This window comes from Podarcis melisellensis (genome assembly GCF_964234715.1).
Source record: "Podarcis melisellensis genome assembly, chromosome: 1".
NCBI lineage: Eukaryota > Metazoa > Chordata > Lepidosauria > Squamata > Lacertidae > Podarcis > Podarcis melisellensis.
In genome coordinates, this window is record NC_138528.1 from 4,408,168 (window position 1) to 4,543,596 (window position 135,429).

The 135,429-nt window shown below is 47.7% G+C and overlaps 3 protein-coding genes and 1 pseudogene across 4 annotated transcripts; 1 reads left to right on the top strand and 3 right to left on the bottom strand.

Annotated features, from left to right (window-relative positions):
• The first annotated feature begins 321 nt into the window (after positions 1-321).
• NID2 (nidogen 2) lies at positions 322-74,060 on the top strand. Its single transcript, XM_081909108.1, has 21 exons — positions 322-612; positions 4,593-4,898; positions 13,818-14,044; positions 25,721-26,430; positions 28,013-28,162; positions 30,125-30,370; positions 32,378-32,578; positions 35,364-35,594; positions 38,362-38,505; positions 39,477-39,605; positions 52,813-52,956; positions 56,504-56,623; positions 58,793-59,023; positions 60,635-60,856; positions 61,995-62,164; positions 64,754-64,883; positions 67,087-67,258; positions 69,638-69,795; positions 71,347-71,470; positions 71,926-72,038; positions 73,271-74,060. Exons 1-21 carry the CDS (start codon positions 409-411, stop codon positions 73,279-73,281), a joined length of 4,143 nt encoding a protein of 1,380 aa, XP_081765234.1. The 5' UTR covers positions 322-408; the 3' UTR covers positions 73,282-74,060.
• On the bottom strand, positions 5,448-6,130 carry LOC309372285 (peroxiredoxin-5, mitochondrial pseudogene; annotated as a pseudogene). The gene has a single exon. The product of its transcript is annotated as a peroxiredoxin-5, mitochondrial pseudogene (transcript).
• A 230-nt stretch (positions 74,061-74,290) lies between the features above and the next one.
• RTRAF (RNA transcription, translation and transport factor) lies at positions 74,291-86,053 on the bottom strand. The gene is made up of 8 exons (XM_081915495.1): positions 85,888-86,053; positions 83,849-83,976; positions 82,567-82,666; positions 81,157-81,243; positions 80,584-80,672; positions 78,369-78,437; positions 76,782-76,830; positions 74,291-74,641 (listed from the first exon to the last, which is right to left on the bottom strand). The coding sequence occupies exons 1-8, from the start codon at positions 85,946-85,948 to the stop codon at positions 74,487-74,489; spliced, it is 738 nt and encodes a 245-aa protein (XP_081771621.1). The 5' UTR covers positions 85,949-86,053; the 3' UTR covers positions 74,291-74,486.
• A 4,620-nt stretch (positions 86,054-90,673) lies between these two features.
• Positions 90,674-99,231, bottom strand: GNG2 (G protein subunit gamma 2). Its single transcript, XM_081916405.1, has 2 exons — positions 99,066-99,231; positions 90,674-91,218 (listed from the first exon to the last, which is right to left on the bottom strand). Exons 1-2 carry the CDS (start codon positions 99,150-99,152, stop codon positions 91,090-91,092), a joined length of 216 nt encoding a protein of 71 aa, XP_081772531.1. The 5' UTR covers positions 99,153-99,231; the 3' UTR covers positions 90,674-91,089.
• Positions 99,232-135,429: the final 36,198 nt, after the last annotated feature.

The window sequence follows — 135,429 nt, forward strand, 5'->3', positions numbered from 1 at the left end:
CTCTCTGCGCGACGTGCCTGCGCCCAAGCAGCGGGATCCAGCTGTTCCGATGCGCGCCGGGCACCGAGGCCGCATCCCCGACGGGGCGGGCAGCCAGCGGCGCTGCAGCAGCTGCGCCCGCCGAGCCTCTAACGAGCTCCAGATGTTGCCGTCGGGGGGGTGGAGTGTGGGGGGGTTACTGGCATCCTCTCTAGTCCAGGAGGGCTTGATTGGCCGCTGCCCGGGCTCCGGGCAGCCAATGGAGAGGCGGGAGAGGCGCCTCCGGCCCCGCCCTGCCCTGGGCCAGCTGCCGGGACTCGAGGGGGCGGCCGTGGGCTTCGCGCCTCCCGCTCCGGAGCTGCGCCCGCCCCGCCCGCTTCCCCTTCCTCCTCCTCCTCCTCCTCCCGGAGCAAGTCCATTGCGAGGGCCATGCTGGGGGAAGCCGCGCTGCCCGGGCTCTTCCTCCTCCTGCAGCTGCCGGGTTGGGGGGCTGCCCTGCCCCGAGCGCAGCTCTTCCCCTTCGGGCCCCCGCGCGGCGACCGGCAGCTGCCCGACGGCGACGACGAGACCTCGGCTCCCGTGCAGCTGCCCAGCCCGCTGCTCTACTACGAGACCCGATTCAGCCAGGTCTATGTAAGTCCGACGCCCCAGAGAGAGAGAGATCGGGGGACTTGGGGGGGAGAGGAGCAGGGCATTCGTCTAGGGCAGCCTTCGCCAAGCGGCTGCCCCACAGATCTTGTTGGACGGGACGGGGATGGATGCGTCCTGCAGATGTTGGGCGGGGCTGATGGGGGTTGTGCCCTCCAGGTGTTTTGGATGGGGCCAGCGAGGGGTTGCCTTTGCCCTCCAGATGTTGGAGGGGCTGTACCCTCCGGATTTTGGTGGGCAGGGCGTTTGGGTGTTGTCTGTGCCCTCCAGATGTTGGGGGCCGACGGGGCTTGCTCGTGCCCTCCAGATGTGCCATCCGGGGCGGATGGGAGTTGTCACCCATCAACATCTGGAGGGCACCAGCTTGGCAAAGGCTGGTGTCAGGCTCTTGGTTGGAGGATGGTGCCAGCCCTAGAGAAGCCGAGGACTCACCCCCCCCATGGCACCACCACCCTGCTGAGCCAGCCCAGAGCTGTGCCAGATGCCAGAGGGAGGGAGGGGTCCTTGGCCGGGCATCTGTTTGCCCAGGACATTCCTGGGCACTCAATAAGAACTCTGTGTGTCCCTTTCCGAATATCTTTTTCCAAGCCGGCGCTCCGTCCCTCGACACACACTGCAGAATCTCTGTCGCCAAATCCTCTCCAGCGATGACACATCCATTTAGCGAGTGGCCTTTTGGCCTTTGCAAACCAAGGACTTGTCTTGAGACCCTCCCCCAATGCAGTTGGGGGTATTCAATGCTCCCCCTGCTCAGAGTAGCTGCATTGAAACAGACAGACATAGCAAACGTGGGTCAATTAATTTTGATGCTCTGCTGCAAGCACAACCCTGTTTAAATGTAGGGTGGTTGTGCTGCTGTGGTGACCCACTTTGGGTCCGGCTTTGAGCTGGCAGCTGCTCCCGATCCACCGATTGAAGGCTAACGGTCGAATTCTGCCACATCTCTCCACATCTACTTATTTGAAAAATAGAAAAAAATGCAAACGAAACCCAACTAGATTTTAATAACTAAAAGGAAATAAAATCAACAGCTTTTCATCTGCAGATGTGTTTTCTTAACCTTGATAGTGAGTTGGTGCTGCTCCCATTTTATGGATGAGAAACTGAGGCTGAAAGGCAGCAGTCTGCCTACAGCCTCCTGTGGCAGAAGCGGACACACAGTTTCCTTGTGAGTAAGGTTGTTATTGCTGAGCCTGGAAGTTCCCAGGCTCCATTCTTGTCCATGGTTGTAAACTCACCAGGCAGTCTTGAGCAAACCTCCACTTTCCTAGCTGCCTCCCACTTAATCTGGGGAATTTTCCTTGCAGGGTTGTTTTAAGGATTCCTGCAGAATGCTCTGGTTATTTTTATGGGCTGCTTGCAAGTGGAGTTTTTAAGCACTATACAGACGTATTATTTTATTTCTGTACCTACCCCTCCTCCCATCTGGGAGCTCAAGGCAGTTTATCATGCAGTAAAATCTCTGTCGCAAAAATATTTCACAATTGCATTAAAAACTGCAGTCTAACATTTGCAATTGCTGGGTCCCAGGGATGCTAAATCCCCGAAGGCTCAGGTGAATAAAATAAGCCCATAACTGGTGCATAAAAGAGAGTACAGTGGATGCTCGGGTTGCGAACATGATCCGTGCGGGATGCACGTTTGCAACCCGCAGCGTTGCGTCTGCACACGCAGGGGTGCGAGTTGGTGCTTCTGCGCATGCGCAAAGTGTGATTTAGCACTTCTGCACATGCACGATCGCCGAAACCCAGAAGTAACCCGTTCCGGTTTTCGGCAGTCCATAACCTGAAAAAACGCAACCTGAAGGATCTGTAATAATAATAATAATAATAATAATAATAATAATAATAATAATAATATTTATTGTCATTGCCCCCTCTCAGGGACAACGAAATTACTTGGCTGCTCCATCCACCCAGATAGGGCACTCCACTCAAAATCAGAACAACTATAAAAACACTAATTAAAACAATATAATATAATACAGCAAGGAAGATTAGATGACTTTCAAAGTCCAGGTTTCCCATTCAGGGCCGAGGTCGCTCTGGAGAAGAAGCTGTTCTTGAGACGGCTCGTTCTTGTCATCATTGTCCTGTATCTCCGTCCCGACGGCAGGAGCTCGAAGAGACAGTGACCAGGATGCGATGGATCTTTTACTATGTCCAGTGCCTTCCTATGGCACCTTGTGGCATAAATCTGCTCTAAGGTGGAGAGTGGGCAGCCAACAATGCTCTCTGCTGCCTTAACAACTCTGCACAACCCCATCCTGTCCTGGGTAGTACAGCTTCCGTACCACACACACAAGCCATAAGTGAGCACGCTCTCAATGGCACAGTGATAGAAGGCAAGCAGCAGTTTCTGTGGAAGATGGTTTTTCCTTAGGATTCTTAAAAAGTACAGTCTCTGCTGTGCCTTCTTCACAAGCCCCCTTGTGTTGACACTCCAGGACAGATCCTCTTGTAATTCAATACCCAAAAATCTGAACGTAACCCGAGGTATGACTGTAACGAGGAGGACAGCAGCATTTCCCAAGGGAAGGAGCTCAGAATCTGGGAGTCACCACTGAGAAGGCTGTCCCACCCCAAACTTTCCCCAGTGGTGACACCAACTGATCTCATTCCACAGGCCAGTCAGTATTAATTTCCCTGATTATCTCTCCGGCAACTGGGACCTAAATCTTTCTTACATTTCTCCATCCAGCTACGAGTAAGCAATTAGATGCCTGTGATTCACTTAATGCATAAATTTGCCCAATCCTCTTTTAAAGCCATCTAAAGGTCGGGGTATGTGGCAGGGAGTTCCAGGGTTTAACTCTGCGCTGTGTAAAGACTATCTTTTCTCTGCCCCAAATCTTCCAACATTCATTGGATGTCCACAAGTTATCGTGTTACACGAGAGGGAGGGAAGCTTTTTCTCTCCATTCTCTCCACGCCATGCATAAATTTATAAAATTCTATCATGTTGCTCCTTCCTTGCTTTTTCTTTAAATGAAAAAGTCCTAAATGCTGCAACCATTCCTCATAGGGCAGTTGCTCTGTCCCCTCCACCATTTTGGTTGCCATTTTCTGAACCTTTTCCAACTCTACCGTATCCTTTTGAGGTGAAACCAGAGCTGTACAAACCGTTAGCCCAGAGATGGAAGGAAGGAAAAGTTCCCCCCAGAGGGGAATGGAAGATCAAACTGATGGACTATGTGGAGATGGCAAAAATGACTGGGGAAATCAGAAACCAGGAAGAACAGAATTTCAATAAAGAATGGGGGGAGTTATAACTTACCTTGGAGACCACTGTAAACAGTTGAGCTCCTAAGCAGGATTTAAATAACACTTATAATGTAACAGGGACTGTGGGTTAAACCACAGAGCCTAGGACTTGCCGATCAGAAGGTTGGCGGTTTGAATCCCCGCGACGGGGTGAGCTCCCGTTGCTCGGTCCCAGCTCCTGCCCACCTAGCAGTTCGAAAGCACCTCAAAGTGCAAGTAGATAAATAGGTACCGCTCCGGTGGGAAGGTAAATGGTGTTTCTGTGTTCTGCTCTGGTTCACCAGAAGCGGCTTAGTCATGCTGGCCACATGACCTGGAAGCTGTACACCAGCTCCCTCGGCCAATAAAGCGAGATGAGTGCCGCAACCACAGAGTCGGCCACAACTGGACCTAATGGTCAGGGGTCCCTTTACCTTTACCTTTATAATGTAACAAGAACTAAGAGTACATGGGATATTTTAAAAAAATTGGAGTGACTTAAAATATGCAGCGGAAAAAGATTAGTGATGGAGGGGTGGGGGAAATTCCAGAGATTCAATTGATTCTTTGTTTATCTTTCTATGATTTATAATTTTGAATGTCACTTTTAATTTGTAAAACTAAATAAAAATTTATGACGAGAACTGTACAAACCGTTAGTCTTCCACTGCATTTGCTATTTGATCACTTTTTTCATTCTTCTTTGACCTGGCTCCCTGACAGGTTGGGACCAATGGGATCATTTCCACCCAGGACTTCCCTAGAGAGACCCAGTATGTGGACGACGATTTCCCCACGGACTTCCCCGCAGTTGCTCCTTTCCTGTCGGACATCGACACCAGCGGCGGGAGGGGCAAAATCTATTACCGCCTGGACGACTCCAGGGAGGTGACGGATCGGGCCGCCCAGCTAATCCAGGCTGGATTCCCCAGCGCGGACGGGTTTGCCCCACGCCACACCTTCATCGCTACCTGGGAGAACGTGGGAGCCTATGAAGAAGTCAGCCGGAACTCGGAGCCTTCCAAGCAGGTGAGGCGATGGTCTGCATTTCTGGCAATTTCTCTCTTTTTCCCCCAGCATATTTTTTTTTTAAGGCAATAATGTCCAAGATAACGGATTCAAGACAGAGAAGGGATTCAAAGCAGCTACATACATATCCCTGCCCTTCTGCATAGTAAGAACCAGGTGAGGGTGGGTGGTTTGTGCGTCTCTTACTGTCAGGGTTTAGTAAAGGTAAAGGGACCCCTGACCGTTAGGTCCAGTCGTGACCAACTCTGGGGTTGCGGCGCTCTTCTCACTTTATTGGCCGAGGGAGCCAACGTACAGCTTCCAGGTCATGTGGCAACATCACTAAGCCGCTTCTGGCAAACCAGAGCAGCGCACAGAAATGCCATTTACCTTCCCACCGGAGCGGTACCTCTTTATTTACTTGCACTTGACGTGCTTTCGAACTGCTAGGTTGGCAGGAGCAGGGACCGAGCAACGGAAACTCACCCTGTCACGGGGATTCGAACCGCCAACCTTCTGATCGGCAGGTCCTAGGCTCTGTGGTTTAACCCACAGCGCCACCTGCGTCAGGGTTTAGGAGACAGTTAACAGCCGCAGTGTCCCAGGTCTCAGAGCTGAGATAGGATGTTGCTGGCCAAAGTGCAGGTGAGGCCTGTGCCATCCTCTTCTATGTTGAGGGCCTCCACCACACCATCTTGGACTACCAAAGAGAACAGTTTGGATCGTTGGGTCCCCAAAAGTTCCCGGAGTGGCTCTTTGTCCAGCAACAGGTTTGTGGCCTTCCCAAATGCTCCTGTGGGATCAGCCAACATCCGGACCTTTCCCTCGGCTTTGTGAGCCTTTCCCCACTCGCTCGTGACGAAGACGTCGTTGACAGACAAGCAGGCGATGATCTCCACTCCTTTGCCCTTCAGTTGTCCTGCCTTTTCCACATAGCCTGGGAGGTGGGTTTTTGAACAACCCGGAGTGAACGCACCAGGCACCCCAAACAAGATCCCCTTCTTGCCTGTGAAGAGGCTCGCCACATTCGCCTTGTTGCCAGGGTCACCCTCGTAGACCTCCACACTGGGCAACTTGTCTCCAACCTTGAGGGCCGCCATGGCTGGTGCTCCGGTTGCAAAGGCCCGCTGAACGATCTCCGCCGCCGCCCAACCTTTTCCAAGAGGGGAGCCTGGATTTGCTCCCCAGTGGCAACTCAGCCAGCCCAGCACCTCCGCCCCTTTCCACCTCGTTGCCATGGAAATTGCGGGAGTGACAGCCGCCAAGGCAACCCTGGCCCTTTGAAGTTCTCCTCCTCCAAGTTGTGCCATTTCTAGCAATTTCTGCTTGGGGTGCTCCTGTCATTGGCCAAGCTGTTGGGATCCTATAGGGCATTTGATACAATAGAGAGGGAAGAGATACGGACAGCCGCTGCTCTCATTGGGATGGAAATGGAAAGGTGATTTGGTGTCAGGACCAGGTCAGGAATAAATCACATGGTGTCAGCGAAGTTAACTCTGTATTCAAGGAAACAAGGACTGCTCCGGCGTTCAGGCTTAGTGATCCCAGCAACTCTTCCCGGTAGCACAAGTCCCGGAGCTAGCAGCACTCAGTGCTCTTTGAAACCCTGGAGGGAGGCTGCCGGTCAGTGCTGAACTAGACGGCTCAGCTGTCTGACTCAGTTTAAGGCAGCTGCCTTGTTGTTCTTTAGTCGTGTCCGACTAAGAATGGATACGTTTGATCTTCTTGTAGTCCATGGGACTCTCAAGAGTCTCCTCCATCACCAGAATTCAAAACCATCAATTCTTTGGCGATCAGCCTTCTTGATGGTCCAGCTCTCACTTCCATACATCACTACTGGGAAAACCAGAGCTTTAACTGTTGTTGTTGTTTAGTCGTTTAGTCGTGTCCGACTCTTGGTGACCCCATGGACCAGAGCATGCCAGGCACTCCTGTCTTCCACTGCCTCCCGCAGTTTGGTCAGACTCATGCTGGTAGCATCAAGAACACTGTCCCACCATCTCGTCCTCCTTCGTCCCCTTCTCCTTGTGCCCTCCATCTTTCCCAACATCAGGGTCTTTTCCAGGGAGTCTTCTCATGAGGTGGCCAAAGTCTTGGAGCCTCAGCTTCAGGATCTGTCCTTCCAGTGAGCACTCGGGGCTGATTTCCTTCAGAATGGAAGGTTTGATCTTCTTGCAGTCCATGGGACTCTCAAGAGTCTCCTCCAGCACCAGAATTCAAAAGCATCCATTCTTTGGTGATCAGCCTTCTTTATGGTCTAGCTCTCACTTCCGTACATCACGACTGGAGGCAGCTGCCTAGGAAAAGGCAAAAAGGGCTTTCCGTTTTGGGAAAGTCTGACTGCTTTTGTTTTGTTAACCGTTTTAACCTCCGCGTTGTTTTGTTGGGTGGGTGGGGGATGTCTCTGTGAATGATTCATTCCCGTGTCTGTTGGGAACAAAAGGCATGTTTCAGATTTTCCGCCGCGTATGGAAATGAAGGCCCTAATGGCATTCCTGTAACGAGGTAGGTCTGCATATATCTATTTTTAAATTGATTTGCGCACATTTAAAAACAACACAAGAGGGCTGAAACTCAGTGGGGTGTCTCTGGTTTGCATGCAGAAAGTCCTGTTGTTGTTTGTTTGTTGTTGTTATTTCTATCCCACCTTCTTCCCAAACCAAGGCTCATGGCGGCTTACAAAAATTAAATCGACACAGATATAATGCAAAGTGCTTAAAACATTTACAGTCGTACCTTGGTTCTTGAACGTAATCCGTTCCGGAAGTCCATTAGACTTCCGAAACGTTTGAAAACCAAGGCATGGCTTCCGATTGGAAGAGAGCTTCCTGCACTCAAGCGGAAGCCGTGTCGGACATTCGGCTTCCAAAAAACGTTTGAAAACGTTCTGGGTTTTCAGTGTTTGGGAGCCAAAACGAATAGAATTAAAGCCACACACACAGTGTGTGTTAATATACTGGTTCAGTCCCTATCACCATCAGGTTTGGCTGAAATTGTCCCTTGCCAGAAACTCTGGAGCTGCCAGTCAGTGCGGGCAACACTGGGGTATATGGCAAGTGATCTGGCTCAGCATCATGCAGCTTCCCATGTCGCATAACCCTGGCGTTCTGTTGCGTTTTTAAATGCCAGGGAACATGCGAAAGTGGAGGTAGCCAATGTGAGCTCCCTCACCCCAGATGGTTGCAGAATTGTTCACCTTCTGACCCCCCAGATCCTCAGAGCGCCAGGCTGCCTCTTCCTGTCAAAGACCACGGGGTGGGAGAAAGAATCATAGAGTTGGGAGGGCACCAAGGGTCATCTAGTCCAGCCTCAGAGCAGTGCAGGAATCTCAGCTAAAGCATCCATGACAGAAGGCATTCCAACTCTGCTTATAAACCTAGAATCATAGAATCATAGAGTTGGAAGAGACCACAAGGACCATCGAGTCCAACCCCCTGCCAAGCAGGAAACACCATCAGAGCACTCCTGACATATGGTTGTCAAGCCTCTGCTTCAAGACCTCCAAAGAAGGAGACTCCACCACACTCCTTGGCAGCAAATTCCACTGTCGAACAGCTCTTACTGTCAGGAAGTTCTTCCTCATGTTTAGGTGGAATCTTCTTTCTTGTAGTTTGGATCCATTGCTCCGTGTCCGCTTCTCTGGAGCAGCAGAAAACAACCTTTCTCCCTCCTCTATGTGACATCCTTTTATATATTTGAACATGACTATCATATCACCCCTTAACCTCCTCTAGTCCTGGCTAAACATGCCCAGCTCCCTTAACCTGCAAAGAAGGAGTATCTACAAGCAGATCGTTCCGCTGGCGTAGGCTGCCAGAGATTCTGCGTTGAAGATTTGGGTCTCAGCCACCCTCTGGAGTTGAGGAAACCGGATCTGGGCTGGCAGAATTTGCCCTCTGCCTCTGTTTGAACAAATGTCGGGTACTCAGAGTCCATGGAGGGTGGCTTAGGAACACGCAAGTCAAGCTGACCTCTGACCTTTGCCCTTGCCCTTTGATGCTTGACCCCACCGGAACACTGTTATCTGTCAGATTTCCCATTCAACTATGGGCTTAATCCTGCGTGTTTAGATGCAAACCTCCGGGAAGAATCCAGCTTTGCGCTGAGGCCACGGTTCTGTCATTTCCGCTTGCCGGATGGGACAACCCCCCCCCCCAAATCTCCTCCACTGCATGCTACTCTGGGGTTTCTCATGACCCCCCCCAGAGCCAATTTTGGGGTGCACAGGGGGAAGGGGGGAAACCCCCATTGTGCAAGCGGAAGTCCTTGTGCAACGAGACTCATTTGTTGCACACTGTGCTCAGTTTGTTCGTTTGCTTAAGGGAAGAATCCACAGGAATGCTCTCCTTCGGAAACTGCTGAAATAAATGCCAGGCATTGCAAGTAGCCTCGGACCGGAGATTCCCGGCAGATCATGTCCTTTGGAACTCCTTGCCACTTGATAATCAGGCAGGCATCTTCACTGTACAGTGGTACCTGGGGTTACATACGCTTCAGGTTACATCGCTTCAGGTTACAGACTCTGCTAACCCAGAAATAGTGCTTCAGGTTAAGAACTTTGCTTCAGGATGAGAACAGAAATCGTGCTCTGGCGGCGTGGCGGCAGCGGAGGCCCCATTAGCTAAAGTGGTGCTTCAGGTTAAGAACAGTTTCAGGCTAAGAACAGACCTCCGGAAAGAATTAAGTACTTAACCTTGAAGTACCACTGTACTCTTTTCGGCGACTGTGAAAAACATTTTTCTTCAGACGAGCCCAGCCAGATGCTTAGAAAGTTAATGTGAGTGCTATTCCATTTTAGTTTTTAAACTTTTGTATGTTTAGAAACTTGGCGTGAATTTTAATCTGCTTTTAGTCTCTTGTCATCTTAAGCTTCCTGCAAGTCTTAAATTTTTGCTGTTAGTTTTTCCTGGGTGACCATTTTATCGCTTTATCTTTTTCGTCAACCTCTTTGAGTGTTTTTTTTATAAAAATAATAATACGTTTTTTAATTGTGATCGTCCCATGACATAGTAAAATGGCAGCTCTAATAGATACAGAAGAAAAACAGAAGAAGGAAAGAAAGGAACCATGGGAATACGGAGAGGAAAGAGCGAGAAAGAGAGAATAAAGAAAGCAAAATAAAAGAAACATTAGCCAAAAATACAAAAGAGGAATTTCTTCTTCATAAAACAACAGCCTGCTGGATCGAGAGCAACTCTTCACACCTGTGGTTTCCAGCGGCTGTTACTCAGAAGCAAAAATCTTGGGCCTTAGGCTCTGCAGGGCTGCTACCAGCCAGAGCAGACACTATCTGCTTAGATAGACCAAAGGCTGGATTTGCTCCTGGGCTGGTGAGGCCGCCTCTTTATCTGAAGCTAAGCAGCTCAATAGAAATGAAAGCTTGTCTCAGTTTGCCAAACATGACCACTTCTGGAGGAAAGCTTGTGGCTGTCAGGAACATCTGAATTATTTTCAAGGGAATGCTGTGAAATTGGTTGCTACACATTTTGAGATTTCCCCCCCTCTCCTTTTCCACTTCTTTTTCATTCTGACAAAGCCATGGCTTCATCAGAGCCAGAACTCAGCCCTTGGCTACGTCCAACAATACTATCTTTTTTATTTGTTTACTTAACATTTGCAAAGCTCTTTTTTTTTTGGAGTTTGAGAGGAAAATCCCCCAAAGGCTCTTGCTGAAATCCTTATCAGCCGCAGCGGGGATGTCCATAGTTTCTGCATTACAGATCTCCAGGCGCATATTTGGACATGCAGCACTGCCTTCCGGCCCCGGATTAACGCTGATGCCCTCTAGCACGAAGGTCTTCTTGGGTGCAGAAGGTGCTTGCTCGGGAAACACGAGGTTATCGGTGAAGGAGGAGGCCGTGTGCTTCCTGAGAGACTCTCTCCCTGAGGAAGGGTGACGTCTATGATAGGAATTTTATGGTCTTAGATATATGGTAATGTTCATAACCGCACATACATAGATCAGCACAGGAAGACCAACCCGGTACCATTTTGATTCCTAAACTGACCAAATGTTTTCTCTGCAAGGTCAAAATGGAAAAGCCTCCCCACTGTCTCTTCCTTCACAAATCCTGTCTTAAGGGTATTTCTGTGTTTGAATAAGGGTGTGAGCTTTATCATTACAAAAGACTGGCCAGGCTCCTCAGGCAATCCAATCAAGTAACCTGCCAGACAGGAAATAAACAAGGATAAGAGAAAAACAATATTGAAATTTCTGTTTTAAGACCACCTTTTCTGTGATGAATCTGAGGGGTGGTCTTGATCTAGAGGATGGGAGTTTCAAAAGTCTTTATAAGCCCTTGCACAGCATTTTTCTGGGTCCTCCTCCTTTCCTGCGGGTGAGGGGAGCACCCTGTTGCAACAGATCAATAAAGATCAGGCTTACTAGCTGCTTTGCTTCTCAATATTCTCTGGTTGGCTTCTGTTATTTTCTCCTACCGATAGGGGACCTATGTAAGGACTCTATATGGGCTCTTGGATACCCCATAAGGGAAAAAAGGGCATGTTTTTATTTACAACAGATGGCAACCACGACACATCGATCTTCCGCCTCTCCGGGAAGCACCCCCAGACAATAGCGCCAGGCCATTTCAGATTGTAGGCTCCTCGGGGCAGAGAACTACCCTCTTGGGCTGGGGAAGCTTTAATAGGTTAAGGGTTGCATTCCCTCAAGGCCGGCCTCCTGGGGGCCTTATGCCAGAGGTGGGAGGGGCCCTGAGGCACAAGTGGGCGGGGCCAAAGGCGGGACTTGTTACCTATTGTGCATAGTTAAAAGGTACAGTGGTACCTCTGGTTACGAATGGGATCCGTTCCGGAGTCCTATTTGCAACATGAGCAGAACGCAACCCGCGTCTGCTCATGTGTGGGTCAAAATGGTTTTAGGTTGGTCTTCCTCTGCTGATCTATGTATGTGCTTGGTTGGTACACTTATGAACATTTAACATATATCTAAGACCTCAAAATTCCTATCACAATGGCAACCACCTGTGATGGTTTTGCTCTGTCTCCATGGTTGGAGGCCACAGTGCCTCTGAACCCCAGTTGCTGGAAACCACAGGAAAGGAGAGTTGCCCTTGTGCTCAGATCCTGCTTGCGGGTTTCTCACAACATCTGGCCAGCCCCTGTGAGGACAGGATGGTGGTCTAGATGGGCTTCACCCAGCAGCCTCTCCTTATGGGTGTAGGACGGCTTATAAATACTTTAAAGAAATAAATTGTTGCTTACATACAGAGTCAAATATATATATCCTGTCTCCTTCCTCCAAAACGAGCCCAGGGCCGCAAGCGACAAATGAGAACGCACCTTAAAAACATCTTCAAAATGATTGCTGGGTGGGAAAGATCTCAGCTTCAAAGGGTTGTTGAAAGAAAGAATCTCTAAAGAATCTTGTTGAAAGAATCTCTAAAGGAGGCGCCCCAAAGGATACAGGATACAGTGCCAGTCTAATAGCCAAGGAGAGGAAATCCTCACACATCTGAAATACTGTGGGAGAGATGTTCTGCCACGCAGGGTTTTTTTCCTCTACTAAATTTGGCACAGCCGTCAAGGGTTGTAGTTTAAGGGGTCAACTCAACCAGAGCCTGATCTAAAAAGGCAATGAGGCATATAAGGAAACGGAAAGGATTGGGCCCGAAAAAGAATGGAGGGTTCAACAGGGAAAGGAAAGGAAATCCCTCTTGGAAAATGTGCGTGTGGAGAAGAAGGAGAAGGTTTAAGGACAAGGAAGATGCGCCTCTGAGCATGTGCAGAGTTCTGTGTCATCCTCATTGGTTTTCACAACTAGCCTCCACCCACGTGCCCAGGCTGAGTCCGAGGGCCTGTTTCCAAGCAAGCTTGAATCCACAACAATTCCCTTTTTTGGGAATCGGCGATTGCGTCTCTTGAGATTCTTTTGGCTTGGGTGAAAACTGGAATCTCTCTTGCGGCTCCAGAGGGGGAGATAATCCAATGGAGGAAAACGGATTTATTTCCCCTCCTTGCAGCTGAGTCAAGATTAAAGGCAGGGAGATAAGACAGGAGGGAGATGAATGATACCAAACAGGGCAGTTTTACAGGGCATTTGGAGCAACAGCCTTCTGGGAAAGGAGGAGCGGAAGAAATGGAATCTGCCCATGCAGACCTTTACTCCTTAACTGGAGTTGTGCAACAAAGCCCACTCCTCCCATGATCTGATAATCTAGGGCCATGCCACTGCTGTGTTCTGTATCTGGTGCAGGATTAGATTCATAGAACTATGAAGTTGGAAGGGCCCCAAGGGGCCTTGCAATGCAGGAACCAATCTATTTCTTTTAATCACCATCCTCATCAACTTTATTGCACTAGCCAAAGGCCATGGCATCATTCACAATGGGAACAAAAACAAAAGCAACACTAACCATAAAAACACCAGGCACTGCGGATGCAATAAACCACAATCACGTCTCCTAAAAATTATTTGTTGCATATGATAGAATAGCAAGGTGGAATGTGCCAGCTTAAATGTCCGAATCACCTTTGCAATTGACCGCTGTTTTATCTAGTTCTTTTCTCCTGATCTTCTTAGCTGCCAACGCATATAGTGCTACTTTATAAGTTACGAAGTCATATTTCTTTTGATGCCCAGTTTTGAAATGTCCAGCGTCAGTTTTGCAAATGAGCAGGCGAGCGACCGGCTCCAGGCCTCTGCAGGGGGAAGACGCCCTGTTTGCAGAAAGTGGCTTGAATCTCCAACTGCTTCTTGCAAACAGACTTCAAAGCTGGCATCCCCATCCCCAATGGGGGGGAGCGGCTTTCTTGCCAGTGCTCATCAGCTGTTTGGCACTGGCACACAGCTCCGTGTGGAAAGGAGCAGCCAGGAGTTCACCTTATGCCTCTAGTTTTCCCCTGCCCCACACCTGATGCCTGTTCTCTGCTTTGATCTGAATAGGATTAATTTTGGATCTCTGCATTTTGTTTCCGCAGCACAACACCTTCCAAGCAGTCTTGGCCTACAGCGATTCGGATGCCTATGCCCTCTTCCTCTACCCCGAGGATGGGGTCCAGTTCTTTGGGACGCGGCCCAAAGAATCCTACAACGTCCACCTGGAGCTGCCGGCCAGAGTCGGCTTCAGCAGAGGGGACTATCAGCGCCGGGAAGGGCCGTACCACAGCGTCACCAGCAGTGAGCAGTCCGTCAAGAACCTCTACCAGTAAGTAACTGGTGTGCTTTTCTGGTTCTACCTCCAAGCATCTTACCGTATTTTTCGTTCTATAAGACGCACCTTTCCCCTCCTAAAAAGTAAGGGGAAATGTGTGTGCGTCTTATGGAGAGAGTGCAGGCTGTGCAGCTATCCCAGAAGCCAGAACAGCAAGAGGGATCGCTGTTTTCGCTGCGCAGTGATCCCTCTTGCTGTTCTGACTTCACTTCGCTGGAGAGGCATTGCCCAGAGAGGTAGAGCTGCGCAGCGCCCCTTTAGTGAATCGGGAGGAGAAACGGAGACCCTTCCATTTCTCCTCCCGCTTTGCTGGAGAGGTGCTGTGCAGATTCAGAATATTTTTTTCTTGTTTTCTTCCTCTAAAACTAGGTGCGTCTTATGGCGGGGTGCGTCTTATAGAGCAAAAATACGGTAGTTTCCTTCCGCCTTTGCAGTTTGAGGGTATGTGCCAAATGTTGATATCTTTGAAGGGTTTGGCAGGGAAATTCCAGGGGAGAGCCCGGGCTTTATGTCAGTGGGCTGCTTGCCCACTGAGGGGAAGGAATCAGTCCTTTTCTGCCCCAAAGGACTCCCCTTTGGAGAAAGGGTGCAGCGCTTGGCGGCATTTTTAGTTTGGGGAAAAAGTGAATCAGAGGCGAATAACTTGGTGTCGCCCACAGTTTGGGAACCACCGCAGTGTGCAAACAAAGGAATTGGCAATCTGCCCTTCACAGAACTTTGCTTTCATTGAACACATTTCCAGGGAGTGAGGCTTCCCCATGTTGCAACAGCTGCAAAACAAATGATGAAAAGTCTGCAAAATTAGGCAAAATTTGCCCAGCTCATTACAGGTTAAAGAATCCAACACTTCTGGGTGCAGAATTTGGAGAAGAGTTCTGATTTATTTGCGTTTAAAGCTGCACAGCCAAAAGGTTAGATTTGTTTTTGAACCTCTTGCACTCTGACACCAAACAAGCATGCCAGTCTGCCTTATCAGAAAGCGGAGTTGGGTTTGGATCTGGTGTCAGATGTCGCATGCAAACTTTGTTTGTGTTAGCTGGCTGTTTCCTTAGATAATGCCATGCCTGCTGGGTGATATGTGCTGTTCTGCCCCTCTTTTCCAAATTTGGGTTCAAAGAGAGGCCAGCACTGTGTGGAAAACCTGTGGGAAAACATCCTTCTCGGACAGTGATGTTGTTGCAAACCTGCTAAGGTCACTCTTTTGACTGCTGGCGTCCTGCTCTTGACCGGTGTGTGTTCTTGCCATGTGGTACAAACTGTGAAAGCGAGTGGCGCTGTGGTCTCAACCACTGAGTCTCTTGGGCTTGCTGATCGGAAGGTCGGTGGTTCGAATCCCTGTGATGGGGTGAGCTCCCGTTACTCTGTCCCAGCTCCTGCCAACCTAGCAGTCCATAAGCACGCCAGTGCAAGTAGATAAATAGGTACCACTGCGGCGGGAAAGGTAAGCAGTGTTTCTGTGCTCTCTCGTTTCCGTCACAATGTTCTGTTGTGCCAGAAGCGGTTTAGTCCTGCTAGCCACGGGACCCGGAAAGCTGTCTGTGGGCAAACACCAGCTCCTTAGCCTGAAAGCGAGATGAGTGGCGCAATCCCATAGTTGCCCTTGACTGGACTTAACCATCCAGGGGTCCTTTACCTTTTTTTTACAAACTGTGTCTATGTTGGATGCACAATCTGGAGGATACCATGCGCCTTTAAGATCGGAAAGATATAAAAGCAAGGAGGCCAGAAGGTCTCTTTGGCAATCAGCCCAGCCCTGCACCTACTCCCCCCCCCCCCCACGTCTGATTGTGGACTGAAAGAGCAGTGGAGGCGGACTGGGAATATCCCATTACACCAAAGTTGCATGTTTGATCACCATATGGCACAGCTGCATATTCCTGTACAGTGGTACCTCGGGTTACATACGCTTCAGGTTACATACGCTTCAGGTTACAGACTCCGCTAAGCCAGAAATAGTACCTTGGGTTAAGAACTTTGCTTCAGGATGTGTACACTTGAAAATGCTGGCAGCATTAACATAAATTCAACAAGTTTTGATGGCTTCAATAATGCTGTGCTGTGGAGAAGGGAGGGGAGAGTTGGGGGGTGGCTTACCTGAATAATCATAATCATTTATTTGTACCCCGCCCATCTGGCTGGGTCTCCCCAGCCACTCTGGGCGACTTCCAACAAAGATTAAAAATACATTAAAATGTCACACATTAAAAACTTCCCCAAACAGGGCTGCCTTCAGATGTCTTTTAAAGAGAAGATAGCTGCTTATTTCCTTCACATCTGAAGGGAGGGCGTTCCACAGGGCGGGCGCCACCACCGAGAAGACCCTCTGTCTGGTTCCCTGTAACCTCCCTTCTTGCAGTGAGGGAACCGCCAGAAGGCCCTCGGTGCTGGACCTCAGTGTCCGGGCAGAACGATGGGGGTGGAGACACTCCTTCAGGTATACAGTGGTACCTCGGGTTAAGTACTTAATTCGTTCTGGAGGTCTGTTCTTAACCTGAAACTGTTCTTAACCTGAAGCACCACTTTAGCTAATGGGGTCTCCTGCTGCTGCTGCGCCACCGGAGCACGATTTCTGTTCTCATCCTGAAGCAAAGTTCTTAACCCGAGGTACTATTTCTGGATTAGCGGAGACTGTAACCTGAAGCGTATGTAACCCGAGGTACCACGTACTGGGCCGAGGCCGTTTAGGGCTTTAAAGGTCAACACCAACACTTTGAATTGTGCTCGGAAACATACTTTCATTTAAAATGCATCTCTGGGTTATTTGTGGGAATTCGTTTCTTTCCCTCTCAAAATATAGTCTGGCCCCCCACAAGGTCTGAGGGACAGTGGACCGGCCCCCTGATGAAAGAGTTTGCCAACCCCTGCACTAGATGATTCAGCACTAGAGATCTTCCAATTCTACAATTCTATGATTCTGTAATGACGTATCTGCTGAAGAACCCTGACATAAGAACATAAGGACTCTGCTGGGTCAAACAGGTGGCCCTGCTAGTTCAATGCTGTATCTTCAAGGCTGTTAGTAAATTAAACAATTGACCATTTGTGGCTTTTTCTTGCCAGCTCAAATCTGCTTCCTAATCGCACAGCCGGACCTCATAAAAAGTCTCAGGGTACGTTTCCCTTACCAAACCCCTGATCTGGACATTTGCAGCAGCGGTGCTTCACAGCAGCTTCAGCTGGCATTAGGAGGAGGTTTGGGACCGGGAGGGGGAGGCGGGTATTTAGAAATTTCCTTGAAACGTGACCGACTCGAGGAGCAGGGCTTGTAAAACCGCAGCTGCCGTCTCCATTTCCCACTGTTATCAAATGCCAGCTGTTCTCTGGCTTGGAGCTGGCTGACATGAGGGAAGAAGAGAGGAATGTGCGAATATCCGCGGCCTCGGAGGAGCATTCAGGGGCTGTGAAGGGAGATCTTGTTTGCTTCTAGATGCTTAGGGGACCTGCAGCCTGCCAGCTATTTTTGCGGCTCGGAATCCGCCCAGCGTTTTGCACAACTGTCGCAGAAGAAAGTTGCGGGGAATGCACGCAATCTCTGCCTCCCTGGCCCTCCTCTCATTCCTAGACTGGCATCTTATCTGTTGTTGTTTAGTCATTTAGTCGTGTCCAACTCTTCTTGACCCCTTGGACCAGAGCACGCCAGGCACTCCTGTCTTCCACTGCCTCCCGCAGTTTGGTCAAACTCATGCTGGTGGCTTCGAGAACACTGTCCCACCATCTCGTCCTCTGTCGTCCCCTTCTCCTTGGGCCCTTCATCTTCCCCAACATCAGGGTCTTTTCCAGGGAGTCTTCTCTTCTCATGAGGTGGCCAAAGTCTTGGAGCCTCAGCTTCACGATCTGTCCTTCCAGTGAGCACTCAGGGCTGATTTCCTTCAGAATGGATCGGTTGGATCTTCTTGCAGTCCATGGGACTCTCCAGAGTCTCCTCCAGCACCAGAATTCAAAAGCATCAATTCTTTGGCAATCAGCCTTCTTGATGGTCCAGCTCTCACTTCCATACATCACTCCTGGGAAAAGCATAGCTTTTACTATACGGACCTTTGTTGGCATCTTATCCACTTGGCTGCATATTTGCCACCCAGATAGGAAACAATCAGTTCTCAATTCTCTTCCTTTCACCAGTTCTTCCTCGCCCAGGGCCTGTGCAAGATCTTCCCTGGATGATTTTCTGATGTAGTGCTCTATCTGTGCTCCTGAAGGATCAGGTGCGCAGCCTAGGAGTCATTTTGGACTCACAGCTGTCCATGGAGGCGCAGGTCAATTCTGTGTCCAGGGCAGCTGTCTACCAGCTCCACCTGGTACACAGGCTGAGACCCTACCTACCCACAGACTGTCTCACCAGAGTGGTGCATGCTCTGGTTATCTCCCACTTGGACTACTGCAATGCACTCTATGTGGGGCTACCTTTGAAGGTGACCCGGAAACTGGCACTAATCCAGAATGCGGCAGCTAGACTGGTGACTGGGAGTGGCTGCCGAGACCACACAACACCGGTCCTAAAAGAGCTACGTTGGCTCCCGGTACATTTCTGAGCACAATTCAAAGTGTTGGTGCTGACCTTTAAAACCCTAAACGGCCTCAGTCCAGTATACCTGAAGGAGCGTCTCCGTCCCCATTGTTCTGAGGTCCAGCTCCGAGAAGCGAAGTTACAGGGAACAGTTACAGAGGGCCTCCTCGGTAGTGGAGCCCACCCTGTGGAACGCCCTCCCATCAGATGTCAAAGAAATAAACAAGTAACTGACATTTAGAAGACATCTGAAGGCAGCCCTCTTTAGGGAAGTTTTTAATGACTGGTGTTTTAATGTATTTTTAATTTTTTGTTCCCCAGGGGCTTGGGAATAAAATAATGATGATGATGATGATGATGATGATGATACAAAATAAATAAAATAAAGTAAAGGGACCCCTGACCATTAGGTCCAGTCGCGGATGACTCTGGGGTTGCTGCGCTCATCTCACTTTATTGGCTGAGGGAGGCGGTGTACAGCTTCTGGGTCATATGGCGAACCAGAGCAGTGCATGGAAATGCCGTTTACCTTCCCACTGGAGCGGTACCTATTTATCTACTTGCACTGTGACGTGCTTTCGAACTTCTAAGCTGGCAGGAGCTGGGACTGAACAATGGGAGCTCACTCCATTGTGGGGATTTGAACCGCCGACCTTCTGATCAGCAAGTCCTAGGCTCTGTGGTTTAACCCAGTGTTTTTCAACCTTTTTTGGGCAAAGGCACACTTATTTCATGAAAAAAATCACGAGGCACACCACCATTAGAAAATGTTTAAGTTTTTTTCTTTAATGGCAAACAAAAACGTTGCGGACCGTTCTGTGCTCAGCGGTGATCAATCCGCTGATCCCCGCTGAGCTGGCGGATGACAGCTCTGTCTCCGCACTGTGTGCGGAGAGGGAGATGTCAGAGCCCCACTGCTCTCTATGGGGAATCGGATGAGAGCAGACCGCCTGTCCGCTCTCATCCGATCCCATCCGATCTGATCCCCACCCAGGACGGATGGAAAATAGGGTGGACACAGTCCGGCGCCCGCCTAGTGGGCGAAAATTTGACTTTTTTAAAAAAAATCTTTCGAATTTTTCAATTTTTCCCACGGCACACCAGGCAACATCTCGTGGCACACTAGTGTGCCACGGAACAGTGGTTGAAAAACACTGGTTTAACCCACAGCGCCACCCACGTCATAATAATAATAATAATAATCCTGATATCCCAAACGTGATATCTATCTTTCCCTGAACACCTTTGGAGCACACAGCAGCTACTCGAGAGTAGCCAATGTGGCGCCCTGCAGATGTCACTGGAATGAGCTTCATCCCTGAACATTGGGCAGGCTGCCTGAGGGTCATGGAAGCTGGGAGCCCAACAACACATTGAAACTACAACTCCCATCAACCCTGCTCATTGGCCAGGCTGCCTGGGGAGGTTGGACTGCCACCTGTCATGGATGTTTTAAGTCAAGATTCCTGCATTGCCAGGGGTCAGACTAGATGACCCTGGGGGTTCCCTTCCAACTCTGATTCTTTGATTCTAGGTCTCTCTAACCAAGGTCCAACATGTACAGCATTTCAACACCTTGTATTTATTACATGGCATCTTAAATAATAATAATAATATATGTGGTGGACCTGTAAAAGGGTAAAAGAGTATTGGGGAATAATCCATAATGAATTGAAAAAAAGGTTTAAAAGTAGTTTTCCAAAAAAACCCAACAAACTAGAGTCCTTTTTGTTGGGGATAATTCTGATGGAAATTCCTAGGTGTCAAAAAAGGCTATTTATGTATGCCACTACTGCGGCCCATGTTTTGGTAGCCCAAAAATGGAAAATGAGTGAAGTTTCAACCAAAGAAGAATGACAACTGAAACTGATGGAATATGCACAGATTGCGGACCTAGCATATAGAACAGGAGGACAGGAAGAACATACGTTTAAAGAAGATTGGAAAATGTTTATTGAATATATGGGGGGGGACTGTGTACACTTGAAAATGCTGGCAGCATTAAGATAAATTCAACAAGTTTTGATGGCTTCAATAATGGAATACTGAATGGTTTAATGTAAAATATGCAGGGATTTATGATATGCAAACTGAACCATGGAAAGAGAGGAAGGGAAGTCACTGACATTTTAAGGCTGTTTAATGAATATTTTAAATTGTAAAATAGAAAACTATACACACACAAAAAGAAATCTTAAATAATATATACAATGTCCAATAATAATGACGTGTGCAACTCAATATGTCAAAGCCAAGCAGTCCAAACATTCCTGAAATAAGTCTGTGAGAGAAGCTCTCTATGTGAATACATGTGCTGGATCAGGCCCATGGCCTGTTCTCTCTCTGTGATTCCCAAAAACTGGCGTTCAGAGACATTTACTGCCTCCAGCAGCTGAACATTGCCTTGTTTATTATTGCATTTCTGTCCCGTCCTTCCTCCTGAGGGAGCCCAGGGCGGCCAACAAGAACGCAGCGAAACCATGCAATTAAAATAAAAATAAAACGAGTGAAAACATTTTAGAAGCAAGAACAATTGAGAGCATCTGAAAACAATTTAGAAGCTCACAAGGTCAAGGCTGCCAGAAACATCATCTTTCAGCCATCAAACCCTGACCAAACAGGAATCTTTCAGAATCCCTCTTGGAAGTTAATAACAAAGGAGATAGATGCACCTGGCCAGGAAAGGGGATTCCTCAAATGGGGAGACACCACCAAAAAGACCCTGTAAAATGATTAGCCAATAGGAACCCAAGGGGAGGAGTTAGAGTTGTTAAGAAATCAGTCTGGAGTTAGAGAAGAGAGAGAGAGGATAAGTCTGTGGGTTGGGCTAGTCTGATGTGAGAGAGTTAGAGAATTTGTTAAGAGGAGTCAGTCAAACAGTTGATATAATCAGTCAGAAGGTAATAGGAAGGTATAGGCCGGTAAAGAAACGAAAGTTAAGAAACTGACGGGAATATTATCTGAGAAACCTTAAACTTTTTAACGCTTATAAAATAAACTTGTTTATTTGGTTCAGTTTTAATAACTGTCTGGACTCAGTGTGTACCCGAGAGTAACGGGTTGGTGGCAGCGGGAAAGCGAGCACAGTGGTGGCACAGGGATCAATAGACCGTCAGACGTCCAGGGACCCTGTGTGATCGCCATAGTTTGTTGTTGTTTAGTTGTTTAGTCGTGTCCGACTCTTCGTGACCCCCTGGACCAGAGCACGCCAGGCACTCCTGTCTTCCACTGCCTCCCGCAGTTTGGTCAAACTCATGCTGGTCGCTTCGAGAACACTGTCCCACCATCTCGTCCTCTGTCGTCCCCTTCTTCTTGCGCCCTCCATCTTTCCCAACATCAGGGTCTTTTCCAGGGAGTCTTCTCTTCTCATGAGGTGGCCAAAGTCTTGGAGCCTCAGCTTCAGGATCTGTCCTTCCAGTGAGCACTCAGGGCTGATTTCCTTCAGAATGGATCGGTTTAATCTTCTTGCAGTCCATGGGACTCTCAAGAGTCTCCTCCAGCACCAGAATTCAAAAGCATCAATTCTTTGGCGATCAGCCTTCTTTATGGTCCAGCTCTCACTTCCCTACATCATTACTGGGAAAACCATGGCTTGAACTATACGGACCTTTGTTGGCAAGGTGATGTCTCTACTTTTTAAGATGCTGTCTAGGTTTGTCATTGCTTTTCTCCCAAGAAGCAGGAGTCTTTTATTTCGTGGCTGCTGTCACCATCTGCAGTGATCATGGAGCCCAAGCAAGAAAAATCTCTCACTGCCTCCATTTCTTCTCCTTCTATTTGCCAGGATAATAATAATAATAATAATAATAATAATTTATTATTTATACCCCGCCCATCTGTACAGCATTACATATTAAAAACTTCCCTGAACAGGGCTGCCTTAAGATGTCTTCTGAATGTCAGGTAATTATTTATCTCTTTGACATCTGATGGGAGGGCGTTCCACAGGGCGGGCGCCACTACCGAGAAGGCCCTCTGTCTGGTTCCCTGCAGCCTCACTTCTCGCAATGAGGGAACCGCCAGATGGCCCTCGGCGCTGGATCTCAGTGTCCGGGCTGAACGATGGGGGTGGAGACTCTCCTTCAGATATACTGGACCGAGGCCGTTTAGGGCTTTAAAGGTCAGCACCAACACTTTGAATCGTGCTCAGAAACGTACTGGGAGCCAATGCAGATCTCTCAGAACCGGTGTTATGTGGTCCCGGCGGCCAGGAGGTGATGGGACAGTAATCTAGCCCAATTCAATTCAATGCAGGAATTTCAACTAGAGCATCCACAACAGATGGGCATCCTATTCCATTCCTGATCCTAGAAAAGTGGGCATTGCATTCTGCCATGTGCTGTTGCTGTTTAGGAACTACATGCATATTTTTGATGCTACTTGGGGTGTTGAAGGAGCAAGAGAATTTGAGCTCTGCCAAGCTGGGCTCTGAAGAGCAAATTCCCCCGTGATCTGGATCTGCATTGCCTCGGTCCTTTGATCGTGTGGCCAACCCGGATCCCATCGCTGCTTCCCAGCTCCTCTCCAGCAGAGCTGCTTCTGCTGTTTGCAATTAGTAACATGATCCAAGCGACCCATCCGACACGGATATCCAGACTCTGCCAGTGTGGGATGGAGCCGGACCACATTGTTTTCTCTCGGCGGCGGGGATCACGCCAAGGCAATTACACGCGCCGAGATTCCTCGGTCCCGAGCCCCAAAGGGATTTGTCGGTTGTCATAAAATCCCCCTTTCCTCCGAATCATGCTTTACTAGACCGTAAGCCCAGCGGGTAAGGCTGCCTCTCAGTTTTGCCCCCCCGGCCCAAATCCTCAGGCACAGCGTGAATGTTGAACTAATGCCAAGTCAAAGTCTGTATGCTCCTGGATGGCCCACTGTCATGGATTTTTCAGCCGAGATTCCTGCATTGCAGAGGGTTGGGCTAGATGACCGCTGGGTGTCCCTTTCAACTCTACAGTTCCATGAATCTATATGAATACCAGTTTCTGAAGAGGAGCAGCAGCAGGAAAGGGCTGTTGCCTCTCAGGTCCTGCTTGCAGGCTTCCCGGGGCACTGCTCAGCCCCACTGGGAGCCAGGATGGTCTTGTTTCATGAATTCGCACTCTTCATGTTGAAGTTTTAATTTAATTTTGTTTTGTTTTATTTTTAAAAGGTGGTTGTCAATCAGTAGCCATTGGGCTTTCACCCTTCTTCCTTAGGGCTGGAGAAAGATCTTTAGAGGCCCTAAGCCCTGGAAAGATTTTGGTGCCTCCGTATATATATCTTATTCAAAATACTTGTTGTTGTTGTTTAGTCGTGTTCGACTCTCTGTGACCCCCATGGACCAGAGCATGCCTTGGAAACTCTCACTTTCTTCTCAAAGCATCTCCTTTTTTATGTCCATGGAGTTTTCTGGGCAAAATACTGGAGTGGCTTCCCAGTTCCTTCTCCAGGTGGATCACATTTAGTCTAAACTCTCGGCTATGACCTGTCCGTCTTGGGTGGCCCTGCATGGCATAGCTCATAGCTTCTCTGAGTTATTCAAGCCCCTTCACCACGACAAGGCAGTGATCCATGAAGGGGATTCAAAATATAGGTAAAGGTAAAGGACCCCTGGATGGTTAAGTCCAGTCAAAGGCAACTATGGGGTTGCGGTGCTCATCTCGCTTTCAGGCCGAGGGATCTGGCATTTGTCCACAGACAGCTTTCTGGGTCGTGTGGCCAGCAGGACTAAACCACTTCTGGTGCAACGGGACACCGTGACGGAAACCAGAGCGCACGGAAACGCTGTTTACCTTCCCATCACAGTGGTACCTATTTATCTACTTGCACTGGTGTGCTTTCGAACTGCTAGGTTGGCAGGAGGTGGGATAGAGCAACAGGAGCCCACTCAGTTGCGGGGATTTGAACCGCCGACCTTCTGATCGGCAAGCCCAAGAGGCTCAGTGGATTAGACCACAGTGCCACCCATGTCCCCATTCAAAATATACACAATAATAAACCATAAAATAGTTTTTTGTTCATCAAAATGAAGAAAAACCTACAGTAAGATGGAAAATAATGTTTCTTTTTTTGTATCCTTCCACTTTATTTGTATTTGAGATTTTTTTCTCCTTGTTCGAATTGCAAAGTCTTTGAGATTCCTGAGATGCCTGCACTGCAGGGGTTGGGATACAGGAACACTGGGGGTCCCCCTTTGACTCTACAATTCTTTGATTCCACGATCAGATTCTCAAAACTAATCTTATGTAACGCACCTGCTTCTGTACTTCAGATAAAGTTCCCAGCCTGCCTTGCTGCATAGGTGCTCTGTGGGGGTGATTTTTTCCCCCACTTTATTTATTTATTATTAATATTGCAATACATATATGAAATCTTTACATATTGAACATATACATTATATTCGTAAATTCACATTTCATTATGTACCCACATTTATCCATTTCTTATTTCTTGCCCTGTGTCTTCCCTCCACCTGTGCGTGACTTCCTTGTTTCTATTTTGTAACTTTATTATTGAGATGGTAGTTTTGTATCTTAATAATCAAACATTCAATCTTATATACAGTCATACCTCGGGTTGAATGTGCTTTGGGATGAGCACGTTCGAGTTGCGCTCCGCGGCAACCCGGAAGTAATGGATGCGCAGACGCTCAAAATGACATCATGCGCAGAAGCACCAAAACGTGACCTGTGCACGTGCAAACGTGCAGACACAGATTACATTTGTTTCTAGATGCGAACGGGGCTCCGGAACGGATCCTGTTCGCATCTAGAGGTACCACTGTATTTGCTTAGCTTACCTTAGCTTAATTTTTAACTTAACTTTGTGAAATCAGTCTATACATATCAATAAATCCTTGTTGGAGCATCTTTTGGTTATGTATTCTTCTACACATTCCCATTCCTGATTGAGATTTTGATTAGATTGCCTTTCTAACTGTTGACGTCATTTTTGCTAATTCAATCATTTAAAAAAAAATTTTTTTGCCAATCTTTCAATGTCGGTACTTCTTCTGATTTCTTTGTGGGGATTTTAAACATCCTTCAACTGCAAAAACAAACGTTCAGCTGAGTGATTTGTTGATGTTAAAAATCCGGTAGTGGGAAATTTCTGTGGTGCCCACCCTCCGTTCTCCCTTGATGTCCTAACGGTTAATCAAGCCCTGTTCTTCCTCCTTCCTTTAGGCTGAGCAACATGGGCATCCCTGGCATCTGGGCATTCCATATTGGCAGTGCCTCCCAGCTGGGCAATGTGGTCCCTGCCTCGCTCGGCGGACTCCCTGCTGTTCCTCCGGAACTCCCCGAGACCAGCTCCACCGGCCACAACTTCCTGGAGCCGGAATACCCCGACCCCAACCTCGACTACGCAGATCCCTTCTATGATGACAGCGAAGACGATTTTGAGTACCTGCCTGTGGTGCCCACCGGGCAGCCACTCGGACCGGGACCCAGTGCCTCGTCGAACGCCGATCCGCAGGTCGACTACAGCGAGCCAAGGCACTCAGGCGCCAGCCTGGACTCAGAAGTGGAGCCCACCTCGCTTTACTCAGCACCCAGCAGCCTCACTCCATACCCTGAACTGGATTCGGCCCTCCTGTACCTGTCAGAGCAACTGACACCACCTTCTGTAGTAGAAGAAAACGCGAGGACCCCGTCCCTGCCGCCGGTGTACGAGAGACCGATCGAGGCCGTCACAGCTGTTCTGCTGAGGCGCCATGGAGATGGGGGCAGCCTATCCCCGCAGGGAGAAGGCACAAGTGACCCTACGGACCCGGACATCTTCCCAGACTACCCGGAGGGCGAAGTTATACTCGAAAGCTTCCCAGACACCCCTCCTTTCAGCCACAGGAGACGGGTTGTCGGTGTGGATGAGGACCTCCCCTTTGACCCGGACGGTAAGCTCCTGAGAACATCTCCCTACCCCAGACCTCAGTCTCTGAAACTGGAGATTCTTACCATATTTTTCGTCCTCTAGGGCGCACCGGCCCATAGGGCGCACTTAGGTTTTTTTTTTTTGGGGGGAAATAAAGAAAAAAAATTATTTCCCCCCCAAGCGCGGGGGCAGAAATCTCAACTGAGATATGGCCATTCAACCTCTGCTTCAAAACCTCCAAGGAAGGAGAGTCCACCACCTTCCGAGAGAGACCTTTTCACTGTCAAAACTCTTTCGTTGGAACGACCTTTGGGGCCTCCTCCATCTCTGCAGCTATATTATTCTGAGTTGTTTAGGACTTTGACAATTAACACAAGAACCTTGGGCTGGGAGCAAATTGTACCCTAGTGCTGGGCTAGGTGGACCAATATTCAGCATTGTCAAATGTCCTGTGGAGGCCAGGTGAGATTCTCCCCCCCCACCCCATTTTTATTTATTTATTTGGTTTTTCAGATAGAAATTATACTGTCACATACCCAAAATACAGCATAAAAGCAAGATTCCAATGAATCTCTAATAGCTCCCTCCTCCCCTTTGTGGGTTCTGCTGCTAATCATTCCCTCCTGCATCTTTTATAATAATCCAATTATTTTATAATAATAGTAATAATAATTTATTATTTGTCCCCCGCCCATCTGGCTAGTTTTCCCTAGCCACTCTGGGCAGCTTCCAACAAAGATAAAAAATACATCAAAATATCACACATTAAAAACTTCCCTGAGCAGGGCTGCCTTCAGATGTCTTCTAAATGCCAGGTAGTTGTTTATCTCTTTGACATCTGCTGGGAGGGCATTCCACAGGGCGGGTGCCACCACCGAGAAGGCCCTCTTCCTGGTTCCCTGTAGCTTTGCTTCTCGCAATGAGGGAACCGCCAGAAGGCCCTTGGAGCTGGACTTCAGTGTCCAGGCAGAACGATGGGGGCGGAGACGCTCCTTCAGGTACACTGGACTGAGGCCATTTAGGGCTTTAAAGGTCAACACCAACACTTTGAATTGTGCTCGGAAATGTACCAATGCAGATCCTCAACACCGGCTTGCCCCCTGTCCCCCAAGAACAGAACTTCGGTCTTGTCAGGATTCAACCTCAATCCGTTAGCCGCCATCCATACTCCAACCGCCTCCAGGCACTCACACAGGACCTTCACCGCTTTCACTGTTTCTGATTTGAAAGAGAGGTAGAGCTGGGTATCATCTGCATATTGATGGACACCCAGCCCAAACCCCCTGATGATCTCTCTCAGCGGATACTCTCTGTTGTATCCAAAATTCACCATTAAGCTACAAGGGATATTCCAATCCTACTCACAATTTTAACTGTTTACAATGGTCTTTAAGATAAGTTATAAATTCCCCCCGTTCCTTATTAAAATGTTGGTCTTCCTGGTTTCTGATTCTCCCAGAGCCAGGTGAGATTCTGAGCCCAGAGGGGGTGGATTACAGGACGAGCTCTGAGCTCTGTGTGGGAGGGCAAGTTGACACAGCTGTGGCAGCCTGCTCCCTCTGAGATATATAGGATATAAAACAACTTGCGTTTTTTTCATTTAGGGTTCACCTACAGCACTGCCAACGTGGAGACCTGCGAGGACCACCACCGCCAGTGCTCCCTGCATGCCTTCTGCACAGATTACAGCACAGGTTTCTGCTGCCACTGCCAGTCTAAGTTCTACGGGAACGGAAGACACTGCTTGCCAGAAGGTACCATATTTTTCTGTGTATAAGACGAGGTTTTTTTTTATTATTTTAAAATTATGTTAAAAATTGTGATGAAAATGATGTATCGGTGGTATATTTTCAGGAGCTGAATAGAGCAAAAGATTGCAAGTCATGGGGATATGGAAAGTGTGTGTATCAACAATGCATAGTTTATTTTTGGGGCTGCTATTTTGTTCATGTTAATATTGTTTTGCATATTATACACACACTGCAATCGATTTGTTAATCATGCAATATGATTTTTGCTTTATTTGTGATGTTTATTTTACAGTCGTTGCCTTGTTAGTGTTTTTCTAGATGTTTCAGTGGTGGTTTGTTAATAATTCCATATGAGTTACGTTGTGTTTGTGATGTTCTATCATGTTATGCATTGTTTGTAAGCTGCTTTGGGATTCATCTGCATGAAAAGAGGCGTAGAAATATACAGTGGTACCCCGCAAGACGAACGCCTCGGAAGACGAAAAACTCGCTAGACGAAGGAGTTTTTCGTTTTCTTAGCCGCTTCGCAAGACGCATTTCCCTATGGGCTTGCTTCGCAAAACGAAGCTTGCCCCGCAAGCTCCGGGGATAGCGGGGAAGCACGCGCGCGCCTTCCCCTCTCTCCCCGGACCCCTTTTGAACCAAGGGGCGGCAACGGGGAGAAGCGATCTTCTCCCCGCTGCCCCTTCCCTTGCTTTAAACAGGTCCGGGGTCAGAGGGGAAGGCGCGCGGCGCTTCCCCTCTGTCCCCGGACGGTCTCCATAGGAATGCATTGATTGATTTTCAATGCATTCCTATGGGAAACCGTGCTTCGCAAGACGAAAAACTCGCAAGAAGAAAAAACTTGCGGAACGAATTAATTTCGTCTTGCGAGGCACCACTGTAATCCATAAATCAAACTGTATTTCAAGCCGAAGCTATATACAAATATATAATTCTAGGGGAAAGTGTTGAATTCTTCAGAGAATCAGCATGTGGTGTCTGTGGTTACTAGCCATAATGGTGACTTCCAGTTGCTGGAAACCACAGGAGAGAAGAGTGGATCTTGTGTTAGAATCCTACTTGCAGGTTCCCCGTTGAGGCATCTGGTTGGCCACTGTGAGCTCAGGATGCTGAAATAAATGGGCCCCTGGCCTGATTCTGCAAGCTCTTCTTGTGCTCTTGAATATCAGTTGATGGATATGTGTGTAGGTGGGCAGCCTGGGAGTCATTTTGGACTCACAGCTGTCCATGGAGGCGCAGGTCTATTCTGTGTCCAGGGCAGCTGTTTACCAGCTCCATCTGGTATGCAGGATGAGAGCCTCCCTGCCCACAGACTGTCTCGCCAGAGTGGTGCATGCTCTAGTTATCTCCCACTTGGACTACTGCAATGCGCTCTACGTGGGGCTACCTTTGAAGGTGACCTGGAAACTGCAATTAATCCAGAAAGCGGCAGCTAGACTGGTGACTGGGAGCGGCCGCCGAGACCATATAACACCGGTCCTGAAAGACCTACATTGGCTCTCAGTACGTTTCTGAGCACAATTCAAAGTGTTGGTGCTGACCTTGAAAGCCCTAAATGGCCTTGGCCCAGTGTACCTGAAGGAGCGTCTCCACCCCCATCGTTCTGCCTGGACGCTGAGGTCCAGTGCTGAGGGCCTTCTGGCGGTTCCCTCGCTGCGAGAAGCAAAGCTACAGGGAACCAGGCAGAGGGCCTTCTTGGTGGTGGCGCCCGCCCTGTGGAACGCCCTCCCACCAGATGCCAAGGAAATAAACAACTATCTGACATTTAAAAGACATCTGAAGGCAGCCCTGTGCAGGGAAGTTTCTTAATGTGTAATATTTTGTCATGTTCTTAATATTCTGTTGGGAGCCGCCCAGTGTGGCTTGGACACCCCAGCCAGATATGTGGGGTACAAACAATAAAATGATGATGGTGGTGGTGGTGATTCTGCTTTGGCTAAAAGTCTCCTCTGGCTTTCCCAGGCGCTGCTCACCGTCTCAACGGCAAGGTGAGCGGAGACCTGCTGGTGGGCCGGACGCCGCTGCGCTTTGGAGAAGTGGACATGCATGCCTACATTGTTGGCAACGACGGGCGAGCCTACACGGCCATCAGCCACATCCCTCAGCCGGCCGCAAGGTCTCTGATGCCTCTGGCTCCCATCGGGGGCTTTTTCGGCTGGCTTTTTGCTCTGGAGAAACCGGGCTACAAAAATGGCTTCAGGATCGCTGGTGAGTCCCCAAGGAGAACAGGCGAGAGTGAAGGCCAGGGGCGGGGGAGCTTCAAGCCTGGGGGATGCCAGACCTCTCAACCCATCCCTCAGGCTTCTCCCCAGGTCACAACCCTCACGAACCCTGCCTCCCATCTTTTTTAAAAGCCTAGAACCCAGGTACCCACGGGACCGCTTCTCCTGGTATGCCCCAGGGCGGACCTTAAGGTCCACAAATGACATTTTGGAGATCCCAAGTTGCAAGGTGGTTAGCTTGGTCTCAACTAGGGCCAGGGCCTTTTCAGCACTGGCCCCAACCTGGTGGAAGCAGCTTAGTCCTGCTGGCCACATGACCCAGAAGCTGTACGCCGGCTCCCTCGGCCAGTAAAGCGAGATTAGCGCCGCAACCCCAGAGTCGGCCACGACTGGACCTAATGGTCAGGGGTCCCTTTTCCTTTACCTTTAAAATGAGGCTGTAACCTGTATTTTAAATTGGTTCCCCCCCATTATGTTTTTACTGTGATTTTATTGGTGTTAGCCGCCCTGAGCTTGGCTCTGGCAGGGGAGGATGGGGTATAAATAATTTATTATTATTATTATTATTATTATTATTATTATTATTATTATTATTATTATTATTATTTGCAACGTATGAAGCAATAAAACCCAAACTCTTTTGCAGAAAGATAATAAATGTATCAAAAGGAAAGAAAAAGCTGTCTCTTGAGCGCCGGCAGCCCGAGCGAGCTCCTTCTCTGCAGAACTTCTCTGGGGTTAAGTTCGACAGGGGGGTGGGAAATGGCACCCTGGGATTTTGCTGCGGTCCCTAAAATTGTGGGGCTCCTTCCCCACAGAGTTGCACCCGGCAACTTCATTGTCTGCCTCTATCCTGTGCAAAAGACACACCTGTTTATCCTGGCAGTTAAGGTTGTTCTGCGTTTCAATTGACCTGAACTGCATTGCTTTTGTTGAACATTCTTTTAATAATTGTAAAAGCTGTTTTGACTTGCATGGTTACATTGTTCTGTGGAGAGTGTATTAACTTATGGTCTGTGTGTGTGGTTTGGGAGCTGCACGGTCAGGGAAAAAACAATGCTGTCCAGGATTGTAGAGACTGCAGAGAGAATAATTGGATGCACCCTTCCCACCTTGGATCAAATCTATGCTTCCAGGTGCCATAAGAAAGCCGCAGAGATAGCGCAGGATAGTGTGCACCCCGGAAATGATCTCTTTCAGCTTCTGCCTTCTGGAAGAAGGTACAGGGTTATAAAGACTAGGACTAGCAGCCTGAGAAAAAGTTTCTATCCAAATGCGATTTTGGTTTTAAACGCACTGTAAGGTAGTCTCTGTGGGAGTATATTGTATTTAATTACAGTGGTACCTCAGGTTAAGTACTTAATTTGTTCCGGAGGTCCGTACTTAACCTGAAACTGTTCTTAACCTGAAGCACCACTTTAGCTAATGGGGCCTCCTGCTGCTGCCGCACTGCCGGAGCACGATTTCTGTTCTCATCCTGAAGCAAAGTTCTTAACCTGAAGCACTATTTCTGGGTTAGCGGAGTATGTAACCTGAAGTGCATGTAACCTGAAGCATATGTAACCTGAGGTACCACTGTATGGGGTATCAGAGTTTTTAGGGGGTTAACCAGGCTGGGATAGCAGGCTTGTTGGCTTTTGATAATAATAATAATAATAATAATAATAATAATAATAATAATAATAATAATAATTTATTATTTATACCCCGCCCATCTGGCTGGGTTTCCCCAGCCACTCTGGGCAGCTTCCAAAAGAATATTAAAATACTGTGATACATCAAACATTAAAAGCTTCCCTAAACAGGGCTGCCTTCTGTTGTAGATTTTTTTTAATTTCGTTGTTCTGTATGGGACAAAGACAATAAAGATTATCGTATCGTATATTGCTGGTTCTGTTGCCCCAGGAACCTTATGGCAAAAGGTGGGTAAGGAAGATAATTTTAAAATAAATACAAATAAAATATTCCGGGTCTTTCCCTCTCCCCACAATAGGTGCTAAATTCACTCACCATTTTGAAGCCACTTTCTACCCAGGAGAGGAAAAGGTTTCGGTCAAGCAAACAGCCGACGGGCTGGATGCAGAGAATTACCTCAGCGTTCGGACTGAAATTCAAGGTCAGGTGCCCTACATCCCTGAGGATTTCACCGTCCACATTGCACCTTTCAAGGAGATCTACCACTACTCAGATTCAGGTATGGATGAGCCCAGGCTCAGTTTGACCGTAAGAAGCTGCGTTGTGTTTTGCGTTTTGCAAATCGTCTTTCCCCCCGCTAATAGGAATCTATAAATTTCGTACGCCGAGCATTCCAAAGTTCTTCAGCAGGAAAAGACTTAGTTTGCACCAAAAAAATGTGTTCTGTGAAGAGTCTCATAACCAGCAAGACGTTCAGTCAGTAATAATAATAATAATAATCATAATCATAATAATTCAAATCCCCCGTTGGCCCTGAAGACAGTCAGCGTAGGCAGGGCTGAGTTAGATGGAGCAAGCGTGTATTGTATTTAATTATGGGGTATCAGAGTTTTTAGGGGGCTAACCAGGCTAGGATAGCTGGGATAGCAGCCTTGTTGGTTTCTGAATGCCTGATGTAGATTTTCAATTTCGTTGTTCTGTATGGGACAATGACAATAAAGATTATTGTATCGTATGCTATGTTCCTAGCTGGAGCTAGCACCCCATATTCTTCTAAATGTGTTTGTGGGAAGGGTGTTATTGATCTGTGTTGTTCTTGTTTGTGTTTTTATTGTGCATTTTACGTTTTGATCTTGTGTTTTTATGCTGTGAACCATCCTGAGATCTATAGAAGGGCTGTATGTAAATTTAAATACCGTATTTTTCGCTCTATAAGTCACACCTTTCCCTTGTAAAAAGTAAGGGGAAATGTGTGTGCGTCTTATGGAGCGAATGCAGGCTGCGCAGCTATCCCAGAAGCCAGAACAGCAAGAGAGATCGCAGCGCAGCGCTCCCTCTCGCTGTTCTAGCTTCTAGCTTAGCCCCTCAGTCCCTTCCCCCACCTCCCGGAAAAGCCCCCCCAGAGCCATGCTCCCTTTAAAGAGTGGCGCGTAGCGTGTGTGCGGCTCTTGGGGGCTTTTCCCCGAGGAGGGAGAAGGGCAGCCCGTCAGTGACGGGAGCGTTGTACAGATCCTGGGATGCATACAGGCTCTGCTCAGCGCTCCCTTTAAAGAATATCCTTTTTCTTGCATTCCCCCTCTAAAGAAATAGGTGCGTTTTATGGAGTGAAAAATACGGTAAATAAAACAATTCACCTCCTGGGCTCAAAAGGAAGCAATCTGTCATGTTAGTCTTTTCTCTTAAGGTGGGCGGCAGCCAGTGGCGTAGTGTGGGTTGTCAGCACCCAGGGCAAGGCAAGTAATTTGTGCCCCCTAACCCGTGGATTTGCGCCCCCTAACCCTAACCCCCAGATGTTGCACCTGGTGCGGCCGGCCCCCCCTGCACCCCCACGCTACGCCACTGGCGGCAGCATCTTAGTATCTGTAACAATAAGCACCCAAAACACCAAAAAGGAAAGTCCTGGGGGGAAGGAAGGAAGGAAGGAAGGAAGGAATATATGAATGAACCACCATTAAATTGTTAATTTTTTTTAAAAGCAAAACATATCACGCCTGCTTTTTCTTCTTCTTGTCATGCTGTCTGACATACTTCTGGGTGATTGCCATAACTGTACCACTGAGATAACTCAGTCAGTAGAGCATGAGACTCTTCATCTCAAGGTTGTGGATTCGAGTCCCACCTTGGGCAAAATATTCCTGCATTGTAGGGGGTTGTACTAAATGGCCCTAAATGGTCCGTTCCAGCTCTACAATTCTATGATTCTGCGATGCACACCTGTAGAGGAGGCAGTGATTTTGTCCGGAGCTTGTCTGGAGTTTTGGGCTGGGCTGCCATCAGTATGCTGATGACACCCAACTCTATCTGTTGATGGATGGCCATCCTGTCTCGGCCCCAGACACACTGATCAGATGCTTGGAAGCTGTGGCTGGATGGTTACGTGGGAGCCGCTTGAAGTTAAATCCTTCGAAGACAGATGTCCTTTGGCTGGGTCGGGACGATATGGGATTGGGGGGGCAACTCCCATCTCTTGCGGGGGTGCAATTAGTGCTAGCACCGTCCGTTAAGAGTTTGGGTGTAATCTTTGACACCTTCCTTTCCATGGAGGCGCAGATTGCAGCTATAACAAAGGTGGCGTTTTTTCATCTCCGCCAAGCTAAGCAGTTGGCTCCTTACCTCTCTCGCCCTGACCTAGCCACTGTGATCCACGCGACAGTCACCTCCAGACTGGATTATTGTAACTCGCTCTACGTGGGGCTGCCCTTGAGACTGACCCAGAAACTCCAGCGGGTGCAGAATGCCACGGCGAGACTCCTTACGGGGTCCTCGCTGCGAGATCACATTCACCCAGTGCTTTACCAACTGCACTGGCTCCCGGTGGGGTACAGGATCAGGTTTAAGGTGCTGGTTTTAACCTTTAAAGTCCTACTTGGCCTAGGACCCTCATACCTACGGGACCGCCTCTCCTGGTATGTCCCACGGAGGACCTTACGGTCTTCAAACAAAAACATCTTGGAGATCCCCGGCCACAGGGAGGTTAGGCTGGCCTCAACCAGAGCCAGGGCTTTTTCGGCTGTGGCTCCGATCTGGTGGAACGCTCTTTCACAAGAGACTGCAAGACAGAGCTGTTCCACCAGGCCTTTGGCCAGGGCACAGCCTGACCCCCTCCTTTGGTAATTCTTCACAGAACTCTAGTGCAATGGTTGCCATCAATTTGATTTGAACTGATTTTATAATGAATTGATTTTAGAATGTTGTATTATTTTGCTGTTAGCTGCTCTGAGCCCGGCTTTGCTGGGGAGGGCGGGATATAAATTATTATTATTATTATTATTATTATTTTATTATTATTATTATTATTATTTTCTAAGACGAACCCAGCACTCCCCCTTTCCTCTCTTCCCCAGTTGTGACGTCCACGTCCTATCGGGAGTATTCCCTTGTTTCCGGAAACGTCAGCCAAACCTTCTCTTACCGCCTGCACCAAAACATCACCTACCAAGAGTGCCCTCACGCCCATCACCGCAGGCTGTTCCCCGCCGCTCAGCAGCTGACGGTGGACCGCATCTTTGCCTTGTATAACGAGGAGGAGAGCGTGCTTCGCTATGCTGTCACCAACCAGATTGGACCGCTGGGAGGTACGTTGTCTTTAAAAGCAGGTCGGGCAGATTCACGGAAGAGGCAATATGCCCCCGGATGTCAGTTGCTGGCTTCTACCCAAATGCAATTCTGGTTTTAAACACAGTGTAAGGAGTCCCTGGGATGCTTGGCGCTGTGGGTTAAACCACAGAGCCTAGGACTTGCCGATCAGAAAGTTGGCGGTTCGAATCCCTGCGACGGGGTGAGCTCCCGTCACTTGGTCCCAGCTCCTGCCAACCTAGCAGTTCGAAAGCACATCAAAGTGCAAGTAGATAAATAGGTACTGCTCCAGTGGGAAGGTAAACAGAGTTTCCGTGCGCTGTTCTGGTTCGCCAGAAGCAGCTTAGTCATGCTGGCCACATGATCCGGAAGCTGTACGCCGGCTCCCTCGGCCAGTAAAGTGAGATGAGCGCTGCAACCCCAGAGTCGGCAACGACTGGACCTAATGGTCAGGGATCCCTTTACCTTTACTTTAAGGAGTCTCTATGGAAGTATATTGTATTTAAAAATGTGGGGTATCAGAGTTTTCAGGGGGCTAACCAGGTTGGGATAGCTGAGATAGCAGGCTTGTTGGGTTTTGAATGTTATATGTAGATTTTTCAATTTCGTTGTTCTGTATGGGACAATGACAATAAAGATTATCATATCGTATCTTATCTGCACCGTTCCCAAACCACATTTTCACTGAGTTGGCCACAGAGGACACTGCAGGGATGGTTTTTTTGGGTGGTGGAGAAGAATAATACAGTCGTACCTCATGTTACGTCCACTTCATGTTACCTTCTTTCAGGTTACGTCCTGCGATGACCCGGAAGTACCGGAAAGGGTTACTTCCAGGTTTCGCTGCTTGCGCATGTGCAGAAGCACAAAATAATGTCATGCGCATGTGTAGAAGTGGCGAATGGCAACCCGCGCGTACGCAAATGCGCCACTGTGGGTTGTGCTCTTTTCATGTTGCGAACGGGCCTCTGGAATGGATCCCATTCTCAACCAGAGGTACCACTGTAATAATAATATATTTATACCCCACCTATCTGGCTGGGTTTCCCCAGCCACTCTAGGGCGGCTCCCAACGGAATATTAAAAACACGATAAAACATAAAACATTAAAAACTGATGGATGCAGGGCTGCCTTCAGATGTCTTCTAAAAGTCAGATAGTTGTTTGTTTCCTTGACATTTGATGGGAGGGCATTCCACAGGGCGGGAATGATGTATTTTTGGTTTCTGTGGAAGCCGCCCAGAGTAGCTGGGGAAACCCAGCCAGATGGGAGGGTTACAAATAAATTATTATTATTATTATTATTATTATTATTATTATTATTATTATTAAGCTGGTGTGGGCTTTTGCTTGCTCTCGCCTTTGTCTCCCGGGTTTTGCAAAACGCATCCTGTGAAATTGGTTTCCCGACGGAGCAATCCTGGAGAATGGATGAGGCTTCTTCTTCCTGGTAGCGATAGAGTGATTTCAATGTTTGTGGGGCAAGAGGTAGGAATTCCCATGGAGAGAGAGTTGGGGTGGTCTACTGCTCACAGCTTCATCTCCAGCAACAAAAGATGCAGTTTGTTGTTCCTCCTCCTCCCCTCTCTCCTTAAGCGCACAAATGAGTTCCAGATCTCCAGTTTGTAATCCAAACGCTTTATAACCTGGTTGTAAAAATAGCCAAAGGAGGATGGAGCTGTTTGCACAACTGCAGGACCCGGGGAGATGGTTGGGAGGACAACTGGTCATCTGGGCCACGGCGAGAGGGACATAGGAGCAACTTGCAAAGATTCTGGAAGGAGATGCAATAGTCCTGTTTTGCTTTCGTAACATCAGATGTGGGGTTCGTGTTGCAGGCTGGCTGAGATCCTGCCTGCGTGGTTTTCAGAGTTAGGCCCCCTTCGCTCTCGTCTCCGAACATTCTACGGCCGCGCCGCAATTTTTGCGTACAGCTCTGGTCACAGTGCAAAGGTGGACTTTGCCTTTGGGACTATTTAGTTTAGAGAAAAGTCAAGTGACAGGGGCACAAAGACTCCTTTGTCATTGAATGGCACAGCTTTATATTACGCCCCCAGCTGAAAACGTAAATAGGAGACTCTCCACACACTTATAGGTTAACTTAAACAGTTTATCGCCTTCTATACAAACAGTCAAGTGGGATAAGAAATTAGGTTATTTGTTTGTTGTTTTGCATGCATTGCCTGAAGACCAGCTTCTTGGTTTGGATATCTCATGATATGATGTTGAACAAAATTAATAAAAATTAATGTAAGCTGTACTACTGCCGAGACCACATAACATCTGTCTTGAAAGACCTACATTGGCTCCCAGTATGTTTCCGAGCACAATTCAAAGTGTTGGTGGTGACCTTTAAAGCCCTAAATGGCCTCGGCCCAGTATACCTGAAGGAGCGTCTCCACCTCCATCGTTCTGCCCGGACACTGAGGTCCAGCGCCGAGGACCTTCTGGTGGTTCCCTCATTGCGAGAAGCAAAGCTACAGGGAACCAGGCAGAGGGCCTTCTCGGTGGTGGCACCCTCCCTGTGGAACGCCCTCCCATCATATGTCAAGGGCATAAACAACTATATGACTTTTAGAAGACATCTGAAGGCAACTCTGTTTAAGGAAGTTTTTAATGACTGATGTTTTAATGTATTTTTAATCTTTTGTTGGAAGCCACCCAGCGTGGCTGGGGAAACCCGGCCAGATGGGCGGGGTAGAAATAATAAATTATTATTATTATTACTAAAAAAAATACACATTCTCCTTTTCTTGTCACCTGTAGAGGATTCTGGGACAGTCACCTTGAACCCCTGCTACGATGGCACGCACTCATGCGACACAACAGCCCGCTGCCAACCAGGGTCCGGTCTGGATTATACCTGCGAATGCTCGGCCGGATATTGGGGTGATGGCAAGGAATGTGCAGGTGAGCATTGCTGCTGTTACTCTTACTCCAACCTTGACCTCCCACTTTCCCATCAAGGAGCTAAAGGCAGCGCCCGTCATTCTCCCCTCTGCGTCTTACCTTCACAACGACCCTGCGAGGGAGACTGGGCTGAGGGATAGTAACTGCCACAAGGGCACCCCGTGAGCCTAAAAGGCCAAGTGGGGATTCCAAGAGTCAGGACAGATAATAAGAAGGATAAACATCTACCTGACATTCAGAAGACATCTGAAGGCAGCCCTGTTTAGGGAAGTTTTTAATATGTGACATTTTAGTGTATCTTTCATCTTTGTTGGAAGCTGCCCAGAGTGGCTGGGGAAACCCAGCCAGATGGGTGGGGTACAAATAATAAATTATTATTATTATTATTATTATTATTATTATTATTATTATTATTTACGTAGAGCAGAGTTAAACTGTGGAACTCCTGGACACTGGAGCATAGCTGTCAATGTTTTCCATTTATAAAGGGAAATTCCCTTATTCCGAATAGGATTCCTCGCGAGAAAAGGGAAACATTGACAGCTATGCACTGGAGACAGGGATGACCACCAAGCTAGAAGTACTGTAGTTTATTTGTGAATGTTCTCCCTATATAAAAATATACCAAGCTATGCATCTTACCATTACGCCAAGGAGCTGGGGGGAGGGGGTGGGTCGAAGGATGGGAACTTAGAGTGATTTGAGACCCATCTGTGCATGTTTAGCACGCTTAAGAGGTTAAGCCGTGGAAGTTTGTTTTCCCTGGAAAACATCTGGATCTGTTTGGCTCTGGTGGTGTTTTTGTAGCTGAATGGGGGATGAACGTCCTGGCCGGAACGAGCCATGGGGAGGGAGAGGCCGGGGGGGGGGGGGGAGTTGGCGGCTATGCAGCTGATAATGTGAAATGATGCCGGAACCGCCTGGAAGAATCGGCCTGAGCGTTTTTCTCCCCATTCATCCTGCCCCCTCAGATGTCAACGAATGCCAAGAGGGCCGCAGTAGGTGCAGCCCAGAATCCGTCTGCGTCAACACGCCCGGCAGCTACCGGTGTGAGTGCCCCAGTGGATACCAGATCGCAGGGGACCGGGCCACTTGTGTAGGTAAGGGGCTAGTCTCTGGTGAGGGAGGCGTGTCCTCATCGAGGGAGGCGCAAACTCCGAAATCTGGGCGGTAAGCGATGGGGAGAAGAAGCAATTGGGCGACTGTGGACAGTGGCATCCCTCGACTTAGCCGTGGTTGGCATTCTGCGCCATCAAAGATGCCCCTTCTGCCACTAAAGTCCAGTGGGGAGAGGGGGGAGAAGAGAATTTGGAAGCTGCCTTATACAGTCATACCTCGTGTTGCGTTAGGTTCATGTTGCGTCTTTTCAGCTTGCGAACGATGCAAACCAGGAAGTGTATACTTCTGTGTTTTGCCACATGCACAGAATTGATGTGTGCTATGTACAGAAGCGCTTGAGCGCGCTGCGCGCATGCGCAGAAGAGGCAGGCTTTTCGTGGTGCAAACGGCACCCCGGAACGGATCGTGTCCGCAACTAAATGTACCACTGTACCTTTGTACTTTGGCACTCCTGCTGGTGCCACATAATCTCCATTTTCTGCATTTATTTGGATCATTTAGTGTGGCAACTTTGGAACTCCCTGCCTGTTGAGACCACGGAGGCGTCTTCCCTTTCCTCTTTTTGGCACCTGCTAAAAACATTCCTGCTGAGACAAGCTCCCCTCCCCCAGAAGCTTAGAAAGTTAATGTGGGTTTTAGTCTTTTCATTTTTGTATGTATGGCTGTACAGTGGTACCTGGGCTTACATACGCTTCAGGTTACAGACGCTTCAGGTTACAGATGCTTCAGGTTACACACTCTGCTAATCCAGAAATAGTACCTCGGGTTAAGAACTTTGCTTCAAGATGAGAACAGAAATCGTGCTCTGGCAGCACGACAGCAGCGGGAGGCCCCATTAGCTAAAGTGGTGCTTCAGGTTAAGAACAGTTTCAGGTTAAGAATGGACCTCCGGAACTAATTAAGTACGTAACCAGAGGTACCACTGTAATTGTTTTGGTTTTCTGGTTTTATCTTTTTGCAAACTGCATTGAGGGGTTTTTTTTTTGTTTCTGTTTAACGAACAAACGGTATATAATTTTTTATGGAATGAATAAGAAAACAATCCAGTTCAGTATTGTCTGCTCGGACTGGCAGCAATTGTCTGGGAACTCTAGGAGACAAGGCCTCTGTCCCCATGGCTTGCTCTCTGCGTTCTTGCAAACTTGGTTTCTATCACTGAGCTGCCAAGAAATCGTTTTGCTTAGGCTTGCTAGAGAGCCTCCTGACGGATCCTGCCCCATGTGGATTGGTGTGAGGGGGGGCTGTCGTTTTGGATTTGCGTCACAAGTTCCCGAAATGTCTCAAGCCAGCCTGGCCAGCTGGAGTCCTCCTTCAACCCCTTATTTCATGTACACTTGTGTGTCTTCTGCACAAATCTTCTCTTGGCTTCAGTCTGGGGAGGAGCTGGTTTGCGTTGCTCTGGGTGGGCCTCAGTATATCGGTGCACGTCCGGGCTCTGTTTGTCTCGGAAAAGGAACACTTGCCTGCGTTTCTCCTGCTGTTTAGCTACCACCACCCTTTCCGTTTTTTTGCAATGGGATTTTCTCTGTTGGCACCTTTTGAATGCACCTGCAAATTCATTTTTTAAAATTTTTTTAAAATTAATATTTATTACTTTTAAATATTACAAAAAAGGAAAAGAAAAGAAAAGAAGACAAGAGAAAAAAACAAAAGAGAAAAAAAAATCACCTGCAAATTCATTTTAAAGGTAAAGGGACCCCTGACTATTAGGTCCGGTCGTGGCCGACTCTGGGGTTGCGGCGCTCATCTCGCTTTATTGGCCGAGGGAGCCGGCGTACAGCTTCCAGGTCATGTGGCCAGCAGGACTAAGCCGCTTCTGGCGAACCAGAGCAGCGCACGGAAACGCCGTTTACCTTCCCGCTGGAGCGGTACCTATTTATCTACTTGCACTGGCATTCTTTCGAACTGCTAGGTTGGCAGGAGCAGGGACCGAACAACAGGAGCTCACCCCGTCGCGGGGATTTGAACCGCCAAGCATCTGATCAGCAAGTCCTAGGCTCTGTGGTTTAACCCACAGCGCCACCCGCGTCCCTAAAGTGCAAATTCACTTTATTGTGACGATTGCTGTATTTTTCGCTCTATAAGACTCACTTTTCCCCTCCTAAAAAGTAAGGGGGAATGTGTGTGCATCTTATGGAGAGAATGCAGGCTGCCCAGCTTTTGCTGAAGCCAGGAGAGCCGATCCCTCTTGCTCTCCTTACTTCAGGGATAGCCGTGAATAGCCTCTTCAGGGCAACGGGAGGAATGCTCCCCCTGCCCTGAAAAGGCTTGGCGCGGCTATCCCTGAAGCCAGAACAGCAAGAGGGATCGCTGCTTTCGCTCTCTGCGCAGCGCCCCTTTAGTGAAGTGGGAGGAGAAATGGAGCCCCGTCCATTTCTCTTCCCGCTTTGCTGGAGAGGCGCTTCGCAGAGAGGGAGAGAATATATTTTTTTCTTGTTCTCCTCCTCTTAAGGTCGGGCGCGTCTTATAGAGCGAAAAATACGGTATTTGTATACCGTCCTCCATCTGTAGATCTTAGGGCGTTCACAACACACACAAAAACAAGAAAAAAAACCATACACAGTGGTGCCCCGCAAGACGAACGCCTCGCAAGACGGAAAACCCACTAGACGAAAGGGTTTTCCGTTTTGGAGGTGCTTCGCAAAATGTATTTCCTATGGGCTTGCTTCGCAAGACGAAAATGTCTTGCGAGTTCCTGCGGGGGGGTTTTCCTCCCCCCCCGCCTTTTTCCCAAGCTGCTAAGCCCCTTAACAGCTGATCCTCTAAGCCCCTTAACAGCTGATCCGCTAAGCCCCTTAACAGCTGATCCGCTAAGCCACTTAACAGCTGATCCGCTAAGCCGCTTATCAGCTGATCTGCTAAGCCGCTTATCAGCTGATCCGCTAAGCCCGCTAAGCCGCTAATAGCGCTAAGCCGCTAATGGGCTTGCTTCGCAAGACGAAAAAACCGCAAGACGAAGAGACTCGCGGAATGGATTCTTTTCGTCTTGCGAGGCACCACTGTAGCCACCCATCTCTGAAAGTGGCCTTGAGCTCTGTCATAGAATCATAGACTTATAGGGTTGGAAGGGAACCCTGGGGGTCATCTATTCTAACCCCCTGCCATGCAGGAATCTAAACTAAAGCACCCATGACAGATGGCCTCCTTGCTCTTCAGCATGGGAGTTATGGACTTTCTTTTTCCTCCACCCCAGGTGTGGCTGGCATGGTGAATTCCCCATCTTGTTGGACTCCAAGTCCCATCAGCCCTGACCATTGGTCCTGCTGGCTGGGGCTGACGGGAGTTGTAGTCTGCCAGCTTCTGGAGGGTGCCAGGTTGGCTACTCCTGTTCAAATCTCTGTGCCCAGTTCTTTATTTCTGGAAATCACATGCTGATTTAGAACTTCAGCATCACCTGGTAGAGTAGCAGGTCCCTGATGAGCTGTTTTTCTGCATGCAGGGAATGGTCAAAAGCGCCTCCTCCCCGCATTGCCTGCCATCTGAAATGGTACAGGGCATTGTGACGCACCTCTGTCACTGTCCCTTCTCTGACGCAGGTGCTTCTTCCCCCCACAAGAGAATCTCAGAGCCACTTAGAAATACTTTTTTTAAAAAAAAATTCTGGTGCTGGATTCTGTAACCTGCATATATTATGCAAATAGATCACCTTCGCGCCGTTTACCTTAAGTTGCAATATTTTGCTATTTTTATCTTTTTTTGCAGTTTTGCTTAATTATGAGGAAAGGCTGAGGGAGCTGTTTGGTGCAATGAGACACTGGGCATATTGTGGAGCAGGCTTTGTGCATGCACTTTCAGAGATAACGATGAGAACTAGCACCTTGCTTGTTTTTTTCCCTAAGGAGAGCAGAATTTCTCAGGAAGCTGAATTCCATGGGCAATACCATATTCTGTGAGACCTCTGTGCTCTTGTTGTGCACAGTCCTCATCATTGCCTAACTTGTTTCTTGAGAGGGAAGTCTTGGGAATGTCAGCCTTTGCAGGCGGAACAAATACCGCAATCTCTGAAACCTCTTTTTTCCCAGGGTTCTGCTGACATCAGTTGGAAAATTTGACTTTGGGGGTTTTTCCGACATGGTATCAATTAACTCTCCATTTGCAGCTACAGCTAGCTGTGAAGGAAAGCATGCAGTGGAATGGTGTTAATCTGGAAAAGAAGGAAGCTTGGAGAGTCTTTGTTGACTTTAAGGCTTCTGAGATTTTCTAGCCATAAGGGCTAGAAACGTAACTTTTTAAAAGCAAAAATACCGTATTTTTTTGCTCTATAAGACTCACTTTTCCCCTCCTAAAAAGTAAGGGGAAATGTGTGTGTGTCTTATGGAGCGAATGCAGGCTGTGCAGCTATCCCAGAAGCCAGAACAGCAAGAGGGATTGCTGCTTTCGCTGCACAGCAATCCCTCTTGCTGTTCTGACTTCTGAGATTCAGAATTTTTCTCTTCTTGTTTTCCTCCTCCAAAAACTAGGTGCGTCTTGTGGTCTGGTGCGTCTTATAGAGCGAAAAATACGGTAAGTGCTGAATTCAGCACCAGATTTCTCTGCTTTTGCAACTGCGGAGAGCAGCTCCGTGGGATGTCCTGAAATCCTGAGAAAAGTTAGCACAGCAACCTGGGGGGGGGGGGGAGACACACAAGGTTCTCCATGCTTTCACTCTGGGTTTTAAAAATGTAGAGCAATCGCATCATACACACATTTAACTTGCGCAGTTTCAACCACATGCAGTTGAAATTCTGCCATTGAAATTGTGCTGGTCCTGGAGAGGGTTACCATGCGGCGTGGTCTGAGTCCGGTCCTAGGTCGAGGGTATGGAGGCTGTCCGTCAAGGGCAAAGCGGGGTCCAAGGCAAGGAGCCGGGCATGGTCAGGAACTCTGGAAGGAGAGCAGGACAGGGTGCTGGCAGAAACAGGTTACCAACGATGTTGCTCCCGCAACCTGGGACTGGGGCTGGCTGGCTTTTATCTGCCCCGAGGCATAGGGCGGCCCCGGTCCACAGGTGACTCGCCTCTCCTGGCCTGGAGGCAAGCACTCCTCCTGCGAGAACTTAGTTCCCTCCGCCTCTCTGCCCTGAGCCTCTGCAGCTCAGGAGAGGCTGGAGGGTTACCGGACCCAGAGGCAACCTCACCTTCCTCTGACGGGGCTGAGAGTGGAGCACCGCAGGCAATGGGACCTCCATCACCTCAGGAGCCAGAGCAGACTCAGCTGATGCCTGCACCTGAGGATCCAGCACAGGTGAGGACCCTTCAGGCTCAAGCTCCTGCCCCAGCTCAGCTGGTTCTGGAGGCAGGGACTCCTGTGCAGGCTGGGATTCCTCAGGTTCAGCCTCTGAATCAGATTCCCAGGCCATCACAGAAATGCAAGCGAGGCAGAGATGTTTTAAGCCTTCTACCTTGCTTGGGGGTGGGCAAGGCCTTCTTGACGCACCGGTTCTCGAGCAGTGGCGTAGCACGGGTTGTCAGCACCCGGGGCAAGGCAAGTAATTTGCGCCCCCTAACCCCTAACCTGCCGCCGCTGCCAGCTTCTTCTTGCTGCTGCCTGGTCTGGTCTGGTGTGGTTCTCTCCCGCGCTCAGCGCTGCGCTGGGCGGCCGCTGCACTGTCCCTCCCCCAGATAGTCCCTCGCTCTCTCTCTGCACTGCACGCCTGGCACCCACCCCCTCCACAGTGGGCGGCGACCCGGCGGCTCGGATCGGATTCACACAGCCAGCACTGCAGTGAGAGAGAGTGAGTGAGCCAGGTAGGGGCAGAGAGCTGCGAGTGCGAGTGCGCCCCCCCCCCCGATGTTGCGCCTGGTGCGGCCAGCGCCCCCTGCACCCCCACCCTACGCCACTGCTCTCGAGATCCTGTGGGGTCGTCCCAGGTTCCCACGAGATCTTGTGCGAGGATCCCAAGCCGTCACACTTAGTGGACCTTGCCCTCCAAGCAAGGCAGCCATACCCTCCAAGTCCCCGATTTTCCAGGGATGGTCCCAAAATTATGAAAGCCATACCAGCTTCTGATCTGATGCCCTGTTTTCCCCGCCAGTGCTGACAGCACTGAATTTGGGGAGAAGGATGACCCCGCACTTTTTCTTTTTTAAAATGTATTTTTATTAAAGATTTTCTTGATTTACAAAGGTATGTGCAATGTCTCTCTCTCATATTCCCCCCCTCCGTAGCATTTTTTTATTTTTTACAAATCAGTTTCATTTGCTGAGACAATAGGAAGAATAGGGGGAAAGAGGTGGGGGGGAGATGAGTGGGGGTGGGGTGATGTTTCTATTTTACTTACTACAGTGGTACCTCGGGTTACAGACGCTTCAGGTTACAGACTCCGCTAACCCAGAAATAGTACCTCGGGTTAAGAACTTTGCTTCAGGATGAGAACAGAAATCGCGCGGCGGCAGCAGCAGCAGCAGCGGAAGGCCCCATTAGCTAAAGTGGTACCTCAGGTTAAGAACAGTTTCAGGTTAAGAACGGACCTCCAGAACGAATTAAGTACTTAACCCAAGGTACCACTGTATATGTAGGGTTTGGTGATAGCGTTGCTTGTGCAGGTTTTTTGCCATTCACTTGTGTTCCTTTGGTGGTGAGAGAGGTTGGGGTTGGCCTAGAGTGTGGTTGTTCATTTGTGGTTGGCTGTGGTGGTCTTTGTTTTCGTGTGTGAGTGGGGTGGGTGGGTGTTTTGGATCAGGTTAGCCATATTGATATGTATGCTGTTGGTGGATTATTGTCCTTGTCTTGTTGGGCTGTGTATGTGATAAAAGGGAGCCATACTGGGATGAAGGCATCTTCTTCTATTTGTCCCCGTGTCAGTTTCAGTTTATTGGTTAATTTTTCTAGTAAGGCTGTTTCCCATACTGTCAGGGAACTGCCATCGGAGAGTCAGGCGGTGGAAGGGCTCAAGGAGGCTAGGAGACCTTCGGATGCTGAGGAAGGTACCAGTAGGGGGAGAGGGAGAGTCCCTGCAGAAACTCAATCGGAGGAATGGCTCCAAGATGTTTCCAGTGAGAACAGCGGGGAGGGCTCAGGACCTCCGCTGGGGACGCCCACTCCACGCAGGAAACTGTCACGCAGAGAATCCAGAAGGAGAGTTTCCGTCAAAGAACTCTTATGTTGGCGTAAATTCCGGAAGCGCCCACTGACGGATTCTGCCAGCGATTGAGGTAGCCATGCACCCATGGCTCCGCGGACTGGGAAAGTTTAGGAACTGATGGTAAAGCTTGGAGGGCTTAAACGCTTACGCACGAGCAGCCCCCTTTTCCCATTACACATACTATTTGGTACCATTGGTACCATTATTCCTTTCGTGTGCATGGTATCTGAAGAAGTTTGCATGCACACGAAAGCTCATACCAATAACAAACTTAGTTGGTTCCTAAGGTGCTACTGGAAGGAATTTTTTTTATTTTGTTCTGAAATATCTGTTACTCAAATGAAATGGTGAAAGTTTATTCAAATCCTGCCAGTGAATCCAGTCCATTCTGTTGTTTCGGCAAATAAACTGTAAATGGTTCCCAGACTCTTTTGAATTCCGTTTTGTTCTCTCATAGTTTGTCTGTTAGCTTAGCCAATTCTGCATAGTTCATCAGCTTTTCTTGCCATTGTTCCATTGATGGTATTTCTTCTGTCTTCAAAAAGAAATAGCGGAAGAGAATTTTAAATTCTTTAAAAAAGCATATAGTATTTTATTAGAGTGGGATATGTCAGTGTTTGTAAAAAGCAAAAAAAAGGAGGAAAAGGTTCTGACCTCCCTTTGCCTCTTCAGCCTGGTCCTCGGACCCTTGTCGGCACAAAAAGAGTCCACGAGAATATCCTTGCAGAGTTTTATTCTTAAAAGTCTTTGTGCAAAACACGACTGAATAACTCCACACACCAGCACCAACCAACCCAAACACCAGCCTCAGCAACAAACTAACATTTCTCACTTATATATACAACTTGGTGCAGACCGCTGAGTCATGCTGACCCAGCTTTATTCGCATTAAAGAAACAGCGGCCATTTTAGCCGTGACACCCCTTCTGTTTCTTTAAATGCGAAAAACCCCAACAGAAACAATACATACATACATTATATACATAAACCCAGTTTTGTCATCAGTTCATTATGGCATGTTGCTGGCAAAGGCTTGGTGAACAAATCAGCAATATTATCTTGTGATTGACAATACTCCAGTTTGATTACCCCATTCTGTACACAATCTCTAACATTCGCATGACGGATAGCAATATGTTTTGATGCGGATTCCATTATTTCCGAGCCCGCTAATGCAATGCACGATTGGCTATCTTCATACACTTGGATAGGCAAATCAACTTTACAATCTAGATCTTTTAGTATCTGTATAAACCACATGATTTCATTGCATGCTAGCGACAGGCTCCCATATTCTACCTCACAGGATGAGGTTGCAACAAATCCTTGTTTCTTTGACCTCCACCCAATTATGGAATTGGCAAACATCATAACCATTCCACTTGTAGATTTTCTGGTAGCTACACAGCTTCCCCAGTCCGCATCAACAAATACTTCTAGTTTTTCGTCTTGTGTACTAGATATCTTCAAACATACATTTAATGTCCCCTTTAGATATCTGATAAGCCTTTTCAAAGCACACCAATCAGCAGTACTGGGTTTAGATACACGTTGACTCAGAACATTTGTAGCACATGCAATGTCTGGCCTTGACCACTGGCTTAAATATAACAGTGATCCTATTTTTGAGTGATACAACTCAGGCTGATCAAATTTATCATCACACACTGTCTTTGGGAAATCTGGTGTCATGGGAGTCTGAACTGGCTTGCAGTTTTCCATGCCAAACTGCTCTATCAAACAAAGAATTTTCTCTTTCTGACTCAATAGGAAGCTTCCATCAGCTTCCTGCCTTACTTCTACTCCCAAGTAATTGCTTACAGGCCCCAAGGCTTTAAGCTTAAACCTCTTTTCCAGTTGACTTGTGAGCTTCTGGATCTCATCTGTGGAACTCCCTGCCACAAGCAAATCATCAACAAAGACTAAGAGCATTAGATATTTGTTGCCTGATCCCTTGGTGTACAGGCATGGATCAGCCACACTCCTTTTAAAACCAAGTTTTACAAGGGCTTCATTTAAACACTGGTTCCAACACCTTCCACTTTGTTTGAGACCATAAACAGCCTTTCTCAAACGCCAGACTGCACCATTCTCCTCTTCAAACCCAGGGGGTTGTCTCATTAATACTTCATGGTCTAAATTTGCATGCAGATATGCAGCATCAACATCAAAATGGTGCACTGCTAGTTGTCTTACAGCAGCAATGGAAAGCATTAAGCGAAAAGTTTCACTCTTTACAGTGGGAGAAAACACTTCATCATAACTCTCCCCTTTAATCTGAGTGAACCCTCTGGCTACTAATCTGGCTCGAAAACGTGGTTCCCCAGATGCAAGGGTTTTCCTTTTGTAAACCCACTTGCATGACACCACTCTGCCACCAGGTGGCGGCATTATGACCTCAAACACTTTGTTACGTTTAAAAGAGTCCATTTCTTCTTTCATAGCTTGTTCCCACAAAGCACGTTCCCCAGGGGGTAAGTCTAAGACTTCATTATAACTTTGTGGTTCCACACAACTCACATTGCATACTCTCACTCCTCCTAGGGTCAAACACTGAGGAGGTACACCCTTGTTTGAACGCTGGGAGCGCCTAGGCACTATTACTTCTTCTTCCCCCCTTATCTCTGGCTCTTCTTCCTCTTCCTCTAGAGAAGTATTATCTTTTGCCACATCTTTTGGGGAAATCTGTGCCTCCTCCTCCTCCTGCTCCTGCGTTGCCAATGGCTGAGAAGAAGCCTCTTCTCTTACTTGCAGGGGCAGTAGGCAATCTGGGTTGGCATGGATCACAGTCCATCTGTCCTGGTCAGCGAAGTCTGCACGTAAGTCCTGGGCGTAAATTGAAACGCCACCCTTTGCCATAGGACTGATATCCCACAAACCGCAGTCTCTGCGCTCTAGCACCCCCTTTCTGGCACTGGGCTTTGGGGATGTTTACATGTGCCCAAGCACCCCAGTTATGGAGCATTGTCCACTCTGGTTCTTTCCCAAACAACACACGATAAGGAATATCTTTTATAGAGCTAGACCAGGTTCTATTAATCAAAAAGTTCGCTGTCAGAAAAGCCTCGCCCCACAGCCTATGGTTGTGACCCAATCCTGCATCCACTAGCAGGCAGTCCTTTACTGACTGTATTACAGCCCCACGTCTTTCACACAGACCATTTTCAGCAGGGCTATAAGGGTTAGTCAAACGATGAGTGATCCCCTTACGTCGCAACCATGTCCTAAATTGTTTGTTCAGAAATTCTCCACCCCTATCTGTTTGCAACTGCACAACAGGGCGAGCGAAGAGCTTTTCAGCTTGGGCAACCCATTCTCTGAATGTGGGGAAACACTCAGATTTCTGCTTTAACAAAAACAACCAACTAAAACGTGATTTATCATCAATTACCAGAAAAGCATATCTGGCGCCTCCTTCAGTCTTCTGTGGAAAAGGGCCTATCACGTCACAATGGACAAGTTCTAAAACCTCTTTAGATACTCTGTCACTTTTAGAAGCCACAGGCTTCCTCTTAGATTTGGCCATTTTACATACATTGCAATCTAGGAAACAGTTACAGCTGTTTACTTTTAGGTTCTTGCACACCTTTTGCATCTCTGAAAGCACACGGAAATTGGCGTGACCTAGTTTTCTGTGCAGTTCATGTACACACCCCTTATGAACTGGCAAATTATCCTGAACCACCTGGGCTGCTTTAACAGGCTTGTCCTGCATTACATATAACCCATTTTCCAACTTTGCATGGCCACATACCTGAGTTCCATTCTTTATCAGACAGCCATCCCGTGTGAAGTTAACACTATACCCTGCATTAATCAAACAGCTTACAGACAGCAAACAATAGTCCAAACTGCTGACAAACAGAGTCTCTGGTAGAGTAGTGTTCAAGCACTGCAGGAAACATGTTCCCTGGCCATCAATCTTGCTTCTACGACCATCAGCAAGATAAATTGAGTCTTTTCCATCAGCTGGCTTCCCCAGGGTCTTAAAGTCCTCCCGACTGTTGCAGATAATCCTGCTGCTCCCAGAGTCCAGCAACCATATTCCTCGAGGTATCTTCCTCTCCTCTCGAGAAAATGCAGAAACAAACTGAGCAGAACGCGTGTTCTTCTTCTCTGAAGAGAACCCCTTCTGCTTACGTTTCTGCGTTGATTGCTGTCTCTGCTCCACGTCGTCTCCTGGAAGTCTTGCCCTGCATTGACGTTGGAGATGCCCGGGTTGGTTGCATCTATAGCATCTCCTCACTGCCATGGCCAAGTCCAAACCTTGGCGTTGCTCCATTGGCAGATTCTGCTGCTGGCCCCCTTGACTGTAACTCCTCCGCTCTTGGAGTTCAGCTTGTTTATCTGACCTTCTTTCTGCTTCTTCGGTCAATCTTCCAACCACATACTCAAGGGTCAGATCTCGGGGACGCATACTCTCCATGCTGTTAATCACGGGCAACCAGCTTTCAGGCAAACTTGAAAGAATAATGTAGGTTTGGTCAGTCTCATCATAACGCTCACCTCTCTGCTGTAGTTGAAGAAACAGAGATTTCAGCGTTTGAAGATGAGTTGCCAAACTCTCACCTTCTTTCATAACAGTCCTGAACAGCCTTCTGGTCAGAGAAATTATAGTTCCAGCAGTTTCTCTGACGTGCATTGCCCTTAATAAATTCCAGCACTCAAACGCTGTGCTGGCATTTGCTACATGCAATAACTGAGAGTTGCTCAAACACAGCATAATTTGGGCACGAGCCCTTTCATCTAGCCGTTTTTTCTCAGCAGAGTCAGTCCTCAAAACCTCAGTTTCAACACAGTCCCATAGTCCATCTCTCCTTAACAACTGCTGCATTTTAATTGACCAACTCAGCCAGTTGCTTTCTGAGAGAAGTTCAAAAGGGATGCCTCCCCCAATATTTACAACTTGGGAAGACTGGAAATCTGCCATCTCTGCTGGTGCTTGCTGAGCCCCTTCTGTGGGGCCTCCAGCAAACTCTCCAGACTCTCTCTTTAGAGTCCCACTAGATGGTCCTGGCTGGCACTCACCGGCTTCTAGCTGATGCCTCTGTTGACCCTCAGGTCCCGCCTGGCTCTGCAACTGGTGTAGCTGCTCTGTGAGTCGCCTACTGTGGTCCTCTAGCAGTTCAAACTGTTCCAGTAGCCGACGCTGAGTGCTTTTCTGGTCCTCAGATCCTAGCTTCTCCAGCGTCGCTGCAGACAGTTACAGCTTGCCACCAACTGCTCCAACGCACAGCCACCGGCTCCATACACCACCAGGACTCACCAGCTCCCTGCTGAGATGCTGTCAGTTGTTTTGCACTCTGCACATGCTCAGAAACACTGGGCCCATAACCTGTCAGTGTTTGTAAAAAGCAAAAAAAAGGAGGAAAAGGTTCTGACCTCCCTTTGCCTCTTCAGCCTGGTCCTCGGACCCTTGTCGGCACAAAAAGAGTCCACGAGAATATCCTTGCAGAGTTTTATTCTTAAAAGTCTTTGTGCAAAACACGACTGAATAACTCCACACACCAGCACCAACCAACCCAAACACCAGCCTCAGCAACAAACTAACATTTCTCACTTATATATACAACTTGGTGCAGACCGCTGAGTCATGCTGACCCAGCTTTATTCGCATTAAAGAAACAGCGGCCATTTTAGCCGTGACAGGATACCAAAGAGGAAGAGGTTAAATCAGTTATGATTAAATGGGATGAGGATGTGGGATACAACATCCAATTTGAAAGTTGGGAAAAATTATGGAAAGTTGATATAAAATTTACAGATTGCATACTATTAAGAGAGAATTACATGAAAATAATGTATAGATGGTATATCACACCAGTGAAAATGGCAAAGATGTTTAGGAAAGAAAATAACATATGTTGGAGATGTAAGGAAAAGGAAGGAACATTTTATCATATGTGGTGGGAATGCAAATGCATTAAAAAATATTGGGAAATGATATACAATGAATTGAAAAAAATGTTTAAAATGCATTTTGTTAAACACCTGACAACTTTTCGTTAGGTATCTCAAATCAAGAGCTACCAAAATAAAAATGGACATTATTTAGGTATGTGACAACAGCGGCAAGAATCTTGATTGCACAATAATAGCTGACTCCCGCTTTCATTCCTTTCCAGCCGTTGCCCCACCATCCGATCCCTGCACAGATGGCACTCACACCTGCGCCCCACCCGACCAGGCGCGATGTGTCTACCACGGAGGGGGTTCGTTCAGCTGTGTGTGCCTCACTGGTTACACGGGCAATGGGCACAACTGCACAGGTAAGTGGAAGAAGAGGTTTGCCTTGGGCTTTGCCTTGTCCTTCCTCGGTGATTCCGAGACCAGCAGGAAATCGGTCAGGTCCTCTGGAACTCCCCCCCACTAGAGATTCAGCCGACGCTTTAAGAACCTGCTGAAAACTTTTCTTTCCCCCCAGGCCTATGCAGCTAATTAGGGTTGCATCCTCCCACATTGGTTAATGGATGTCCGTTTTTCTTTCTTTATGGTTTTATGGTTTTATTGCTAAAAACCGCTTTGATATACTCACTGTGACACAGGAGTGTGCAAACAAACGAAATGAACAAATAAACAAAATAAAATGGTACAGATGGCGCAGAACTGGAACAGCAATCACACTTGAGATTAGAATTACGACCTCGAATGATTAGGAAATTGATGATTTCAACACAATTCCGTTTAAACATGTTCTTGCAAAGTATCTCAGATTTGTAAAATCGATGACAATTCCCATCCTTCAAGAATTTGCCAGGAAAATGACACATTGAGGTTTTGCTTATTTATATATTTATTTGGAGATAGAAACTCCCAGGTGATTAAACTGAAGGCAGAGCCCTAACAGTTCATGGCCACGGAGTTTGCGAAAAGTACGTCCTGCGTTTTTTTCCTCTTGTGATGTGTGTGTGAAAATGGTCTAAAAACCTGTTCCTTTTCCTATCAATCTGAACGGGATGTGCTTTAAAACTGATGCCTCGTTCATCTCTCTCTCTCTCCCTACTCTAACTCAGCATCACTTATTACCTTCTAAATTGTTGTTGTTGTTTAGTCGTTTAGTCGTGTCCGACTCTTCGTGACTCCCTGGACCAGAGCACGCCAGGCACTCCTGTCTTCCACTGCCTCCTGCAGTTTGGTCAAACTCATGTTCGTAGCTTCGAGAACACTGTCCCACCATCTCGGCCTCCGGCGTCCCCTTCTCCTTGTGCCCTCCATCTTTCCTAGCATCAGGGTCTTTTCCAGGGAGTCTTCTCTTCTCATGAGGTGGCCACAGTCTTGGAGCCTCAGCTTCACGATCTGTCCTTCCAGGGAGCACTCAGGGCTGGTTTCCTTCAGAATGGGGAGGTTTGATCTTCTTGCAGTCCGTGGGACTCTCAAGAGTCTCCTCCAGCACCAGAATTCAAAAGCATCCATTCTTCGGCGATCAGCCTTCTTTATGGTCCAGCTCTCACTTCCCTACATCACTACTGGGAAAACGATAGCTTGAACTAGATGGACCTTTGTTGGCAAGGTGATGCCTCTATATTAGTTTAAAAGTCCATTATTGCTTCTCGGACTTGACGTTTAAAACTTTGAGCCAGTTTCTCCTCTTTACCACTTTTGGAACAAGAGAGCATTTGTCGCAGAGCCATGTCAGAGCAGGGCTTAGTGGCTTTTCGGCTCTGGAGATTTTAGGGGCTCAAGATAATTTTCTTTCGCCTTTGCTACTGACGCCAAACTCCCAGGAGAGGAACACCTGCCTTCTCAAGCATGTGATCTCTCTCTCTTTTTTTAATAGATATTTATTAAAGTTTCAAATTTTTTTTATAAAAACAATACAAAATAACAATACAAACAAACACAAACAAAAAACAAGTATAATTTCATTCGCTTATTTTCTTATACCCTACTTCCCCGACTTCCTCATACCTCCCCTTTCTGTATTCCAATTTCTAATTATTAATTCAGCAAATCCTCTCCCTTATTTTCCATTTAGTTTTTAACCTTTCTTTTCTATTTACTTAAACCATTACTGCTGGAAACCACATAATTTCTAAACCAACGTCATTCTAGCATTCATTAATTTTGCAATGTTTCCTAAGATAGTCCTTAAATTTCTTCCAATCTTCTTCCGCTGTCTCTCTTCCCTGGTCTCGGATTCTGTCAGTCATTTCTGCCCTCAAGCATGTGATCTCAGGTCCTCTGAATTCAGGCCAAAGGAGGGAGAAAGTTGCGCTGGAGACTTTCCGATTTTTAAGCTCTGCCTCTTCTCTAGCATATCAGACTAGCGGCCGTGTTCGTTTGCATGGCATTTTTGTAGGGCTCAATCGAAACGCCCTCTTCCCCCATTTCACAGGCTGAGAAACTGAGAAGTACAGTTTGGCTATTCCTGGCAAGTGGGGAGCGAAAGGACTCTGTGAATTCAGGGGCAATTCTGAAATCTGGAGGCAAATAGCTCAGTCGGTAGAGCATATTATTTATTATTATTATTTCTTGAATTTATATACTGCCCTATACCTGGAGGTCTCAGGGCAATTCACATAAAAAGATCACAGTATATAAAATTTATATACTGACTAACCCAATAATACCCCCCCAAAGCACTAACCCAATAATGTTGTTGTTGTTTAGTCGTGTCCGACTCTTCGTGACCCCCTGAACCTGAGCACGCCAGGCACTCCTGTCTTCCACTGCCTCCCACTGTTGGGTCAAACTCATGCTGGTAGCTTCGAGAACACTGTCCCACCATCTTGTCCTCTGTTGTCCCCTTCTCCTTGCGCCCTCCATCTTTCCCAACATCAGGGTCTTTTCCAGAGAGTCTTCTCTTCTCATGAAGTGGCCAAAGTCTTGGAGCCTCAGCTTCAGGATCTGTCCTTCCAGTGAGCACTCAGGGCTGATTTCCTTAAGAATGGAGAGGTTTGATCTTCTTGCAGTCCATGGGACTCACAAGAGTCTCCTCCAGCACCAGAATTCAGAAGCATCCATTCTTCGGCGATCAGCCTTCTTTATGATCCCCTCATGGATCACTGCCTTGCTGTGGTGAGGGGCTTGAATAACTCAGAGAAGCTATGAGCCATGCCGTGCAGGGCCACCCAAGATGGACAGGTCTTAGTGGAGAGTTTTGACGAAATGTGATCCACCTGGAGGAGGAACCGGCAAGCCACTCCAGTATCCCTGCCAAGAAAATTCCATGGACAAAGACAACCCAATAGAGCCACATTTTGAAGGATATGGGATGTTGATCAGGTCAACCAAGAAAGGGAACGTTTTTGCCTGGCACCTAAAGGTATGTAATGAAGGCACCAGGCAAACTTCCCTGGGGAGAGCATTCCACAGATGGGGAGCCACTGCAGCGAAGGCCCCGTTCTCGTGTTGCCACCCTCTGGACCTCTAGAGGAGGAGGCACACAAACTTAGGCCTGGGAAGATGCTCTTAGGGTCTGGGTAGGTTCATATGGAAAGAGGTGGTCCTTGAGGTATTGGGGTCCAAAACCCAAAACCAGCACTTTGAATTGGGCCTGGAAACTAACTGATAGCCAGTGCAGTCGGACCAGGATCGGTGCAATAATGCTCAAACCGTCTTGCTCCGGTGAGCAGCCTGGCCGCTGAATTCTGCACCAGCTGAAGTTTCCAGACCGTCTACAGAGGCAGCCCTACATGGAACGCATTGCAGTAATCTAACCTTGAGGTTTCCAGAGCATAGACAACAGTAGTTAGACAGAAAATTGTTATTTTGCTCCCTTGGACCCCAATACGTCTTGGGACATCCCTGTGTCCAAACTGCTTCTCAGGCTATTTATTCCCTGTATACTCCCAGTCTTTTCTTCCTCCTCCACAGATGTGGACGAATGTGCGGAGAGAAGGTGCCACCAGGCAGCCGATTGCTACAATTCGCCCGGCTCCTTCTCCTGCCGCTGTTTTGCTGGCTACGAAGGCGACGGCTTCCGCTGCTCTCCAGGTACGGCCTCAGGGGCTGGAAAACTGGCTCTGCTCAATCGTGACGTTTCAGCTGCCCACCCACCCAGCGCCCCTCCGGTGGGGAGCTTGGCTGGAGGTCCTGAGGTCATGGCCGAGGCAGGTTTCCAGACTGAGAGCTACAATGCACATGGGATAAATTAGGAAGTCAGAAAGGGTTAAGGCCTCAATTTCTAGCCTGGTCCAAAAATAACATAAAAAGGTAAGAAGAGCTTGCTGGATTAGGCAGTGGCCCATTCAGTCCAGCAGCCTGTTGTTGTAATAATAATAATAATTTATAGTAATAATTTATCTATTTATACCCCGCTCATCTGGCTGGGTTTCCCAACAGAAAACACTATAAAACATCAAACATTAAAAACTTCCCTAAACAGGGTTGCCTTCAGATGTTTTCTAAAAGTCAGATACAGTGATACCTTGGTTCTCAAACTTAATCCATTCCGGAAGTCTGTTCCAAAACCAAAGCATTCCAAAACCAAGGCGCACCTTCCCATAGAAAGTAATGCAAAATGGATTCATCCGTTCCGGACTTTTAAAAACAACCCCTAAAACAGCAATTTAACATGACTTTTACTATCTAATGAGACCATGGATCCATAAAATGAAAGCAATAAACTGTACTGCAGTCACACAATCAATCCATCAGTCAATCAGTAGCTGAACTGGGTTCCACGTAGTCACAAAAACAAAACAAATAGAGCTGCAAAAACAAAAACACAAAATACATAGCAAAAACAGACAGAGCTCAGCATAACACTCAAAGCAGAGCACGTTCGGCTTCCGAAAAATGTTCGCAAACTGGAACAATTACTTCCAGGTGTGCAGTGTTTGGGTTCCAAGTTGTATGAGTACCAAGGCGTTTGAGAACCAAGGTACCACTGTAGTTGTTTATTTCCTTGACATCTGATGGGAGGGCGTTCCACAGGGAGGGCGCCACTACCGAGAAGGCCCTCTGCCTAGTTCCCTACAGCGGCCAATCAGATGCCTGTGGGGGAAACCCACAAGCAGGATTCGAACTCAAGAGCCCTCTCCCCTCCTGTTTTTTCAGAAGGATTGCTGCCTCCCAACAGAATGGCCTCATGTCCGCAGAGACATAGCCCCATCAGGGTAGCTAGCCGTAGGACGTTGGACCATGGTGTCGAAGGCCTGGGTTCAAATCCACATCATGCCATGAAGTTCACTAGCGATACAGTCCTAACTCCTTTTCACCTCCACGGATGTTGACGGCAGGGTGCGAGGTTGCACACAGGAGCAGGGCTTGCCTGCACAAACCCATGTGGACTTTAGACATGGAGAGAGGTTGTCTGAAATACTAGGGGTGCCAAAAGTCTGGAATTTCCCAGACATATTGTATTTTTCGCTCCGTAAGACACACCTTTTCCCTCCTAAAAAGTAAGGGGAAATGTGTGTGCGTCTTATGGAGCGAATGCAGGCGGGAGGCTCTGCTCAGCGTTCCCTTTAAAGAGCCGCGTGGAGCATGTGTGCGGCTCTTGGGGGCTTTTCCCCGAGGAGGGAGAAGGGCATCCTGTCACTGACTCCAAGCGGCTCGTGAAAGGGAGCGCTGAGCACAGCGTGGGATGCATACAGGCCCTGCTCAGCGCTCCCTTTAAAGAGTATTATTTTTTGCTTGTATCCCCCCTCTAAAAACTAGGTGCATCTTATGGTCAGGTGCGTCTTATGGAGCGAAAAATACGGTATCTGGAATACAGCAGTCGGAAGCAGCGTCCGGGTGGAAATTGCTAAAAAATGCCTGGTGAAATCTGGATATACGGCAAGCCATGTCGGCAGTCTCCTGACAATTTACCTTAAAAATAGCTCCAAAACTTTATATATATTTTTTGCGATTTTGCCAAAAAAGCTCAACACCTTTGGGCAAAACTCTGTCAAAAAAACACAAAACCCTCAACACTTTTTGTGATATATCAGCTTATCACACTATATGCCAACTCTAGTGGGATTGTACCCCAATATTTTAGATATCTTGGAGACATTAAGAGGAAGCCTAAGACACCAGGCTTTTCAGCAGAGGTTGGGCGGCCATCTGTCCTGGATGCTTTAGCTGAGATTCCTGCATTGCAGAGAGCTGGACTAGATGACCCTTGTGGGTCCCTTCCGACTCTACAATTCTATTATTCTTTCTCCCGGCCGGTAGGGGGTGTGCAGAGGATGACCCGCTGTGAACACGAGCGGCTGTACGCCAGCCAGCGAGGCGCTTCCTTCCCTGGGGCTCCCCACATACCCGAGTGTGATGACCAGGGGAACTACAGGCCACTGCAATGCCACAGTAGCACCGGGTATTGCTGGTGCGTGGACACAGATGGCAAGGAGATTCCTGGCAGCCGGGTGCCGCCGTCGACTTCCCGGCCAACTTGCAGGGCTCCAGGTTAGTGCCTCGTCTGTCCTTTGCTATGCTAAAAAATCTGGGGAAAACAAGGCTGGGTGCTGTTGCTCTGGGGGTCTAGGACAGGGGTCAGCAAACTTTTTCAGCAGGGGGCCGGTCCACTGTCCCTCAGCCCTTGTGGAGGGGCCGGACTATATTTTGGAAAAAAAGAAGACCGAATTCCTATGCCCCACAAATAACCCAGAGGTGCATTTTAAATAAAAGAACAAATTCTACTCATGTAAAAACACCAGTGGCGTAGCGTGGGTTGTCAGCACCCGGGGCAAGGCAAGTAATTTGCGCCCCCTAACCCGTGGATTTGTGCCCCCTAACCCGTGGATTTGCGCCCCCTAACCCTAACCCCCAGATGTTGCGCCCGGTGCGGCCAGCCCCCCCTGCACCCCCCACGCTACGCCACTGAAAAACACGCTGATTGCCGGACCGTCCATTAGCCCGATTGAGAAGGCGATTGGGCTGTTGGTTAAGGACAATTAAAAGTAATAGGGAAATTAAGAAATGTATATTAAGTGATAAAGATTGAAAAATCTTCAGATGTGGTTGATGGAAGTCCAAAACATATATATGTGTGTGTGTGTGTGTATGTGTATATTGAGAGCCAGTGTAGTGTAGTGGTTAAGAGCGATAGACTTGTAATCTGGTGAACCGGGTTTGCGTCTCCGCTCCTCCACATGCAGCTGCTTGGGCCAGTCACACTTCTTTGAAGTCTCTCAGCCCCACTCACCTCACAGAGTGTTTGTTGTGGGGGAGGAAGGGAAAGGAGAATGTGAGCCGCTTTGAGACTCCTTTGGGTAGTGATAAAGCGGGATATCAAATCCAAACTCCTCCTCCTCTTCTTCTCATATATATATATATATATATGGAAAACAAACAAAAACAGAAGGTGATTGGGCTGGATCCGACCCCTGGGCCTTAGTTTGCCTATCCATGGTCTAGGAACTTGCCTAAAGGCATGTGAGCATCTCCAATGCTTTCGAAAGCTGTCCATCAGCATTTAACTTGCACAGTTTGAGCTTGGAGACACCTGGTTGAAACACCACCAAGTTAAATGTGGGCAGGGCAGAGGACATTATTATTATTATTATTATTATTATTATTATTATTATTATTATTAATAATAATAATAATAATAATTGACATGTTAAATTTCTAGACTGCCCTTCATCCCGGCATCCCAGGGCGATTTGCAATATAGAAACACAAAAGTAGGTATTCACCAGAGGAGGAATGACCGCTGGGTCCTGATTCTGTAATATCTGCTAAGTTTACGGTGCTACCAGGTTTAAGATCTGCTGAATTTGGATGCAAAACTTCAGTGGCGATGGGGGTAGAATCTGGGTTTTGGGAAAACCTGATGTTCCGGTATTTCTCTTTCTTTACAGGTTTTCTGACCTTGGTGTGGGTCACGTGTCCACACTTAAAACTAGCGCCTCTCAAACTTGGGTCTCCAACTGTTGTAGGACTACAACTCCCATCATCCCTGACCACTCATCCTGCTAGCTAGCGATGATGGGAGTTGTAGTCCAACAACAGCCAGGGACCCAAGTTTGAGAAACACTGATTTACACCCTCTTGGGTTTTTCGTTTGTCCTTCAGAGCCCACCCAGAGGCCGCAGACCATGTGCGAACGCTGGAGGCAGAGTCTTCTAGAGCACTACGGGGGCAGCCCAAGGGGCGACCAGTACGTGCCCCAGTGCGACGCCCTGGGCGAATTCACCCCCTTGCAATGCCACGGGAACAGCGGCTACTGCTGGTGTGTGGACGAGCATGGGCGCGAGGTCCAAGGGACGAGGTCGGAGCCTGGAGTCCCCCCTGCATGTAAGTGCAATGGCATCAGAAGCAATTCTCTGCAAAGCCTTCAGGGGAGGCGGTTTGGCAGAACACAGGTAGCATGGCTGTTTGGGGACGGATAGGGGCTCCGGGGCAGAAAACACGGGAATGGGCATGGTGGAGCCAAGGTACAGTGGTACCTTGTACAGTGGTACCTCTCATTACATACTTAATTCATTCCGGAGGTCCGTTCTTAACCTGAAACTGTACTTAACCTGAAGCACCACTTTAGCTAATGGGGCCTCCCGCTGCTAGCACGCGTTTTCTGTTCTCATACGGAAGCAAAGTTCTTAACCCGAGGTAATATTTCTGGGTTAGCGGAGTCTGTAATCTGAAGCGTCTGTAACCCGAGGTACCACTGTATAAGATGCCCCCTAATTTTTGAGATAATTTTGTAGGGGAAAAACCTAGTCTTATACAATGGTACCTGGGGTTACAGACGCTTCAGGTTACATACACTTCAGGTTACAGACTCCGCTAACCCAGAAATAGTACCTTGGGTTAATAACTTTGCTTCAGGATGAGAACAGAAATCGTGCTCCGGCGGCGAGGCAGCAGGAGGAAGCCCCATTAGCTAAAGTGGTGCTTCAGGTTAAGAACAGTTTCAGGTTAAGAATGGACCTCCGGAACAAATTAAGAACTTAACCCGAGGTACCACTGTACATGGAAAAATACGGTACTTACTTACACACCAATTTTATATCCCTCTTGATTGCGGAAAACCGCCAAGTCAAGAGGCGGGGAGTTCCAGAGGGTATAACCGATGCTAATTTTTAAAAGCAGATAAGAGGGTGGGGAAAGTGGCAGGTAAGACTGGTATAGAAAAGACCCTCTTGCGCCCCCCACCCTGAATCGGAAGAAAGGGGCGGGGGCTGTGCAGGGAAGCCCCATCAAGCAATCTCGTTGGGTAGGCAGTAAGAACACACACAGTCCTTGGGGTACCATCTCTGAGCCATGTCACACCTTTTGCCTCTCCACCTGGGTGGCTCAGTTGGTTAGAGCGCGGTGCTGATAGCGCCAAGGTTGCAGGTTTGATCCCCGTATGGGACAGCTACGTATTCCTACATTGCAGGGGGTTGACTAGATGATATTCAGGGTCCCTTCCAACTCTTTGATTCTCCCACAGGCCTGCCCAGCGTTGCCCCTCCGACCGTCCGTCCCTCTCCGCGCCCCGACGTCAGTCCGCCCTCGGCTGGGACGTTCCTGCTGTACGCCCAGGGCCAGCAAATTGGCTACCTGCCTCTGAACGGCACCAGGCTTCATAAGGAGGCAGCGAAGACCCTGCTCTCCCTGCATGTAAAGTATTTTTCCTGGGGTCGAGGGTGGGGTGGGGGGCAAAGGAGGAATGGGTGGCTCTTCCCATGTCAAAAGACCACATGTGGGGAGCAGGGGCAGGCTAACCCCGAACCTGTGCGCAGCAATGCAGGATTCCCCAACCTGCCGCCCACTTCTCTGGAGGTGGAAAGGATCTCGGATGCTGTGGTCAGTGAACTCCCTGGCCGAGTGCAGATCTGCCTTCTGGTGGTTTCCTCGATACATTGGGTATCGTGCAGCAAAGGCCCTATGAATAGATAGGAAGAAACTGTGATGAGGTGTTTTGATGAGGCTGCATGTGCATGATATCTGCCGAGACCATATAACACCGGTCTTGAAAGACCTACATTGGCTCCCAGTATGTTTCCGAGCACAATTCAAAGTGTTGGTGCTGACCTTTAAAGCCCTAAACGGCCTCAGTCCAGTATACCTGAAGGAGCGTCTCCACCCCCATCATTCTGCCCGGACGCTGAGGTCCAGCTCCGAGGGCCTTCTGGCGGTTCCCTCATTGCGAGAAGCAAAGCTACAGGGAACCAGGCAGAGGGCCTTCTTGGTGGTGGCGCCTGCCCTGTGGAACGCCCTCCCATCAGATGTCAAAGCGATAAACAACTACCTGACATTCAGAAGACATCTTAAGGCAGCCCTGTTCAGGGAAGTTTTTAATGTGTGATATTTTACTGTATTTTTGGTTTTTATGGAAGCCACCCAAAGTGGTTGGGGAGGCCCAGCCAGATGGGCGGGGTATAAATAAATTATTATTATTATTATTATTATTATTATTATTATTATTATTATTATTATTATTATTGAGGGGCAACCCCCCCAACCTATACATAAATTCCTGCAACACCCCCCAATATGTTTCACAACTTAAACCCTTTTTGAGTACATGCTCTTGAAAGCTGTTAAAATGAAGAAAATAGAGACAGACAGATTTCACAGTCAAAGTTGTCTCACTGACGCACAGCGTTCAAAATTGGGTTCTGGTCCCACCATGGGAAAAGGTCTGGGATCTATTTCCCCTTCCTTCCTCAAACTCTCCTGTGCCTTAAAGTACTGCTCTGAAGCTCCCCTCTCAGAGACTATTCCTCCCATCTCAAACGGTTAATATTATTTGCCCAGATTTTTAAGGAGCTCCCAGCCAAGAAGTGTTATAAAGCTTCCAGGAAACTATTGGGGGTGGTGGTTTGTTTTCGGCGAAAGGCCGCTGTCCTCCAGACCACCTCTTCATGGTCAGAGAGAGAGCACTTAAACATGAAATAAAACAAAACCCCAGCCCAGTGGGGAATCTAGCAAATTTGCAGAAAATTAAAACAGGCAGAGAGAGAGAGCAGGACCTCCAGGGTTTCCGCGGGGAAGAATATCACCAGTTGAGCAAAAGTTTTTCCCGAAGATGCAGCTCTCTGGAGATCGTGGACTCATTTAAACACTTTTCTTGCTCTCAAACAGAAAGTTTCCAAAGAAACTGTGTATATGTGTGTTGAGGGGGGCGGACAGAATAGATGGAATTGGTTGGTAAAAGGTGCTGATGTTTTTGAAGTTATTTGCAGGGCTGAGCCAGGACATTTTGGTGCCTGAGAAAGGATGCGGCAGCCAGACTGGTGACTGGGAGCGACTGCCAAGACCACATAATACGGTCCTGAAAGACCTACATTGGCTCCCAGTACATTTCTGAGCACAGTTGGTGCTGACCTTTAAATCCCTAAACGGCCTCGGCCCAGTATACCTGAAGGAGCGTCTCCACCCCCATCATTCTGCCCGGACGCTGAGGTCCAGCTCCGAGGGCCTTCTGGCAGTTCCCTCATTCCAAGAAGTGAGGTTACAGGGAACCAGGCAGAGGGCCTTCTCAGTAGTGGCACCCGCCCTGTGGAACGTCCTCCCATCAAAGAGATAAACAACTACCTGACATTTTAGAAGACATCTGAAGGCAGCCCTCTTTAGAGAAGCTTTTAATGTTTAATTGAATTTTTGCTTTACCGGGAGGTCAGCAAGCCTCACCAACAGGGGGTCAATGGTTTCTCTATGTGCCTTATCGTAAAAGGGACATCTAAAAAATATGTGTTCAGGGCTTCCTATATCCCCCAATGGACAGGCGCAAATTCTCTGGTCATATGGGACTTTTTTAAATGCTCCTTCCAAGACCGGCGAGAGCAGAACCCAGCTTCTGGCAAGTGTAAAAGCCCTTCTTGCATTTTTGGATACAAGAAAAAAGAGACATGCTGCTGGTGCAGCTATATCTCTCTCGATTTCTACAATTTTGTAGTCAGGGCACCTTAAGCAGTCCTGTTGTTTCTCGGTGTCTATAATTTTTTGCCTAACCATTGCTTTTGCTTGACCCAAGCCCAGACTTAGAAGGACTAGAGGGGCAAAACCCAGTTTCTGAAGAGTGTTCATATTCAGGGTTTTTCACAATGGCTGCTAAATTAAACCAGTGCAGTCAGTTATTGACAACTCATCTAGCAAGCAGGTGGTCCCTTGTAAGTGCCGGAAGCAGGAAATAGCGACCGGGTTTCTTGGAGGCTGAGAATTGGTCCTGCCTCAATGTCTGGCTGTTCCTCTGTGTTCCTCTAGGGTTCCATCGTGGTGGGGATTGACTATGACTGCAGGGAGAAGATGATGTACTGGACGGATGTTGCCGGGAGGACCATAAGCCGGGCGAGTCTGGAACAAGGGGCAGAACCAGAGACGATTATCCAATCGGGTATGTGAAAATTTCTTGTTTTTTAAGCAGTAACGTAAAGGTAAAGGGACACCTGACCATTAGGTCCAGTCGTGACCAACTCTGGGGTTGCGGCGCTCATCTCGCTTTATTGGCCAAGGGAGCCGGCGTACAGCTTCCAGGTCATGTGGCCAGCATGACTAAGCCGCTTCTGGCGAATCAGAGCAGTGCACGGAAACGCTGTTTCCCTTCCTGCTGGAGCGGTACCTATTTATCTACTTGCACTTTGACGTGCTTTCGAACTGCTAGGTTGGCAGGAGCAGGGACCGAGCAACGGGAGCTCACTCCGTTGTGAGGATTCGAACCGCCAACCTTCTGATCAGCAAGTCCTAGGCTCTGTGGTTTAGACCACAGTGCCCCCTGCATCCCTTTTTAAAGCAGTACATCATGCAAAATTTAATATAAAGTGATTCAAGTGGATTAAAAAAAATATACTGCATTCTTGAGTATCCCTATATTTTATGTATTTCTGTTGCTATTGGTATCTAGAATGGAAATGTAGTCTTACCTTATGAGTGTTCCTTTTTTCATTTGACTTTTCGAAACTCCTGCCATTAAAGGCAAACTTGAATCGGGTATGTGGCTCACTTCCTCCGGGTTCCCAGTGCACGTTGGAGGTTGTGAAATACCGCCCCCACCCCTGCTCATTTTTGCAAAGTCAGGAAACTTCCCCTATAAGGGAAACTTGGCAGATTTTTGCTCCAAGGGAGTCTGCCGTTGTCCAGGGATTGTTCTGGAGGAAGCAGGATAGATGCAGGACGCACCTCTCACATGCAATGCCGGGGGGGGGGCAGATCAGGTATTTTGCAGCAGTTGGGGGCGTGCTTTGTAAATGCCAGGCTGCAGTTCTGAAATGTTCATTGAGGGGCACCAAGAGTCAGGGAGGACTTTGAGGTGTGCAAGACTATCGGGCTTCAAAAATCTGCTAAGGCTGGATCATCAGTGTTGTTGAATTAAGCTAAACAGTCTTAACTGGATGTTGAATAAATGTGCAATTAATTGTAATCTGGTGAACCGGGTTCGCTTCCCCGCTCCTCCACATGCAGCTGCTGGGTGACCTTGGGCCAGTCACACTTCTCTGAAGTCTCTCAGCCCCACTCACCTCACAGAGTGTTTGTTGTGGGGAGGAAGGGAAAGGAGAATGTTAGCCGCTTTGAGACTCCTTAGGGTAGTGATAAAGCGGGATATCAAATCCAAACTCTTCTAATTGTGACTTTTTTGAATTGCATTGCGCAATTCCTTATTGGATTGTGCAAACTGCTCTTGTGCATAATGCTTTTTATAGGTTTATAGGCATGATGAACAGAATAGCAGGCAGTGGCGTAGCATGGGGGGTGCCAGGGGTGCCGGCTGCACCGGGCGCAACATCTGGGGGGGCGCGAGTCCAGAGGGAAGGGACAAGTTCCTTCCTCTGCCGGGCTCCCCGCCGCCGCCGCTGCGCTCCACTCACTGCTCGCAGGAGGAACAGCTGCTGCAGCAGCGCCGACGCCGCCACCGACGCCTGGCCGGGCACGGGCAGCCTCCGCACCCCGACACCGACGCCATCCCCTCGGCCCAGCCACAAGCGGCGGCTGCTTCTGCCGACTGGGAGGGAGGAGAGCTCCGAGGGGCCTCGCCGCGCCCTGCGCTCCCCAAAACCCTCCAAGAGGAAGCCGGCGGGCGGGCGAGGGTCTCCCTGCGGAAGGGGGCGCCGCTGGCTCCGGCTCTCAGCGCAAGTCTCAGCCGCGTGTGCGGCTGGAAGCCCCCGGACCCGGCCGGGAGGAGGAGAGGCGCTCGCCAAGCCCGGATCTGGAGCGCCTCGGAGCGCGGGCTCCACCTACAGCCCAAGGAGAGGAGGGGGCTTCGGCTGCCTCGGCTCGTGGGGGCTCCACAAATAATAAATTTAATAATTTCCTGCTGAGCCTTAAGGGGGGGTCCTTGGCTCCTTCACTCGCCCCCACCCCAGTGGCGTAGCGTGGGGGGTGCAGGAGGGCCGGCCGCAACATCTGGGGGGGGGCGCGCTCGCACTCGAGTGCTAAAATCCACGCGTTAGGGGGCGCAAATTACTTGCCTTGCCCCGGGTGCTGACAACCCACGCTACGCCACTGATAGCAGGGAACATGCAGGCTGTACCCCTTTCTTAAAACCTTGAAGTCAGTGAATCCTTGAGCCTCCATCAGTCTTTTCTGGACTTCTCCTCCCGCAGGACTGATGAGTCCAGAAGGCCTCGCCATCGACCACCTCCGAAGGACCATGTTTTGGACAGACAGCGGCTTGGACAAAATCGAGAGTGCCCGGCTGGACGGCACAGAGCGCCGCGTCCTCTTCGCCACAGACCTCGTCAACCCTCGTGCCATCGCAGTGGATCCCATTCACGGGTGAGTGGCAGGCCCTGCAGAGAAGCAGAAGGGAAATTTCTGAAGTCGTTTTGTGAAAATGACACAGTCTGAAGAGCATCTCCTTCTGCCGTCTTTGCATCGATTGCAAAATGCAAATGAACCAGGGTTCGTGGGGGTTTTAGGCTGCAATCTTATACCTAGTTATTTGAGAGTAGCCACACTGAACTTACTGTATTTTCCCGTGTATAAGACGATGCTTTTTGCTTAAAAAAAATTCGGCAAAAATTGTGTGTAGTCTTATACACGGACAGTGAATACAGAGGGGGGACGTGCGATGAATGGCAGTAGCAAGCAGGAGATTGGCAGTGGCGATTGGGTGGGTGATTGGTGGCCGCGGCAAGGCCTGCTGGTGATTGGCTGTGGCGAAGCGGGTAGGCAATTGGCAGCTGCGGCGAGGTGTGCGATCGGCATTGACTGTGGCAAGTGGTGGGCAGGTGGGTGAGCAATTGGCGGAAGTGACCTTCCCCACCCATCCCAAAAAGCTAAACAACTTAATTTCTTAATTTGGGGTTAAAAAAAATATGGGTTGTCTTATACATGGGGGTGTCTTATACACAGAAAAATACAGTACATCTTCAATTAAAAAAAGAAAACGAAAAAGAAAAGGGCAAAATAAACAAGGGCCCATTGCACCACATCATCTCTGAGCAGACATGCACGGGGTTGTACAGGTAATTATTTTGAAGGGCAATCTCATTATTTTATTACCCGTACAACAACCCTGTAGGGTAGACCAGTATTGTCATTATCCCCATCTTACTTGCAATCGGAGAGCCGAGGCTACAGGCAGAGGAGAGATCCAGCCAGGGGGCTTTTCAATTCAGTGTTTGGTCCCTTAGCTACAGCAGCACACCAGCACTGTCAATTCACTCAGATGCCTATTCAGACTGCTTATATTAGCAAGATTCGAACTGCCGACCTTCTCATCAGCAAGCCCAAGAGGCTCGTGGTTTAGACTACAGCACCACCCACTGAACGTCCGTTGCTCTGTCCCAGCTCCTGCCAACCTAGCAGTTTGAAAGCACACCAGTGCAAGTAGATAAATAGGTACCACTCCGGCGGGAGAGTAAACGGCATTTCTGTGCGCTCTGCTTTCCATCACAGTGTCCTGTTGCGCCAGAAGCGGTTTAGTCCTGCTGACCACATGACCTGGTAAGCTGTCTGTGGTCAAACACCGGCTCCCTTGGCCTGAAAAGTGAGATGAGCACCGCAACCCCATAGTCACCTTTGACTGGACTTAACCGTCCCAGGGTCCTTTAACTTTTACCTTTAAAAAAATGTTCCCGTCGTTATTTGTTTCCCCCCTTTTTCTGTTACAACTGTAAAAAAGCAAAGCAAAACAAAAGTCTGATGCCAAAACCAGCACTCTAACCAGCAGGTATTAATCCCCAGAAGTTTGGCAACACAACAGCAAAAAGCATTTTTGCCTTCTTTCCAAAAGCTCAAAGGGAGTCAGCCAGTGGTGCAGATCTCAGGAATTCCTCAAGTGAAAGAGGTGCTCACAGAAGCTTTCCCAGGCACCCATAGGGTCACAGAATCATAGAGTTGGAAGGGACCGCCAAAGGTCATTCAGCCCAACCCCCCTGCAATGCAGGAAACTTCATTGTAATTTGTGGAAGAAGCTTTTCTGTTGAAGCCAATAAAATAATTACGGTGTAGGTTTTGTTCTGGTAATGTGTGTGCCTGTTTGATGTCCATGACACCTGTTGACCCCTACCTGGGAAGAGGTGATGAAGGAACTTCCCGAAATAATGGGAGTAGCCGGCACACGAATCTCTTTTTTTATAATTTTTAAATTAATTTTCCAACACAAATAAAAGACAAAACAATACACACACAAAAACAAACCCAAAATATATAAACATGTATAATTTCAAAAAACTTATTTTCATAACCTTACTTCTCAGACTTCCCCTTACCTCCCCTTTTCTGCATCTCTATTTTAAAAATTTTTCAGCAACTCTTCAGACCAATTAATTAATTGCTTATTTTTAAGTTTCTTCTAACCCTTAATCAGTTACAGCTGTAATTCTATATTTTCCTTTCCCTTGACATTTTAACATTCATCAATTTTACAACAGTTTTTCAGATATACTTTAAATTTCATCCAATCTTCTTCCACCGTCTCTTTTTCTTGGTCACGGATTCTGCCGGTCATCTCCGCTAGTCCCATATAGTCAATCACCTTTGTCTGCCATTCTTCCAGTGTGGGTAGTTCTTGTGTCTTCCAATACTTTGCTAAAAGTATCCTTGCCGCTGTGGTAGCATACACTGGCACACGAATCTCGGGCCTCACTTTGTTTGTGTAACCACTTTGATGCACAGCCAACCGTAGCTGCTCTTGGCATCTCCCTCCAGGAATCTGTACTGGACGGACTGGAACCGCGAAGCGCCCAAAATCGAAACATCCACTGTGACTGGGGAACACAGGCGGATTTTGGTCAACCAAGACATTGGGCTGCCCAACGGCTTGACCTTCGACCCCTTCTCCAAACTGATTTGCTGGGCAGATGCAGGTAAGGGGCATTTCGCGGAGAGAAATGGAGGGGGTCAGGAATCACGGTCGGGCGTTTAAGGACCTAACAGTCAAGATCAACCACATTCCGGGCTGCACTTCATGTTAATATAATTGGGTTGCCTGCATACAGAACCTTATTTATTGCCTTGAAACCTGTGTGTATAAACCTTGACTATAAAGGTTGAGAGTGTGCTCTTAAAAACCAGAAAGGATCTGACTGTACGGCATATTTTATTAATTTTGTTCCCTTGCATTTATACCCCATTTCCCTCCATTATGGAAGCCAGATTGTGTCCAGGCGCTAATCCACCCAAAGCATTGACCAGACCTGGAGCCGCTTAGCTCAGCAAGGTGGTGGCTTTGTGAACCTTCAGACCAGACTTCCTCAACTTCGGCCCTCCAGATGTTTTGAGACTACAATTCCCATCATCCCTGACCACTGGTCCTGCTAGCTAGGGATCATGGGAGTTGTAGGCCAAAAACATCTGGAGGGCCGAGGCTGAGGAAGCCTGCTTCAGACCATAACCCGGGACACACAAAGGTGATGTGCAGCCATTAAAGGTAAAGGTGCCCCTGCCCGTATGGGCCAGTCGTGTCCGACTCTAGGGTTGTGCGCCCATCTCACTTAAGAGGCCGGGGGCCAGCGCTGTCCGAAGACACTTCCGGGTCACGTGGCCAGCGTGACAAGCTGCATCTGGCGAGCCAGCGCAGCACACGGAACGCCGTTTACCTTCCCGCTAGTAAGCGGTCCCCATTTATCAACTTGCACCCGGGGGTGCTTTCGAACTGCTAGGTTGGCAGGCGCTGGGACCAAGCAACGGGAGTGCACCCCGCCGCGGGGATTCGAACCGCCGACCTGACGATCGGCAAGTCCTAGGCGCCGAGGCTTTAACCCACAGCGCCACCTGCGTCCCGATGTGCAGGCATTAGGAAAATGGTATTTCAGGAACGCTTCTCCCCTGTTACAGATCACCTAACTAAAGACACCTCCCTCCCCTTCCCATAAGCATTCTGGCACTTCCTGCCCACAGCCCGTCTTTTTAGGCTAATGCTCCACTCACAATGTGCCCCCCCCAAAAAAACGGGATGTGCAAGTCAGTCCTTGACTTAAGGTCAGCCCAATTCTGCAACCCGAATCATCTACCATATTGGCCTGAATATAAGCTGCACCCAAATATAAGCTGCAGCTTTAAAATTGGAGGCGGGGAGAAGAAAAGGAGACAAAATACCCAAATATAAGCCACTCCATTCCTTGCTGCTCCTGGGGGTGGCGGCGCTGTGTTGCCGATGGCCTTTTCCCTTCCCAGCCTTGGGGCAGAGGACAGGGGACTACACACAGGGCAGGCGCCGGTTTGCCATTCTCCTGGCGCTGTTTGCCCAGCGCTCCTGGCTGCATACCGTAAGGTTGCGAATATAAGCCGCATTTTCACTTTTTACATTGCGAAAAAATGTGGCTTATATTCAGGCTAATACGTTATTTGCAATTATGGACCAGAGCAAGGAAGAGAATGCCCCCAATTTAACTCTCCCTCTTTTTGTTTGGACAAAGGAACCAAGAAGCTGGAATGCGCACTGCCTAACGGGACGGGGCGTCGCATCATTCAGAACCACCTCAACTATCCCTTCAGCATTGTGAGCTATGCCAATCACTTCTACCACACGGACTGGAGAAGGTAGGTCCCAAAGGCTGGGAGAAAAGCCTTTTTCAACATAAAGCTGATTCCAATTTAAGTGACCTACAATTTTGGGTTGATGTTCTTTTTGCACTATGAAGGTACCCACACACTTGGCCCAACCATTCCTGATGTGGAAAAGTCACTGCAGGGAGAGTTTGTCGTCTCCTGCATTGCACAGGAAATGTGTCTTGGGAAGAACTGTAGAATGAGGCCTCAAAAATGGCTCACCTGCTGGTGTTTGGGGAACCTGGGCCAGTTGAGGGGGTCAGACTTAACTCCGACCACTCACAACACTTTAAAAGAGTCTTGCATTAGTTGGGGTCATTTTTCATCATTGTGCCTCTTAATTTGTTGACCTTTCACACTTTGGCATAGGCTAGCTAGCCACTGCTCTTGAAGGAATGATGTTACACTGGATGAAAACCATTTTCCCTCCCCAATTTTCTGCTCAGGGATGGCGTCATAGCTGTGAACAAAGACAGTGGTGCTTTTACAGGTGAATATCTTCCAGAACAGCGAACACATCTCTATGGAATAACAGCCGTTCACCCATACTGCCCAGGAGGTAAGATCTGGGGTTTTGCCAGAAATGTATGTTGCTTAACCGCAAGCATTTTTTGCTCCCTGGGAAAATTCTTCTTTTTAGTGATTTTTCTCAGGGCTGTTGCAAAACTGTTCTTGCTGCTGACATCACAGTGCAGTAGAACAGGAAACAGCCATGGCAAATGAAACGTCCCTGTAGAATCTTGGTCTCTGTGTACCTATCAGGACTGAGGGAAATTTACCTCTAAAAAGGTAAAGGGACCCCTGACCATTAGGTCCAGTGGTGACTGACTCTGGGGTTGTGGCGCTCATCTCGCTTTATTGGCCGAGGGAGCCAGCGTACAGCTTCCGGGTCATGTGGCCAGCATGACTAAGCCGCTTCTGGCGAACCAGAGCAGCGCACGGAAATACCGTTTACCTTCCTGCCGGAGCGGTACCTATTTATCTACTTGCACTTTGACGTGCTTTCGAACTGCTAGGTTGGCAGGAGCAGGGACCGAGCAATGGGAGCTCACCCCGTCGCAGGGATTCGAACTGCCTACCTTCTGATCGGCAAGTCCTAGGCTCTGTGGTTTAACCCACAGCGCCACCCGTGTCCCTTAGTGATATATTACCCCGGTTAAATTGGCAAAAATGTACAGACTGAGTAATAAAGCCTGCTGGAAGTGCAAATTAAAGGACGGCGAATTCTACCATATGTGCTCACCCCGTCGCGGGGATGTGAACCACCAACCTTCTGATTGGCAGTCCTAGGCTCTGTGGTTTAACCCACAGCGCCACCTGCGTCCTCTACATCTGATTAATTCCTATCAGATCCGCACAGTGGGATTCCTAGCAGAAAAGTGCCGTGAACTCAGCACATCGATAGGATTCCTGACTGGGCAGTGAGTGAAAAGGAAGATCCAGCTAAAAACTAAACGGTGCCAAAACTGGGGCCTTGCAACAAGTTATAAAAACCCTGCAAGGGCAGGATGTTTTTTGCAGAACGTTTTGGCCTCTTCAGAAGTGCGTCAACTTATGTCTTTCATTCAGCAGAGAAAATATGGTTTTTTTGGCCATCAGAGAGGCATATCACCGCCTATGAACTCTACACACACACACACACACACACACACACACAGAGAGAGAGAGAGAGAGAGAGAGAGAGAGAGAGAGAGAGAGAGAGAGATGGGAGGAACAGGAAGGAGTTTGCATCTTCTTTACCTTAAGAATTGTCTTCCTTTAAGATAACCCTTGCTGCTTCTCTTTTTGCAGGAAGAAAATAAGCTACTGGTACTTGGGGCAGAAGAAAGGGCGGGGGGGGGGGGAGGAGAGTTCCATTGTGGCAGCTGGAAGGAGACTCCCGCTGAGAAGATATTATTGTACAGAGTGCAAAAGACCCCTCTCCCAACTACATGAAGACAACCAGCAATATGTACTGAAGGGAATTAAGCGGTTTAACTTAGAGCAAAATTATCCAGTATTTTTTAAGTTATACCTCAAATCTTTTTACTACTGTATTTTTTTTAAAATGAAAACTTTTTTTATGTATTGCCAAGATGAAATGGTGCTATACCCTTTTGCTGATGGGAGCAACTTTGGAAAAAAATAATAATTATGAACATATACATTTATCCTTACTCTATTGTTATTTTATTAGAAAACACAAGAGACTCTCTGCTTTTAAACGGGTGGCGTGGCAGCAATCTGTATAGGGACTCTATCTGTATGTACGGGAATGGCTTCTGCAAAAGTGCCTTAAGAAGTCCATGTCGGTTTTTTAAAGAGCTCTGGTTGTACGAGAAAGGCGGAAGTAGTTTAGGAGCCATGCAAAGGGTATTTTGCAAAATCCAATGCCCACGTCCACCTCTCGCCTCTTCTGACTGTTTTTAGTATTTATATGAGAATATGCTAGAATGAACTGGCTCAAATCTACCCTCCCCACCCCCCCCCCAGGGCTCTGCGCAAGTGAGGTGTATGTGCCAACACCTGACTGAAACTTCTGGTCTTTTCTAGGCTACTCCATGAATTTAATAATAAAAATAATAAATTTTCTAAGGCCGTTTCAAGGCTTTTTGTTTTTGACACGACTACCGGGAACTTCTGCTCACAGCACAATGAAATGCGGTGTATGTGTGTAAAAGGAACACTCCACATTTGAGGTGGGGGCCTTGGAAGTTCGGAGCACCACTTATCCCATGCAATATGCTCTCTGAGCACATTCCCTCAAAGTGGAGGGACTGTGGCAGCTCCTGTTGTCCTTGGCAGCCTTGCACTAAAGGATGACGGTTGGGATCGGTTTAATCCAAGCTTTTATTCACGTAAAGAAAAAAATGATATGGAGCGGATGTGCTGGCAGCTGCCCTTGTTTTCTTTCCAAACATGGCAGCCGTATCCTTTTTTTCTCAACTGCATGCGAGGTTCAGCTTGGAGGAGTTCCCCTAAGGGTGAGGCCAGCAGCAGCTGGAGAGCCAGGATCCTGCCTGCTCGCTCATCTCCCCACCTTGCCCAGTCTGTGGTCAGTTTTTGGATCGGCGATAATCGCCTGGACCGCTACGATGGCTTCGTTGATCTTCGTCTGCAGCTCGCGGAGCTCTTCTATATGCAGGAGGCGGAGGATCTGGGCGGCTTCGTTCAGAACGGCATCTGGGGCGGAAGGGAAGAGGAAAAGGAAAGGGCTGATCAAGCTTTAGTTCGCCATTACCTTTGGAGCCGAGCCCTAAGTGCTTAAGCTCAGTCAGCTGCCCTGAAACTTTATTCCTTTCTTCCACAAGACAAGGGGGCTTGATTATGCCTTGGGCCAAGAGCAGCTGAAGCAACCCTGAAGTCAGCCCTTGCATGCGTCTCTCTCAGGAGACGATGGAGGACAGCACCTTTGGGGGTGAAGGCAAACTGCGGGAAGGTTACAGAGCTTGCTGTGGCTGTAAAGACCGATATGGGAGAGCCTTACAGACAAGGACTTTAAGAAGAGCTTTGCTTATGGATCTAGCCAAAGGCCAGTCGAGGGCCGAATCCTGTTCTCACAGTGGCCAAGCAGGTGCCCCAATGGGAAGCTCGCAAGCAGGACCTGAGTGCAATAATGCTCTCCCCTCTGTTATTCCCAGCCACTGATATTCATCATCATAATTTATTATTTAGACCACAGCCAATTACTTTTCCCAGCCACTCTGGGCACCTCCCAACAGAATAATAATAATAATAATAATAATAATAATAATAATAATAATAAAGTGATAAAACATAAGACATTAAAAACCTCCCTATTCAGAGGAATGGTGCCTCTGACAGTAGAGGGAACCCAACCATTGACAGCCTTATTCTTTTAAAGTCCTCCAACTTTGGCCATCTCTACCTCTTCCATAATTTAATTAGTGCTGTGTTAAGAAGTACCCTTCCATGCTAAGCTGGATGTCCACAAATTCTAGCACTGCCACAGAGCACCAGAGTGAACTAAAGCAACAATGATAATAAATAATAATAATAATAATAATTTTAATATTTATTCCCTGCCCATCTGGCTGGGTTGCCAGCTTGAGGCTGGGCGAAAATGGAAAGGCACACCTGGACGGACTGCAGGTCTTCATTGGCTAGCAAAGGCCCCATATCCCCTGGTGCCCAGCTCCCAAAAGACGGGCAGAGCACCAGTGCAGCATCCCATACCAAGAAGGCGAGTAAAATCTCTGTGGCTGAATTCTGGCTTGTGAACACTCCTCTCTAGGCCAGTGTTTCTCCACCAGTTGCAGGTGAACATAGTGGCATCTCCTTAAAGGTAAAGGTACCCCTGCCCGTATGGGCCAGTCTTGACAGACTCTGGGGTTGTGCGCCCATCTCACTCAAGAGGCCAGGGGCCAGCGCTGTCCGGAGACACTTCCGGGTCACGTGGCCAGCGTGACATCGCTGCTCTGGCGAGCCAGAGCCGCACACGGAAATGCCGTTTACCTTCCCGCTGGTAAGCGGTCCCTATTTATCTACTTGCACCCGGAGGTGCTTTCAAACTGCTAGGTTGGCAGGCGCTGGGACCGAGCAGCGGGAGCGCACCCCACCGCAGGGATTCGAACCGCCGACCTTTCGATCGGCAAGTCCTAGACGCTGAGGCTTTAACCCACAGCGCCACCTGCGTAAGGCGTCTCCTTACTCCCAGGCATTTGAGGTGCTGGGAGGGGCACTGATCCAACACTGGCAGAAAAGAGAAGGGCATCACACTCCTTTCTGGAACTAGCTCTTCCTGGGCTCCCTAAATCGGGGTGAGATGCCATCACAAATCCAACACTGATTAGAGAGGTCTTCAACCTGCCCTGCCTTGGGTAGGATGAGGGGGAAAGAAACGGGAAATATGCTCCCATTCCCTTGGGTTCCTATTTTCCCCATAAACTACCCTTTTCGCAGGTGTTCTGTACCTCCAAAGGAGGGCTAACCCTAACCCACAGGACTACGGATTACGCCCTCATTGAAGCGTTCTCTCCACTAATTTAATTGAAATAGTTTTAGTAAGTTACTCTAACGGAGAGAGTATTTTCTCCCAAGTATGTAAGGAGGAGAGGAGGCTGGCGACTCGATGCGCCCTAACAGTTCTGATAACAGCAGGACACTGATTAAAATACAAATCCTGTTCGCAGCAGGGCAAGAGAAAGTGGGACATGCTTTGTGATGAGCTTACACACAACATGATGCTCATGCATCCAAACTTGCCCAGCATGCAAACCATGGGGTCTTCAAAGGATGTGCACAGAACACGCCCCCCCCCCCCCGCAAAGAAGAGTTGCTATATTGAAGCGCACTCTCTTACCTCCTGTGTCAAAGCCAAGAATGTGCTTGTCCAAGGTGACAGGCAAGCCCTTGGGAAAAGAAGAGGGAGAAAAGTGTTATGCCTTCTCTTCAACAACTGAATTTATCCAAGTCATCAGATTTGGTGGTGTTGATTCCATTTACTCAACTCAAGTCCTGCAAATCCTAAAATAAGACGCTCCAGTTGCTAGCTACTTTGATGACCAGCATTTCCTCACTTCTGCTTCCAAAGATTTCAAGTCTCCCAACATGTGGTGGGCAGGATTGTGGCCTCAGAAGCTAAGGCATTTGGAAAGGAAGCCGCTTAGAAGTTTAAATTAATTTATTCCACAAAGGGGCTGTTTGATGATTCCAGGTCTTTTAAAAACACAAGACAAGTCTACAGAATCAAACCCAAAGGTCCATCAAGTCCAATGGCCTATTCTCACAGATGCCTTTTGGAAGTCTGCAAGCTGGACCTGAGAACAAGAAGGGATTTGTGATTTTCCCCACAGCTTTTAAGATACGGAAGCTAGATAGAGAGGACTTGCAAGTCAAAACACCACACGTACCCTATTTTTTACAAGTGCCATGTGCGATTTCATAGCAAGAAGCAAAAAACCCAACATCTCCCCCAATTAAAACCAGTTCCCATTTATCAGCTAATTTCCAGCTAATCTACTGCATCGGGCTCATAGCCTTCGCGGCTACCACCCAAGGATCATGGGTCTGGTGGTCTCAGGCAGGAGACAAGAGAAGAGCTCTGGCATTATTCTCGCACAGGGCAAGTTGCCACGAGGGAACCTGTCAAGCGAGATTAATCGGCAATGTGGTCTCTGAGCGCAGCCAGCTGTTCGGCAGCCACTGAGTTGCCTAGGAATTTTATCAGCTGACCTCCACATACTCTGCCAGCAGCTGATCTCAGTAAGAGATGTTAAAACAGCAGAACACAGCGTGACTCTTCCCTCTCTGGATGCACTCCGCTGTGGGCTGCCTGCTGTGTCCCTGGTCTGACTATTTTCATGGATGCATTGATTCCAGCAATCCTTGTGTTCAATTACAGAACTACCGTATTTTCCCATCTGCAAGACGTCCCCGTGTATAAGACGGCCCCTATTTTGGGGGACCCAGATTTAAGAAAATGGGAGATGGCCCAGAGTATAAGAAGCCCCCTAATTTTTGACATTATTTTTGGGGGGGGGGGGGACGACCTAATCTTATACACAGAAAAATACGGCATTTATTTAGCTCCACAGCTCTGGAGAGGCGCTGTGCCCGTGGCACTCCTATGCAAATCCATGAGCTGCTAAAAGCAGCTTGTGCCACAGGAATTTCTGAGTGCTTTTAGCTCATTCACACCAACTATGTATAGGTGTAGAAGGCACTTCTCTGAAGAGACGTGCTTTTCATTTAAGGTAACAGTCATGTAATGTGGCTACTTCCGAAAGGCGGTCTTCTCTCTGCATCCTTTCTGCGCAGGATCGCCTGGGCTGTTGCTGGTTTCAGACCCTGCCAGCTTTATTAACGCAGAGGGATTTCAAGCCATTGAAAACTGGCCGTAATTGAGGCAAAGGGTTCACCGGCTGTACAGAGACAGAGTTAGACATACCTCTTTGGACTGATTTGCCTTGGCGACAGCCTCCTGGCTCAAGCGCTCCTGAACCAAGATGCGAATTGCCTGGGAAGGAAAAAGAAGGCGAAAGCCCATGTAAGTGCTGGAGGATCCCTCTGGCCCAGGTTGATCTGGAAGACCTTACAGAAGCCAGCATGACATACGGTGGCAAATGATGCGATGAGTTCAGGGCATATGGTGCCTAAACTGGCAGGGGCGAGGGAGATCCTTACTGTGAAGAACTTACACCAAAAAAAGTCAGTGGTGCCTTCCAAGATTGTGCCTTCCTAAGAGGTGGCCAACTTTTGTTTCAACTAGTATTTGAATACATTCCCTTTCCTTTCCCTCCACTTGGCTGATACTGATTCTGCAGTAGCTCCTGAGGGCAGAGGTGGGAGTGAGGAAATAACGGGTGAGATTTTTCAGGCACAAAAGCTCTTGCCCCTTAAGCTGCTGCCTCTCAGGCCAAACAAGATGTCACAAACAGTAAACGTGCATTTAAAAAAATCCCGACGACAGCATTTGTTCATGGTTGAGGTGACGGTGAGTGACCAAGCGGCAATGTACATTCACCCTTTCCCCACCTGCTGTATTTCCACATGTACCCAAAACCTACAGAGGGAAAACCAGCTTGCAGAGGGATGATTTAGAGTGTGGAAAAAATGTCAGGAATGCCACTATTTGGCCTCTTCTCTGCTCTAAACTACTCCCCAGAACTGCTTTCCCCTAAACAAAGCAACCTCTAGGATTTAAACACACATTATCTGCATATAAATATTTAGGTTGGCCATACAGGCTAGGCCTCCACACAAGTGTGAATGGATAATTGAGTGACCGTGGAGGCGCTGGGTACATCACCCATGCAGGTCCCACAGGCATAAATCACAACTATCACATGGCTAAAGATGGGCTTGGAATTCTGACAAATTCCTTTTGTTTTGTGCTGACTCGGACACCCTACACAAACCTCAGGACCTTAGCTGCATTTCAAAGTCTGCCGTTGCAACAAGGATGGGTTTTAAAGAACCGATGCCAGAAAAGAGAACCTCTGGTCATCAATTACTTCTGCCTGTGCCCAGTCTTCTGACATGGTCAACAAGCTCAGTTTTGCTTCTATCTCTTTCCATGGGGAAAAGGCAGCATCAAATATCAACAGAGAAATTGTGGCCATAGCACAACCAACCGCCGTGCTTGTTTCCAAGGCTACCAAAGTTCCTCCAGGGACCCATGTGGCACTGTGGGTTAAACCACAGAGCCTAGGACTTGCCGATCAAAAGGTCAGCGGTTTGAATCCCCGCGATGGGGTGAGCTCCCAATGCTCGGTCCCTGCTCCTGCCAACCTGTGTTCGAAAGCACAAAGTGCAAGTAGATAAATAGGTACCACTCCGGCGGGAAGGTAAACGGTGTTTCCGTGCGCTGCTCTGGTTCACCAGAAGTGACTAGTCATGCTGGCCACATGACCTGGGAGCTGTACGCTGGCTCCCTCGGCCAATAAAGCGAGATGAGTGACCCAACCCTAGAGTCGGTCACGACTGGACCTAATGGTCAGGGGTCCCTTTACCTTTAGAGAGGCCAGGAGCCTCAATGCAAGGGCCACCCACCTCACAGCACACCTAGATTTAGCTGAAGCAGGAGCCGAGCCACAGAACATTTACTCCTGGGTAAGTCCCACAGAATGAAGCTGGCAGGGCTTACTTGTGAGTAAACACACTCTGGCCTGAGATGCACAACTCGGGAGTCAGTTACTTGGGAAACTTCTGAAGCTCTCTCTTAGATGAACTGCTCTTATGGCAGGAAGATTTTTTAAAATATATGTTAAAGCACCCCTTTCAATGACAGGATGGTAGCGTGAAGATCAACACTAGGAATGGTTTCCTAGCTTTAAATGCAGCTGGTAATTGGAATAAGTAATTATCCTGCCACTGAAAGGTGTGCAGGAGTAGGTAAAGAGAGGACTTTTGAAAGCATCAGTGATTCACGAAGGGTGAAGGACAGAGGCTGGACAATGTGCCCCACAAGTCTCCTTCCTCTTCAAAACTTCTCACCCCAAACTCATTCTAGGCTACCAATTAAAATAAAAAAATAACACGTTTAGCATCTTTTTGGGGGGAAGGAGAGTGGTCAGCAGGCTTGTACAAACCATTTAAAAAACCTCTTTTAATCTACTGCAGTTTGTATTTATGAAGAAAGAACAGGCTGCTAACGAGCTAACCTTGAGCATCACCAAATAGTCATCATGACGCTGGATCTGAAGGAGGTTCGCCAAAGCCATCACACCAGCCTTAAAGTCAGGGTTGTTTACTGTGGAAAAGCAGACGCACACAAGTTGATTCCCCTTGAAAATAGTAACAGCATGAAATTTTCTTTGGAATTGCTTAATCCAGGTGCCACCTTTTACAGCAAGAGGGGGGAACCTGTGGCTCTAATTTCATGCAGGTGGGGGAAGCCCGGAAGAAAGTGGAGATGGATGGAGCAATTGAAGGAATTGGTGGGGAGGAAATCTTCTGGTGCTTTTACCTTCTGGTAAACCTTTGGTAAACCTTTTGGCTTTTACCTTCTGGTGCTTTTGGTAAAAGCGATTTATCCCTTTCCTGGCAGCCAGGGGAAGGTGCATGGGGAGAAAGGATAGTCCCGCCCACTTTTGGCCCTGGCCCCTCCCACCGCTGGCTTCGGTCCCACCCACTGCCTGCATGCAACTCCTGAAAGATTACCACCCCCAAGGGAATTTGGCCCTGGAGACCCTCCCCTGTTTCACAGCATGAAATACGGTGGCTTCTTCACTCACCATCCAGGTTGATGAGGGGTTCTGCATTTTTAGATGCATTGTCTGTGTTCTTAGCCCCCTCAGGCGTGGAGTCCTTATACTTGTCAGCTGTTGAAACAAAAGCCGTTCTGGCCCGTGAGTGACAAAGGGGTTTGAGAGGACTATGGATGAGCTAAAAATGAAAGGAAGCAGCCCCAGGCCAACAAAGGAAACAGGCACTGAACTATTCTTCTCCGTGAGAACAGCTTGTGCACAGAACGGCAGCAGCTGTCCAAGATGCCCGCAGCCTTCGCGTCAGAAGCCTGTCAATTGCTAATAAAAATGATGACACTTAAGTAGCAGCTGAACATGGAAAGAAAACAACAGATTTTCTGAACAATGCGGGAAACTGAGAAGCACTGCCCAAACGCAGGGAAACGCGAGGCCAAAACTATACATTTGGCAAAGAACCCGATGGGAGTTGCAAATTGGCAAAGTGGAGAACTGGCAGGCAGGCAAAGGGCATTTATGTGCCCTTAAAACTTTCCTCTACCTCTGCTTGCTGTTCCTTGCAAACCTTGGATTCTGTGGGCTGGCCAGGTTAAAAAAACACCAACGGCAATAGCTGGGGTGGTGGTTTCAGAGAAAAAGCTATTGGGGGCAGGGAAAGAGTTAATGTTTTCCCCCTTGCAGCTATTTGACAGAGAGCCAGGCTCCCAATCCTGAGTGTCTGTCACATGTAGTAATTGAGTGTGATAGAAAACTCAGGCTTGTGGATAATCAAGGGCAAAACTGTGAGTCAAAAATCTCTGGACTCTCAAGCCCACTTCTCTCAAGCCAATGTCCCACTGATGATGACAGAACTCAGGTGGCTTCCAAATTGATTTGTTCAAGATTACAGCCTTACACGACAGACTTATTCTGAACTGGAAAAGTTTGGGTGTGCTTGAGCCTCTAGCTTCCGTGGCCTCGCTGATGCCTAGCGACTGAATCCTGCTAACTTCCAAGCAATATAGTCTCTCCGCATTCAGATTCCTTTATCTTTTAATGTCGCCTTGTGTGAGCTCCCTTCACCCTACACCTCTTGCAGCAATGGCACGAGATTCAACACTGTTCGGGCAACTGAGAAAGTAAGAAATAAAGCTTAAGCCGTAACAGAAGAGTTACAGCACAATCCGGGGCATTTCTCCCCAAGGCACGTTTTATTGAGATCAACGAGACTCACTCTGAGGCAAGGTGTTGCCCTTTTAAAGACTCTAGCCTTGGAATGAAATAAAGGAGTATTCCCTTTATGCACCTTAAAAAACTACAGCCACAAATTAAGAGTAAATTACAGTGTTAATTGGCACGTGTTTTCTGGCCTCTTTCTGGCTCAGCTTGAAAAACAAAACTGCAAAGGAACGGGATCTATACTGCCTTTGAAGACAAGGGAGAGTGAAAAGTCAAACATACCGTTGTCCCCATACTCAAGCCTAACTGCCAGTCCCAAAAGCCAGTCAATTGTTTCTTGTCGCTCTTGGATGTTGAAGGGACAATTCACATCTTTAAGGTACTGTGAAAAACAAGAAGATTGAACTAAGAACCTTCGATGATTCGTAAGAAATTAGCAAACACTGCAGGTTTGTCTGGGAGAGCAGCTTCCCGGGCAATGGGCATCTTGACTTGGAGGGTAGCACTAAGGAATTGAGGAGGGGGCAGAAATAGAAAATTGCTGCTGCTGCTGCTACTCCTCCTTGCCTGGGTAAACCTAACATTTATCCGTTTGTAAGGGCTCAACACACAAACTGCATACAAAAGCCGCGCCCTTGCCTTGGGCCTGCAATAATTTGTCTCCAGCTAAACACATCTGGCCAATGCCAGAATGGGAGATCACTTGGGAACCTCATCTATGCCACCTTGAACTTCATCATGGATGAAAGGTGGGATATAAATCTAGCACAGACAAAGGAAAAGCTCCTCAATGGCTACAAGCCGTGATGGGTATGTTCTACACCTGTTGTCAGAGGCAATAAATGCCTCTGAATATCAGCTGCTGGGAACTGCTAGAGGGAAGGGTGGTCTTGCATTTGGGTTTCCAATTGGGGCACCCGGCTGGCCACAGTGATGCTGGTCTTCAAGGGTCAGCAAACTTTTTCAGCAGGGGGCCGGTCCACTGTCCCTCAGACCTTGTGGGGGGCCAGACTATATATTTGGGGGGGAATGAACAAACTCCTATGCCCCACAAATAACCCAGAGATGCATTTTAAATAAAAGCACACATTCCACTCATGTAAAAAACACGCTGATTCCCAGACCATTCCCGGGCCAGATTTAGAAGGCAATTGGGCCGGATCGGGCCCCCAGGCCTTAGTTTGCCTACCCATGGTCTAGATCAGCGGTTCTCAACCTGTAGGCCCCCAGATGTTGTTGGACTACAAGTCCCATCATCCCTGAGCTCTGGCCTTGCTAGCTAGGGGTGATGGGAGTTGTAGTTCAACATCTGGGAACCGACAGGTTGAGAAAGGCTGGTCTAGATGGTCCCTTTTGCCTGATCCAGCACAGCTCTGCTTATGTTCTCAAAGAAATGGTGAATTGGGCATTTTGCCTCTGCAAAGCAAAGGAATGCAGAAGCACAAACATGGTCATGTGACATTGTTCACAGCAAAGGGTCTTGGGGCAGGAGCTGTCACTGACAGATCACACTGAAAAGCACTTCCAGACCGGAAATAATAACTGTTAGCATCAACTAAAGTACCTTTTCAAAGGACTTTGTCCATTCTGCAGCATTGTGGATGTTTCTCAGATTCCCTCTGTCTTCAATTTTGTAGTGTCTGATTTTCTGGTCTTCAAGCCAAACAATAAAGTTTCGAAATTCAGTTTCATCTGCGATAACAGATTAATAAAGTCACATTGATGATGTCAAAGTCTATCCCAAATCATTGAATCCACCAAAGGATTTATGCCACTACAGAGCATTCCAAACTTTTCATGTCGGTGACACACTTTTCAGACAAGCATCATTTTGTAATTTAGTTTTATTAGCAAACCGGAGGTTAAACTAACCCCTTTCCAGGAAAGCAGGGAGTGTTTGCGTGACACCCCTACACACAGCAGCTGACACACTTAACGGGTTGCGACACACAGTTTGGAAAGCTCTGGGCTGAAGGGTGAACTGCATAAGGAAAACAAAGCAGACTAACAGAGGATGTACCAGAAGACCATTCAACACATTAAAAGAAAATGTATTTCATTTCATTAATTCATTCATTTTATTTGTATCCTGCTTTTCCACCCAAAAATCATGTTCAAATTGGCTTACAACAAAGAAACAGGGATGCATTTCAAACAAACACTACAAAAACAATTTCATATCATAGCAAAATAACACAGCAACAATTTCATAACCTAACAAAACAATAGCAAATATAACAACATACAAAAAACCCACATTCCAATACTATAATTATAGCATGCACCATCCAATAGCAATAATAATAATAATAATAATAATAATAATAATAATAATAATAATCTGTATCAGAGCACTTCCCTCGACCCACCACTGAGCGCACCACGCAGGGAAGTTAAGTTAAGCTAAGCAGATATATAAGATTGGAATGTGTCATTATTAAGATACAAAATCACAATCACAATAATGAAGTTACAAAATAATAACAAGGAGGTCACGCACAGGTGGCGGGAAGACATAGAGCAAGAAATAAGAAATGGATAAATGATGGTGCATAATGAAATGTGAAAATGTGAATTTACGAATATAATGTATATGTATCAATATGTAAAGATTTCATATATGTATTGCAACATTAATAATAAATTAAGTACATAATAATAATAATAATAATAATAATAATAATTGTCCAGGGCAGCTGTTTATCAGCTCCATCTGGTATGTAGGCTGAGACCCTACCTGCCCGCGGACTGTGTCGCCAGAGTGGTGCATGCTCTGGTTATCTCTCGCTTGGACTACTGCAATGCGCTCTATGTGGGGCTACCTTTGAAGGTGACCCGGAAACTACAACTACTGTAATCCAGAATGCGGCAGCTAGACTGGTGGCTGGGAGCAGCCGCCGAGACCATATAACACCGGTCTTGAAAGACCTACGTTGGCTCCCAGTACGTTTCCAAGCACAATTCAAAGTGTTGGTGCTGACCTTTCAAGCCCTTAAACGGCTTCGGTCCAGTATATCTGAAAGAGCGTCTCCACCCCCATCGTCCTGCCCGGACACTGAGGTCCAGCTCCAAGGGCCTTCTGGCGGTTCCCTCCCTGCGAGAAGCCAAGTTACAGGGAACCAGGCAGAGGGCCTTCTTGGTGGTGGCACCCGCCCTGTGGTACACCCTCCCACCAGATGTCAAAGAGAAGAACAACTACCAGACTTTTAGAAGACATCTGAAGGCAGCCCTGTTTAGGGAAGCTTTTAATGTTTAATAGGTTATTGTATTTTAGTGTTTTGTTGGAAGGCACCCAGAGTGGCTGGGGAAACCCAGCCAGATGGGCGGGGTATAATAATAATAATAATAATAATAATAATAATAATAATAATAAATGTGCATGAATTGAGCACAGCACACGCGAGTCAAAGTAACGTGTGAACCGAGCTGGGATGGGGGCGGGGGAGGAGAGGAACAAGACCAAAGGCGCCAAGGGGCGTGGCCAAGACAGCCACGGGGCGGCGCTAAGGGGACCACGTGGGCACGCATGCGCGCTGCGGGGCAAGCCGCCGGCCACGACGGAGAGGAAAGGCGCCGACGAGAGTTTGGGCCTAGCCGCCTCACCTCGGCAGTTGAACCCGGCCGGGTTGTGGTAGTCAAGCGCTGACAGCTTCCGCCGGAACATGGCGCCGCGCCTCGGGAGAGCCTCTGCCCGGCTCGGTTGCCGCCGCCTCAGCGAGAAGCGCCTCAGTCGCTGCGAAGAAGACGGCGAGAGGCTGAGCGCGCCTGCGCAGCAGAGGGTGGAGTGGGCGGGGCTGCGAGGGGGTTATAAACCCGCGGTGGCCAATCGGTGCTCGTGCCGAGCCGAGTGGGCGGGGCGAGCCGTAGGTGAGAATGGGCGCGACTTAAAGAGAGGAGGGGAAGCGATCGGGAAGGAGGCGCCGAAGACGTTGACTGACAACCGCCCTGGCGAATAGAAGCGAGAGGTGGAGTAGGCTTGTGAAGAAGGAAAGGGATGCTGAGCAGGAAGGCGCCATAGACTTATAACGTGTAGAGGGAGGCGGAGGGCTGGACTCCGGGGCCAGTTCAAACTTTTTATTTTGCCAACCATAAAAATCAGTGGGGACAATCATGGGTTTGGCGGCAACAGTGATTGCACTAAACAAAATGGTTTTATTTAAAGGCTTTTTAAGCAGACGGAGGGCAACAGGAAGGAGGAAAGCTTCCCCTGTTGAATATCCGCCTGCTGCCTAGATTTTTAAGTGCACAGGAATGCAACGTTGGATTTTTCTTTTGTTTGCATGTGTTTCAAGAAATCCTGCTAACAGCATCTGGCTAGTGGGATGGAGTCAAAGGTTTTCCCTATTTTTCAAAAGAGGATACTCCACAGTTCAAGCCAATGAAGATTTAAATCGATTTTTAAAAATCTGATCCATTTTCTAAAGTGAATTATTGGACAGGTGAAGTTAAAGCTTGTTTTTATGTTACAAAAGAACATTAAAAAATTAGTAGTTTTGTTTGGATTATATTTTGTTGTTGGATTTTTATAGGAGCCACCCTGGAAGCCAGTCCAAAGGGTGTCACTCATAACTTTCAGATAACACACTTCATCATTTAGAAGCCAGAGCTGTCTTAGACTGCAGCTGTATGTCCACAACTAGGATTTCTGCATCATTGAACTAAGTGGGATTACTTCTGAGCAGAGATGTAAGCAAGCCACTCTGGGAGCCTTTTTGACTGAAGAGTAGGATACAAATACTAGTCTAAATAAAGCTTTGCGGAAATGTTTTGAACACCAGCTCGCTGCTCATAAACGTGATTTCAGGTCAGAGAATCCTCACCGTGCTGTTTTCACACCAAACGGCTCCAGAGATTTGAACCTGGGTCTCCGTAGCCCGTATACCCAAGACAAAAACTAGGCGTCTCTTCTGTGCCACTACCTACTTCCTTCCGTGGAGCTGCTGTGGTTATCAGGTCAGTGGGCTTTTGCCCAAACTATCCAGCAGAGGGCTTTTTGCAGAAGGAATCAGCTCGCAGCTCTCTGTGGCAAAGCTCCCACAAATTATTATAACAGATGCTTGCTGATAACGGCACGGCAAGATGGATATGGAGCACACAAGGACCATCTTTCGAAGGAGCAGAGAGTCGACCCAGGATACCTGAAGGAGCATTTCCACCCACATTGTTTGGCCAGGACACTGAGGTCCAGCACCGAGGGCCTTCTGGCGGTTCCCTCCCTGCAAGAAGTGAGGTTACAGGGTGCCAGGCAGAGGGCCTTCTCAGTGGTGGCACCTGCCCTGTGGAACATCCTCCCATCAGATGTCAAAGAAACCCAGCCAGATGGGTGGGATATAAATAAATAAATAATAATAATCCAGTCATACCTCATGTTACGTTTGCTTCAGGTTGCGCTTTTCAGGTTGCGTCCCGTGGCGACCCAGAAGTATCGGAAAGAGTTACTTCCGGGTTTCGCCGCTTGCGCATGTGCAGACGCACAAAATGATGTCATGCGCAGAAGCGACAAATCACAACCTGCAGTTGCGGGTTGCGTTCTTTTCAGGTTGTGAACAGGCCTCCGGGACGGATACCGTTCGCAACCAGAGGTACCACTGTAATTATTATTGTTGTTGTTTAGTCATTTAGTCGAGTCCGACTCTTCGTGACCCCCTGGACCAGAGCACGCCAGGCACTCCTGTCTTCCACTGCCTCCCGCAGTTTGGTCAAACTCATGCTGGTAGCTTCGAGGACACAGTCCAACCATCTCGTCCTCTGTCGTCCCCTTCTCCTTGTGCCCTCCATCTTCCCCAACATCAGGGTCTTTTCCAGGGAGTCTTCTCTTCTCATGAGGTGGCCAAAGTCTTGGAGCCTCAGCTTCAGGATCTGTCCTTCCAGTGAGCACTCAGGGCTGATTTCCTTCAGAATGGAGAGGTTGGATCTTCTTGCAGTCCATGGGACTCTCCAGAGTCTCCTCCAGCACCATAATTCAAAAGCATCAATTCTTCAGCGATCAGCCTTCTTGATGGTCCAGCTCTTAATTATTATTTGCTACCAGGAAACATTTAGATCAGCCTTCACCAGCCTGGTGTCCCCCAGATGTTTTGGGCTACATCTCCCGTCAGGCCAGGATGGCAGAGGTGGTTGTTCTCCTTTGCCTCACCCAGGTCTCTCTCTCCCCCACCCTCTTCCCAGGAAGAGAAGGTTGCCCCATGTCTTCCATGAACCTAATCCTTTACAGCCATCCAAGTTGGACGCCATCACCAGCTCTTGTGGGTTCCCCCGATTGCCAGCAGGATGAGAAAGCGCATGTTGCCTCTTCTCACTCACTGTACCTCCATCAGAGCCAGCAGCAGCTACAGATGCTTCTGATTGTCTCTCTTCCAATGTCCGTTTCATCCAGGGAACCTCGAGCCCCCTCCCGCTTTGTACTTTGTCTATCATGCCGTTCAAACCTGGGGGGAAACAAGTCACTCTCTTCCACCTGCCCAGTGGTTCAAGAGTGGACAGTTCCACCCCTCTGGGCCTGGTGGGATTGTCTAGTGGGCCTGCTAAGAGGCAAGGGGGTGGCAGAGGGGCAAATGAGATGGGTATGTCACAGAAAACAGAACCGGGAATCAGAATGGCCTTCAACAGATTGGAGAACCAGGCGCCAACTAACAAAATGAATTTCAGGAGGGGCAAATGTCAGGTTCTGCACTTAGGCAGGAAGAACCAGATGTACAAATATAGGATGGGGGACACCTGGCTTACTAGGAGTACATGTGAAAAGGATCTAGGGGTCGTGGTGGACCACAAACTTGACATGAGTCGACAGTGTGATGCAGCAGCAAAAAAAGCTAATGCTATTCTAGGCTGCATCAACAGAATTCTAGTGTCCAGATCATAGGAAGTAATAGTCCCACTCTCTTCTGCCTTGGTCAGACAACACTTGGAATACTGCGTCCAATTCTGGGCACCACAATTTAAGAAGGATGTTGACAAGCTGGAAGGTATGCAGAAGAGGGCGACCAAGATGATCAAGGGTCTGGAAACCAAGCCTGATGAGGAACGGTTGAAGGAGCTGGGTATGCTTAGCCTGGAAAAGAGGAGGCTGAGGGGAAATAGGATAGCCATCTTCAAGTATCTCAAGGGCTGTCACATGGAAGATGTTTTCTCCTGCTCTGGAGGGGAGGACTCGAACACATGGCTTCAAGTCACGAGAAGGGAGATCCCGGCTAAACTTCAGGAAGAGCTTTCTGACAGCAACAGCTACACAAAAGTAAAACACTCCCCCTCAGGAGGTGGTGGACTCTCCTTCCTTGGAGGTTTTTATGCAGATGTTGGACGGCCATCTGTCATGGATGCTTTAGCTGAGATTCCTGCTTTGCCGGGGGCTGGACTAGATGACCCTGAGGGTCCTTTCCAACTCTACGGTTCTATGAAATGACTACCAGACTTTGAAAAACTAATATCTCTGGATCAAGCTCACCCCTGTTTTTGAGCTAATTAATAGTTTTAGGTGGATTCTGAATGTGCAAATGTGTTTCGAATGTTATTGTGCTATTATCATCCTTGGTGGGTCGTGCAAGCCACTATTCTGAATGCTTTCTATAGGGCCGTGGGATATCTGTATAGAGAACCAAGGGAGCAGCAGCCCCCAAAAATTTGGGAACCGCTCCTTTAGCCCAGCAAAGCATCCCCGACATAAGTTACAGGGAACCAGGCAGAGGGCCTTCTCGGTGGTGGCACCCTCCCTGTGGAACGCACTCCCACCAGATGTTAAAGAGAACAACAACTACCAGACTTTTAGAAGACATCTGAAGGCAGCCCTGTTTAGGGAAGCTTTTAATGTTTGATGTATCACAGTATTTTAATATTTTTTTGGAAGCCGCCCAGAGTGGCTGGGGAAGCCCAGACAGATGGGCGGGGTATAAATAATAAATTATTATTATTATTATTTTGAGATGGTGACCACTGCCTATAGAACTATTTGCAGTCTGATGATGCTCACTGTAACAGCACCATAGGAACAACACAAAAGTCTGTGATACAAGGAGAGGAAAAGGACGAGTCAAAATGCCCCATCAATCACAACACACAGTTTTTACTTGCAGAACAAACAAACAAAAAAAGCTACCAAATATAAGTGTTAGAAAAACAGTGGTAGTAACTACGTCGGGAATGTACACTGCGGCCTCCCAGGCCCTTCCGAAGCTATGGCACATCCTTAGTTAAATCCTTGGAAAAGAACAAAATCGGCCCAGACTGAACAGCAACTGCAATTCTGGTCCCCGGTCCCCCTCGCGTGGCGCTACTCTAAAAATGCTACATACACACAAGACCCAAATGCTAAGGAACATCAGAATAAATCTAACCTGCTGCGATAATTTTACGATTCAACATAAATAACTGAGTGACATTTTTTTTTCGGGGGGGGGGAGGGACACAAAAAAGGAATAAGGGTATTATGTACATACACGCACAGATACACAACCCTTTTCAACCACGCTCTGCAAAACCCTCTTTTTTTTGGAAAGAAAAAGACAAAAGGGTTTTTGTCTGGCAAGAGCGTAAGTGGACATCAATTTTACTCTTTTACACATTCCCCCCTCCCTTTCCAGACAACTCTGCAGATGTCAAGATCTTTAGCCTCGTAACGTAGAGCAACATCACCATTCCATTCTCCCAAGAAGGCAGCCGTTTGTTTTTTTTGATCATGCACTCCTCTGTAAACTTCCAGGCCATTTTGATTTTATGTTTTAAATTGGGTGGACTCGTCCACGTTGCTGAAAAAATCTCTACATCAGTGTCCAGGGCAGCCCAAATTGGGGTCACAGGCTCCTGTGAGGTTTACAGAATGGCGCAGAAAAACTTCTTCTCCCTAAAGGGGTTTTCTGAAGCAGGGACGGGAGTCAATAGAGGGTCTTCCTTCGCGTGGGCTTCGCAGTACGCCATCAGGTCTGCGGCGGCTTTCGACACCTGGGAGGAAAGAGAGAGGAGGTCAAGTTCTCAAAGAGCAGCTACTTGGGCAAGGAAGCCCATGGAGGCAGAAGATGGAGACCTGAAACCCAATAATAATAATAATAATAATAATAATAATAATAATAATAATAATATTTTTTATTTATACCCTGCCCTCCCCAGCCAAGGCCGGGCTCAGGGCGGCTAACAAGCAATAATAAAAACAAGTTGAATGAATACAACTTAAAAACAAAATTAAAATACAACATTATTGAAACATTAAAAACATTAAAATGTAGCCTCGTCACAGGAGGAGAAAAGAAAAGAAAAAAGAAAGGGGGGGATCAAATTGGCTCCAAGCCAAAGGCCCTGCGGAACAGAAATCATATCCTGCAGGGCCCTGGTCTCATGAGGCAGAGCGTTCCACCAGGCCGGGGCCAGTGTTGAAAAGGCCCTGGCTCTGGTTGAGGCTAATCTGACTTCCTTAGGGCCTGGGACCACTAGGGTGTTGCTATTTATGGACCTTGAGGCTCTCCGTGGGGCAGACCGGGAGAGGTGGTCCCGTAGGTACAAGGGTCTCTAGATATTAATGGACTCTCAACTTGCACAAAGTCAATGCGAGTTTTCCTCCAACTGCAACAGAAATCTACCCTCCTGTAGCAAAGAATCATAGACACCGAGAGACAACAGGACTGCTCAAGGTGCCCCGACTATAAAATTGGAGAAATCAAGAGAGAGAGAGCCGCACCGGGAGCATATCTCTTCTTTCTCGTATCCAAAAATGCAAGAAGGGCTTTTACACTTGCCAGAAGCTCAGCTCTGCCATCGCCGGTCCTGGAAGGAGCCTTTAGAATCATAGAGTTGGAAGAGACCACAAGGGCCATCGAGTCCAACCCCCTGCCAAGCAGGAAACACCATCAGAGCACTCCTGACATATGGTTGTCAAGCCTCTGCTTAAAGACCTCCAAAGAAGGAGACTCCACCACACTCCTTCGCAGCAAATTCCACTGTCAAACAGCTCTTACTGTCAGGAAGTTCTTCCTAATGTTTAGGTGGAATCTTCTTTCTTGTAGTTTGGATCCATTGCTCCGTGTCCGCTTCTCTGGAGCAGCAGAAAACAACCTTTCTCCCTCTATGTGACATCCTTTTATATATTTGAACATGGCTATCATATCACCCCTTAACCTCCTCTTCTCCAGGCTAAACATGCCCAGCTCCCTTAGCCATTCCTCATAAGGCATCGTTTCCAGGCCTTTGACCATTTTGGTTGCCCTCCTCTGGACACGTTCCAGTTTGTCAGTGTCCTTCTTGAACTCTGGTGCCCAGAACTGGACACACTACTCCAGGTGAGGTCTGACCAGAGCAGAATACAGTGGCACTATTACTTCCCTTGATCTAGATGCTGTACTCCTATTGATGCAGCCCAGAATTGCATTGGCTTTTTTAGCTGCCGCATCACACTGTTGGCTCATGTCAAGTTTGTGGTCAACCAAGACTCCTAGATCCTTTTCACATGTACTGCTCTCAAGCCAGTTTAAAAAAGTCCCATATGCTCAGAGACTTTGCGCCTGTTCATTGGGGGAGATAGGAAGCCCAGAGCACTTGTTCTTTAGATGTCCCTTTTATGAAGAAGCACGTAGTGAGACCATTGAACCCCTGCTGGTGAGGCTCGCTGACCTCCCGCAAAAGCAAAAATTTGACCTTTTCCTGTCAGGAGCCAGTGATGGCCATCAACTTTGATGGCTTTAAAAGAGGCTCAGACTAGATCATGGAGGAGAGGGCTATTCTCTGATTCCACAATCTCAGGCTCAGGAGGGAAGAGGACTCTTGTCCTCAGGTCCTACTTGTGGATTTCGCACATGCATCTGGTTCGTCACTGTGAGAAGAGGGTGCTGGACTAGATGGGACATTGGGCATATCCAGCAAATTATTTTTATGTTCTTATTGTGTAATCTCACAGCGGTGGCTGTAGGAAGCCGTGGTTGTGAGTATCTGGTGGATATTCGCTCTCTGTGTGTGAGAATCATTTGTTCCACAAACAATGAACAAAGCAGCAGAAGGCCGAGTTTGTTTGGTCTATGAAATGACATTTTCTGTGGGAACTGTCCTTTGGACATGCGCAGTGTGGCAGGAAGTACTGATAACAATGGTTCTGCGCAATGTGTAACTTGTTGTGAGTCTCTTGCTTGAGCTTTGCGGTGAGAGAAGCAGAGAGAGAGTGAGTCTTGGAGTCTTGTTGGACTCGTAAGCTACTTTTGAAGGTGACCCGGAAACTGCAATTAATCCAGAATGTGGCATCTAGACTGGTGACTGGGAGCGGCCGCCAGGACTACATAACACTGGTCCTGAGAGATCAGCATTGGCTCCAGCATTGGTTTCTGAGCACAATTCAAAGTGTTGGTGCTGGCCTTGAAAGCCCTAAATGGCCCAGTATACCTGAAGGAGCATCTCCACCCCCATCGTTCAGCCTGGACACTGAGGTCCAGCTCCGAGGGCCTTCTGGTGGTTCCCTCCCGGTGAGAAGTGAGGTTACAGGGAACCAGGCAGAGGGCCTTTTTGGTTGTGGCACCCGCCCCGTGGAATGCCCTCCCACCAGATGTCAAAGAGAAAAATAACTACCAAACTTTTAGAAGACACCTGAAGTCAGGCCTGTTTAGGGAAGCTTTTAATGTTTAATAGACTATTGTATTTTAGTGTTTTGTTGGAAGCTGCCCAGAGTGGCTGGAGAAACCCAGCCAGATGGGCGGGGTATGTATGTATGTATGTATGTATGTATGTATAAATAAATAAATAAATAAATAAATAAATAAATTTATTATTATTATTATTAAAAGACATCTGAAGGCAGCCCTGTTTAGGGAAGTTTTTAATATTTAATGCTGTATTGGTTTTAATACTCGATTGGAAGCCGCCCAGAGTGGCCGGGGAAACTCAGCCAGATGGGCGGGGTATAAATAATTTTATTATTATTAGGTAAAGGTAAACGGACCCCTGACCATTAGGTCCAGTCATGGCCGACTGTGGGGTTGTGGTGCTCATCTCGCTTTATTGGCCAAGGGAGCCGGCATAAAGCTTCCGGGTCATGTAGCCAGCATGACCAAGCCGCTTCTGGCGAACCAGAGCAGCGCACGGAAACGCTGTTTACCTTCCCGCTGGAGTGGTACCTATTTATCTACTTGAGGTTTGACGTGCTTTCAAACTGCTAGGTTGGCAGGAGCAGGGACCAAGCAACGGGAGCTCACCCCATTGCAGGGAGTCCTAGGCTCTGTGGTTTAACCCACAGCACCACCCGCATCCCTAATTATTATCATTACAGTACTGTATATATTTGCTACCAATATGCTTTTATGCCTGTCAAGTAAACCTCTACACTTGACCGAATCTTTATGGCATCCATGAGTGTTTATTGCCTATTGTGTACCTTCAACCCCAAAGACGCTTCCAAGGCAGCGGCTGCGTTGAGATGTAACTTTGCTGAGCACAGATACTGGCACACACGGCAGCGAAAGTGATGCTGGACCCAATCCTACTAAATCAACAGAGGTTGATGGATTGATCCAACGGTCTCAGGTCCTGTCCTTTTGAATTTGCTACTACTTTACTGGGTGGGTGGGGCTGTGCCCCATTTGCCCTAATGGACCAGCTCCCAATATAAAGAACACCCCTTCTCTCTTCCTAGTGGCAAGATGAATCTCGCCACTCTCCCTCTTTTGCCCAAATTTCGTAATTCCCAGAGCTGTGCTAGCCTCGGCCTCATTTCCCCTGCCTACCCCTGCAAATGAACTAGAGTAGAAATCAAAATTCAGGGAGCTGATCTCTCAGAAAACTACATTGTGCAAACTATGCCTTTGTTGAAATCCCCACTCTCTGCAGTGGGGAAGACACAGACAGACACACAAGGGATAGGCAAATCTCTTCATTCTGGCTTCTTTGTTACCCATTTCCCCAATCTTCACTTCCTCATATTTCCACATCTGTTTGCCGTTTCTTTTTAAGAATCCCTCACGAAAAATTACCAGCGTTTTCGCGCTCCTTTTTCACGCTGCATCCAATTTTGCTGTGCAGTTTTGTCCAGCACATGCCATTTTGCAGTTCCCCCCACAATAATGCATTTTGGTACACATTTGTTGGCGGGAGAGCTGCATTGCAAAATTCAGAAAGTGTGAATCTCAAAGGATGGCCGTGTTTTGGCTCACGTATGGTTTCAGAAAGTGAGCTGGGTAGGTTTGCCTTTAAAGGCAAATGGAATGGATTTTCTCCTGTGTTCCTCATCTGCACCAGGTACACCTTGGGAAATTTCCAAACCCCAAGTCCAACCTGCAACGTATGTTTTTTTGTGTAATAGCAGCCGACCCCTTGATAACACAAGGCTGGTCGAGACCCCTTTCTAAGTATGCCAAGCCACGATGAAGGATGCTTACTGTTGCCATAGTAACGCAGGGAGAAAGGAGCAAGCCGCAGCCATCTAGCACATTTTAACGCAAAGGCTCTCTGAATTTCTGTCCACGGATAGCAGGGTAGGTTACCCCATTTGACAAAAGCACAACCAGAGAAATACAGCTAGGAAATGCTAATTCGAGCCAAACCAAGTTCCCACAACGTGGCAATGCAATGGAAATGGCTTGAGGATTCATAAATCGAGGGCCTGCCTGAATGGTAGATTCGCTGTCGCTTACGGACTCACTGTTAAAACCGTGTGTCAGGGGTTCAGGAGCAGAGGCACAGGGGAAGGAGGAAGTGGAGAGCGAAGGGGAACAATCCGAAGGCAGTGTAGGTGAGAATGACAGTGGGGCAAGAGATTCCATGAGTCTGTCCAGTGATTCGGAAGATTCCCAGAAGGGGGCACCGATAGCCTGAGCAAGGGGGGTCCCGGGGGGGGACGCAACAGAAGCAAGGGACCAGCGGTGACTCCCAACGCAGCAGCTGGAGATCGGGACCAGCTTCCCCACCGGAGCGTAGCGGGGGGGAAGGGTCCCACGTGTCAGGGCCGGCTTCCCCTCCAGGGGAAAGAGAAGATGAGTCAGGGCTGACCACGCCCCTGTCGCTGAGTGAGGGAATAGAGGGGAAGTCAGATCCAGTTAGCCCCCCCGAAGGAGGAAGCAGTGAAAGGAGCAGTGTAGCGGTCAGGAGGAAGGTTGCCGGCTGGGCGCGCGCACCAAGTTCAAATGCACAGGCGCGCGGGACAGCCGGGAGCGCAGACTGGGAGCCAGGTCCTAAAGCACGCCGGAGGCAGGGGGAAGAATCCGGGGACTCTTCAGCATCAGAAGAGTCCAGAAAGGGCAACACCCCGGTGGGCAGAAGGACCCAGAGGAGAAAGGAGCAAAGGAGGAGGTGGAGCAAGGCTAGGGTCTTGAACTGGTGTCTGGGGGGAGGAGATTCAGACGGAGCTTCAGCGGTCTAGGGTTGAAACGTAGAGCTGCGCGCCGCGGCTTTGGAATCGAAACTGAACCTTAATAAAGACTTTTGTATATAACAAGAACTGGCGTTGGTCCTCTGTGAGCTGGGACCTTGGGCAGCTCTGACACCGTGTTTATGGAAGGCAATCTTACTCGGCTACGAGGGATTGCCAAAGAAGAAGAAAGAAGATTTGCTGGCACACATGTGCCAAATTTCATTTACCAAGACACAGGTGGGCAGACGACAGGCTTACAGGATCTGGTGTTGTTATTTTAATCATGATATCTGCCAACTGGAAGCAGGAACAAAAGATCTACTCTTGAAACGAATAGACTTCGGAGCCCAGGAATTTGTGGCGCTGTGGGTTAAACCACAGAGCCTAGGACTTGCCGATCAGAAGGTTGGCGGTTTGAATCCCCGCGACGGGGTGAGCTCCCGTTGCTCTGTCCCTGCTCCTGCCAACCTAACAGTTTGAAAGCACCTCAAAGTGCAAGTAGATAAATAGGTACCACTGTGGCTGGAAGGTAAACGGCGTTTCCATGCGCTGCTCTGGTTCGCCAGAAGCGGCTTAGTCATGCTGGCCACATGACCTGGAAGCTGTACGCCAGCTCCCTTAGCCAATAAAGCGAGACGAGCGCCGCAACCCCAGAGTCGGTCACGACTGGACCTAATGGTCAGGGGTCCCTTTGCCTTTACGTTTTTACCAGAGCTGAAGGGAGCTCATGGTCTTGCCACAAAAGAAATCCACTCCTGATTGTCCCCCATGCCAACACCCCAGATTTCTCCCTGGATGGTGGGGGTGGAGTCGCTTCAACGCTGCAAATTCTAGCCAGTTTACTTAAGAACATAAGAAGAGCTTGGTGGATCAGGCCCATCAAGCCCAGCCTCCTGTTCTCACAGTGGCCGAACACATGCCCCAATGAGGAACCCTCAAGCAGGATTTGAACACGAGACCGTTCTCATTTTCTGCAGTTTCCAGCAACAGGCATTCAGAAACAGCTACAGCAGAGCAGAACCACTTGATCGCACTCTCCTCCATGAATTTTGCTAGTTGTCTTTTAAAGCCATCCAAGATGGCGGCCATCCCCGCCTCCTGTGGCAGCGAGTTCCACCATTTAACAACGTGCTGTCCTGAATCGTCCAATTCCACGGACTCCAGCTCCCACCATCGCCATGTTGGCTGGGGCTTATGGGAGTTTTAGTCCCAAGAATTTCCTCAGCGCCAAAGCTGCTCCGTTATTCTTATTATCCCTTTTTGAAAAAAACAACAACATCCTCTTCCCCCAAGCCAGGCACACCCAACCTTCGGCCCTCCAGATGTTTTGGACTACAATTCCCATCATCCCTGACCACTGGTCGTGTTAGCTAGGTGTTATGTACTGAGTTGAATAGGATCCAAAATGCAGCAGCCTGATTGGTCCTAGACCAATAGGATTCAGAATGCAGCAGTCTGATTGGTCCTAGAACAATAGGATTCAGAATGCAGCAGTCTGATTGGTCCTAGAACAATAGGATCCAGAATGCAGCAGTCTGATTGGTCCTAGAACAATAGGATCCAAAATGCAGCAGTCTGATTGGTCCTAGAACAATAGGATCCAAAATGCAGCAGTCTGATTGGTCCTAGAACAATAGGATCCAGAATGCAGCAGTCTGATTGGTCCTAGAACAATAGGATTCAGAATGCAGCAGTCTGATTGGTCCTAGAACAATAGGATTCAGAATGCAGCAGTCTGATTGGTCCTAGAACAATAGGATTCAGAATGCAGCAGTCTGATTGGTCCTAGAACAATAGGATCCAAAATGCAGCAGTCTGATTGGTCCTAGAACAATAGGATCCAAAATGCAGCAGTCTGATTGGTCCTAGAACAATAGGATTCAGAATGCAGCAGTCTGATTGGTCCTAGAACAATAGGATCCAAAATGCAGCAGTCTGATTGGTCCTAGAGCAATGGGATCCAGAATGCAGCAGCCTGATTGGTCCTAGAACAATAGGATCCAAAATGCAGCAGTCTGATTGGTCCTAGAGCAATGGGATCCAGAATGCAGCAGTCTGATTGGTCCTAGAACAATAGGATCCAAAATGCAGCAGCCTGATTGGTCCTAGAGCAATGGGATCCAGAATGCAGCAGTCTGATTGGTCCTAGAACAATGCAGCAATGTGATTGGTCCGCAGGAGCCACCCAATCCAGCTCCAGGTGGAAGTGAATCCACAACCTGATTGGCCTACAGGAGAATTCCGGAATTAGCCAATCACGTGCAGCCCATTGTGTAAATAATGTATATAAAGCAGATATTGTGGGGGAACTTCCATTCCTCCTCACCACTATGAGCTGAATAAAGAGATTGAAACCCACTCACGACTCCGAGTATATTTCACTAGGGATCATGGGAATTGTAGGCCAAAACATCTGGAGGGTCGAAGGCTGCCCATGTCTGCCCTAAGCCACCTGTCTGAGCCGAGAACTTACCTTTATTCTGTCAATGTTCGCCTCCATTTTGAGCTGCTCCACCAGTTTCCTGGCTTGCGCTATGCTGGTGGTGTTGTTGCTGGCCATCTGAACTTTCCTCGTGGGCCTGCGGGTGCTTGCCCCTCCCGGTGCGCTGCAAAAAACGAGAGAATAAATCAAGGTGGTCCATCAGGGAGCTAATAAACTGCTAGGCTTGCAAAGCCATCCTCGGGGGATGAGGAATCTGATCGAGGGGATGGTGATTAATAATGATGCAATTACTACAGTTTGGTTCCATGGGCTGCATGAAACTTGTCCACTATTTTTATTTTTAAAGTATCCTAGCTGGTGGAGAAGAGAAACTCACCTTGGGAAAACACTTAGCTTGCAGAGGAGGATTCTTGTAAACTCAGATGTATAAAAAGTATACATGAGTTTTGAGAAAATGCATCCAAGCTCACCTATTAGGACATTAGGCTGATACAATCAATCAATCAATCAATCAATCAATCAATAAATCAATATTGTTATTTATAGTCTGCCCACCTGACTGGGTTTCCCCAGCCACTCTGGGCGGCTCCCAACAGAATATTAAAAACACGATAAAACACCAAACATTAAAAACTTCTCTAAACAGGGCTGCCTTCAGATGTCTTCTAAAGTCAGAGAGTTGTTTATTTCCTTAACATCTGATGGGAGGGCGTTCCACAGGGTGGGTGCCACTACCGAGAAGGCCCTCCGCCTGGTTCACACGCAACCAGCTCCCTCCCGTGATGTGTTTTGAGATTAGGCAGCACGATTCCCGAGATGACTTTTTCTATTTTACTTATTTCATAAAATTCATACGCCGTGTGACTATTTTTTTAAAAACACAGTCAAAGTGGTTTGCCAAAAAGAGAAAACAAGAACATTATCAATAAGGAAAATTAAGAACCATCCTTTAAGACTTTAGAAAAGTGAAAATCTAGTACAGTGGTACCTCGGGTTAAGAACTTAATTCGTTCCGGAGGTCCGTTCTTAACCTGAAACTGTTCTTAACCTGAAGCACCACTTTAGCTAATGGGGCCTCCCACCGCTGTTGCACGATTTCTGTTCTCATCCTGAAGCAAAGTTCTTAACCCGAGATAATATTTCTTGGTTAGTGGAGTATGTAACCTGAAGCGTATGTAACCTGAAGCTTATGTAACCCGAGGTACCACTGTACAACCCTCTGCAATGTTGGAATGTTTTTTTCCCCAAACCCACAGCCCTGAGATTAAGGGTCTCATGCGCTAGATAGAAAATGAAGGAGGACAATTCACCTGAAGTCACGTGTCCCCTGTGACAGTCTGTGTGGAGATGATCCGAGCCGAGGATGTTCACTCCTCAAGAGTAAGCAATGTCCTGTAGAATCAAAGAGAATGGGGCATGTGAGATGTGTCTAAGCCCTGCTATCCATCCCCACCAGATGTTTTGAAACACAACTCCCACCAGCCCCTGGGGAGATCCTTTCCCCCTTCGCCTCACCCCCAATAATATTATTAACTATTATTTTTATTATTGATTGCCCACCCTTCACCTTACAGGCACCAGAGCAGGCTGCAAGCCTAAGGCGCGACGTTTAAAGGGGGCTCGAAACAGCTTATAACCCGAAAGAGCGAAAAAGCAGAAGGAAGCAATCAGAATCTGTTTCATCAGAGCTAAACAAAGGCATAATAATAATAATAATAATAATAATAATAATAATAATAATAATATATTATTATTATTTATACCCCGCCCATCAGGCTGGGCTTCCCCAGCCACTCTGGGCGGCTTCCAAAAAAAGTATTAAAATACTGTGATACATCAAACATTAAAAGCTTCCCTAAACAGGGCTGCTTTCAAATGTCTTCTAAAAGTCTGGTAGTTGTTGTTCTCTTTGACATCTGGTGGGAGGGCATTCCCCAGGGAGGGCGCCACCACCGAGAAGGCCCTCTGCCTGGTTCCCTGTAACTTGGCTTCTCTCAGTGAGGGAACTGCCAGAAGGCCCTCGGCGCTGGACCTCAGTGTCCGGGCAGAACGATGGGGGTGGAGACGCTCCTTCAGGTATACTGGACTGAGGCCGTTTAGGGCTTTATCTGAGACAGACTGAATTGTATAATAGTGAGAAGCTCACACGAGCCTGCAACCAGCTACCTGCTGTGCGTGAGAAGGGGAATGTAAGCTCTGCTAAGGAACCTGCTAGCACAAGTTAGGAAGGATATTAATAAACGATATATCCTCTCCTGCCACCCTGAACATTCCCACAGTACACTCATGCAGTGGCGTAGCGTGGGGGGTGCAGGGCGCAACATCGGGGGGGGGGCGCCCGCACTCACAGCTCTCTGCCCCTACTAAAATCCACGGGTTAGGGGGCGCAAATTACTTGCCTTGTCCTGGGTGCTGACAACCCATGCTACGCCACTGCACTCATGCAATAAAATAAAACGAAAGTATTCACAGGGGCAGAGAAGCAGGAAGAGAACACAATGATCTCGAGAACAGTTTGGTTTGTGTGTGTTAAAAGCCAGCTGCAAAACCAGCAACACCTGCCTCGCATCAAAGGCAGCCCATGAAATGTTTTCAGGTCTGCAGAAGCACAGGTGGAGGTTTAAGCCATGGGTAGGCAAACTAAGGCCCGGGGGGCCAGATCTGGCCCAATCGCCTTCTAAATCCGGCCCACGGATGGTCTGGGAATCACTGTGTTTTTACACAAGTAGAATGTGTCCTTTTATTTAAAATGCATCTCTGGGTTATTTGTGGGGCATAGGGATTCGTTCATCTCCCCCCCCCCCATATAGTCTGGCCCTCCACAAGGTCTGAGGGACAGTGGACCGGCCCCCTGCTGAAACAGTTTGCTGACCCCTGGTTTAAGCGCTCGGGGCTTAACTGGAGGGGGGCATTAACTTTGGCCGCAAATCATGCTGGTTTATGTCAAAGGATCATTGGACCGATGACAGGCAGAGATCCTACAGGTAGAGACAGGAGGCGCACGTTCCGAAATGTAACAGAAGTTAACTGAGCACACACTCCTAGCCACAAAAAGGTTTACTCTTTGCTTTCACCCACCCCCTCACAATGCAAGTTCTCCAGGCAGCATACGAACCCCGTCCGGTTTGAAGCAAGAGCATAAAATAACGTGCAACAAATGCAGCTTGGTGTTCAAGCCACTTTCACTACACATTATTATTATTATTATTATTATTATTATTATTATTATTATTATTAATTTTTATTTATTCCCCCTCCCTCCCCAGCCAAGGCTGGGCTCAGGGTGGCTAACAAGCAATAATAAAAACAAGTTGAATGATTACAACTTAAAAACAAAATTAAAATACAACATTAAAATATCGAAACATTAAAATATTAAAATGCAGCCTCATCACAGGAGGAGAAAGGAAAAAGGAAAAAGAAAGAGGGGGAGGGAATCAAATTGGCTCCAAGCCAAAGGCCAGGCGGAACAACTCTGTCTTTCAGGCCCTGCGGAAAGAAATCAGATCCTGCAGGGCCCTGGTCTCATGAGGCAGAGCGTTCCACCAGGCCGGGGCCAGTGTTGAAAAGGCCCTGGCTCTGGTTGAGGCTAATCTGACTTCCTTAGGGCCTGGGACCTCTAGGGTCTTGCTATTTATGGACCTTGAGGTTCTCCGTGGGGCAGACCGGGAGGCAGTATTATTATATTAGAGGCGGCCTTTGCCAATTGGGGCTGATGGGAGTTGTAGTCCCAAACCTCCAGAGGCTGCCAAATTGCCAAAGGCTGGCTTAGCATGCCTCTTGTTGTAAATGAAAATATGCCCTTTTCCCTTATGGGGTATCCAAGAGCCCATATAGAGTCCTTACATAGGTTCCCTATTGGTAGGAGAAAATAACAGAGGCCAACCAGAGAATATTGAGAAGCAAAGCAGCTAGTAAGCTTGATCTTTATTGATCTGTTGCAACAGGGTGCTCCCCTCACACGCAGGAAAGGAGGAGCACCCACCAAAATGCTGTGCAAGGGCTTATAAAGACTTTTGAAATTCCCATTCTCTAGATCAAGACCACCCCCAGAAACATTATACATACATCACAGAAGGGGTGTAACCTAAGACCACCTCTCAGATACATCACAGAAAAGGTGGTCTAAAACAGAACATTTGCATGTTGTTTTTCTCCTGTCCCTTGTTTATTTCCTGTCTGGCAGGTTACTTGATTGGATTGCCTGAGGAGCCTGGCCAGTCTTTTGTAATGATAAGGCTCACACCCTTATTCAAACACAGGCATACCCTTAAGACAGGATTTGTGAAGGAAAAGACAGTGGGGAGGCTTTTCCATTTTGACCTTGCAGAGAAAACATTTGGTCAGTTTGGGAATCAAAATGGTTCCAGGTTGGTCTTCCTGTGCTGATCTATGTATGTGTGGTTATGAACATTACCATATACAGTGGTACCTTGCAAGACGAAATTAATTCGTTCTGCGAGTTTTTTCGTCTTGCGAATTTTTCATCTTGCGAAGCACGGATTCCCTGGGTATTAACGGTTTTAAGAAAAAGGAAACAAACTTGCAAGACGTTTTCAACTTGCGAAGCAAGCCCATAGGGAAATTCGTCTTGCAAAGCAACTCAAAAAACGAAAAACTCTTTTGTCTTGCGAGTTTTTCGTCTTACGAGGCATTCGTCTTGCGAGGTACCACTGTATCGAAGACCATAAAATTCCTAACACACTCTCCACCAACTTCACCTGTGGGATGCCGGCATGCTTGCAAACCCACCTTTCCTTGCAATAAAAGCACCCAGATTCTTGTAGAGAAAGGAGATTACAGAGCAACAAGGTTGAGAGTTTTCACGCACTCACAGAAACTGAAGATCCGGACAGCGAAATTGGGGGTTTCTGCAAGGACTATGCTCCCCCGCTCGCTTTGCAAAGGAAACTTTGGCCTAGCCTTATAAACGTCATTTGTTCTCTATATAAGTTCCAGCTGGCTAATTACTTTCTCCTCCCCTTTACTGCCGACAGGTGGTCCTGTTTAAGATCTGATCCTCAGTTGTCACCTCCCCTCCCAGCAAAGCCCCTGTGCCTTTAACACCTGCATGGCAGGTCATAATTCAACCGGTATAACCCTGCACAATGGGGTGCCCACCTGTGGAATTCACCGTCCCAAAATGGGGCGATGGCAAGCAGATTCCCACCCCAGCACCGGTCAAAATTTTTATTTGCAATATCCAAGGCAACACGATGACCAATGCGATGTCAATATAAACTCTTTACATACTCTATACAGAACATTGAACAGTATGAAATATATGAAATATGCACTCTCTGCAAAGCCAAATAAACAGAAATCTTATAAATCACTGAAAGTCACAAAATATGCACTCTTGATGGATTCTCTTGAAAACTACACACACACACACACACACACACACACACACATACACAGTGGTGCCTCGCAAGACGAAAAGAATCCGTTCCGCGATTCTCTTCGTCTAGCGGTTTTTTCGTCTTGCGAAACAAGCCCATTGACAGCTTAGCGGATTAGCGCTACAGCGGTCTAGCGGCTTCTAGCGATCAGCTGTTAAGCGGCTTATCAGCGGATCAGCTGTTAAGCGGCTTAGCGGCTTAGGAAAAGGGGGGGGAGCGGAAAAACCCCGCGGGGACTCGCAAGATTTTTTCGTCTTGCGAAGCAACCCCATAGGGAAATTCGTTTTGCGAAGCGCCTCCAAAACTGAAAACCCTTTCGTCTAGCAGGTTTTCCGTCTTGCGAGGCGTTCGTCTTGCGGGGCACCACTGTATATATATAATCACTGTTCACTACGTCTGTTTGTGGACCACTTCGGCAGCGTTGGACGTCATAAAACAAAGCTTTACGGCTTGTTATCACCAGATAAGAATCTGACCCCTTGCTTCTTTCAGAGACTTGCACAGTCTACAAAGACTTTCAGAGACTTATAAGACTTATGTCTATTTGGTTCTATGTTTGGTTCTATGTTACATATTTTTAACTGCTGTTATGTCTGTATTGTCCCTGTTATACCCAATTGCAAATTTTATTCATTCATTCATTCATTCATTCATTCATTCATTCATTCATTTATACCCCACCCTTCCTGGTTCAAAAACCGGGCTCAGGGTGGCTAACAACAAATATAAACCACTCAGTTATAAAAGCAGCTTAAAATACAGTATAAAAACATGAATAACAATAAAAATCAAAAATCAGTTTAGGGGAAATAAGCATTAGATAATCTCCAGGGCTAGCTGGCTGAATTGGTCCTACTTGGGCCAGCGAGGAGGCCAGGGGATAATGAGCTGTGGGGTCTCCCTATCGTGTTTTATGACTTCCCTGATACTGTATGTGAGCTGGAACTGGTCTGCGACCGAAATAATAAATTTGTATTTGTTCTTCCTAATGTTTAGTCGGATTTGCAAAAGGCTCATTACCGCTGGTTTCCAACGAAGGCAAAATTCCGTCTGTTTACAATTTATATACGTGTGTATACTTGAAAAGTAAGCGAAATGTACAAAGGAACCCAAACAGAGGACGCCCACGGGAGCCAAGGAAGTAAACACATAAGAGGAAAAGAAGAAGACGTTTCAAACTTCAAAGCCTGTGTTGCAACTAATATCAAGCATAGTTTAAACATGACAGCAACTTAAACATTGCAACGTACCGTATCACAAATCTTCAGAAGAGGAGGCCAGCTTAGCCTAGCGGTTCCTTCACATTCCAGTCACTGTTAGCTTAAATGGCTTTTCCCCTCCCGCAAGGAGAAAAAATAGCCCGGAGATGAGAGTTAAATAGAACCTCCATGTCTACGCGCAGTCTACCTGCGATACTCCGCCTGTCAGTTTTTGGCTACCTGCTGCTGGAAACAGAGCGCTGGCTGGGGAAGGACCTGCCCGCCAAGCCCTTGCATCAACGTTGGAACAAATTTTTGAAAACTGCACATTGCATTTGTTCCCCTCCCTCTTCTTCACTTGGGATGTTTTGGGATTCCGACAAGGTTTCTTTTCTTTTCTTTTCTTCAAATGCTTTTTATTGATTTTCACAAACATAAATAAAATTTAAACTTTTACATTCAACATTTTGTGTCGTATTATTTACCCTGCGCAATTTGTCGCCCGGACTTCCCTCCTGGCCTGCTTCAGTTTTCCTAATTTACATCTTATCTTGCAGATTCTTATTTGCCCTCTATTCACATCACAGGATTTATATTAGCCCTGCTACAGTTTTTAAACTTCTGCAATTAATTCGTATGCACACAACAAATTTACTCCACTTCTCTTCAAACTTTGTCACTTTTTGGTCTCGAATTTTAGAGGTCATTTTTGCCAATTCTGCATATTCAAATAATTTTGTCTGCCACTCCATTATGGTTGGGATCTCCTGGGATTTCCACTTTTGGACCACGGGAATCCTAGCGGCAGTCGTGGCGTACTGAAATAATTTACGGTCTTCTTTTCCCACTTCCTCTCCTATTATCCCTAAACTGGAAGGAATTTTTTTTGTTTTGAAAAAAGCCTCTGGTTTCTTTGGGAATGCATATTTGAAAAGTTTTTTCAACTCATTATATATCAAGTCCCAAAACTTTTTCATCTTTTCACATGTCCACCATGTATGGTAGAATTCGCCGTCCTTTAATTTGAACTTCCAGCAGGCTTTATTACTCAATCTGTACATTTTTGCCAATTTAACTGGGGAAATATACCACCGGTACATCATTTTCATCAGAAAGTGAAGAGGAATTAAAGAACCTTTTAATGAGGGTGAAAGAGGAGAGCACAAAATATGGTTTGAAGCTCAACATCAAAAAAACGAAGATCATGGCCACTGGTCCCATCACCTCCTGGCAAATAGAAGGGGAAGAAATGGAGGCAGTGAGAGATTTTACTTTCTTGGGCTTCATGATCACTGCAGATGGTGAAAGCAGTCACGAAATTAAAAGACGCCTGCTTCTTAGGAGAAAAACAATGACAAACCTAGACAGCATCTTAAAAAGCAGAGACATCACCTTGCCAAGAAAGGTCTGTCTAGTTAAAGCTATGGTTTTCCCAGTAGTGATGTATGGAAGTGGGAGCTGGAGCATCAAGAAGGCTGATCGCCAAAGAATGGATGCTTTTGAATTCTGGTGCTGGAGGAGACTCTTGAGAGTCCCATGGACTGCTTGAAGATCAAACCTATCCATTCTGAAGGAAATCAGGAAGGACAGATCCTGAAGCTGAGTCTCCAAGGCTTTGGCCACCTCATGAGAAGAGAAGATTCCCTGGAAAAGACCCTGATGTTGGGAAAGATGGAGGGCACAAGGAGAAGGGGACGACAGAGGACGAGATGGTTGGACAGTGTTCTCAAAGCTACCAGCATGAGTTTGACTAAACTGCAGGAGGCAGTGGAAGACAGGAGTGCCTGGTGTGCTCTGGTCCAGGGGGTCACGAAGAGGTGGGCACGACTAAACGACTAAACAACAACAACACATCATTTTCCCTAGGTTTTCTTTTAAGGTGGAGCACGCTGTAAACCTCATACCTTCCTTCCATAGTCTTACCCAGTTGTCGTACTCAATATTGTAACCAAAGTCGACTGCCCATTTTATCATGACTTCTTTAGTTAATTCATCCTTGGTATTCCATTCCAGCAAATAGTCATACATTTTAGACAAATGTTTTGTTCCACCCTCTAAGATTTCTGTTTGGTATTTTGACTTCTTTTTGCTGGGGATTCCGACAAGGTTTCTTTTTCTTTTTTCCCAAATGCTTTTTATTGAGATTTAAGAACACCAACCAACAAAAACATCAAGTCTTATTACATATATCCTACTTTATGCTCCATAGAGCCGTTGACTTCCGTCTTTCCCTTCCGCAAGTTTTCTTATTCCAGTCTATAATTCACAGTTTCATTGGTTAAGAATTACACTGTGACATAAGATTTAATTCAATCCTGCCAACGTTTTCATATTTTTACAGTTCTCACTTATATAAACCATAAATTTACTCCATTCTTTTTGGTACTTCGTCTCCTCCTGATTGCGAATTCTGTGTGTCAATTTTGCCATTTCAGCGTATTCAACCAGCTTTATCTGCCATTCCCTTACAGTCGGAATCTCCTGTGACTTCCACTTTTGGGCTATCAAAACTCTAGCTGCTGTTGTTGCATACAGATATAATCTTTGGTCTGTCTTCTTAATATCTTCTCCCACCAAGCCTAGCAAAAATTCTTCCGGCTTTTTTTGGAACCGACAAGGTTTCTTAATGGGGACAAGGAAGTCGATTCACATGCAATGTTCGCTTTCTTTCTTTTTTTCTCAGCCCTTGGCATTTTTTTAAAAAAAATAAAATATAATCTCTTTTTTATTTATGACGTGGGGTTTGAAATTTTGAAAGATGAGCGGAGCCCAACTGGAAAGGGGCCAGCAAAAATGAGTGGTAATGAGCCCGTTTCCATGGAGACGGCTTCATTAGAATGCTGGCGTACGGCGACGGTTTGCTCAGCGCATCTCGGGGAAGCGAGGTTTCAAAAGGGTTTGGCAAGGGAGGAGAAGAAAAAGCTCCCCACCCCGTTCCGCAGGTCAAAAGAAATAGATGTATGTTTTTCCTTGTCTCAGAAACAAGGAGGGCATTGTGACTGTTGCTGGCTTGACAGCGTTGAGTTCCAATCCTGCTCTCTCTTCCCCACCTTCAGAGGAATTTCTCCCCCTGAAAATTCAAAATATGCCGAAAGGGGATGGGAGTTTGATCAGTCGGAAGCAAGGCATTTCAGAACCAGAGATCTACATGTGGGGAACAGAGAAGATAAGGTGGAAACAGGACAGTTCCACTTATTTCAGGGCACACCGAGAGGAAAAATCATCAAAACTCAGATGAGAGACCTCATTTGAACACTGCATTTGCAGCATGCATTTAACGCGCTATGATATGACTTTGCACAGGCATGGCTCCCCAAAAAAGAATCCTGGGAGTTCTAGTTCGTTGCGAATGCTGAGAGCTGTTATTCTCGCTCCGGGAACCACAGTTCAAAAAGGGTTTTAATAATCAGTTCCTCTTCATGGGGAACTCTGGGAATCGAACCACCTAGGGGCGCAGCAATGAAATCGCAAACATGATTTGAAAAGCTAAGCAGGGTCCAGGGTGGTTCCAAATTGGATGGGAAACCACATGTTGAGATTCCTACATTGAAGGGTCGGACTACATGGCCCTCAAGGTCCCTTCCAATTCTACAATTCTATGAATTGCAGCTCCCTGGGAGGCAAGAGGTCTCAAGAAAACTTAAAGGTAAAGGTAAAGGTCCAGTCGTGGCCGACTCTGGGGTTGCGGAGCTCATCTCGCTTTATTGGCCGAGGGATCCGGCGTACAGCTTCCGGGTCATGTGGCCAGCATGACTAACCTGCTTCTGGCGAACCAGAGCAGCGCATGGAAACGCCGTTTACCTTCCCGCCGGAGTGGCACCTATTTATCTACTTGCACTTTGATGTGCTTTCGAACTGCTAGGTTGGCAGGAGCAGGGCAACCAAAATGGTCAAAGGCCTGGAAACAATGCCTTATGAGGAACGGCTAAGGGAGATGGGCATGTTTAGCCTGGAGGAGGAGGTTAAGGGGTGATATGATAGCCATGTTCAAATATATAAAAGGATGTCACATAGAGGAGGGAGAAAGGTTGTTTTCTGCTGCTCCAGAGAAGCGGAAACGGAGCAATGGATCCAAACTACAAGAAAGAAGATTCCACCTAAACATTAGGAAGAACTTCCTGACAGTAAGAGCTGTTCGACAGTGGAATTTGCTGCCAAGGAGTGTGGTGGAGTCTCCTTCTTTGGAGGTCTTTAAGCAGAGGCTTGACAAGCATATGTCAGGAGTGCTCTGATGGTGTTTCCTGCTTGGCAGGGGGTTGGACTCGATGGCCCTTGTGGTCACTCCCAACTCTATGATTCTATGATTCTAGGGGCTGAGCAACGGGAGCTCACCAAGTCACGGGGATTCGAACCGCTGACCTTCTGATCGGCAAGTCCTAGGCTCTGTGGTTTAACCCACAGCGCCACCCACATCCCTAACAAAACTTAGCATCTTTAAAAAAACTACAGCTCCCAGGGTCATTTGGGGTGAAGCCACAACTCAAAGTGATACCACAGAGCTTCAAATGTATGGTGTTCTCTCACAATATCCCGATGTTGATCCGGTTTCTGGGTACTAGGTTCGAATCCTGCGGAGCAGCTGCTGGTGGTCGGTGCAGACAATACTGGGCTAGGTGGATTCCAATTGCAGCTTGCTACACACCCCTGTGACTTCAGACCAGTTCCGCTGTCCGAGAGCTGATACCACCTGTCTTCTCCTTCAGAACGTAGGCCGCTTCACACCTGCCAAGCGTGGCTTCCCGAGGTCTATCCTAGCATGGCCCTAGCACAGTGATGGCCAAACGTGGTCCTCCAGCTGTACTACAACTCCCATCATCCCTAGATAAAAGGACCAGTGGTCAGGGATGATGGGAGTTGTAGTCCCAAAAACAGCTGGAGGGCCAGCTTTGGCCATCACTGCCCTAGCATATGATGCTCAACGGACAGATTATACCAGTCTTTGCCAACTTGGTGCCTTCCAGATGTTTTATACTACAATTCCCATCAGCCCTTGCCAGCAGGCTGGATTACAGATTATTTCCTATGAGGAAAGTGCCCTCATTGTTGGAATTCTGCAACATGCAAAAGAACCATTTGAATCCACCCTAATAATAATAATAATAATAATAATAATAATAATAATAATAATTTATATATACCCTGCCCATCTGACTGGATTCTTCCAGCCACTCTGGGTGGCTCCCAACAGAATATTAAAAACACGATAAAACATCAAACATTTAAAACTTCCTTAAACAGGGCTGCCTTCAGATGTCTTCTAAAAGTCTGGTAGTTGTTTATTTGCCACCACTGAGAAGGCCCTCTGCCTGGTTCCCTGTAACCTCACTTCTCGCAGTGAGGGAACCGCCAGAAGGCCCTCGACGCTGGACCTCAGTGTCTGGGCTGAACGATGGGGGTGGAGACGCTCCTTCAGGTATACTGGACCAAGGCCATTTAGGGCTTTAAAGATCAGCACCAACACTTTGAATTGTTCTCGGAAACACACTGGGAGCCAATGCAGATCTCTCAGGACCGTTGATTGATTGATTGATTGATTGATTGATTGATTGCTGCATCCTATAATTTAGTACAGTGGTACCTCGGATTAAGTACTTAATTCATTCTGGAGGTCTGTTCTTAACCTGAAACTGTTCTTGACCTGAAGCACCACTTTAGCTAATGGGGCCTCCTGCTGCCACACTGCCGGAGCACAATTTCTGTTCTCATCCTGAAGCAAAGTTCTTAACCCAAGGGACTATATCTGGGTTAGCGGAGTCTGTAAACCTGAAGCATATGAAACCTGAGGTACCACTGTATAGCTTTTTTTGCAAAGAGGTTTTGGGCTTATGCTCCAGAGAGCTCTAGCTCGGCTTAAGCCTTCTTGGTTTTTCACTGCCCTTTTTCAAGGGAGGAGGGGAAACATTCATTCTGCAAAGGCCTGAGTGCGCTATTAAAAGTACTGGGAGGTTTTTAAAACTCCGTAATGGAAGGTCTCTGGATTGTTCAGCTGGCAAAGAAAGACAGAAAAAAGAGAAAGAAAAATGGGAAACAGAACTTTGTAACGGATGGGATGCATCGCTTAGTTAAACAAGATCTGGACAGCCGGCTAATTGATGGCAAGCGAGACGCCCCGCGCTGGAACGTTGACAGATGACATTTATGTTATTTTCAGGCACTCGCAGATTTTCTCCCTCGAATGTTGGCAAGTAGTAAAGATTTAACAGGCACAACAGCTCACAACAGCCTGGAGGCGTTTGGTCACGTGAGCCTCAAAATGGCATTGCAACTCCTGCTCATGAATATGTAAATAAGAATGATAGGGATTTGCACAAAAGAGGGTGGGGAAAGTTCAGATAAGGACCAAACACATTGATTCGTATGCTTGGTCTTGTTGTTCTGGATATGGGATAAAGGGGAGTCACGTCAGGCTAAAAGGGTGCTCCTTTGCTTGTCCCAGTGCTAGTCTAAGTTTGTTGGTTAATTTTCCTAGTACAGTGGTGCCCCGCAGGACGAATGCCTCGCAAGACGAAAAACCCGCTAGACGAAAGGGTTTTCCGTTTTTTGATGCGCTTCGCAAGAGGAATTTCCCTATGGGCTTGCTTCGCAAGCCGAAAACGTGTTGCGAGTCTTGCGATTTTTTTTGCTCCCCCCCTTTTGCTAAGCCACTAAGCCGCTAATAGCCTTTTAACCGCTAAGCTGCTAAGCCGCTAATAGTGCTAATCCGCTAATAGGGTTGCTTCGCAAGACGAAAAAACCGCTAGACGAAGAGACTCGCAGAACGGATTATTTTCGTCTTGCGAGGCACCACTGTAGGTACATTTTGGCACCAGTGGTCAATACACACACAAACAAACTATACTGCAAACCAAGTAAACACAACGAACCAAGCTCTGGATGCTCCAATATCTTGCTATGCCAACAAAAATAAATAACTTTACAAATAAAGGACCATCTCGCACAACGCTGACTCCAAAATCCCGGCGCAAACACTATGCAATAGAACAAAAGATCATTATCCCCCTGCACACCTATCTCTCTCCTCTCTTTCCCCGCAATATCTTGGATAATAGTATCTCATACTGAAAGTGGGGAGGCTATATGTTCTTTTTCCGTGCTTATTTGCTTGTACAGTGGTACCTCTGGTTGCGAATGGGATCCATTCCAGAGGTCCGTTCACAACATGAAAAGCCCGCAACCTGAAGCACTGTATCTGCGCAGGTGCGCAGCATGATTTGGCACTTGTGCGCATGCGCAAAGCACGATTTATCACTTCTGTACATGTGCGAGCGGCGAAACCCGGAAGCAACCCTTTCCGGTACTTCCGGGTCACCGCGGGACACAACCCTTTAAGAACAGAACATGAAGCGGACGTAACATGAGGTACGACTGTATTGTAACACACCAAATCTTCAATAAAAAAGAAAAGGGAAAGGAACAAGGGGATGGAGTGACCCCCTATCATAGAAGCTTAGAGTTGAAAGGGACCCCCAAAGGTCATTTAGTTCAACCCCCTGCAAAGCAGGAATCTCAGCTAAAACACTCAGGACAGATGCTTAAAAATCTCCAAGGAAGGAGAGTTCACCACCTCTCCTGGGAGTCTGTTCCACTGCTGAGCAGCTCTTACTGTCAGAAAGCTTTTCCAAATGTTTTTTTTTGGAATCTCCTTTTTTGCGACTTGAAGCCATGGGTTCGAGTCTTCCCCTCCAGAGCAGGAGAAAACAAGCATACCCCCTCCTCCATGTGGCTATCGTATCTCCTCTCAGTCTCCTCTTTTCCAGGCTAAAGATACCCAGCTCCTTCAAGAGCTCCTCATAAGGCTTAGTTTCTAGACCTTTGATCATCTTGGTCGCCCTCCTCTCCACACCTTCCAGTTGGTCAACCTCCTTCTTAAATTGCGGTGCCCAGAATTGGACACAGTATTCCAGGTGTAGTCTAAGGCAAAATAGAGTAGTACTATTACTTCCCTTGACCTGGACTCTAGAATTCTGTTGATGCAGCCTAGAATAGCATTAGGTTTTTTTTGCTGCTGCATCACACTGTGGCCTCATGTTGAGCTTGTGGTCCACCAAGACCCCTAGGTCCTTTTCACATGTCCTGCTAGTAAGCCAAGTGTCCCCCCCGTCTTATATTTGTGCATCTGGTTCTTCCTGCCTAAGTGCAGAACCTTACGTTTGTCCCTACTGAAATTCATTTTGTTAGCTTGCGCTCATTTCCTGAGAGCCACAGAGACAATATGCTATACTAGAGTCTTCATATTGCTATAAAGAAAGCATCCATAATCATCTAAAACCAAATTTTAAAATTATTTTCTGATATGGAAAATCTGTATTTTCCTCTGTCTTCTGCAAACCCAGCTCCCAAATCAGATATGGGAATTTTTGGCCCTTCCAGACTGGGTGGGTATATTCCACAACATGTCATTGATGCAATACAGTGGTGCCCCGCAAGACAAATGCCTCGCAAGACGAAAAACCCGCTAGACGAAAGGGTTTTCCATTTTTTGATGCGCTGCGCAAGACGAATTTCCCTATTGGCTTGCTTCGCAAGACGAAAACGTCTTGTGAGTCTTGCGATTTTTTCACTCCCCCCTTTTTCTAAGCCGCTAAGCCGCTAATAGCCTTTTAGCCGCTAAGCCGCTAAGCCTTTAATAGCCGCTAAGCCGCTAATAGCACTAATCTGCTAAGCCGCTAATAGGGTTGCTTCGCAAGATGAAAAAACCGCTAGATGAAGAGACTCACTGAATGGATTATTTTTGTCTTGCGAGGCACCACTGTACCAGTGCATTTAGTGATGGATTTATCAGTCTGTTTACATGTCCTGCAATGCTTTCCCAATGTAAAGGCTTTATTGCCCTTGAGGTGAAGGGCGCCCTTGTGCTCTGCGCAATGAAAAGAGGACAAAAATTAAACTGGAATATTATCGTAAAAACTTGCAGGGTTTTAGCAGGAGCCTATGTGACGTGCATAGACCGGAGACGAAGAAGTATGCCCACTGCAAAAACTTTTGCAGGCACAAACAAGTATTGAACACAGGCTGGCGTACCACAGAAGTGATTCTAGCATGAACACAAATCATCATTAATGCACCGGAAAAAGGGCAAACTTGTTTAAGGTTTCGAAGCAAAAGTTAGCATGGTGACAAAATCAGACGTACCAAGCAAACGAATGCAAAGGTTCCATTGATGCTGAAGCAAAACCTCACCTTAACTTTACAATCTCCTGCTAAGGTATTCCAAAAGGATGCCTGTTTCTGCTTGTTATTACACACCAGAGAGGCGGGTAGAGAAACAGTAACTCCTTCACTGAGCTCCAGAGGATCTGGTTGTGGAAATGCTGTTGGCAGGACAAGGTAGGCATTGTCCAGCGAGCAAGCTGTGTGCCCGCTGAGCTGCTGCTGCCATTTAGCAGGTACGGGAAAGGAGACATTTCTTATATTTTTAAAAAGGGAATGAGGAACTAAAAAGAGTTTGAAACACAGGGCCTAATTCAACCCTCTTCGGCTGCCATCCTACACACCCTGACTTGGGAGTATGCCTCATGGGACTCAGGGCTGGATAGCTCAGCCAGTACAGTGGTGCCTCGCTAGACGAAAAGAATCCGTTCCGCGATTCTCTTCGTCTAGCGGTTTTTTCGTCTTGCGAAGCAAGCCCATTGACAGCTTAGTGGATTAGTGCTAAAGCTGTCTAGCGGCTTCTAGCGATCAGCTGTTAAGCGGCTTATCAGCGGAACAGCTGATAAGCGGCTTAGCGGCTTAGGAAAAGGGTGAAAAAAGTGGAAAAAACCCATGGGGGGGACACAAGATTTTTTCGTCTTGCGAAGCAACCCCATAGGGAAATTCGTTTTGCGAAGCGCCTCCAAAACGGAAAACCCTTTCGTCTAGCGGGTTTTCCATCTTGCGAGGCGTTCATCTTTCAGGGCACCACTGTAGAGCATGAGACGCTTAATCTCAGGGCTGTGGGTTCGTTGCATGTTGGGCCAGATGGGCGGGGTACAAATAATAAATTATTATTATATTATTATATCCTTTCACACCAAGAGTCTGGAGCGGATGCCGATGAACACTGGAGCACCTTTAAGAAGTGGACCAGGCTGGATGTGATGAAGAAGAGCCGAGATTAGGATCTGGCGCCACCCCTCTCGCTAACAGCCGGCCGGTGGCTGCAGACTCGGCTCCCTTTGCCCACGTGGTTTGATTTCAAACCATGCCAGCGAAGGAAGCACTTCCCCGAGGGCTTGCTGTCGGCTCTGATCAGCTGTCTGGTGACATAATTGTTTTGGCAGCAGATATTTGGGTGAGTCTCAGCCGTCGCGAGGCAGGATACACATTCAGTTCCTCTTCTGGTGTTGCTCAGTTGGTTAGAGGAAATGAAGAAGGACCTGTTGTTTAAGGAAATGATTTCTCCTCTGTTGGCCGCAAGGCTGGAGATGGCTCAAGGGCGGAACGAGACAGAACCTTTATGGTACCGAAGAATGTTCTCTGGAGGAAAATATTACCTGCGTGGTGACATGATGATGATAATAATAATAAAGTTGTTGTTGTTTAGTCGTTTAGTCGTGTCCGACTCTTCGTGACCCCATGGACCAGAGAACGCCAGGCACCTCTGTCCTCCACTGCCTCCCGCAGTTTGGTCAAACTCATGCTGGTAACCTCGAAAACACTATCTAACCATCTTGTCCTCTGTCGTCCCCTTCTCCTTGTGCCCTCCATCTTTCCCAACATCAGGGTCTTCTCCAGGGAGTCTTCTCTTCTCATGAGGTGGCCAAAGGATTGGAGCCTCAGCTTCAGGATCTGTCCTTCCAGTGAGAACTCAGGGCTGATTTCCTTCAGTATGGAGAGGTTTGATCTTCTTGCAGTCCATGGGACTCTCAAGAGTCTCCTCCAGCACCATAATTCACAAGCATCCATTCTTCGGCGATCAGCCTTCTTTATGGTCCAGCTCTCACTTCCATACATCACTACTGGGAAAACCATAGCTTTAACTATACGAACCTTTGTTGGCAAGGTGATGTCTCTACTTCTCAAGATGCTATCTAGGCCTGTCATTGCCCTTCTCCCAAGAAGCAGGCGTCTTTTAATAATAATAATAGTTTATTTATATCCCGCCCTCCCCAGCTGAAGTCGGGCTCAGAGCAGCTAACAACAGTAAAATAATACAACATTCTAAAATCATTTCATTATAAAATCAGTTCAAATCAAATTAATGGCAACCATTGGGCTAGAGTTCTGTGAGGATTGCCAAAGGAGGGGGTCAGGCTGTCCCTTGGCCAAAGGCCTGGCGGAACAGCTCCATCTTGCAAGGCCTGCGGAAAGATGTCAAGTCCCACAGGGCCCTGGTCTCGTGTGACAGAGCGTTCCACCAGATTGGAGCCACAGCCGAAAAAGCCCTGGCTCTGGTTGAGGCCAGCCTAACCTCCCTGTGGCCCGGGACCTCAGCTTAAACCTGATCCTGTACTCCACCGGGAGCCAGTGCAGCTGGTATAGCACTGGGTGAATGTGATCCTGCGGCGAGGACCCCGTAAGGAGTCTTGCCACAGCATTCTGCACCCGCTGGAGTTTCTGGGTCAGTCTCAAGGGCACCCCTGCACTGGCTCCCGGTGGAGTGCAGGGTCAGGTTCAAGGTGCTGGTTTTCACCTTTAAAACCCTATACGGCCTAGGACCCTCGTACCTACGGGACCGCCTCTCCTGGTATGCCCTACAGAGAAGCTTACGGTCTTCAAATAAAAACATCTTGGAGGTCCCAGGCCACAGGGAGGTTAGGCTGGCCTCAACCAGAGCCAGGGCTTTTTCAGCTGTGGCCCCGATCTGGTGGAACACTCTGTCACAAGAGACTAGGGCCCTGCAGGACTTGGCATCTTTCCGTAGGGCCTGCAAGACGGAGCTGTTCCACCAGACCTTTGGCCAAGGCAGAATCTCACCCCCTCCTTTGATAATTCTCATAGAACTCTGGCCCAATGGTTGCCATTAATTTGATTTTGAATTGATTTTAAAATGAATTGATTTTAGAATGCTGTGTTACTTTTATTGTTGTTAGCCGCTCTGAGCCCGGCTTCGGCTGGGGAGGGCGGTATATAAATAAAATTTTATTACAGTGGTACCTCGCAAGACGAATGCCTCGCAAGACGAAAAACTCGCAAGACGAAAGAGTTTTTCATTTTTTGAGTTGCTTCGCAAGACGATTTTCCCTATGGGCTTGCTTCGCAAGACGAAATGTCTTGCGAGTTTGTTTCCTTTTTCTTAAAACCGTTAATACCAGGGTGCATCCGTGCTTCGCAAGACGAAAAAGCTGGAAGACGAAGAAACTCGCAGAACGAATTAATTTCGTCTTGCGAGGTACCACTGTATTATTATTATTTTAGTTGCTGGTGATCAAAACGCGGGCACAGCCAGCACACTTGCCAATATCTGCCTTGGTGGCTCAGGTGGTATAGCATGAGACTTTTAATCTTGGGTTCGAGTTCCACCTTGGGGCAAAATATTCCTGCCTTGAAGGGGGTTGGACTAGATGACCCTGGGGGGTCCCTTCCAACTCTACAATTCTGAGTGTTATTCTGCCAGAGGTGTGCTGCAGCAATTTGTTCATTGATGGCCCTATCTCTCCATTTCCACCCCCGTCAAGAAAAGCGAGGGCGTTGAGTTCTTTCGCTCTGGTGTCGCTCGTGGGGCTGCGACCCTTTGCTGCTCTGTCAGGCTGGGAAGGCAGCCCTCCCCAGATCTCAGATCCGTCTTATCCGTTCTCGAGCAACTGACCTCTTTGGGTAGCTGGTCATTTCTCTCTCCAGGTTGCTATGGAAACGAAGCCTGGCTTTTAAATCCAGCTCCCAGGCGGTCCTTGCCTACACCAAGGCCGAAAGAAACAACCCCAAGCCTCTACCGGTCTGGCTCGTTCCATGTCTGAATCTGATTATAATCCACTTTTCAAATTCCAAAGCAGCTAGGATAATGGCCAAACAAAAAAAGACAAAAAAAACCAGTATATGGCAAATCCGCATGAATTAAATTGGGTGCACGATGGCTCATCCTGATCTAAACACGTGATATGCAGGGGAAATACCCTTATAGGCTTCAGTCCTGGCATACCAGCTAAAACCCAATAGAATTAACTATTCTTGCATATTTTCTATTGCATAATTCTACTCCAGTTTTTCACATTATTTGAAATGGTTTTCAGAAGCTGAGCTCCACATTCCGGGACTATTTTTAAAAGGGGTATATGGCTTGCCTGTGGGCATGAGCGATGTGAGCTTTTAAAACAGCATATCCTTATACAGTGGTACCTCGGGTTAAGAATAATTCATTCTGGAGGTCCATTCTTAACCTAAAGCTGTTCTTAGCCTGAGGTACAACTTTACCTAATGGGGCCTCCTGCCACCGCCGCATGATTTCTGATCTCATCCTGAAGCAAAGTTCTTAACCCGAGGTAATATTTCTGAGTTAGCAGAGTCTGTAACCTGAAGCGTATGTAACCCGAGGTACCACTGTAATATTATAATTTATTATTATATTATAATAATATAATTTATTTATACCCTGCCGATCTGGCTGGGTTGCCCAAGACACTCTGGGCGGCTCCCAACAAAATATTAAAAACACAATAAATCATCAAACATAAAAAACCTCCCTAAAGAGGGCTGCCTTCAGATGTCTTCTAAAAGTCAGATAGTTGTTTATTTCCTTGACATCTGAAGGGAGGGTGTTCCACAGGGTGGGAGCCACCACCGAGAAGGCCCTCTGCCTGGTTCCCTGTAACTTCGCTTCTCACAGAGAAGGAACCGCCAGAAGGCCCTCGGAGCTGGACCTCAGTGTCCGGGCAGAACGATGGGGGTGAAGATGCTTCTTCAGTATTCCTGCCTTGCAGGGGGTTGGACTAGATGACCCTTGGTGTCCCTACCAGCTCTAGGATTCTGTGCAACTGAGAATGACCCAAGGACCCAATGGACTACACCGAAATGGCTAAAATGACTGGGGGGGGGGAATCAGAAACCAGGATGATAAAAACTTCAGTAAGGACTGGGGAAAATTCGTAATCTACTTGAAAGAACACTGTAAGCAATCAGAAATATTAACGGGACTGCAAAAACACTTGCAATGTGCAAAAGAACTATGGGAAAAGTTGAGTTTTGTGGACAAATAGAGGACGATAGTATGCAGTGGAATGTGATGATTTGCAGACTCCACGGAGGGGAGGAAGGAAGTCTGAGAATTCGGAGAATTCTACATTTTATAATTGTCTTTTGTGTTTGAATGTAAAACCAAAATGTAAAACTAATAAAAAAATATATACATATAAAAAAGAGAATGACTCAAGGCAGGCACACCACACCATAGCTGTTAACGTTTCCCTTTTTTTAAAAGGAAATTCCCTTATTCTGAATAGGATTCCTCGCAAGAAAAGGGAAATGTTGACAGCTATGCACCACCCAAAGGAGTGCCAGCTCTCAAATGTTGACTTCTTCGCTGCTTTCGCTTCCTAACTCAACTCCTGGCAGCCCGGGGGTTGCCTCCTCGTCAGAAACATGGCCTGAACTTTCTCTTCCCTCGGCCAAATTGCGTCATCTTCTCAGAGGACGCCTTCGACTCTCTATTGACGTTTTATTTTTAGTAGTCTCCAGACAAAGGCAACCCGCACCTGGCCCAGAGGCCCGTGGGATCTGTTCCAGGGATGACATCAGCAGCGACAAAAGAAGCTGCCCGAATGACTGTCCCCTTGGCGAGAAGCCTTTCGGGCGGCTTTAATTAGGTATCTGCTCCAAAGGCGAATTAATTAATTGGCACTCGGCACCTGGAGCACGGCAGCCGCAAAGGCCCCCGTCAAGGCTTCAAATACAGCAAACACGTCGCCTGTCCTGTTATTACAGGGATGTACGCACAGGGGGCCGGCTCTGCCATTAAGCCAAATGTTGAAGCTGCCTCGGGCGGCAGATGTTGAGGGGCAGGGAGCTGTAGGAGGAGAGAGAAGCATGGGGCAGCCTGCCTGCCCTGAGATAGCCCCGGCAGCCTCACTTTCTTATTTTCCATATCCAGAATCATCTACTGCACATTGGTCTCCATAACTTTGTGAATCGAGGAGCACATTCCACAGTGTAACTATGCGGTCTGTGAAATAGGTACTTAATAATAATAATGATAATAATTAAAAATTGAAAAAATGGGCCAGTAGCATCTTAGAGATGGGACGTGGGTGGCGCTGTGGGTTAAACCACAGAGCCTAGGGCTTGCTGATCAGAAGGTCAGCGGTTCGAATCCGCGCGACGGGGTGAGCTCCTGTTGCTCGGTCCCTGCTCCTGCCAACCTAGCAGTTCGAAAGCACATCAAACTGCAAGTAGATAAATAGGTACCACTCCAGCGGGAAGGTAAACGGTGTTTCCGAGCGCTGCTCTGGTTCGCCAGAAGTGGCTTAGTCATGCTGGCCACATGACCCGGAAGTTGTACGCCGGCTCCCTCGGCCAATAAAGCAAGATGAGCGCCACAACCCCAGAGTCGATCGCAACTGGACCTAATGGTCAGGGGTCCCTTTACCTTTACCTTTACTAGCACCTTAGAGACCAACTAAGTTAGTTCTGGGTATAAGCTTTTTGCACACGAACGAACTTATTTGGTCTCTAAGGTGCTACTGGACTATTTTTAATTTTTTTTATTTCAACTGCGTCAGACCAACACGGCTATCTACCTAAATAATAACGATGCACATTTTCTTTATAGAAAGCTCCATTTGCTACTCAACAACTATATTCCAATCAACAAAACTAGTGACTTCCAGTTCACCCAAAATCAATTGTTATAACCCAAATTTCATACAATTGCTTTCCCCCTTTTAATTATTTTATTTTATTTTGACAAAGTAATAACCATACATAAATGAGAATAAAAATGTGCACCCCACCCCCAAGGCCGTTCCATTGTAACCATCCGACCTCCCAAAACTTCAACACCTCTTGCGATGGTTTGACCCCTTTCCGTTTTAACAGTACAGTGGTACCTCAGATTACATACACTTCAGCTTACAGACTCCGCTAACCCAGAAATAGTGCTTCAAGTTAAGAACTTTGCTTCAGGATGAGAACAGAAATTGGGCTCTGGCAGCGCGGTAGCAGCGGGAGGCCCCATTAGCTAAAGTGGTGCTTCAGGTTAAGAACAGTTTCAGGTTAAGTATAGACCTCCAGAATGAATTAAGTACTTCATTTCTCCTGCATATTTCCCATTTTACTATAATGGCACATGTTGATTTATTATTAATAGCTTTATCCCATTTCCAATTGCTTTTTAAGGTTCTGTCTTATCTCAACTTTTTTAAGCCCCAAATCAGGATGTGGCCTTACCAAAGCACTTTTTCAGAAGGGGAATCGCGGCACGAAATTGTGCGAGATTGCAGTGCCCCAAACGGCAGCCGTCGTCTCGTGATAAAAAAAAATGGGATGACCCGGTTTTTCCAGGACACTTGTGGGGTATGGAATTGGGCCTGGAAACTAATTGGCAGCCCATGCAGTTGGGCCAGGATTGGTGCTATTTACCCCAGTGAGTAGCTAATAATAATAATAATAATAATAATAATAATAATAATAATAATAATAATAATATATTTATACCCTGCCCATCTGGCTGGGTTTCCCCAGCCACTCTGGGTGGCTTCCAACAGAATATTAAAATACAATAGTCTATTAAACATTAAAAGCTTCCCTAAACAGGGCTGCCTTCAGATGTCTTCTAAAAGTCTAGTAGTTGTTTTCCTCTTTGACATCTGGTGGGAGTGAGTTCCACAGGGCGGGCGCCACGACCGAGAAAGAGAAAAAGGAAGGGAGAAGAGAAGCTTCTCTCCATCCAGGAGAACTTTATAGCAGTCCATCTGTCAGAAGATCCAGAGCAGAACCTAGGAACCTGATCCCGGCTGCTGGATCAGGCCAGAAAGGGGTCCATTAGGTCCAGAGCAGCCAGCCAGAAGATGCTGGAAAGCCTGCAGCCGCTCTCTAGCTGCTGTAATCACCAACTGGTATTCAGAGGTAGACTGTCCCTGGGCATGGAGGTTCTGCTATCACACTAGAGCTCCATAAGAAGGGCCCTAGTGATGTATGGAAGTGAGAGCTGGACCACCAAGAAGGCTGATCACCGAAGAATTGATGCTTTTGAATTCTGGTGCTGGAGGAGACTCTGGAGAGTCCCATGGACTGCAAGAAGATCCAACCTCTCCATTCTGACGAAAATCAGCCCTGAGTGCTCACTGGAAGGACAGATCCTGAAGCTGAGGCTCCAAGACTTTGGCCACCTCATGAGAAGAGAAGACTCCCTGGAAAAGACCCTGATGCTGGGAAAGATGGAGGGCACAAGAAGAAGGGGATGACGGAGGACGAGATGGTGGGACAGTGTTCTCAAAGCTATCAGCATGAGTCTGACCAAACTGTGGGAGGCAGTGGAAACAGGAGTGCCTGGCGTGCTCTGGTCCAGGGGGTCACGAAGAGGCGGACACGACTAAACGACTAAACAACAACAACAATTGGTATTCAGAGGCCTCCAAAAGCTCACGCAGAGCCGAGCCACGAGGGTTCGGAGCCTTTGATGACAACATTCGTCTTTTAAAGACACCCAAGTTTATTTATTTATTTATCTTTTAAAAGCGCAACAGGTTATAGAAACTTGAAACCAATACTGGCAGGGTTGGTTACGGCTCACTTTTAAAGCTGCTAAAATCCGACGGGCTGGAGAAGTAGGTTTCTTGAGGGTGTCCCTCTGCTAATTCTGTGCCTGTAGGGGTGATGACCCACATAATGCCAATTAAACGGAACTAAATTGTACTATTGTAGCCTCCGGCGCTCTTTCGAGTTGAGAAACGCAACCCGTCTCGGCTTGGAAGAGGGAGGCCGCATTCCAGGTTGCAGCCAGTGCTTCAGGGATCAGTTAATAAGGCTGGGAATGGGAACTCCTCTGAGACTGAGCTGCAAATGGGGACAGGCGCTATCAAAACTGGGCGCACATAGAAGGGTACAGCCATCCTCCCTGCGCCCCATGGAAGTAGCCCCAGTGTGTAGGCCTGGGAATGATGAGTGTGCAGTGCAAAAATGCCAAGCTCTGAGTCCAGGAACAGCTCTATACAGTGGTACCTCGGGTTAAGTACTTAATTCGTTCCGGAGGTCCGTACGTAACCTGAAACTGTTCTTAACCTGAAGCACCACTTTAGCTAATGGGGCCTCCTGCTGCCGCCGCAGCACAATTTCTGTTCTCATCCTGAAGCAAAGTTCTTAACCTGAAGCACTATTTCTGGGTTAGTGGAGTCTGTAACCTGAAGCGTATGTAACCTGAGGTACCACTGTACAAGAAAACTCTGCCAAACAGCTCTTAACAGGGACGGATTTAGGTTTGATGAGGCCCTAAGCTACTGAAGGTAATGGGGCCCTTTATATGTCCAGCTGACCGTTGCCAACAACAAATTGTCGCTGTTTTTTGTGTTGAATATATGCTATATATGGTAATTTATGGACCTAATAGGTATATAAAGCCATTTGCACATGTTTCCATGCAACCAGTCCATGCAGAATGGAGGCACCCTATATATAAAGGTAAAGGGACCCCTGACCATTAGGTCCAGTCGCGGACGACTCTGGGGTTGCGGCGCTCATCTCGCTTTACTGGCCGAGGGAGCTGGCGTACAGCTTCTGGGTCATGTGGCTAGCATTATTAAGCCGCTTCTGGCAAAACAGAGCAGCGCACGGAAATGCCGTTTACCTTCCCGCCGGAGCGGTACCTATTTATCTACTTGCACTTGGACGTGCATTCGAACTGCTAGGTTGGCAGGAGCAGGGACTGAGCAATGGGAGCTCACCCCGTCGCGGGGATTTGAACCACCGACCTTCCGATCGGTAAGTCCTAGGCTCTGTGGTTTAACCCACAGCACCACCCGCGTCCCTTACCCTATATATAGAAATGAGCAAACCAGTGATATTTGAGGGAGCAAGCGAGCAGGCGGGGCCCATGACTTACATCATAGGAGCCTACACAACACAAAACACTGTTGCTGTATGTAGGTTTTATTTTATTTGGTTTTTTTAATCTTATATTTTGGAAATGTAGGTAAAGTTAAAGGGACGCCTGACTATTAGGTCCAGTCGTGGCCAACTCTGGGGTTGCGACGCTCATCTCGCTTTATTGGCCGGGGGAGCCGGCGTACAGCTTCCGGGTCATTTGGCCAGCATGACTAAGCCGCTTCTGGCAAACCAGAGCAGCGCACGGAAACACCATTTACCTTCCCACCGGAGCAGTACCTGTTTATCTACTTGCACTTGGACGTGCTTTCGAATTGCAAGGTTGGCAAGAGCAGGAACTGAACAATGGGAGCTCACCCCGTCGCGGGGATTCAAACCCCAACCTTCTGATCAGCAAGTCCTAGGCTCTGGTTTAACCCACAACACAAAACACTGTTGCTGTATGTAGGTTTTATTTTATTTGGTTATTTTTATCTTATAATCTGGAAATGTACATCCAGTTTATTTTTTCCTTTAATTTTTGGGGGTCTCCCAAGACAGTGGGGCCCTAAGCTATAGCTTGTTTAGCTGATATGTAAATCCAGCACTGGCTCTTACTGTCCGAAACTTCTTTCTGAATCGCCTTTCTTGTAACTCAAAGCCATGAGTTCGAGTCCTACCTTCCAGAGCATGAGGAAACAAGCTCACTGGAGTCCTGCCCACCTTCCACATTGCTTGTTAAAGCATCCCTTTCGCCCCAAAGACAGGCAAGATCCCCAGCATCGAAAATGCTACCTGCAATATATTAACACTGATCCTGTTTGCATCTCTCTTTAGTGAGCGTTTGGTGGGAATTGCAGGCCGCTCAGCTGGAAGGAAGCCACGCATCAAACGGCAGAGAGTTTTCTTTCTCTTGGAAGTGGTTTAGCAGCGCAGACAAGACCCACGAGATCAACGCTTTCACAGCGCCGTTTCCACTCCGCCAGCCAGAAGAGGAACCTCCTGTTGCCTCGACGCAGGAGCTCCGCTTCCGAACAAGAGAACCCTGTGTATGTGTGTGTGTTTGTGATTAACTTGGTGGAGGATAATTAAAGCATTTGCGAGGAACCTTGGGGTGGGATCTGCGCCAACAAAGCCGGAGTTTCTTAACTTTCCATCCAGGAATGTTTTACCTCACTTTCCATCTGAAAAATCCCTTCGGTTTTGAACTTGTTGTTGTTGTTTAGTCATTTAGTCGTGTCCGACTCTTCGTGACCCCTTGGACCAGAGCACGCCAGGCCCTCCTGTCTTCCACTGCCTCCCGCAGCTTAGTCAAACTCATGCTGGTAGCTTCGAGAACACTGTCCCACCATCTCGTCCTCTGTCGTCCCATTCTCTTTCTGCCCTCCATCTTTCCCAACATCAGGGTCTTTTCCAGGGAGTCTTCTCTTCTCATGAGGTGGCCAAAGTATTGGAGTCTCAGCTTCAGGATCTGTCCTTCCAGTGAGCACTCAGGGCTGATTTCCTTCAGAATGGAGAGGTTTGATCTTCTTGCAGTCCATGGGACTCTCAAGAGTCTCCTCCAGCACCAGAATTCAAAAGCATCAATTCTTCAGCGATCAGCCTTCTTTATGGTAAAGCTCTCGCTTCCATACATCACGACTGGGAAAACCATAGTTTGAACTATACGGACCTTTGTTGGCAAGGTTTTGAACTTAGTGTTGCAAATAACCAGAAGATACGATTCCATGGTTCAGATACCTGAAGGAAGATGGAACAAGCTTGTTTTCTGCTGCTCCAGATGGCAGGATCTGAACCAGTGGTTTCAAACGACAAGGGAGGAGACAGCAGCCACACCTGGGAAATGGCTTTGACTGGCTGGTTACACCAGGTGAGGGCAAACATTGGAAGTATTTACAATATAGTGATTATTTTCCCATTGACATCTCCACATCACCCCAGCCGGGCGAATTGCTATTGGCAAGCCTGTTCCAGCGCTGATGAATGCAGACATAAAATAAGTAGGGCATGCAATGGAAAGCTGGCGAGATCCCCAAAGTCCAGTGGAACTCTGCGTTCCTCTCCTGTGCAGAACCTGAATTTTGCAAAAGCAAGAAAACTTGGCGCACCTGAATCTGGCACGGGCTGCCGGCGTGATTTAAATAACCAAGTAGAAAAAGAGAGAGGGAGCAAATTGAATAACTGATGCAAATCAAGTTTCCCGCTTTGTAATTCATGCATTTCCTGATCAAGAGTTGCGTACGAATGGGCTGCTGTAACAATTAGAGCCGTTTGGTGTGCAACTCAATAAAGCCTTAATGTTAACTTGGAATAATCCAAAACTCCGGTAGTTCAGTTTGTGTGCTTGCCATGCCTTTGTTTCGGCAATGCTGAAACCGATCCTAATCAAAATCCCATTGAAACTACTCTGTTGGTTTTGATGGGTCTTGTATTTTGCCCAGGAAAGGTTGTGTCTGATATATATTTCACTCTGGGCTGTTTTTGATTCAGGTGTTTTGATTCACCTAAGAGCCCACAGACAAGGCTTCACACAGTGGGAAGCCTCCGGGTGCCTGTGGCAGCTAGTCATTCTGCATCGCCACTGCCAACCCGCTCCCTCTCCCTCTCCCTCTCCGCGAGGTATTGTTTCTTCTTGGACTTAGAGCGGAAAAAACAACAAGTCACTGCTTCTTGGTAGGGAGAGGGTGATCAAATTGATGGGCGATGGTGACCACAGTCACCAAGAGGCTTCTTATTGAGGCCAAGATGACATAAATAGGGCTTCCAGGTAGGGTAACATCACCCTCAGATCAGGTTAGACTTAGAAATTCAACCTCAAGGATCCCTGGGAGTCAATTCCTCTCAGATTTCCAAAGAGGGACAGGCACTCTGCACATGTTCAGAGGATGAGGGTGTTTTTAAAAAAATCTAGCTGCCAACATTATATTAAAAACAACCACCACCACCAAACCTACATTGGGTTTTCTACTTTCTAGTTTTTCCAGGGACAAAAAAAACTTCTTTGATATTTCTTCAATGGATACCCTGTGGAACCTGTGAAAATAGATTCTGCTTTGGATTCCGGCTTGTGACACCTTGCTACGAAGACTACACACTCACAAATGTGCCACACCTGCTGTAAAATGCTGCAACATTTCACAGTCTCACAGCCGGGTAGGTTCCCCACCCCCTTCACCTGCTAGACACCCTCAGAATAGTGCTGTGCGTTGCCCGAGCAACAGGAAGCTTTCAAAAAGAGCAGCTCTCGCTGTTAGCAGCAAAAGTCCCATCACTGCTCACAGCCCTGTTTCTCAGGACTATAGCATCATTCACACCTCGGGACTGAGCCACCTGGGAATCCAAGCGGACTTGGGTTGGAGCAGAAGGTGGCTTGGGTCCTTTGTGGCATCAGAGAACCATAAGCCACAATGGATCACATCTTGGACTACTGCAATGTGCTCCGCGTGGGGCTACCTTTGAAGGTGACCCAGAAACTACAACTAATCCAGAATGCAGCAGTTAGACTGGTGACTGGGAGTGAATGCTGAGACCACATAACACCAGTCCTGAAAGACCTATATTGGCTCCCAGTACGTTTCCGAGCACAATTCAAAGTGTTGGTGCTGACCTTTAAAGCCCTAAACGGCCTTGGTTTCCCCAGCCATTCTGGGCAGCACCCAACAGAATATTAAAACCACGATAAAACTTCAAACATTAAAAGTTTCCCCATACAGGATTGCCTTCAGATGTCTTCTAAGAGTCAGGTAGTTGTTTATTTCCTTGACATCTGGTGGGAGGGCGTTCTGCAGGGTGGGCACCACCACCAAGAAGGCCCTGTGCCTGGTTCCCTGTAACTTGGCTTCTCGCAGGGAGGGAACCACCAGAAGGCCCTCGGCGCTGGACCTCAGTGTCTGGGCAGAACGATGGGGGTGGAGACGCTCCTTCAGGTATACTGGGCCAAGGCTGTTTTGGGCTTTCAAGGTCAGCACCAACACTTTGAACTGTGCTCAGAAACGTACTGGGAGCCAACGTATCTGTTATGTAGGGCAAGTGGGCAGGGGGACGAAGCACAAAGTCCACCTGCAGGAATGCGAGAATGCAGGCACAGCGAGATTTCCCGCAACGAATCTAACTGTAACGAGGAAGGTTAAAAACGGGGGCAGCCTGTGGCGGAGAGTTAGCTGTAGCGCTTGAGAAGATTAAGGGCTTATCTGTAAGTTCGTTTTTGCAAACGCTGGAAATGACTCTCTGATTATTACCCATGCTCCACACCGCCTTCCTCTTGGTATTTTTTGTGGCTGATGTGTTGGGTCCCTCCCCTCTTGAATGTGGGGCCCACCCAACGGAACTGGCATGTTTGTGTAAAAATGGAAATTTGAATGGGAGAGATAAGGGGAGAACTGGGACTAAAAAAGTGAGAAGGAAACAGTTTATAAAAGGATGTAAATGAAACCGCTTTGAGGAGAAATGGAAGTCAACCAGAAGAAAAGATGAAATGAAACATGGTATAATTATATTGTTGTTGTTTTTTAAAGGAACTGGCATGTCTGTGTGTATCTATCGGGCGGCTGTGGGGTGGACAGGCTTCACGACAGGGTTCAAAGACCTTCTCTTGGATATAATCGGCAGTATATTGCAGGAAATATGTACATCCGAACAACGTGTCAAACAACGGCGACGATTTACCAAAACGAAGCAAGCCACCCACACATTTCCGGCCTCAACATCTCCTAAAGTCTGCTGCCGAAAAGGACAACCAAAATTATCAGGGGAAAATGGATGCAGAAAAGGTCCTTTCTCCCTCTCTCAAAATGCTAGAGCCCAGTGGGGAGCTGAATATTCGGGGGTGGGGGGGCGGTGGAAGCACAAATTGTGGCATTTGAGGGAGAAATTTGGTTCTGTTCACATTTCTGTGTTCTAACATCCCTAGTTTGCATTTCCCCAAAGGAGAGGCAAACCGAAAAACACAGCTGCCCTGATGGTATGGACACACCTCCGAATTTTGTGCTTCAGTTCCCCAGCCGAATTATGTGTGAAGAAGGAGTGAAAACAATGTGGAAATGCATTAGGTTAGGAGAAAATTGCTTGCAAAGATGTGCATATTATCCAAAATTCACAGGAGCATCAGAGAATCAAAGAGTTGGAAGGGACCACCAGAGTAATCTAGTCCAACCCCCTGCAAGGCAGGGAGGACCTCGAACCCACAATCTTTGCATAGTGAGAGTTGCCGTACATCTGAAATTTCCCAGACATAGACAACAACTTTGCCAAAAAATAAAAAAATAAAAGCTCACCAACTCACCAACTTTTGTGTCTGGTTTTTCACTTTCTGAAATATGGAAAGCCTAGTTAAAGCCATGCCCAAAGTGGCTTACAATATGGCAAAAAAAAAAAGTAGATAATTTTCATCATGGTGGCTACCACAAGTGTTTTTGGCCTCATTGAGGGGCAGTATGTCAACATGAGTAGGAAAATGAGAGTACCCCTAAACATTTTTTTAGAAGAAAGAAAAGCACTGGCTACCACTGTCCTGGGACGTGGGTGACGCTGTGGGTTAAACCACTGAGCCTAGAGCTTGCTGATTGGAAGGTCGGAGGTTCGAATCCCCATGATGGGGTGAGCTCCCATTGCTCAGTCCCTGCTCCTGCCAACCTAGCAGTTCAAAAGCACGCCAGTGCAAGTAGATAAATAGGTGCCACTCCGGCGGGAAGGAAAACGGCATTTCTGTGTCTGTGTGCTGCTCTGGTTTCGCCAGAAGCGGCTAAGTCATGCTGTCCACATGAATCGGAAAGCTGTCTGCGGACAAACGCTGGTTCCCTCGGCCAGTAAAGAGAGATGAGCACCACAACCCCAGAGTCCTCACAAAAGTTCATGGTGCTTCCCAAACAAGAGCTACGAAACCAAAATCAAAAGCAGCAGTATTGAAAACCAGAGCTGCACAGGACCAAAATATTTAAAAACAGGACAGTAGCAAAAAGATATGATAAAACTCCCCCCCCCAGCCTTTAAAGGCCAAAGGCTTCCCTAAGTAGAAATATTTGAACCTGGTGGTGTAAGGTCCACCCCCACCATTCAATGGGGTGGTCCCCCTCCGAGGGTCTTCTCGTGGTTCCCTCACATTGAGAAGCGAAGTTACAGGGAACCAGTCAGAGGGCCTTCAGATGTCAAGGAAATACAAGAACCAAACAACTTTTAAAAGGCATCTGAAGGCAGCCCTGTGCTTGATTTTTTAGAAATTGTCAGGGAACTGCCATCAGGGCCGGAGGGAGAGGGAGGGCTCCAGAGGGGTTCCAGAGAGCGTCCCGGGAGGGAGAGAAGCAGCCCATCTTTTGGGGAAGGAAATCAGCATAGCACCAGTGGAGAAGGGGGGCAGATGGGGGAATCGGCGAGGTGGCTCCATGACTCCTCGCCGGAGACCAGCGGGGAGAGCACGGGTCCTCCGCTGCCCACACCCTCCCTGTGCAGAAGGCTTCCGCGCAGGGACAGTTGGCGGCGACTAGGCGTCAAAGAGCTTCTTTGCTGGAAGAAGTTCAAGAAACGCCCACTGACGGATTCTGCCAGCGATTGAGACAGTCCGGACAGAAAGGGTTCACCCAGGTAACCCAGCCAGGTGTGGCGTCGATTTACACACGAGCAACCCCTAGAACCATTACAGAAATGTACCGTATTTTTCCGTGTATAAGATGTGGGATTGGTTGCTGCCGCGAGCCTAAGATTGCCAGCATGTTATTGGTTGCTGCGGCGAGGGTTGGTGTTGATTTGCTGTTGTTGTGCTAATTGGATAGGAGCAATCCCCCCTTAAAAAGTTCAACAACTCTGGGGGCCACCCCCCATTTTCCTAATTTGGAGTCTCCCAAAATAGGGGGCGTCTTATACACGGGGGCATGTTATACACGGAAGAATACAGTATTTATTTTGCTGGAAACTGCCCAGAGTGGCTTGGGAAACCCAGCCAGATGAGCAGGGTATTCATCATCATCTTCATCATCATCATCACTTAAGGTACCAGGCCATTCAGTGGGATCCCAGAGGACCACGTCTGGTGGACTTCCACCCCCACCGTGAGATACTGTCAAGAGCAGGTATTTGGTTCCTGTCTAGCTGCTCTGATGAATGGAGGGAGGAAGTCGCCAAAGGAGGAAGCAGCAGCCCAACCGCACAGTGACGTGGAAGCAGCCGTTGCAGAGACGGCACCTGTTTCCTTGCACTGCCACATGCTAACACCCAAGAGCAGATTTAGCTGCCTCTGCCAGGAAAGGTTGCTTGAAGCCTGGTACTTTGTGGCATCGAGAAAAAAAGCAAGTAATAGGGTTGCGTGGTAGGAGTTTATAAAATCATGCATGGTCTCAGCGGCCGCTCCCAGTCACCAGTATAGCCGCCGCATTCTGGATTAGTTGCAGTGTTATGTACTGAAGTTCTCACCCTGGGCCAGCAGGGAGATACTGTAGATAGTTCAGGTCCACATATGCAAATAAGGGATCGAAAGTGACGTTCAGTGATTGGATAGTTACAGAAAGTGGTTACTGTTGCGTTCTAGTGGAGCTCTATATAAGCAGGCTGGCTGAACCGTTCAGTTCAGTTCTGTTCTGGCGTGTGAATAAACAAGAGCTGTTTGAAGAATCGCTGTGTCGTCTGATATGTTCACCCACAACTTAACATGCAGTTTCTGGGTCACCTTCAAAGGTAGCCCCACGTAGAGCGCATTGCAGTAGTCCAAGAGGGAGATAACCAGAGCATGCACCACTCTGACGAGACAGTCCGTGGGCAGGGAGGGTCTCAGCCTTCGCACCAGATGGAGCTGGTAGACAGCCACCCTGGACACAGAATTGACCTGCGCCTCCGTGGACAGCTGTGAGTCCAAAATGACACCCAGGCTGCGCACCTGCTCCTTCAGGGGCACAGTTACCCCATTCAGGACCAGGGAGTCCCCCACACCTGCCCGCCCCAGGAAAGGCTGATATAAGTTGCCAACAACACAGCTCTGTGCAGCCTTCCCAAGTCTTTGCCATCCCGTATTTTCTGTCTCTTGATTGATTGACGATGCCGATTTAAATATGCTGCTCGCTGTTTTCAGGGGCCCTTTGGGGCTGAAAAGCCGAATAGCAATGCTAATTATTCTTTTCGGTGGCAGCCGGGAGTTAGTTGCCAAGCGCGAAGTTCTGTTCGGGTGCAACCAGCTACTCACAAACGCTGCGTTCCTGGCAGGCGTTAAGCCTCCACATGGAATTGCAAAGGCAAGGGGGGGGGGAGAGAAAGCCTATATTGCAGTTGTGTCAATCAGCCCCGGGTGATGTTTGGGGAAAAGTTCGAAGACCATCTTCCACGGCAGAGCCAAATTGCCATAGCAACAGCACGAGGCGAGTGGGTGGACGTCTTGTGGGATTTTTTTTTTTAATGACTCATTTTTTATTTTATTTTTTGTTTCTTGAAGGAGTGATGGCTCCCACCGCCATCTTTCAAATTTTTATTTCAAATAAAAGGCTGAATTGCTTAAAAATAGAAACCCAAAGACACCAAACCAATTTCTTGCAAACGCTGGAAAATAAGGGTGGTAATCTCAGAAGACTTGGCTTCTGTTTAAACATCTCCGTTATGAATGTGTAGGGCAGATGCGGCGGCATCCCGGGATAAATCTGCCGATCTGAGCTGTGTAATCCAATTAATAGAAGGCTTTGCAAATAGTTTAGAAGCGAGACATCACCTCCCATTATAAACAGCTGTGATCGCGTTAAGCTTGGCTTTTTCTCTCCCTCCCCACTTTCTGGGCGTGTGCATTCTCATAAACAAGCACAGGAAATAATAACGACTGCATCATGAATTAACTGACTCACCCACAAGTTAGCGGGAGGATATAGGGCAAGACCCGAGTGTCGTTCATCAAGACAACACGCTGCATTCTGCAAGCCTGAGAGTTTTGCAAACCAAGACCCCTGCCTGTCTGCCTGCCTGCTGTCACCAAAAGAACAAAGGAGTAGAATACCCTCCAACATTCCTCAGATGAAAAAAGGGACATTTCACATTCCTCCCCCCCCAAACTGACCCTCTTAGACCCCCCATTTTTGTGCCCCTCCCAGTACTTCCTATCAGAAGAAGGGCGAATGCCATGATACCAACGGGGAACAACACACAAGCCCTCCACCGTCCCGAAAAGAACCCTCAATTGTTATTTTATTTAATTTTGTTCCTTGGTAGATTTACAAAAAGAAAAACAAACACCAAAATGTGTAGTCAAACCTCATGCTGGGTCCGCTTCAGGTTGCGTTTTTCGGGTTTCGGCAGTCGCGCATGCGCAGAAGTGCTAAATGGTGCTTTGCGCATGCGCAGAAGTGCCGGACCGCGACTCGCGCATGCGCAGATGCGGGTTGCGAACGCTGCGGGTTGCGAACCTGCCTCCCGCACGGATCACGTTCACACCCCGAGCGTCCACTGTTTTTTAGAAAGGGGCATGTTTAGATGCAGACACACAAAGTTTTTGTTTTTCAGAGAAACGAAGACTCCCTGTGCTCTGCTCCCCCTTTCTTCCCACCCGGGGCAGCCCTGCCCTTTGCCTGCACCTTAGGGCTGGCGTATCATGCAAGGCTGGGCCTCAGCAGCCTCTCCTCCCTGCCCGCTCTCCAGCAGCTGCTATGAGCTGCCCAAGGGAAGAGGCCGGCAGCAGCCATGGAGAGGCCATGGATACTCCCTCACCGCTGCTGCCGATCGGGACAAGCTCCGGCTCCTCCTCCTCCTTAGGCTTGGCAGGGGAAAGAGGGACATTCCGGGATGATGATGATGATGATGATGATGATAATAATAATAATAATAAATTTATTATTTATACCCCACCCATCTGGCTGGGTTTCCCCAGCCACTCCGTCTGTCTCAAAAGACAATGGAGTTCACCTCTGGAGGTGAAGACAAATTGCTGCTGCCCCTCGCGTTGTTTTGGCAGCGTGTGTGGAGGTCCTGGGCTGCCCGGGCGGCAAAACCCTCCTCTCAGCCTTCCTGATGTGGTCCAAACGCCTTAGAATTTTGTTCTCTTGAAGATACAGTGGTACACCTTGGTTCTCAAACGCCTTGGCACTCAAACGCCTTGGTTCCCAAACGCCGAAAACCCGGAAGTGTTCCAGTTTTCAAACGTATTGACTATTGTTTCTGGGGCGCCTGCACCAATCAGGATCTGCGCCTTGGTTTTCGAACATTTCAGAAGTCAAACTGACTTCCGGAATGGTTTAAGTTTGGCGCTTTTGTTTTTGCTATTTATTTTGCCTTTTTGAGGCTTTTTCGGTTAATTTGTTTTTGTGACTGTGTGGAACCCAGTTCAGCTGCTGCTTGATTGTGTGACTGAGCAAATGGATAAAAGCCGACTATCATCGGTGCGGGTAAGAAAAAAAATTAATTTTAATTTTTATCATCTACAATGCTGCCTTATTTATTTTATTTTATTATACAGCACATTGATTATTACTTTCATTTTATGGATCAATTGTCTCATTAGATAGTAAAATTCACATTAAATTGCTGTTTTAGGGGTTGTTTTTCAAAGTCTGGAATGGATTAATCCGTTTCACATTACTTTCTATGGGAAAGCGTGCCTTGGTTTTGGAATGCTTTGGTTTTGGAACGGACTTCCGGAACGGATTAAGTTTGAGAACCAAGGTACCACTGTATCCCATAAGTCAGCGAGTATCTTAGGGACTAGAAACCAGCATATTCGGTTAAAACTAAAGCTGGACATTTCGGCAAGTTCAATATTACGCCCAACTTTCTGTGAGGCACGCAGTACGATCCTGAAACTCACACAGCGGTGGATGTATTGCAAGCGCTCTCGGACACTGGGGAAACACGGAAATCAAATTAGAGCAAGCGTGCAGAAAATTATTAATCCGGAGAGCTCAGCTTCTCCTG

Coding starts and splice junctions, on each gene's coding strand:
- NID2 (XM_081909108.1), top strand. CDS start 409: ATGCTGGGGGAAGCCGCGCTGCCCGGGCTCTTCCTCCTCCTGCAGCTG. Junction 4,899..13,817: donor ACTCGGAGCCTTCCAAGCAG/GTGAGGCGATGG, acceptor TTGTTTCCGCAG/CACAACACCTTCCAAGCAGT. Junction 38,506..39,476: donor TGATGGCAAGGAATGTGCAG/GTGAGCATTGCT, acceptor CTGCCCCCTCAG/ATGTCAACGAATGCCAAGAG.
- RTRAF (XM_081915495.1), bottom strand. CDS start 85,948: ATGTTCCGGCGGAAGCTGTCAGCGCTTGACTACCACAACCCGGCCGGG. Junction 80,673..81,156: donor ACCCCTCATCAACCTGGATG/GTGAGTGAAGAA, acceptor GCTTTTCCACAG/TAAACAACCCTGACTTTAAG. Junction 76,831..78,368: donor AGGCAAATCAGTCCAAAGAG/GTATGTCTAACT, acceptor TCTTTTCCCAAG/GGCTTGCCTGTCACCTTGGA.
- GNG2 (XM_081916405.1), bottom strand. CDS start 99,152: ATGGCCAGCAACAACACCACCAGCATAGCGCAAGCCAGGAAACTGGTG. Junction 91,219..99,065: donor CGAACATTGACAGAATAAAG/GTAAGTTCTCGG, acceptor CTTTCCTCCCAG/GTGTCGAAAGCCGCCGCAGA.